This window comes from Copadichromis virginalis, linkage group LG13, assembly GCF_057382275.1.
Source record: "Copadichromis virginalis isolate Kocher_CV1m ecotype Utaka linkage group LG13, C_Virginalis_male_GT1.1, whole genome shotgun sequence".
Taxonomy (NCBI): Eukaryota; Metazoa; Chordata; class Actinopteri; order Cichliformes; family Cichlidae; genus Copadichromis; species Copadichromis virginalis.
In genome coordinates this window covers 24,370,112-24,510,336 of record NC_140630.1, presented here as the reverse complement: position 1 = coordinate 24,510,336, position 140,225 = coordinate 24,370,112, and the positions used below count along the sequence as shown (strand labels likewise).

Here is a 140,225-nt window from a genome sequence, read left to right as displayed (position 1 = left end):
GCCTATATTAAATCAGTAAATAAATATCAGACACTTGCAACAAAATACACCTGTACATATGTAACACTATCAGATCCACATAAATGGAATCCAGCGTTTGTGAGATCTAGGGTGGGTTTTTTCCTTTCTGTGGGAGTTTGTGGTATAATCACTCCAGTCGCAGTCAGGTTTTAAGAGAAAACCTGAGGGGATACCTACGAGTTAGTCAGGGTGATCGTGGCTCAAGAGTTGGGAGGTCGCCTTGTAATCGGAAGGTTACTGGTTCGAGCCCCGGCTTGGACAGCCTCGGTCGTTGTGTCCTTGGGCAAGACACTTCACCCGTTGCCTACTGGTGGTGGTCAGAGGGCCCGGTGGCGCCAGTGTCAGGCAGCCTCGCCTCTGTCAGTGCGCCCCAGGGTGGCTGTGGTTACAATGTAGCTTGCCATCACCAGTGTGTGAATGTGTGTGTGAATGGGTGGATGACTGGATATGTAAAGCGCTTTGGGGTCCTTAGGGACTAGTAAAGCGCTATATAAATACAGGCCATTTACCATTTACCATTTAGTCATAGTACACATAACAATGATTGGCTCCAGCAAGTTCAGATCAAGATCACTTGATGCGTAAAAAGAAATGAATAATAAAAGGCCCAATGAACCCTCCCAGATTTTATCTCGGGATCTGCAGGTAACTATTTCAACTATCGGTGACAAAGTGCATGTATTTACAATCAGAAAGCAATTTTAACTTGCATGGGTGCAGGGCCAATACAAGTCTTTTCTATCCAAAAACAACATTAAAGCTGCAGCTTGCCAGTGAACATATGGGCAAAGAGCTTACCTTTTGGAATATTGTGTGGTCACAGTAATGATAGGATGCAGAGCACAGGCCAAAGACAGCTTTTGATGAAAATAATCCCATTCAAACTGTGAAGCATGGAGGTGAAAATGGTACGGCTTGAGGTTGCTCCTCTGCCTCAGGGATTTGGCAGCTTGTTGGCAGGGCTTTAACTTTCATTTTTCACTATCAAAGCTTACTTGTTGATGATGATGTAAGCTATTTGTAAATGGTAAAAGGACTGGCACTTTTCTACTTAATCTGAGCACTCAAAGCGCAGTCTGAGTCCTCAGATTGTAGTCTGAATGTCTAAACAATGTAGGACCATTTAATAGGATAATGCTTCTAAGGACTCAAAGAAATCAACCAAGGAATGGTACAAAAACAAAAAAAATGAGGTGGTGTTGAATGGCTTGGTCATAAAGAAAAAGACTTTCTATTCCATTCCATCTAGATTTGCTGGGGAAACCCTGTATAAGATTTTTTTTTCTTATACAGGGTGCCATAGTAGTTTGAAAGGTTACTATATTTTATCCACACAAGCATTTCACATCTATTGATATTTTTGTTGAAAAGGTTTATTTTGGTCTTGTTTAAGTATGTCACCTTTATCTGTAGACACCAGGATCAAGTGCTTGTCTAAATATTAAAACAAAAAAAACAATACTCTCACTTTGTGGGATTTTCTTACTTTTTTGCGATTTGCATGCACCTAGAACAAGTATGATAGATATGTATTCTATGTATTGACAGATTTCACCCTGCCGTCCCTGCTGGAGGTATTCCTGAACCGGGAGGTGAAGGCCATCCCTCTCAGAACAGGGCTGAAGGCTGCAACAGATGAGCAGACCTCTGGGAAGAGATCCCGTGTTGCCAGCAGTACCTGGAAGTCACGGAGGTCCCGGCGGACAGCGCAGAGATACTCTGTGAAAGATGCTCGCAAGTCTCAGGTTTCTACCTCAGATTCAGAAGCCAACTCTGAAGACAAAACTGGCCCAGGTAGTGCACGGAGCCGAAGATCACATGGCTCCACCATCCAGGTAAGCTGTCAGCATCATCGATCAGACGCCTCGCAGTTCACGTCCACCGGCACCACCACAGAAACCATGAGTGCCCCATACCCACATCCCAGAGCCCCTGGATCCCAGATGGCTGACAGCAAAACCCTAACAGACCCAGCTGCAATATCAATATTCAATCGAATGGAAAACTCGCCTTTTGATCTCTGCCATGTGTTGCTTTCCTTGTTGGAGAAAGTGTGTAAATTTGACATGAGCATCAACCACAACCCTGGCCTGGCTGTCAGCGTTGTACCTACTCTCACAGAGATCCTTACTGAATTTGGAGATTGTTGTGGTCCAGGGGGTGGAGGAGGAGCAGGACCAGAGGAGCTTGCTGGAGGCTGGACAGAGGAGCCAATTGCACTAGTTCAGAGAATGCTACTACGAACCATCTTGCACCTGATGTCTGTGGATGTGAGTCAGAATGACAGCCTTCCAGACAGCCTGAGACGTAGTCTAACAGACCTGCTGCGAGCCACTCTCAAAATCCGGAGCTGCTTGGACAGACAGAGTAACCCTTTTGCTCCTCGGCCCAAGAAGACTCTACAGGAAGTACAGGATGACTTCTCATTCTCTCGTTATCGCCACAGAGCGCTACTGCTTCCAGAACTTTTAGAAGGAGTACTGCAAGTGCTGCTGGGTTGCCTGCAGGCTTCCACTCCCAACCCTTTTTTCTTTAGTCAGGCTCTAGAGCTCATCCATGAGTTTGTTCAGCACCGTGGCCTGGAGCTCTTTGAGACTACAGTGCTTCGACTGGAGGGACTTGGCAGAGCCAGAGATTCTAAAGTTGGAGGTGAAGCCTCAGAGAGGCTACGAGGCCTCATTGCAGGGGTCTTCAAGATTGTCAGTGCTGTAAAGAAGGCAAAGTCAGAGCAGCTGCATCAGTCTGTGTGTGCCCGAAGGCGCCATCGTCGCTGTGAATATTCCCACTTCCTGCATCATCACAGAGACTTGTCAGGTTTGCCCGTCTCTGCTTTCAAGCAAGCTGCTAGGCGCAACCCCTTTGAAGAGGATGGAGAAGGCGGAGGAGAGATGGAGGGTGAAGCAGTACGTTATCCTGAGCGCTGCTGCTGCTTGGCTGCCTGTGCCCACCAGTGCCTGCGGCTCCTACAGCGCCTGTCCCCCAGCGGGCCAGGTGTGTTGCAGGTATTGGCTGGGGTGCAGGCTGTTGGAATCTGCTGTTGTATGGACCCCCGTTCAGTCGTAGGACCTTTACTCGATGCCTTTAAAGCTCCAGGGCTGCGTAGTTACCAGTCTCATGTTCTTAGTGTCCTGGGGAGACTGATCTTAGACCAGCTTGGTGGGGGACAGCCTTCAGAAAAAGCCAAGCTGGCCTCATGTAACATCTGCACTCTGGATAGCAGCCAGCTGCCAGGCCTGGAGGAGACATTGCAGCACGGGGAACCTTCAGCTATTTCTACCAGCCTGTGTTACCGCTCCCAGGGTATTCTGCCAAGTGGAGGGGGCACTGAGGATATGCTGTGGAAGTGGAATGCTCTGGAGGCCTACCAAGAGCTAGTGTTTGGTGAGGACTGGCAGCTTAGTCAGCAGATAGCTGGCCATGTGTGCCACCTAACTCAGAGGGGCAATGCTATAGTGCAGTGGCAGCTCTACACACACATCTTCAACCCTGTGCTGCAGAGAGGGGTAGAGCTAGCCCACCACGCCCAGCAACTGGGAGTTTCTACTGTCTGTACTCAGGTCTGCAGCTATCACACGCAGTGCCTGCCTGTGGAGGTACTACTTGTTTACCTACAAACGTTACCATCGCTTCTCAAATCAAGGTGAGCTAGTTTAAAATATAATTCTCAGTTTTCCCTCTTCGTGTGTGTGTGTGTGTGTGTGTGTGTGTGTGTGTGTGTGTGTGTGTGTGTGTGTTGTTAGATGTCAAAACCTCCTGAAAAAAAGCAGCACGTTCTTTGGTTATGAATATTTTCAGAAGCATTAGCAATTTATTTTATAAATTTCTTCTGAAAGACAAGTGATATAGATGTTTATTTCGATAGATATTGCATATTTCTTTCTTATGAAATGGATTCCTGTCCTTTTGATACAATGACCTAAAGCAAATATAATCCGCCAGTTCAAAGGAGGATACCTAATCTACTTGGAATTTCTTTGTCATTAGATCTATCCCTCCAGGTCATTGCTAATTAATGCTAATCAATAATTTAGCACTGCTTTGTGAACTCAGCGAGATGGAGAGGATTATTGACAGTTTATGTAAGAGTGTCGTGAGTACAGTAGCATAACATAGCAGAGGCAGATAATGTTTGTTCGTGTGCTTTTATCAAAATGCTGGCAAATGTGAAGTTGTGTAAAACTGTATTTTTGGTTTTTGGTGTGGATATTCTCAGTTGTCTGTAGAATTCTGAGATGTTGAGACAATCCAGAGACATACAGGTTAAGTAAACTCTGAAACGTCCATAGAATGGGACGTGCAGAGGTCTGTGCCTGTGTGTTAACCCAGGTGACCTGCTTAGATTACATCTCAGCGGCCGCTCTACACATGCTGTGATTGGTTGCATGTTCTTGCGACCCTCAGCAAGATCGGGAGTGTTAAAAAATAGATGGCTGGATGCTTTGAGATGTTTTGTCAGCAGTAGGCTGATAGATTTCCTTGTTAAAATTCAGAGAGTTCTCTGCTCTCTACAAGTTTGACTGACATCTGTGATGGGTTTGGTTTTTTTCTCTTTTAACCAATCCTCTGAATTACATTTTACAACTCTTTAGAGCATAACAATAAACTGCTCATATCAATGAGGTGTCTGATAAAATATTTATTGATAAAAGTCCACGTGTTTTAACGAGAAAAAACATTAATAGCCCAATAGCTAATCAGTTTAACTCTGCTGCTATTTTTCATTATGTTAATTTTTTTTGAGACAAAATGCACAACAATTTACTTTTAGATTCAGAAAAGCAGGAATCAAAATTCTCAGCTTGTGTCGAGACTTTTAGTTTAATTAATAGACTATAAATGTAGATCTATAAGTTTATATAAACAAGTTTTCACTTATCCTCAAAGCCCAAATGAAGGGGTATAACATTTACAATTAAAACTCTCTTTTATGTTTTCTGCAGCAACTTTAAGGTTTTTGTGCCATATTCAGTTGTTTGGTATGCAATGGATGTAGTTGTAGATCTAGTTGTATTGGTCTGTTTTATTATAACCTCAGCTCACAGAACACAGGATAGTTGGTGCGTGGCTTACTAAGATGTTAAATCTGTACTGGTCTCAAGGATGAAATTGAACGACCACATTTCCCCATGAAGTCTGCATCATTACTCCATGACAGGCTCCAAATTAAAAAGTCTTCATTGGTACTGAATTTGCAGTTGCATATGGTCAGACCTCACATCTTTGCACATGGTCACTCTCGCTAGGTTAGACTATACAGCTCCATCTACTGGGCTATATACATATTTGTTCCAAATATAGCTGCAAAGTTAGCTGGCTGCAAAGCGGTGATTAACTTGTGTTGTTTAGGTTGGCAGACAGATGGAAATTAGGCGAAATAGGATCCACAGATCATTTGATTTGGGGCACATTCATGTATGAGTTACACAAATTGGAGCTTCAGAGCCTTCAGTACTGCGGGAAAAGGTTTGAGCGACATGTGTCAGATTTTTCTGTCTTTCGTGATCTCACAAACCGAGCGATTGAATCGATGAGGTTATTTGTGTGATCATCCTTCACGTGGATGGGCAAAACCAATTCTACTTAAGTGGTTTTTACATCCCCTTCTTATGCAGTCTGCTCATGCAGGAAAAGTTATCGAAAGATAACCTGAAAGACGAGCAGCTTTTCTTCAAAGTTGGACATCATCTGATGCATTGCCCGCCACTGCATCATCTCCTGCTCTCGTTTCGGTTTCTGCGAAACAGGAATCATATTTTTCAGAAGTGAGCATTAAATATGCAGACTAATGAATAGCCATTCTGATGGAGTTTCAGACCACTAATGAAAGGAGGAAATGTTGTGAAGAAGCAGATTTAATCAACGCTACATTTATTTAGAGGAAGACTGGAGAAAATGGGTTTAAATTGGTGAAAAGAAATCAACAAGTTAATAATCTGTTAAATTTGTTTTGTGTTTCACGCTCCCATCCTCAAAGCTCTAACTGAACATCTGTGTCACCGCACACTGCAGAGAAAACTCCATGCTGAGATTAAAGTGGTTGTTTTTTGTTTTTTTGTGGGATTTCAGTCCGTTTGTAATGTTAGCACTTCTCTCAAGTTGTTTTTCCACACCAAATGTTGATTTCACTCAGAGGTGATGCTTTATTCTTTCACCATAATTTACCTTGTGCTGTGATAGCGTCATTTATTATTCATCACAGCCTCAGTAGTGTGTGTATATCACCAGTAAACAAATTTAAAAGGGTAAGGTGTCAGCTGTGTTTTCCCAGTAAATATGATTTGCCTTAAGATAACAAGTCGTGAATTTGTCTTTCATGTTGCTCAATAGAATAAACATGAAGCAGAAAAGACATTGGAGAACAAAGAAAACGCAGTAAATAAAGACTAGCAGGTGTGTCCGTGTGCATTATTGTAGATGATGACTTATTTATGTAAAGGTGTTGTGCTGGAGAGAGAATTATTTCTGCAACCTGAAGAGAACAAATGGAGTTGGCGTGTGAAGGCTCCTGCGTGATGAGGTTTTTTTTTCTGTCACTGGCTGGTTACAGCACTTGTCTGATTGAACTGAGCGGTGCTTTTTATTTTAATAAGGGAGCGCTGCGGTAGGAGGTATTTGTGTGCACTCTACACATCTACCCGAGTTGTCAGCATGTTGTTTATTTTGCTGGCTAATAAGAAGTACAACTCCAGTTCCAAAAAAAGTTGGGATGCTCTGGAAAATGCAAATAACAGAATGCAATGATGTGCAGATTTCATAAGCCCATATTAAATTTGCAGCAGAAGATAGAAAACGTATGTTTAAACTGAGAAAACATACCATTTCAAGAAAAAGGTTATTTTTAATTTGATGGCAGCGACACGGCTTGAAAAAGTTGGAACAGGGTCATGTTCACAATCACGTAGCATCTCCTCTTCTTTTAATAACAGTCCATAAACATCTGTGAAATGAGCTGCTGGAGAGAAATGTTGTCCCATTCTTATCTGATACAGGATTCTAGCTGCTCAACAGTCCTGGATCTTCGTCACTCTTTCCATTTCATGATACACTAAATGTTTTCAATTGGTGAAATGTCCTCAGCACCTGGATTCTTCTACTATGGAGCCATGCTGTTGTAGTAGATGTAGTATGCAGTTTAGACCTTCCCTAAAAAGGCATTGTCTGGATAGGAGCATATGTTGCTCTAAAACCCGGATATGCATTTCAGCAGTGATGGGGCTTTTCCAGATGTGCAGTACCATAGGCACTGAGGCACCCCCATACCATCAGACAGGCTTTTAAACTGAACGCTGATAACAAATCAGATATTCCCTCTCCTCTTTAGTCCAGAGGGTGTGATGTCCATAGTTTTCAGAAAGACTTGGTACATTTTCTAAGTACAAATATTTTATGTTTTATATGTTCTGTTGTCATTAATAATAATTCATGGCATTCTGTTTTTATTTACATTTTACATAGCTTCTCATCTTTTTTGGTGTTGGGTTTATATATATATACCCATTCTTTATGAGGGGGGTAATAAATGACACAGTGCATTTTAATGTGAAAAACAACTTATTAAAATGTCCTTTTTGTTTAACTTAGTTTCTCATCTTTTGTATTATAGGGTGATCAGAGACCTTTTTATTAGCTGTAATGGACTCAACCAGGTGACAGAGCTTGTCTACTTGGACCAGACACGCTCTTTAGCTTTGAAGGTGTTTGAGACTCTGATAATAGGCAGTGGAAAGCAGCAGGCTGAGGGGGTGCTTCAGGAGCTGGAGAGTGCTGATGCTGAAGAAAGGGAGGCTGTCTTAGGCCTGGCTGAGGAACTGGGGTCCAGAGGCATCGGAGAGGGCGCACAGAGTCTCAGCAAGTTCTATGAAGGCCTGAAGGAGGCTTATCCACGACATAAGAGCCGTAGCGGCCAGGCTCGTGGACCGGGGCGCAGCCGAACAGAGATCCACCTTCATGTTATCAATCTTTTTCTATGTGTGGCCTTCCTCTGCGTCAGCAAGGAGGCAGATTCTGACCGGGACTCAGCCAATGACTCCGAAGACACTTCGGGTTATGACAGTACAGCGAGTGAACCTCTGGGTGGACGGCTGCCATATCTGTCCCCAGACAGTGTAGCCCTGCCCTCTAAAGAGCAGCTACGACGCGCCGCTGATGTTTGGTCAGTGTGTCGGTGGATCTACCTGGCCAGCCCTTTGTTCCAGAGACAGTTCTTCAGGCTGGGTGGACTGGATGTCTGTTTGCGCCTTATGGCAATGGTCATTCAAAAGCTCTCCTGTAAAACGAAGGATGGAAAAGCAAAGAAGAAGAGAGACGGCAAAGGTAAAGGCAGCCCCGATTCCACAGCCACTTCACTGGGACTGGAGGAGACTTCTCATGATGCATCTGAAACCAGCAGCACCAGTCCAGCTGAAGGAAAGACCAAAGATCCATCAAAGAAACTTGAGGAAGAATGGCAACTTCAAAGTATTCGTCTCCTTGAGGCTTTGCTGGCTATTTGCCTACACAGTGCTAACTCAGCCCTGCAGAGGATAGAGCCTGAGCTTTCTTATCAGGTATGTTGAGCAATGTGTTTAATTAACTAACCCCTAAACAGGCCAAATACGCAAAAAAATACTTTGGCTTAACTTAAAGTGTCATGTCCTCTCGATTATAGCTCCATTCAGTGGAGGATACCTTGTTAGAAGTGAGAGACCAGCTCTCTCGGTCTGGAGTGGTGAACTCTGACCTTGCCATACCCCTGTTTGACTCTCTCCTGAGAGTGGCCTTGGCTGAGGTGTCATCCTGTCCCGATCCCCCTGAGGAGAAGCCAGAGAGGGTGAGTCCTGCCTTGGGAGAACCTGTGAGACAATAAATATTCTCCACTTTCATGAAACACTCATGTATAAAGAGACATGAGGTGCCGTCATTGTTGATCACATCTAATCACTCTATAAAGCTTTTGGCAAAATGTCTCTCCATTATTTGTTCGGCTGAATTCCATTTACTCATTAAAATTAATCTTTTTTAAATCTCTTTTTAAAACCATTTGTTTTCGCTTGCACAATATGTGCCTGTTTTCACACTACTAAAAAGTCATTCATGAAATAAATATTTCAAATGACTATATTATGGCACTAAATGAAAGCTGCTATAGGTTCATTTATTGACCTTTTGTTGAGCAGTTAGTATCTTGGAGGCCTTTATTGCCCATATCTGTCCTGTTGACTCTAAAAACAACAGGCATACTTTCCTGCCTGTTTTTTACTTCTCTGTCTTTTATGTTACTGTTTTTCTCACTCTTTTAACAAATTCCAGAGATAATTCCTACTGATTTCAGCAACTTGGCAGAAGGGCAAAACAAAAGGGCAAATGCCTTCAAAGGTTTCAGGCAGGGCTGAGAACTAGAGAGAGAGTTGAGAGCCTGTGTGATCAGAAACAACTGCATTTTCTTGTGTGTGACCCCATGTTATTAACTCATCATCTCCCACCAGCAGCCACTATTAACCAGTCAGACGGACAATAACATGCAGTGCAAACACGAGTGAAAATTGTATGTTTCTTTTTGCTGCCTCTTTTGTCTGCAGAGTGAAGTATCTGTGCATCTACAGCGTGTGTTTGAGCACCGTGGTAAAATATAATGAGCAGTGGTGTTTATTTAAGAGGCAAGCGTACAATGAGAGGAAAACCATTTTCCACCCAAGTGTTATCAAGCATCAGTACTGCCGTGTAAGGCCACTCGCACTATGTTGCTAAGCAGCTGTTATCAGCCTGATGTACAACAACAGAAACGGTGAACGTAAATAATTGTAGCCCTTGTGTGGAGCCAGCAGCGGATGCAGCCTCATTTTAAAACCCAGCATGCTGCTGATGTTTCTTTGTTTTAGTGGATTTTACACTCTGCTGTCAGCTCTTCAGACAGACTTAGTTTAATTAACATATTGAAAACATTTTTTAATTCAATCAGTTATCTTCACACATGTTGACAGTTTCTCATTTGCTCAGTACAGATGGGCCTCTACAAACTCTCACCTCCTTAGCAGTGCCACTATCAGTGCAGGCTTTGTAAAGCGTTATTTAAGATTCGCAAGAGACATGAATCTGTTTTTTCATTTATTCCATAAATAAGGCAAACACAAACGAAAAGAAGCCGTCCGCACTTACATGACTGAAAGTAACTGTCTCATGTCTCTCAGCCGTGTTTTCTTCAAGTCTTAAAATGCCTGTCTGACTAAGCCTGTTCCAACACAGGAGGATTTGGCTTTTTATATAATAGATTTACCTATTTCCTAAGAGCTTAGTTCTTTCTCAGTGAGCACTGGCAGACTGTGATGTTCGCTTAACCATTACAAGTATGTGCTTGAAGCACCGAGATTAGTCTTCCACCGCAAAGTTTGTCCACTGATTTAGACCAGTCTTTTAAAATGTTCACCCACAATTAAATATAAAAACAGCCTCATATTAGTTTCGAAGGAATAGAGGTGTGTGATGCAAAAAGCCTCTTTGAACCAGGAAATGGTTTAGTTTGTCAGTTTACGTGTGTGTGTGTTTGCCTACATGCACATATGATGACTGTTCATGTCGAGGAACTGGGGCTGTGTGAGCGCCTTGCAGGTCAGCTGATATTTGTCTTATGACTAAAAATCTTGTACTTTCTTTTTCCCCCGTTTTGAGGGCAGTCGATTCGCCGCATCAGGCATGACACTCCATGTCATGCCTTTTACATTTTACCCTAAAAATACTCGATCAAGGAATTTTTATTTTTTATTTATTTATTTTTTAAAGCAGCATTGGGTAAGCTCTTATGAAAGCAATCTTATCTTAAGTGCTTGAAAGTTAACCAGCCGTTGAACTTGGAGTGTATGGGATTGAAATTCATGATTTTTTTTTTTTCTTCTTCTTATTCCTACCTCCTCTTCTGCCTCACTTGCTCTTTCACTCTCTTCTTGCCAGAAGCTCCAGGTGTTGGCGGAGGGGGCGGCCCCAGCGGGCGATCTGTCTGAGGAGGTGGACGAGGTGCAGAGCTGCGGCAGCAAGCCCCCAGGGGAGGAGGAGGGCTACGACGCTGACAGCGAAAGCAACCCAGAGGACATGGCCAAGCAGGAAGAGGGTAGGTCCAGATATTGTTACTGAGGCTGGTTGCAGTTCACACTTATGAGTCTTATTACTTTTCACTGCCTATTCATTTTTCAGTTTATTTTCTGAACACTATAAATCATTTTTACTTCAGATGTTTGTCTTCTCTGCATCTTGTTTTTATTGGCTATAACAACAACAGACTAACCTCGCTGGATTGAGAGGTCATGGGACCGTTATAACCTCTAAACCTGCTTGTTTTGAGTCTTGGGAAACCTTGTTTCTCACACTGTTAACTGTTTAATCGGTCTTTTTGCTGAATGATTAGTCCTTTCTGGAGTTCTGTGCATTCACTGGATGCTCTTTTTTTCAGACATACAGACAGTTACTTCTATAATAAAGAAAAAAACAACATCCTCCTTTGGTGTGCTGTGAAGGATGTGAAGCAATAAACGGTGGCTAGTTTTTAATTCATGCATATGACAAGGCAGAAAATGCGTTTAACCTCTTGTGTCAGCTCTGTTTCACCGCTTGCAGGTTAAAGACACGGCCCGATTACACTATTTTTGCTTCATCTCCTCAGAATAAAGTCATTGTTTTACGTTTTACAACTGCAGGCAACTAAATTCTTTTGGTCTCATGAGCTAGATCCTGTGACTTAAAGTCTTCATCAGATGGAAATTTTAGCTTCCTGGAAAACTCTTATGTCATGAGAAACAGAATCTTTAACCTTGAGTCATATTGAGCAAATCAACTTCACAATGCAGTGCTATTTATTTGGTAATTAGCCTTATCTCGTGTTTCTGTAAAATCAAACCACTTATTTCCACTGAAAGTCCTTTTTCAATGGTACATAGCTCAACTTAGGTAACTGAGCACAAGCACCAATGACTGTTCCTTTTTTCACACTCAATTAAAACTTGATCCTTTTTCCTGTATTTTTTTTAATCTAGCATTACAGCAATTCAAAATTATTTCTAATATTTAATAATAAAAATGTTTATTCCAGAATTTCTCTCCTCAGGCTGTTCTCGTTTTGTCCAAATTGGCTCCTGTAGCTGCTGCCTCCTCACATTTCCTGGTCTCTTAGCGGCGTTTACACTGCTCCAGATCCTTGTGTTTATTAGTTTGAGGTTAATTGAAAGGATAAAGACCATAAACATAGCGAAAAGTGATGTGAAATGCATACTGTAGACTTCCTGCAATTAAATTTAACCACAGACCAAACACAAGCATCAGTATAATGCACTATCAAGGCAGACGGGTATGACAGTTGGTACGTGGCTTTTAGTTTATATTTACTGCTAGCAATATGTGACTGGATGCGTGTGTGGTAGATTGTAACAAAGCGTGTAGCGGTGCACAGGAAGACAACCAAGCTTCTTTAATTAAAAGGAGTTTCTAGGAGCCGTGTGAGAGCCTGCTGGACTGCTTTCCTTGAAAACACGAGGCAGCTCTGCAGCTGAGCACAGAACTGAGGCAAATTCATTTTTATGCTCTACCTCCAAGAACCCAAGAGAGGGAATGCCTTTGAATCATGGTGCTGTTCAAGGAGCAGAGGGTGGCATATTGTGCCTGTGCTTTAGCAAGGCAGGCAGTGCGTGCCAATCTCTTGTTTGTGTCTCTGATCTTCTTCTGTTGGGTTTCTTAGGTTTGAAGGTGGAGCCAGCCGCATTGCATGAGTTTGTAGCAGTGGCAGACAGGCCCGGGCGAGGCGCGCTCCTGTTCCCAGAGATCTGTACGATGGAGTTGCAGCTACTTGCCTCTGGCTCCCCAGACCTGGAGGTTCTGAGTCATGTGTTTCACAGCCTGCTCAGTGCAGTACACGCCAATCACCACAATGCTGCTCTCCTCTATGACCAGGTCCCGCCAACCACAGTTTCCTCTTTGTGCTACACTTAACCACCTCCCGTATTTGTCTTACTTTACTACTCAGCTGTGGTCTGAAGAAAATGACTGACTGCTTTGTTCCTGTTTTCACAGGGAGGAGTCAAAACTATCCTGTCTGGCTTTCACAACATTCTCAGTCAAACAAACCACTCGTTCACAGGTTTGTTCTTCATCCTGCTTTATTTTTTTTCTGTCTTATCTGATCTAAACACATATTTTTCATGTGTGACGTCTCAGGAGGAGGGGAGCCCTCTCAGTTTGCTGTTTTCCTGAGATTTTTTCTGCTTCTGACATTTCAGCTGGGTCCCCTGGGCTCAGTGTCATGTTTTATCATAGGTACCTTTAGTAGTTCTTAGTCAGTCTTACCCGGTGGGCTTCTTTGGAACTTAAGTTGATCTTATTTAACATTATAATATCATGATGTCCAAAATCTAAAGGAAAAACAAGATAAGTGTTTGCTCTCTGTGGTGTTGGGGAGGATTTTTGTCCTTGGGATATTTTGTCAGCCAATTTCTAATGGCTAAAAGTTCAAATACAACATAGATTACATTCACAATTATTGAGAAAGCTTAAGAAAAATCATCTATTTTCTGTGGTAAGAAATTATTCTGATGCCTGCCAAAATGCGATGATAACTCTTTATGTAATCTGCTCTTCATTGGTCTACATTCAGATTGCCAGACTGTGCTTGTGGAGCTGCTGGTTGCCATGGTGAGCCAGAGGATCACAGCTGAGGAACTTGCTCTATTGAGTCGCCTCTTCCTGGAGAAGACCCCACCTACTGTAAATAGCCATCTCCTATCAGTCACTCAACAGTGTGCTGTTTGCTTGCACTCGTGATGCCTGACACTGATGTCTTCTTGTTCTCAGTGCCTGCATGCTTTTGCTTGTTTTAAAGCAGGAACAAGAATCTATTTTTAACACACCGTGCTGTCAGCCTCTCTTCTCACTTCTTGCCGCTTTAAAATGTATCAACACATAATGCTCCCTTAGGTAGCTTCATTCTGTATACAATTAACACCAAAGTGTGCAGAACAGATGTAATACTAGTACTTATTAACACACGTCTGCATTTAATTGGAATTCAGACGTCTATGAGAGCAGACAGGAAGGATTTATTTTTAACAACTTGCAAGGCAAGTTAATTTTGTCATCTGTGCGGATAACACACAACTCTTTGTGCTTAGCTGTATTCATCTGCATTCTTCATGGTTTGTTTGCTGGTTCTTTATCAATATTCTGCAGGTTTATTATGGATCACAGATAAATCAGTTACATTTCTTAGTGTATTAGCTTTTATGGGGGGGCTTGGTTTTGTTTTGTTTTTTTTAAAGGGGACATATCTCTTTATTGGGTGTGTCAGGACACCCGCTGTGAAAATCGGCACTATCAAATATGTGGGGCTACCCATTGTGGCAACCCCTTGTGAATAAGAGAGCAGCTGAAAACAGCTTTAAGTTTAGGGTTACAAAAAAGCCCAGATTTAAGTGTTTTTGCATCAAATTTAAAACAGTTCCCCTAACTTCACATTTACTTTGTTACCTCCCAGGAGATTTTACTGAAGGGCATCTTACAAATTGTCGAAGCCAACATGAACATCGAACCTCTACACTTTCTGAGTTTTCCGATAATCCTTGGGGCTTCGACTCCGGGAGTGTTTTCCCCCAGCTCCAGACAGAACTGTGCCGCCGGAGGGAAAAGTGTTGGTTTGCTCTGGAAGAGCAAGCTGTCTCCAGGCCGTAGGGAGGGAGAAGCTGAGTACCAACCGAGCCACCTGCGCACCTCTCCCTGGCACATCGCCCCTCTCCACCTGCCCTTAGTTGGACAGAACTGCTGGCCCCATATGGCCAGCGGCTTCAGTACCTCTATATGGCTGAGGGTGGCCGAGCAGGGAGCGAAGGACGGGGACAAAAACAGGGGTGAGGCAGAACTCCTTTACTAAGAATCCTTTGTGCATGATGCCCATGAACACGAATCGTTTTTGACATTCTCTGATTATTGTTTTCCAGAAGAAAGTAACCCTCCTGCAGCTGAGTTGCACCATGCGTCATCTCAGGCAGGGACAAGATTGCTAGAGGAAGGACTCATTCATATTCTATCCATGGGCTCCAAGGCACTGATGCTTCAAGTGTGGGCAGACTTCTCTACAGGCTCTCTCACTTTTAGGTGAGCTCCAAGGAGTGCAGTCTCAAAGTAGTGTCAAAAGAATGAAGTGCTGTTTTTTAAGTATTCAGATTTTCTTGGACTTTAAGTATTCTAATATATTTCTTTTCCTCAGGATTTGTATAGACCCCAACGATGAGATAAAAGCAGGCCTGTTGGCACAAGCAGACTCAGCTGAGGGCCTGTTCAGTGGGGGCCAGTGGCAACACCTTGCCCTCACTTACAGCCAGCAGCCGGAGGGAAAGAAGAACGTCCACGGCCGCGTGGTCGTCTGGGTGTCTGGCATCTGGTGAGGAAAACTGACCGAAATGTAAGCTGTCGTTTGGCTCGCATGGTTTGATAAATAATTAAAATTCAGTCCAAACTGCCATTTTCTGTAGGAAGTGTGAAGTTTCTTTGGATTACACCCTACCCAGAAAGTCCAGTTTATCATCTGACAGCAACAAAACCTTCTGCATGTTGGGCCACTGTGTGCCATCCTCAGAGGAGATGGGAACACGCTGGAACATGGGCACTGTGCTACTCTTCAACGGTAGGGCTCCTGTTAAACTGAACTGAAGATAGTGTCTGTAATATCATACTTAGACATGCGCACTGCAGTCCGTTTTAATTGTTTAACTGCCCTCAGTGCTGCTCTCTGGTGGCACATTGATTATCACCTTCACTTTTACAAAGCAGTAGAAACTGTAGAAATGCTTTGTGATGCATTTGTATTTTAAAAGCGTATGCAGCTGTAGAAGGCTGCGCGTGGTGTGATGTGTGGCGTGCTGTGGATTCTCAGCATTCTCTCGGGAGGCTTACTGAATACTTCTCTGGTTACCTCTAATTGGCTGTGAAAGCCTTGCATCTAGGTGCTCTCGACCTATGAGCCCAACTGATGTGTTTAGACAAGCTTGGCCTCTCCGCTGTGGTTGGAATTCATTGTGTGTAGCAGGTTCTTCTTTGAAAAGCAGGACTGAAAGTATCAAGAAAAAAAAGTTGACCAGGACACCTCGGGAGTCTTGCATTGCATCAGCTCATGTGTTATTAATTTGCAGCGTATTAGTGGAATCATATAAATCATTAACTCTTTGAGTTCATTCAGGCTTTAGTTTGGATTTCTCACAAATCAATTTTACAGCTTCTGGATTGCACAAACACACAAAGATATTCCTTAAGAGAGAGGATATTCCCTTTTCCTAAGTCAAATAATAATAGATGTTTGCATGCCTCTTCTCAGGGTCTAGAATAGGATCTGAGGAGGCCTTCTACCTGTACACGAGTGGACCAGATCTCACCTCGATCATGCCCTGCAAGTATGGCAAACCCAGTGTAACATTCTCCAAGTTTGTCACCCAGGAAGGTCTGAAGTGTGAGCACGTGAGAGAGATTTTAATGAAGAGCAAGGATGTAGACACAACAACTTTGGTCGTAAGTCTCTCTTTTTTTCTCTTCTTTTTTTTTTTAACACGAGGCATTAAAACATCAGCCGTGTCACAAAAAGTGTAATTATGAAATGAAGCCAGAAAAAAAAATGTTGCCGTGTTTGTTCATCTCTCACTCAATTCCTGCAATGCCCGCCGCCGACCCCTCTACTTATGCAGGGTGATTCAAGTGCTCTGTTAGCGTGGCAAATCCCCCCTATGTCTCATTTATTGTTTCATTTCACGGTGTATGAGTTATGTGCTGTTCCAATTAGCTGTCATTAATGATACTGCATGGTAGGAAGTAATTTGTCCCAAATGGGGAAAAACAACTATTATAGTTAAGCTGCAGTTATTTTAGTCAGACTGAAAATAGTTTTTCTCCCATTAAGTGGGAATTGCTTTGTTGATAATAGCTCATTTTTAGCTAATAGCTAAAAAAAGAAAAGCCAAGATGATAAGAATAAATGTTTGGCCATTTTTTTGTAACTTACTGTTAAATCTAACAACCCTTGCCCTGGTGTACATTTGTACCCTATTTGAGGACATTTTGGCTCCTTATTTATTTATTTTTAAAATTACTTTATATCTAATATCCTAAATCAAGTATCAACAAATTTCCCACGTGTGGGACTAATAAAGGTTATCTTAATAAAGGTTATCTTATCTTAAGATATTACTTTTTTCCCAAAAAAGATAATTGTGTGCGTTGGTTTCTGCACAGGAGAGCCTGGCGGTCGTGTACGCCCCCAGCAGTCCGAGAGTCTACACAATTTATGAGCCTGTAATCAGACTGAAAGGTCAAGCAAAGACTGTGGTTACCCAGCGGCCCTTCAGCTCCAAAGAGGTGCAAAGTGTTTCCCTGGAGTCCAGTGCTCTCAGAGCTCTGCTCCCCACCGAAACCCACGGCCTGCAGAGTGTCCTGCACAAGATCGGAGGAACTGGAACTTTTGTCTTCCTCTTTGCACAGGTGGGATGATTTAACCCTTTCTCACCCAAGTGTCATACAGGCTGCCTGGACTTATTTTGTAATTTTGGCTTTAAAATTGCTACATAATTCTCAGCTTTCAAGAACTATTTGAATTTTCTCTCTAGCCCAAAATAGTTGAGGAGTTACAGTAATGTGAGGCACATATGGTAAAATCTAGAACCTGATTTTTCTGTCTGTGTGCACACAGCAGTATCTCGTGAATGCTTTGTGCTACCGTTATACACCAAATATCTCCATAAAGCTCATCTTCTCTTCTTTCCGAAACCAGTTGGGGTTTCTTTCTGACACAAACTGTAACAGAGTTATGATTATTTAAAGAGACCCAAAATAAGTAAAGGGTTAAATGTGAAGGGCAAAGCCTATATATAATATGTATGCAATTTGATTGCAGTATGTAGGAGAAAGAAGGCTCTTGAATGACTTTGGAGAATTTTTGTATTTGATTAATTATATTCCAGGCCAACTGATGAGGTGCCCATTAGTTCAGTTTCATTCATAAAGAAAGCATTTGACATTATTTTGTGCTTCTGTGAGATCTCAGTGGCCACAGCAGGCCCTCATGTTCACTCTGTTTTGTTTTCCCCCCCTTCGCCTCCTCTGGCACCGTTGTGTCCAGACAGTGGAGCTCAGTGACTGTGAGAAGACCCAGGCTCTGGCCCTGCAAGTGCTGCTGTCGCTGTCCAAATTTAACCAACACCGCATCCACGAAATGGACTGTTACCATGGTTACTCCATGATCCATCAGGTCCTCATCAAGCCCAAATGCATCGTAGGATATCACATGTTGAAAGTGAGTCACACCTTGAACTCTTGTCTTCTGTCCCTGCAGCCTCAGCTGATCTGCACAGTAAAATATATCCTCTATTTATTTGATTTTTGGGGGGCCATGAATCTGATCTGGCCCGACACACTGATTCCTCTCTGAGCCGGTGTTGGTGACCCTGCTGTTACTTGACCCTCTGGCTGTGTCTGTAATTGAGCTGTGTAATGGCTCTGGCTGAAATGCATTGTGTCTGACTTGATGAAACACTGAGCTCCTGCAGAGTAACACAGCGACTCTGATTGCATTTGTCACTTTAGGCTTTCTCATCCTGTATTGTATAGCATAGAACTGCACTGATTAGTGGCATTAAATTCCCATGATCATTCCTATATAAAAGGAACACGCTGTGCTACAGTTGTTGATAGTTTCCATTTGTACCTTTCACTTCATGCTGTAAAAGAAATCTAATTCTGGTACCTTTCTTAAACTGGGGTAGTTACATTGTTAACCTGCATCTTAATGTTTTAACTGAGTGCAAGGCTGCAAGCTTCTGTCTTCAAGTAACAAAATGTACCAGAGACATAAAGGACTGCAAGATTTATGACCACTGCAGTGAATCTGGTCACAAATGATATTCTTTGATCGATACAGACAGGGCTGCTCGTGGAGTAAATGGAATTAGTTTTGACTGAGTTGACTGAGTGATAAGCACTCCAAATATTTCATGGAGAATGTATTGATTTTCTTCCTGCTTGAGATTCAGAACTAGAGATTATCAATATGTTGAGGTGTGTTTCTGATGAGAGTGAACGGCGCCCTGTGAGTTATTATCACAGAAACTCTACAGAAGTCGTTGCGTTTCTGACGGCCACGATTTTTCTTCCTAGACTTTACTCGATGGGTGTTGCAGTGGACCCATCCTCATCCTCGGAGAAGACGGTCAGTTCCATTTGGACGCGGAGTCTGTGGCCGTGGTTCAGGATTTAAGGCTTCTCTCAGACATTCTGTTGGATTGGAAGATCTGGGCCAAGGCGGAGGTAAAGACTGCATTACAATTAAATGTAACTATGGCACACCGTCTAATTCAATTACATCGTTTTGGTCAGGTCCATCACGTCCAAAAGCAACATCCATGTATTTGCACACATATATTTTCTTAAGAACAGTTTTTATCATTTATCATTTACATCAAAAAGAAACTGTAACATTACATCAAGTTAAAGTCCATCGCCCTTCGTGCGAGGATATCTGTAATGTAAACATCCAGAAAGCCTCTCTCCTCCTCAATAACAACTCATCATCTCCACTCTCCTCGGTGGAAATAAGTAGAGCATAAATAAATAATGTATGATGTTTTTGAAGGACACTGTGTCTAACAAAGGCAGACAAAACATGAAAAACTAAGCAGGTGAAGATGAGCAATCACACATTCATTACTGTGAGGATACTTCAAATGAGCTGCATTTCTAATGCAGTTTGTTCAAGATCTAATCATTCATTTTCTCATCACACCTGAAGGTACAGTTGTAAAGAAAAGAAGGAAAGTTGTCTTTTTTTCTGAATGACTTTTGTGAATCTCAGCGTTTCTGGTTTTTTCAGGGTCTGTTCATTTATTTATTTATTTATTGTTATTGATATCCTCTCCTGAACAGACAGAAAGCTTAAAACATTATCAGCTAAATGATGAGCTTCTTAGAAATTCATACATTAACTCTAGTGGCCATAGTCACTGATTTTAGTTCTCCCACAAAATCCCCGCGGCCTCTGAAGCGCTTTAAGGTTTTATCTTCTGGTGAATCAAATGTTTTCGGAGAAAGCATCAGTTAGTGGTTATTCCTGCAGTTTTTGTGCTGCAGACGACATTTTTTAAAATCAAAGAGTCCGTGAGGATTCTTTCCAGAACTGTTTTACTGTCTCAGCCGTCATATGGTGTCATTTACTGTTTGTGTCAGTGCGGAGTGTGGGAGACGCTGCTCGCTGCCTTAGAGATCCTCATCAGGGTTCACCACCCTCATCAGGTCTTTAACATTCGTCAGTTCCTCAAGGCTGAAGTAGTGCATCGCTTCCTGCTCACCTGTCAGGTATTACAGGTAGGTCGCTGCCACAGAGCTGCTTCACATTCCTTTCCCTCTTCCTTCCTTTTTATTTTAAATATCGTGTTTGTTTTAAGGAACATCGGGATGAGCATCTCACGGCGATCCCACAGGAGGTGTCTTTGTCATTCATCAAAATCATCCAGGAAGTACTCGGGTCTCCTCCTGACATGGATCTGCTAAAACTGATCTATAACTTCCTGATGGCAGTGCACCCACCTACCAACACCTACGTCTGCCACACTCCATCCACCTTCTACTTCTCACTGCATATAGGTGAGGAAGCGGTTACAGCTGAGCGCACCGGCTCCATATCAAAGATCCATTAAGCTAATGTGCCATGTTCCTTTGATGTTTCTCTGTCAGATGGGAAGCTGTACCAGGAGAAGGTGCAGTCCATTATGTACCTAAGACACTCCAACAGCGGAGGAAAGTCTGCCAGCAGCTCTGTGGTGTCGCTCTCCCCGACTGCTTTTGCCGATGCTCCTCATGACGGTACAGCTGCTCCAACTAAACACCAACCTTAATGCACTCCCAGTACCCTAACACAGCAGATAATTAAATACAGACCTCAGGTTGTTGCTTTGAATGATATTATAAATCGAAAGCTCAGCAGTGCTTTTATGAGAGTATGTGCCTCTAACAAAGGAAATTTGTTTAACATGTTTAGTGCTGTATCAGCCTGATTACGTTGGGTTTTTCCCCCTCACTCTGTGATGAATTGGTCTCAAAAGTTTTATTTTAAGAACTTAATGTAAACATCATTACTTGTGGGAAAAAGCTGATGCATGAGCATTAGGTCATTATAACTCTCCCTCCCATCCTCCTCTGCTTTTAGCTTTTAAAAAGACTTGAAATAACCTCAGCTTGATGTAAGTCTATTAGAGCCTCTCTTTGTAATACTTTGTGATATAAATTCAACATATCTAATTACTCTATCGTTTTACCTCTTTTGACTGAGCATTTATTATTCCTGGTTTTACTTTAAGAGCCCCATTTTGCAATCACGGTGTTTCTTTTTGATTTATATTTTATTTTAGTTAAACTTTAGCAAGCACATGAGTAATTCCTACAATACTTTGTGATCAACTCAGCTATAAGGGGATAGATTTAATTTCCTAGTCCTGTTTAAACAAGGACGCATTATGTTGTTCGCCGCAGCCCGCTGGTCTCTGAGTATTTGTATTTGCACTTTAAGTGTTGTATACTATGCGTGCATACAAATAAGGTGCTCTGCAGCCTTTAATTGAAGCATTTGCAAATACTCAATGAGTCTCTTGTGTTTTCCAGGCCATCTCCATGCTTCTTCCCTTGATCATGGAGGTGATGATCAGTCATTACGTGCCCCTAGTCTGGGGCCGTCTCCGTACTCTTCGCCTCTGCTGACGCCTCGGCTCGGACGCAGTAGCTCAAACGAGGCAGCCGAAGGTGACGGGGCGTCCCTCGCCACTCATCAGGCTCTCGGAAGCACAGAGACGCTCAAAAAGGGCGGAGGTGATGAGCAGCTCCTCAGCAGCTGTGAGTCTGCCAAGACGATATGTGAGGACAAAGACGCGGGCGAGGGAGCAACCCCGCGCACACCATCCATCAGTGTGGAGGAGGAGCGGGATGAGGCAGCAGAGGTCGACAGCCTGGCAGACGGGAGCGTTGGGGTGGCAGAGTCCGAGGACAGGTTCGAGTGGGTCATGGACGAGGCGCCACGCCGACCTGACAGCCTGAAAGGCATCCCATCCTTCCAGAGGAGCCACAGCAATCTTGCTAGTCTGGGTCTGGCCTTCCCAGCTACAAATGGCTCGCTGACAATCAGCCGGTGGCCCACAGCTGCTGACCGGAGCTCCATACCTGAAGACTGGGAAAGTTACACCTACTCTCCTGGCTATGAGAGGGCTCACAGCAAGACTGAGTCCAATGACAGGTATGTAGTTCTCTTTAACATGGCAGCTTGATATACTGTGAATGAATAAATAAATAAAAAAACACTCGGGATGTTTTAAGCGCTCATTATCATAAGTAATTATGTTTATGCAGCCCATAACAAACTGTGGCCAAGCTGCAGTGAGCAACAGTTTATCTAAATCCACGTGCACGTGGGTTTAGCTCTGAATGTATCACCAGAAACGTCTCGCATCTGATAATGACCAGAGTCGGGATTTGCATAATCTTCATAAAGCATGTGCTCAGAGTAATAATCCCCAGCCAACTATGACAACGATTTGTACTTCCGTGATAGATTCAGCTTATTCCTCCTTGTTATATTAAATTCAACACTCTGTCTGTACTTGACTTTCTTAGTGTTAGTTGGTTGGTGTAGCCGTTCATGTGCAGTAACATTCGTCTTGGTGTGTTTCTTAGGTCCAGCACAGAGGATTGCCTGGTGCTGATCTGCTGTGGGCTCTATGATCTTCTGAGGGGCATCTTGCTGCTGTTGCCTGACCTCATGCTTGAGGAGGTGATGGACAAAGTCATCCAGACAGAGGCCCTCATCGTCCTGGTCAATCACTCATCACCGCTCATCCAGCAAGGAGTCATGAAGGTTGGTTTCTCCTTAGAGAGTCTGATGTACTGTAAAGCAGAGGGCGGTCTGATTCTGCACCAGGAGTTCATTTTCATCCCAGTATCTTCTGCAAAATACTGTTACGGGCTGTAGGATGTGTGAGCTCATTGCCATTCCAACAAGCTGTAGTTACACATTAGTTTTGTATTTTATGCTTTGCAGCAAGCACTTTTTCCCCCGAGATACCTCACACTGAGCTTTTAGAAAGCTGGGAACAGCTTGGACAGGCTGAACACTACTTTTTTCCTTAATGCTTACAAATCCCATCAAAACTCCAAATCACAAATGTCACTGAATAGCCTTTTGTTTTACTTTTGTGTATTTTTAAGAATTTTATAAACTAGGTGGTTATTGCAGCTAAAAGGTTTGCACACTGAAACTTCACTACACATTTTCTTTTGTTAATCATAAATTACTTGTAAATAGTGGCTCTTTGGGAAAAACCTTGCATTCAGCCCACTATATTTTCCAACAATTAATCCAAATTTTTTTGTGCATATCCCTCCTAAATGCCAACACACATGTGGTTCCTGTGGAGCATAGGGGCAGTGCTACAACCCAATTGTCAGAGGTGAAAGGGTGCAACAGCTGTTAATAAAACAAACAGGAGGATTGTCGTAATACCACGGATGCCTCTATGAGGCTGAGGGATAACACTGGCGCTGTACTCCTCTGTACTGACAGGCGTAATTTATTCTGCTTCTCCCACCCAGCTGCTGGACGCCTATTTCACCAGAGCTCTTAAGGAGCAAAAGGAGAAGTTTCTGAAGAATCACGGTTTCTCACTGCTGGCCAACCAACTATACATCCACCAAGGCAGCCAGGGGCTCCTTGAATGCTTCTTGGAGATGCTGTTTGGACGGCCGGTGGGCCTGGAGGAAGAGTGAGTACATAACATCCACTGCACCACAGGCGCATGATTGCACATTAATATGTATAGAATTGTCTGCCGTATGAATAATGTTGGATGCAAACATATTCTTCATGTTGTGCCACATTGTTCTTTCTCGTGTTTCTCTTTAGTCTGGACCTGGAGGAAATGGAAAATCTCTCACCCTTCAGAAAGCGCTGTATCATCCCAGTGTTGGGTCTTATTGAGAACTCTCTGTATGAGAACTCTTTGGTGCACAACATCCTGTGTATGCTCCTGCAGCTCATCAATGCCTGCCCCAAGCTGGCAGACATCCTGCTAGACCACGGACTGCTCTACGTGCTCTTTAACACCCTGTCTACCCTCAATGGCATGGAGAACGGGTACGACTGCCAGAACAGGGAATGATTCATTCAGACATCTCCACGGGTTCATAGCACGTTTGTGTTGAACCTTTGAGCCAAGAATTAAATCATTAATCCTCTTATTGTTGGTTGATCTGGCACATGTGAGTGGTAGACTGACTTCCTGTGCTTCATATTTTCTTGTTTTCCTTGTCCTCCCTCTGTAGTATTCCCCTGAATGACTACAAACTCCTGGTGTGTGACATCCAGCAGATGCTTGTAGCTGTGACTATTCACTCCTGCAGCTCCTCTGGGTCCCAGTACTTCCGCATCATCGAAGACCTCATTACCTTACTGGGTTTCATGCAGACCAGCAAGATGCGTCGCACACAAGGTGAGAACCGTATTTCGATACACATGCAAAACACATCAGTCTTGTCACCTCCCATGCTCTGCAATCGTGGATGATATCAAGCTGTCAAGCTTGGCTACAGAAACAAATAGGGCTGTCACTTTATTATCTCCATCTGCAGAGTGGAAACTCATTTGAGAAATATCTCCCATTTTCATCTTCCCACCAAATGGTTTTCTCTCATTTTTCCCTTTTATTTGCTCTCTGAAAAATATCTCTCCCTCCTCTTCCCCATTAGCACTTATTTCCTCGCTATATTTATGATCTGATATTATCATTCTGTGATCACAGAAGCATTAGAATGGCATTATGAGTGTGTATCTTTTTATTTTTGGTTGTTTTTCATTTCAGATATTATATTCAAATGTTCAGATGTATTATTAACATTATGGGGCTCTGTGCAAAAAAACATTTTGTATTGTTGTTCTCAACTTCTCATAATTATTCTAAGTCTTAATTGTACAGCACTTTGCAGTTTGCTTATTTCAACTTAATGACTGTGTCCTTGTTAGTGAGGCGTGTGTGTTCATCACTAGTGTAATCAACACCATTAAATGCGGCATGAGGCTACCTGTGCTGCTCTGTCTGCAAGTCCTGTTGCCATTAATTTTAGTGTTGTCAGTATCAAAGAGCAGTAATTAATTGTAAAATTGACTAACCTGTCAGTTGACTGTAGCATGAAGAGCGTGACCTTGAGTCACTCATCAGAAGCAGGTTGGCTCTAACATGACACAAATCTTTCTTTTCCCAGAGATGGCTGTGGCTTTGCAGTTCCGTGTCCTTCAGTCGGCGATTGAGTTTATAAAAACGACCGCCAACCAGGAACCTCAGAAACTGAGCACTTCTGTTAACGCTCCAAGCTCTCCGCATCACGCCATCTATCAGAAACGCAAGAGCATCGCCGGTGAGTGTCTCAAACTGGCTCTGGCACTGTAGAAAGCTGCAGTCTGCTTCTGTGCTGCTGGAGGTAGAAATGTGTCTGTTTATTGATCGTCTCTTCATCCCGATCTGAAGGTTCCATTGCCATCAAAGACTCCATTATCCCCCGCATCCCCAGGCAGCACTACTGCTCCTATGGCCAGATCCCCTTGTCCCCTCCATTCAGCTTCCTGTCCCAGGACTCCCCCCTCCCTTCCCCCACTGGAGCTCCATCGTACATGCTCCACTGTGACGCAGGTAGCTGGGACTGCGGTCCACAGCGGAAAACATCCTCCCTGTCAAGGGGCATGTTTCCCTCTCATGCAGTGAACTCACCCTGTCCCCAGGACCTCACCTTGGGGGTTAATTTGCCCAGTACCCCAGTGTGTTACTGGTGCCTTCTCTGTGTGCATGTGAGTGTGTGAGAGATCAAATGCTTAACTTCGTCAGTGTTACGCATTCCAGCACAGATGACTATTTGATTAGTGAATCCTAATAATTTTCTCTTTACCAAAAACACGTGTGCTTATCCTTTCTGAAAACTGGCTAATTATCCCAGACTACCAATTTTATAACCACATTCGAGCACTTATCAAGATTGTTCTTGTAGGTCGGCGCCGGTTCTCTCTGGCCCAGACTGACTCTCTGCTGATGCGAATGCGCTCTGTAGCCAGTGACGAGCTCAACCAAATGATGCAGAGGAGGATGAGCCAGGAAAACCCCATCCGTGCCAGTGAGACAGAGTTTGTCCAGCGGCTGCAGAGGCTTGTGGTTCTTGCCGTCAACAGACTCATTTACCACGGTACACAGCCTGGTGTTTCTTTGAATGATCTGGTCTAAACCCTTTATGAACACTGCACGCTAATCCTGCTTCTGTTTTTTTGTTTTCCTTATTTTAGATGTGAGTCAAGATTTATTTGATCTGCTGAATATCCCAGAGTGCACAGACCAACAGCTTTTCACACCAGATCCAGCTGATCAACCGCACGAAGATGGTGGCTCCGCTTCTGTCCCGCACTCTCCAACTCCCTTCACTCTACCTCCTGCGAGCAAGAAGAGCTTCCAGAAGGACATCCTCCAGCTCATGATGGACGGGATCAAAGTCAGCCTGGTACGACAGCAGTCCAGTTGAAGCTTTTTCATGCTTTAGAAGCTCTTATTTGTAAACCTCTACTCTGAGCGTTGTAGCGTTTGATGGCTAACCTAGTGTTGCTACTGTGTATCCGTAGGGGAGCACAGGTCGTGGCGGAGCCCCGCATCAGCAGTGGCGAAGGATCCTGTGGTCCTGTCGGGACACTTTTCGGGTCCAAATTGGCCGTTTGCTGGTGCACACACTCAGCCCTGCACTTCCTCTATCAGACAGGAAGGAGGCACTTCAGTTTGTGTTTGATCCCAAACATTTGGATATCCTCAAGGAGAGTCTCAGCCCTGGACTAGAGGTGAATGTGATTTGTCATGTTAACTCCCATGAATTAGACCCTAAAGTGAGATATTTATGTTCATTTTAATCTATATAATGAGAGAAATTGCGGATTAGGTACAGAAAAAAACTCTTTAGCTTTAAAAGTTCAAAAATTGGTGTCTTTCCCTGTTCATCCCCCTGCCAGACTTTACTGAAAGCTAGATGAAGCTCGGCTCCAATAGCCAGTGTCTGTGACTTACTTCAGACACAAATAAACTAAAGTCTGCACTTTCTTTTCTCTCGCCGCTCTCAGCACGGACCAAAGTTGTCGCTGTACCTGTACGAGATGCTGCACGATCACAAGGATAACCTCACCAAAGAAGAGCAGAGCGCCGTGGGTGTATTCATGACCTCTCTCAAGCTTTGCGGTCATCGCTGCATCCCACCCAATGCTCCACACAAACAAGACTTGCTCAAGGCCATAAAAGAGGTACGTCCTACACGGTCATTGTCAAAGAGTCATTGTTAAAGGAAAGGGCACCAGCTTCCAGGCTGCTTTAGTCTGACCTAATTCATCTGTTCCCTTCAGCTGTATGAAATATATTAACTTTAGTGCAAGCAAAAGTCTGTCTTTGATAACCTGACAGGCTGTGCTTAGCATTTTTCTTATTATTCAGATAAATTTGTTTACCTGCAACAGGAAAAATTCAAGTATGAAGCAGAAGAGAAAACAAGTAAAGTGGCATGGGAAAAGAAAATGGCAAATGCTCAGAGGAAGTGAGTATAATTCTTTTCTTTCTTTTTTCTATTGTTAACAGACAGAATCATATGTTAGTTTGTTTTATTTCGTTCGCTCACTCTTTTTATTTTTCCTCTGCAGTCTTATCCAGAGGCTGGATGGAAAGTCAAAGGATATATCCAAGATTGCAGCCGATATCACTCAGACTGTGTCCCTCCGGCAAGGCATGGAGAGAAAGAAAGTCATCCAGCACATCAGGGGCCTCTACAAGACCGACCTGAGTGCCAGCCGCCACTGGCAGGAGCTGGTGCAGCAGCTCACACACGACCGGTAGGAGTTGTTCATGATCTACATTACTGCTCATGTCATCCTCGCTGTGGCTGCTTGTTTGTTGGTTTTGGTTAAAGTGCGAATAAAACAAATCAAATACTTCCCTTTCAGACCTGCAAAGCTTTCTTTTGTACTGATGTAAGGTTTTGAGTGTGCTTTTTTAGTTTCTTTTTCTTTATTTTTTTTCCTCCAGTGCGGTTTGGTATGATCCCACATCCTACCCAACTTCCTGGCAGCTGGACCCCACCGAAGGGCCGAACCGTGAGCGACGGCGGCTACAGAGATGCTACCTCACCATCCCAAACAAATACCTGCTCAAAGACAGACGCAAGCCTGAAGGTGGGAGGAAAAAATGCTCTTTGGCTAAATTTTGTGTCGCACTGGTGTCTCCCAAATCTCATATTTCTTTCTTTTTTTTTTTTTTAATAGAAACTGTGAAGCCACCGCTGTCCTTCCTGTTTGAGGATAAGACTCACTCCTCCTTCTCCTCCACTGTTAAAGACAAAGCCACCAGTGAATCCATCAGGTATAACATCCTGCTTCTTTCTTCCTGTAACCCTTTAAGTGAACATGTCATGTCAGGTTGTAAGAAAAACGTCATTCTTTTGTCCTTAGGTTCACCAGACGTTGCATCAGCGTTGCCCCTTCCAGAGAAACAGCAGGGGAGCTTCTTCTGGGTAAGACACCGGCCACTGTTTACACAGAGCTCCATAATCTGCTCTCTCTGAGGCACCGCGGAGTATTGCTCCTCCATCACACACAAGCATTTGCTATTTATTCAGTAAAGGAAGCGTTTGTTTGTCTTGCGTTCAAATCTCACTCTCACCCTGTGCTGTCTCACAGGAAAGTGTGGGATGTACTTTGTGGAGGACAACGCTGCTGACGCTCATGACAACCAGGTAAAGCCAGAGCACCGTTCAGGCGTGTTCCCTGCCAGAGGAATGACAATAATTTCTGCAATAATTTCCGCCTGGCTACTCAACACCGAACATGTTTGTGTGTCTGAGCAGAGCCTGCACGGGGAGACCGAGGCACCTTCTTTCTCCTGGACGTACGAGGAGATCAAGGAGGTGCACAAGCGATGGTGGCAGCTAAGAGACAACGCTGTGGAGATATTCCTCACCAACGGCAGGACGCTGCTGTTGGCCTTTGACAACTCCAAGGTGAGTGGAGTCAGGGGGGCTTTTAAATAAAAGACACCGGATCGTTTGTGGAAGGTTTGGTTAATGCTCATGATTAATAAACAGTAGATCTTGTAAGTTGTTTACTTTAGCTGTTCAACATAACTATTGCAGAGCGCTGACTGGACTAGACTACCCAGCAGATTACAGGAGGAAATATTCCAGTCTGTGTTTTATCTGAGTATAAAATGTAACCGCACAGGATGGACTGTGATTAAAAATGATAAAACAAAGAAGCATAGTGATGGTCAAAGAGAAAGATTGGACAAAATCACAGTTTCAGAAGAAGAAAAAATAAATGCTGTGGGAGTTAATTGTTGAATTGCCTTTTTGGTATTCTGCTCTTGAAACCTCTGGCTCTGTAGTGCTCCGTGCGAGAAATCGATCTTGACAATAAGCCATGATAATAAGATTCAGTAGCATCGCACTCTGCTGTGAAAATATATCGTTATTTTGCAGTGGCTTAAAGTGATACACTGAGAGAAAGTTACAATATGGTCAGACAGATGGCTTATTGCTCATGCTTTTAATTCAGAAAAATCAAAGGGCGTGCCGACCTACTGAGCACACGAAAGCCAAACAGATAATGTTTGCAGACTTCTGAAAACCTTTCTGTCAATAAGGCAGGAAGAAAAGTTTTCCATTTCTCCTTTGTATTTATTTCAAGTTCAGAAGGATATGGAATTTTTAAAGTGTAAATGTTTGCATGGTTGACCTAATGTGATGTCAGTGGATCGGGATTATAGTCGGGAGATCATCGTAATTCAACATCATTACGATAATATAAGCCTCACAGAGCTACTAATGGTTTGAAGCTTTTTAATTGTAAAGATCGTTATGTTCTATCATAGTTGTTGCAGAATCTGAGGCTCGGTTTGCTGGAGAAGCTTTAGAATGAATGAAACTAAAACTAAAGAGTAATTTAATTGTTTTATGTGGATTAGCCATTAAATATTTTTAAATTAAAGTTCATCTTTCATGTTACATTTGCAAGTTAGCACCATGTTTCAGTCAAGTCTCTAAACTACCTCTGGAAATGATCTCGTGGTGTCTCTGCTCTGGCCTCAGTTCCGAGATGACGTCTACCACAACATACTGACCTCTGATCTTCCCAACCTGCTGGAGCACGGAAACATCACGGCGCTCACGCAGCTTTGGGGCTCGGGTCAGATCTCCAACTTCGAGTACCTCACGCATCTCAACAAGCACGCCGGCCGCTCCTTCAACGACCTCATGCAGTACCCGGTGTTCCCCTTTATCCTGCGAGATTACACCAACGAGACTCTCGACCTGCAGGACCCAAACATCTACAGGTCCGTGCTGGATGACGAATCTTTTCCCGAGTTGACAATGACACAAAAGCTAATTTAAAGCCTCCCGTTTAAAGCTTTTCTATTAAAGTATTATGAATCCAGGCAAACATTGAACTGTTGTTATATTTTTTGAGAAAAAGTGAAAGGGAACTGGCGTCTCTTTGAAGTCAACGCTTCTGTCGCTGATGATGTCATCGCTCAACAATTTTTTGCTTTCGTATTTTAACGCAGGAACTTGAGCAAACCCATCGCCGTCCAGTCCAAAGAGAAAGAGGATCGCTACGTGGATAATTACAGGGTAAGTCCTCGTGTCTGTTTCAACACGTGCTACTCGAGCATTTTGCGTATTCCATAAATAAAAACACACTGACGTGTTCCTCGTGCAGTACCTGGAGGAGGAGTACAAGAAGGGCATCCGTGAGGACGACCCCATGCCTCCCGTCCAGCCTTACCACTACGGCTCCCACTACTCCAACAGCGGCACTGTGCTGCACTTCCTGGTTCGAATGCCTCCTTTCACAAAGATGTTTCTCGCCTATCAGGGTAAGTCGCAACATTAAGCCTCCTTCAGAATACAAGAAGAAAATCTTATGGTTATGGTTAATTGTTTTGGGCCTCTAATAAATGAATGATGCTATACTTATACTGACCAAACAGTATGTTTTGTTTTTTTTATGTGAAGCCTGAATCTGGCACGGTGCTCTCAGATCTAACATAGGATTGCAGTGTCTGTGTTATTGCTTCATGAAAGCCTGCTTCATCTTTACACTCTTCTCTGATCAGCTCCTCACCCTTCCCCTTCCTCGCTTCTTTCTCTTTAATTTATTTTGCATTCATCTGATCCTCCGAGGCATCTTTTTATGTGATTTGTAAACGTATTCAGCGACCGTGGTGTTTAAGGTCATGAAAGATGTTTTCAATCAGTGAGTCGAATTTGTAATTAGACTGTCTCCGGCCTTAATCAGACCAGAGCTTTGATATCCCGGACCGGACGTTTCACTCCATGAACACTACGTGGCGTCTGTCCTCTTACGAGTCAATGACTGACGTCAAAGAGCTCATCCCAGAGTTTTTCTACCTCCCAGAATTCCTGGTTAACAGAGAAGGTAATTAGTTTTCCTTTCCTATTTTTAGCTTTTGTGCGTTCATCTTTCATCTTCTCAGAATTTCCTCTTTTTTTTTTGTTTTTTCTTTGCCTGGATAGGTTTTGATTTCGGGGTTCGTCAGAATGGCGAGAGGGTGAATCATGTGAATTTACCGCCGTGGGCTCGCAACGACCCACGTCTGTTCATCCTCATCCACCGACAAGCACTAGAGTCTGATCAGGTCTCCCAGACGCTGTGTCAGTGGATCGATCTGGTGTTCGGGCTCAAGCAGAAAGGCAAAGCAGCGGTCCAGGCCATCAATGTCTTCCACCCAGCTGTACGTAGCTGCTGACTCTCGCATTTCCTCGACGTTAGTGTAAAAAAATAAATAATAAACCTTTGTCGCTCAGACACCAGTTTCATGTCACTCTTTACAGACCTATTTTGGCATGGATGTTTCGGCTGTAGAAGACCCTGTTCAGCGACGGGCCCTGGAGACGATGATCAAGACATACGGACAGACGCCCAGGCAGCTCTTTAACACCTCTCACATCAGCAGGACAAGCACCAAACTCATGGAGGGGGAGCTGCCAGCAGCCATGGGCCTCCTGGTCCAGCTGGCCTTCAGAGAAAGCAGAGAACCAGCCAAGGAAATAGTCTGCCCGGTAATCAACTCTGTGGTGTTTGTGACTCTGGCAGCCTGCTGTGCGCTGAGCAAGACATGACTTAATTCACCACCCGTGAAATGATCTGCTCCTCACCTAGCAATTTTCTCTTCCTCTCCCCAGAGTCCGCTGCCGTGGATCAAAGGTCTGAAGTGGGGCGAGTATGTGGGCTCACCTTCCGCTCCGGACCCAGTGGTGTGTTTCAGTCAGCCGCACGGGGAGAGGTTCGGATCCCTGCTGGCTCTGCCGACGCGAGCCATCTGCGGCCTCTCCAGCAAGTTCTGCCTCATGATGATTTACAGCAAGGAGCAGGGTAGGAAGCCCAAAGACTCATTCCAGAAAGTATTGCACAAGTGCCCCGCTGACTCGCATTAAATTTTTCTTCTCTGCTCTGCAGGTGTGCGGAGCATGCACAGCACAGACATCCAGTGGTCAGCCATCTTAAGCTGGGGCTACGCGGACAACATATTGAGGCTGAAGAGCAAGCAGAGCGAGCCACCTATCAACTTCATTCAGTGTTCACAGCTTCACCAGGTACGCATCAGTTTATGCTTCGACAAATCCTGACCACCTGTTATATAAGAGTTATCTGGCTTTTGGTGTGCGCTCCTCCATCCAACCGTCCGTCTCCCTCTCCTCCAGGTGACCAGCTGCGCCTGGGTGCCCGATGGCTGCCAGCTATTTACGGGTAGCAAGTGTGGAGTCATCACCGCCTACAGCAACCGCTTCACCAGCACCACGGTGCGTTTCCATGGCAACGTCCCCCTCTAACCTTCCGCCTGCACACGAACACCCAAACCGCCCACCCACCGCTGATTACACCCCCCCTACCCCCCCGTCCTCTTCTTTAGGCAGCCTCACCATGCTCAAACGCTCAGCTTCATTAGTCACATCACAGCTGCCCTTGAAACACATTTCCACCGAGCCCATAAGTGGGATTAGAGGTCTCAGAGTTCAGTCATCAGAGAAGCTTTCAGACCTTGTCAGTCCCCACCAGTAGACATGTGGATTTGCCATTTTTCTGGACTTCCAGCAACTACCGAGAGGCAATTTGACTTTAATTAATGGAGATTTTTAGGAAAAAGCAAGACACAATATATAAGAGTCACAGATACATTTAGATCTGTATTTCTTCTGTGTGTGGTCTCTAACATGTATTTCCCTCCACAGCCATCAGAGATGGAGGTGGAATCTCAGGTTCACCTGTACGGGCACACGGGCGAAGTCACCAGCCTGTTTGTCTGCAAACCTTACAGCATCCTCATCAGTGTGAGCAATGATGGCACCTGCATCCTCTGGGACCTGAACAGGTCAGTGTGTGTGAAAGGTTTTTATGTTTTGTCTTTTTTAAAGAAGAAGAAACTGCATTATGCAGTGTTTGTGTGGTTTCTGAGTACTTCTGTGTTTTCCAGACTCTGTTATGTACAGAGTCTCACAGGCCACAAAAGCCCGGTGATGGCTGTGTCTGCCAGCGAGACCACAGGGGACATCGCAACAGTGTGTGACTCAGGTATGAGGGGGCGGGCGTCTTCTTTTATAACCAGAGTGTTTATCGCGTCTCATCTTCTGGTTATTGAAGTGTCTTCTGGTCCTTGGTGTGAGTTATGGCTCCTCTTCTTTTGTTTCCAGAGGGAGGAGGCAGCGACCTTCGCCTGTGGACGGTGAACGGGGACCTGATTGGGCATGTCCACTGCAGAGAGATCATCTGTTCTCTGGCTTTCTCCAACCAGCCGGAGGGCGTGTCTGTCAACGTCATCGCTGGTGGGCTGGAGAATGGCGTCGTCAGGTAGGCAAAACTTTTCTTTTGCCGTTACGTTTGTGTCCTGTTCCACTAGACGGCTTTGGAAATTTTGGAGGAGGGAATACTTTTTCGACTTCAGCTTTTCCTTCTCATATAGATCCACTCCATGGCCACTCACCAAAGTAATTAATACAGTTAGGTCCATATAAATATGGACACTGACACAAGCTTGGTTTTTTACATGTTTACTCAAACATATTTTAAATATAGTCATAGAAGTTTATATAGTTATAAGAACGAACATTGTATTTTCAGTTATTTAATTTGTCCAATTACTTTTGAGATCCTGAAATGAAGGGATTGTGTTCAAAATACTTTAGTTCTTCACATTTTTATCCAATTTTTTTGTTCAACCCGCTGAATTAAAGCTGAAAGTCTGCACTTCAACTTCATCTGAGTTGTTTCATTTAAAAATCATTGTGGTGATGTTACAAACCAAAATTAGAATAAAGTTGTCTGTCCAAGTATTTATGGATCTAACTGTAAATAAGTAAATATTGCATGACAGAAAGTTCCTGTTTTTCACTCTCTGCTATAGAATTTATTTATTTTACAATAGCTCAGAAGTTTTTTAAAAAAGGAGAATAAAATAGGAAATTGTCTGTGAATGACCAAAAACGTTTATACTTGGAGTGCAGTCTGAGCAAAGAGCTACCAGAACATTGTAATTTTACACATTTATTTCTTATAATTTAAGCCCAAGGAGTCGTGCTGACAGATTTGTTTTACTGCAGCAGAATTTCTGTCATGTAGAAAATCCCAGATGTCCTGTTGAAACTGCACTGCTGGTTTTCTCATATTAAGAGATCCCATGAATTAAATGTGTAGTTAAATGTCTTTGGATTGACAGGAGCTTCACTTGTCCGGCCCACTGGGCTTGCATGTGGCCCACGATGTAAAATGAGTTTGACATCCCGCTCCCTGTACTGTTTATTTTTTTTAATCTCTGATATGTTTTCAGGTTATGGAGCACCTGGGATTTGAAACCAGTGAGAGAGATCACATTTCCCAAGTCTAGCAAGCCCATCATCAGGTTTGTTTACTGCGCGCTGTTCTCTTTGTACTTTTATGCCACGCCTGTATGCTCGTCAGCATTTTAAGTCTAACAGTCTCCTCTCGTGTCTGCTTCAGCCTGACGTACTCGTGTGATGGCCACCACCTCTACACGGCCAACAGCGAGGGCACGGTGATGGCGTGGTGTCGACGGGACCAGCAGCGCATGAAGCTGCCCATGTTCTACTCCTTCCTGAGCAGCTATGCTGCAGGATGAGTGTTTGTGTGATGTTTGCGCCTGTCCACTTCTCAGCAAGAGGACCTCCCCTCCTCCTCCTCCTCCTCTTGTCTGCACTGACAGAGAGGAGGACATGTCAGCATGTCCTCAAACTCTCTGAACCCTCCCTGACTTTTAAATAAAGCCATCCCCAGCAGAGCAAACTGTACCGCCGCCACTCCCAGCATCAAGAAATGATTATTAAAATAGTATTATATGTACATAAGTATATATTTATAAATACATTAAAATGGACTCTTGCAGGAATGGTTGAGTATTTGGCTGAGGCTGCATCAGACACTTTATACAAGATGTATTTCTGAGAGTGTTTCATTTGTCGAGTCTTTAATTCCTGCTGATGTGTTTTTGTTGGCTGGTGTTGATTTAGCCGTTTCCTGGTAAGCTGCTATGGTCTGGACAAAGCCAGACTCAAAGTGTGAAGACCCTCGTGTTTCACCTCGACATCGCTCACGTCTCCTGCAGCGTGCGGTCTGACAGATCGCCGCCCCAGCTCAGTGAACGCGTCCTGCTGACGCTGCAGTGGCTGCAAGGGAAGGGAGCCCCCTCCTCGCGTCTGTCGCCAGGAGAGGTCCCGCTCTGCGGGAGTGAGACGTCCCTCCGCCGCGCTGTCTGCTCCACTCAGATCTGAACGCTAGAGTCACAGACCTGCTTCACTTTGTGTCTGAGCTCAGTTGACGGACCGAGGGGACCTTGTGGGTGCCTGTTGTTCTGTCCTGCTTTTGCATGCTAGGACGATGCTGCCCTTGACTGTGTGAATGTGGATGTAACATTTGCTGCAATGCTCCTTGTTTTAAGGCTTCCCTTAGTTAAACCAGCCCATTTGCTCTTTAAAAACACCATGGAGGCTCATCTCTGTCTTGCCCGTCGCTTAAATGCACAAGAACCACTTTTCACTACTTTACAGGGCTGATTTATTTATTTTTTTGAGAAAGCAATTAACAAACTGTTAGATGCTTGCAGTCGGAGGAGGAAGAAGGCGGAGGAGAGAGTGATTTCCTGAATGCTCCGTGATCCTCACTGATCTCCCACACTTACTTAGCACCTGTGCAGCATTACTAAAAGGGTGCAGTGGGTGTGGGAGGGTTTAGTAAAGAGCGTCGCGTCGGCTGATATCATATACACTACACACATCGGTCTGGGAAACGGCCGAGCAGCTGTTTCTTTTTCTTAACCCACTCCAGGATCCATGTAGCCTTTCTTTACATTCCCACTTACGTTACTGCACTTCACGGTTTCTTAAACGAGAATCAGAAGCACTTTTTTTTCCCCCCTCAGCTACTTCAGTTTAAGTAGAGCCAATGATCTGTGGCCTTAACACAAACTGAGCTTGATTTAATTCCACTAATAAATCAAATCCAGAAAGCAATATCAGACACAGACATGCAATAGGTCATGTTTTTGGTACCTTGTTTCATGTGGGAAGAAACCAGGGTGCATTTCGTTTCTTTTTCTAAGACAGCTGTGAAACAATTAGTTTTTATTCCCTTTTGTGGTGACTGCAGCACCCGGTGACGACTAATGTCTTACACTTACTTGAGAAAGGGATTATTTCTTGTTAACTCATTCCTTTTCGCTTCGACCTGATTTATTTTTCTTCCTGATCCTACGTGGACATGATGTTACTGTGTTTGTTTACTGATTTTCTCTATGAAATGTATGAAAAACTTTATGTGAACCACAACCTCTCAACCCAAATGTGTGTTTGTATGTATTTTTTGTTTGTTTTGTTTTTTTAATGTAAAAGGTAGAAAATGTGACAGATTTTCTGACGGAAGGAAATATTATATTTCTGTTAATGACTTAAAGCTATGCATAATTTAAGATCATCGTTTTAGGTTGCTTAAGTTGTATTTTGGCCCCTCCTGCTAGTTTTCAGTTTTTTTCCTTTGCATTTTTGGCATCTTGAAGGTTCCTAATGTTTAGTTTTGTTTGTATGCGTGTACGTGTTTGAATGAACCAAGTGATAAGCATATTATAAATATATAAAAATCTATAAATATTTGAAGAAATATTATCGTCGTGTTGATTGTGTCCATTTCTTTGTGTGCGTGTGTTGGGGGAGGGGTTGCGTTCAGGGACATAATGTAAGCAGAAACTCGTGTCGTACTGCACAAATCAGATCGGAAGCACGAACAGGAAAAACAAATTAAAATGTTAAAAGTTATCAGGATGCAAGCCACGCTTAAGAGCGCGTGCAGTCGTTAAGGGTGAGGCCATCAGGGGGACACGGTGATGTCAAAGCTGATAGATAATAAAATAATAAACGATACGGGGAAAGCCTGCAGACCTGCGCTGCCTTTTGCAGCAATCAAGCTAATTAGAATCAGCCGCTCCTAATTTGACTAACAGGCAGCGTCGGTGCGTTTACGGCCACTCTGGACAGCTGAAGCTCATCCCGGCTCCCTGCTGCTGCTGGTCCACTGATCGAGTGCTCCCCGCCCCACAGCCTGTATCTGATCGTCATACAGAGGTTTCCCCCCCTGCTGCTGCTGCGTAACATCTCTCCAAGTCCAGCCGTGGTGCTCACCAAGACCTCACCGCTTGGAGCTCATCTTCCTACACGGAATACGCACTGAGCGAGCCGCCGAGGCGACATTTAAAGACGCCGAGATTTTTGGCTCCTCGGGTTCAGTCCAGACCGAAGCGAGGCTGGGATTTCCTCTTATCGTTTCATATTTGACAGATCTTTGTGTGTGCGCGCGTGTGTGTGTCTGTGTGTGTTGGGTGGAGTCAACCCGGAATTCTCCCAAATTGGAAAACCACTGGCACATTTCAGGTAGGTCGGCGGCTGCAGGCTACATTAATGAGCGCGTATCCGACCAATGCAGGGATTTATTTCAAAATGTTTATCATCAGTGCAAAAATCATTGCTGCTCCTTCCCCCCCACCCCACACATGATGCATGGTTTGCTGTTTTCTGCTCTAACCAGGGCCGCAGCTCGCTGTGTGTCCACAGATTAATCTCCTCTTAGAAATAAATAGTCGCACGCGTTTTCACAGATCTGCATCAGCAATTAGCAGCATCGTTGCATTTGGATAAAACTGCACAGGGGCGAATACAGCCGAGCAACCCTCAGGATGGATGCATCCAAAGCAAACCTAAACGGAGAAGGCCCGATGGCTTCCTACGAGGGTGTGATTTAAAAGCTATAAATTGGCCGTAGAGCTGTGGAGGCTGGAGGGATGGCAGAAGAATTTGTCTTCTTCGACAGTCTGCTTTAAGATAAATACATTTTTTGTGTGATTTTTAACAAAGAATAGATGCGCAATAATAATAATGCATATTATCATAGAAAGGGGGATTGATTCAGCAACCCCTCACCTCCAGTGAAATGCTTCATTTCTTAAGGCAAATTATTAGAAAACACATCTGTGGGCACATCTTTGCCGTGGCTGCCAAACTGGGACATTTCAGTGGTGAGTGGGTGGGTGGGGGTGGCTCAAGGAGGCTAAAATGGGGGTAAGATGTAGTGATTGCGAGAATTGATCTGCAGAGCTGCAGCTGATGTACTCTTGAGGTGAAAGTTGAGAGGAGGAAGGCCAGCAGTGGAAAGATCTGCAGATCCTGGGAGGAACTGGGGAGAAGCTGCAGGTGCTTTGCTTTTCTAGGTGTACCAGCATAAACTCCTGCTGAAGAGCACTTGAGCAAAATACTAGGGGTGTGTGTGTGTGTGTGTGTCTCTCTCTCTCTCTTAATCCCTCCCAGCCCTCCACTCCTTGCTAACCTCCCCCCCCCCCGCCAGTTGGTCTAAATAATAACGTGACAAAGGAAGAAAAGCAATCATGCATGAGCGCTGGCTGAAAAATGACAAACCGCTGTCCAGCTGATGCCCACAGAGCAGCTTCTTCAGATAACAAATGGACAAACAAAATGGGTCCTTCCAAGTTTCACTGTGTAAAAAGGAACGGGTGGGGGTGAGGTTGTAGTAGAGTAGCTGCTCCATCAGGGTAGAGCTGTCGCCAGGGGGGGTGCTGATTTAATGTCACGTTCACTGAGTCTCTCCCCCCCCCCCCCCCCCCGCATCTGTTTGGCGTCACAGGAGCACCATGAAGGACGGCATCGCCAACAACAGCACGGCCAGCATCTCCCAAGCCAGGAAAGCTGTGGAGCAACTGAAGATGGAGGCCTGCATGGATAGGATAAAGGTACAAAGCTTTATTGTTGTTATTGTCTGCGCACGTGAACAAATATTTTCACATCGCTTCTGTTACCAAGTATGCAATTACTCAAAAACCGTACCTCCACTTATCATGGAACTGAAAGCTTTGTGTGCCTCTAACATCGGCTGGGATTTTGGAGCAGTTCAATAGGCGCGTCTCGATGAGTGACAGTTCTCAGCAAGCATTTCATTTTTGCTCATTTTTGTCTGAATAAAGCACAAAATTAACTTTGCTGGCTTACAATTGGCAACATTATCACGCTTGGCTCTCATGGCTTCATATTTGCACACAGTAACACTGTTTAAAAGAAGAAATGGCCGGGATGATGGTGCCGTCGTCCAAAAACTGGGAAAAATGCATCAATTAGCCACACTGCATTGGTTTTTCCTCGTGTTTAAAATACTCACTCGTGCACTAAATCTGCATCCTTTATTAATGCACTAATTACTCCTGTTTGAATCACCGTTGGTAAACACTACAGTGCCCAGCTGTTTGAACGTTATTTATTTAATTTTTAAATGAATCCTCATTTCCACAGTGGGGTTGAATTGGCTTGCTGTCAGACGTATTGAGGTAGATCAAAATAAACCTGGCACAAAAAGTAAGGAAATTTGTCTTTGGTCAATTTCTTTTTGTTGTAACAAAAAGCCTCTTGGGAATAAATATTATACAGTTGGAAATCTTGTTTATTTTTCCTTAAATGGTACCACTTGGAAGGAAAGTGCATTTGTTCCGCCCATGAAAAACTTGCCAACTTGGCAAGCTAATGGACCCTGCTGCAGCGGTCAGTTGGTGTCTAATCCAAACATGCCACGTTTGACTGATTTGGTGCTTGCGCTGTAGGACAACGTCAAGCTGCAGAACCAAGATGCAGCATTATTTGGAGTGAGCTCTAGTACAATCTCCAAATTGAAGACGAAGATTCCGATAATGGAGGATGTCAGAGAAAGGCGGTGAAGTTGGCGTCCCAAGAAGACTGTTTTCCTCCCTTGTCAGCACTTAAGAACTGTTAGCAGTCTTCTACAGATTTGCAGGATGACAACGGCTCTCTACCCAGATGATCTAGAACAGGCTCCATGCAATCTCCGGTTTTGTGGCGGCCTGTCCCGAGCCCTTCACCATCAGGCATGTTTGCACTGGTGTCACCAATACGTGCACTGGAACCTGAACATGTGGAGGAACACCATGTTCAACCATGAGTCCAGATCCTGCTTGTGCTTGCCCCTGCAAATCAGAGACTCCATCCAGAATTTGGGAGTGGAGTGGATGGTGTGGCATGCCGGCAGTAATGACATCAACCCCACTGAATACTTGTTTGATCAACTTGAGCGTGCTGTTCAATTACACTGACTTATGACAAATGCTGGTTGAAGAATGGGACACATCATGAGGAGGCGGTGCCAGTGTGACTGTATTTCCACAAATTTCTTTAGGCAGGTTTAGGTATATTTAGAGACCAAGACACACGCTGTACATAGGCATGGAAACAATGTATCACTAGTCCTGTTTAAACCTTCATCCCTGTGACATGGTCCACTTTTCTGTTACTCCAGCCTATTATGTTTTCTTGATTTAGAAGCACAGTGTAATAACTCTGCACTCATAAAACATTCAAGATAACATCCATGTGTTGAATCCTGGGTCCGCTATTACTGTGCACTCTTTGTCTCAGTCCATTATAAAAGCTTTAACCCATTTATTAGATGGCCTGGTCCAGTTGGAGTAAATCACTGCTATTATCTTCCCTCGTCTTTCTTGGATTTCTTTTCTTTAGAGAAGCGCGCCACAGTTTTGAGTATTGCAGTGCTGGCATTTTTGCCAGACTCGTGATGGATGCTTGGCGCACTTTTTCCCACCTTGCAACTCGACTCGGTGACAGTTCAGTGTAATTACAAACTTGCATATTTGTTATTTTGAGTCCCTGGATTGTGTAAAGTTGAATGAGGAATGTTGGGCACTTCTATAGATTGTGTATATAAAAGGTAACTGTGGTCACTATGACATCAGCAGGGCCTCTTGATGTTCTGAAGGAGTACCTCTGACGTAGGGCTGCTCGATTATGGCAAAAATGATAATCACGATTATTTTCACTGAAATTGAGATCTTGATTATTTGACGATATTTATTTAACCCTTACGACCTACTATAGAACCAAGTCCGCCAGAGCTTATATTATTTTATTTTTTTTACATGTTGTAGTGCCATTTGTGGGAGCATTTCAAGTTGCTATACAACTATTATAGCCCATATTTTAATAATATGTATGCATTAAGTCCATAGTAACTACATTAATTGCAAAAAAGTGCAATAAACTACAAAAAAATTAAATCATTTTTGTTTTGTTTTTTACATATATTTCTACTTGGAGAAATTTAAGAGGTTTATCCCTCAAAACTTTAAATACAAAAAAGTTGCAAAAAATAGTTTCCCACCACACGAAATTTATTTTGAGTGTCTTTATAGTTTTATTTTGGAGATACACAAATTTTTATATACTGCAGGAAAAACGAAAAAACAATCCTATGATGCAAATTTGCAAAGAAAACAGCAGGTGCATCAAAATAAACTATTTCCAGCAGTGCAATTCGAGTTCTAAGCATCCCAGCAACTATTCAGAAAAGTCAAACATGACTTATAAAACACCAGTATAGGCTTTTAAGGCCTACAAGTAAAAAAAACTATATTTTCCGCGAAAATGACGTCACTTCTGGTTTTGGGCAGGAAATGGCGGACATGCGCGATAATTCGCACTGACGTCTGTTTCACTGTGGGAAGTGTTAGGAACAGCTGATCGGATCGGCAAAGCCTGTTTCTGGAATATTATGTTTTTGTTCCTGCAAGCGCTTTTTATGCAATTTTTGCAAAGCTTTATGTGGAAGGAAACCGTGACCGAGGACAAGCTGATGTCATAAGATGTAAGTACAACTCCTCCGGTTTCATATGCAAAAAAAAATTATTGTGCTAGCTTACAGGGCTCAGGGTTCTTCAGGGATTTAAAAATAGTTACACAAAACTGAGCGTGCTGCTCTGACCGGCTTTAAAGGGTTAACAATGACTTTAAAAAATAATATAAAATAGTGTGCAACACCACTGAAGTTTTTTTTTTTTTAACCTCTTTTCAACCAACGGCAGTCACTCTCCTCTCCAAATAACTTCTGCTTAGCTGGTCTCCAACCTTTTTTGCGCCACGGACCGGTTTATGCCTGACAATATTTTCACGGACCGGCCTTTAAGGTGTCGCGGATAAATGAGGGAGGGGCTAATAATCGGCTCAGTCATTTTTAATGATCGTTGAAATTCCAGATCGTAATCATGATTAAAATTCGATTAATTGAGCAGCCCTACTCTGACGTTCATGGACATGGTTGTGGATTGCGTGTGTCAGTTGCATATGTGGGGAGGGGAAAAATAAATGACCCTAAACTACCTCTTTATTTTAACCTGTTAAATGCATTTTAAACACAATCTTGGTTATGTAGTGGAAGGGATCAACAACCAATTTATAGCAATTAGAAGGGAGGGAACGTTCGTCAGCGCTAGCTAGTTGGCAAGTAATTGACGTTTGATGATGTTTGGTGTTTGTTAGTGAGGTTTGAGTTCTTGATTTCTGGCTCTGACTGCAATCACTCAAATTAGCGACGTTCTACAAGTAACTGCCCTCTAATTTAAAAGCGCGGACAGATTTCCAGCACATCTTAATCACTCTGAGATCTATGCTGATGGGCTCAACTCATCTGTGATGACTTCTTGCAGCAGGAGACTCGACTCAACTGGTTCTATTCTTGTTTCTCTCACATGAAAAGCAAAGTTGCCAAGCCACTTTGTCATTTTGTAGTTAAATTGCATTCCTGCAGCAACCATGTCACACTATGTGGAAGAATTTCAAACTTATTGTAATTTCACCCCCAGCCGGTCACAGCAGATGGCTGCACCTCTCTGAGCCTGGTTCTGCTCGAGGTTTCTTCCTGTTAAAAGAGAGTTTTTCCTTCTCACTGTCGCCAAGAACTTGCTCATTAGGGCTCCTCTGACTGTTGGGATTTCTGTATTATTTTAGGGGATCTACTTAAAAGCACCTTGAAGTGACAGCTGTGATATGGTACTATTTAAATTAGATTAAATAGCCAGCATGATTACATTAAGCTGTAAACTGATGGCAGATGGACTCTGCCTTATTGGTGTTTCAATGCCAAATTGAGGACCAAAGTTGATCACATGAGTTCTCAAAATCAGGTCTCAATCTTTGAAGCGGCCATTTCAAAGGCAAAGAGACTGCAAGTTCATTGCACAATAATTCTGGTTGTGCTGTAGTCTCCGACCACTGCTGTCTGATCCGCTAAGTGGGATCACTTCTTTTTAACTCCCCCAATCTGCATCCTCACATTTTTCTGAGCCTTAGTGATATCGCTTGAGTCAACATTATCAGATTTGGCCTAGTTCCCTGTCACATAAACCCTCAAACTACAACCGTTGCATTTCCCACCACTGACTTCCACAGCAGACTGTGACATGCCAATAAAATGCACGTGGGTTTTTTTTTTTTTTTTTAAATAACTTTAGTCCGATGTCTTCTGACAGGCATTGCACGAAGTCTCGGTTCACCTTATCATCGCCTCTGCTGTGCACAGCTTGGAATTCCAAGCAGACCAGCGTGTTAAATGTGAGGGATGAACCCGTAGGAAAGGTGGGCTATGGTGGCTGCTAACCAGCTCTGACAGTAACTTTCCACCAATTTAGGTCAGTGTGGCTGCAGGATTACTTCTCCACCACACACATTATTGTGAAACAGTATTGTTTCCTCATTAAACAACACCTGGTTAAATATTGACTTTTGCTCCCTGTGCACTCTTTGTGGTCGATCACCTCGAGGCTGTTGCTGCAATTAGACATCAGTTTGGTGCTTCCGTCCATTCCAGGCATCATTTTCTCGGTATGTTTACTTCCTGTTTTCTGTTCATGTATCTGGCATGTTGGGGCAATTCTGAACACTTTCTTTTATGAATGACTTCTTATGCAACTTAATGTCATCTCATTCAGTAGGCTCCTCGTGTGTTTGGGGAATGATTGCCCTGCAGATCAGAGGCTGTTCACTCAGCAATATAGCTAAGCATGGAAGCCGGCCAAACACCTTCATTCCTGCTCGGCACAGCACAAAGGCTGCTTACAAGCAAACCTCATAGTCTTAAAAAGTAAAGTGATCCGCCCGAAACTGCAATCAGTTTTAAGAAGATTAGGTATCAATTTGGGCTTCTTTCAGGTAGCTCATCAAAATAAGACCTCATGCGTTTTAAAGATATTAAGTGTACCGAACAGCAAAACCATTACTTGGTTTTTAACACAGCATGTGTGCAATGGGACTGCAGCATTTTTGTAGACAATACAAACTCTAAAATGCCAAATTTTCATTGGAAAATTGCTGAAAATGTTGAATTTTTTTTTTAATTTTTCAACACAAACCAGCAGATTGAGTTCAAACCCATTATTAAAGAGCAATTCTTCCTCTGGTTTTGAAGCCTGTTAATAGCAATATCTTTATTATATTAATAAATCTGATGCACTTTGGCTACTTTTTGTGAGATCATTGTGGAGTCTGTGAAAAGTGTTTTTAACAGGACTCCATGCAGTATCCTCGCACTGCTTCCACAGGCACCGAGCCGCTCAGCCAGGATGCTGACAATCAAATGCACTTCATTAACTGATCATCAGCAGGTGTGAGCACCTCTATGAACGCAGCCGTTTTGGCAGTTTGCGTGTCTGGAGCATTCAGGTGTGTTAACGCAATCTGTCCCGGGAGCAGACGTCCCAGCAGTTTCACCCCAAAGGTCAGACGGTGCAGTGCTCTGACAGCCAAGAGCTTCCTCTCTGCAGGCATCAGTTAGCATGTTAAAGTTCATGAGTACATTTAGAAAATGACTGAACAAGTCTGACTTCTTTGGAAGAGTTGTCAGAAGATCATGCAGCACAACTTAAGTTTGCAAACTTGTAAGAATAATGGCGCACTGACTAGTAAGTACTCTATGTAAGGAGACATCTTTACCTTAGAGTGAAGCAGAGATGATTGAAAAACTAAGACTAGAAGGAAATGAGGAAGGACAAAACGGCACGTGATCTGCCAACCTGAGATGGGGAAACTCACTGCAGTGGATGGGAAAATAAAAATCCAAATTCTCCAGCATCTATAGGATAATGCCAAGAAATCAATGTTTTTTGGGAGATTTAGGCTCTAAAACCATTCTAAATTTGTTCAAACTCTACAAATTTAGAAAGAGTGGTCCAAAATTTCTTCACAAGATGTGAGAGATTGATAGTCCAATTTATTGCTGCCAAAGGTGGTTTTAAAGCTACTGAATCATGAGTGTAGGTAGGTGTGTCCCCTCACATGACTGTAAGTAGCCATTCTGACGTAGAGCATCAGTGTTCCCGAATCAAAACGCGAGGTTTCCTCCCCCGTATGCAACCGCGTAGAAGAACTTTCAGGTTTTGGATGGCAGTCTTATCAGACTGTCTATGCAGAAAGAAAACCCAGCATCAGAAAAATGGACAGTTTCCTTGTTTTTTTTTTTTTTTTTTTTGCACATTATGTTCAGGCCTGCAGCCAGTTCTCGAGTGGATTCACAGGATGGTGCCAGAACGACAGCAAGGCAGCTGAAAAAATATTGTTTGATTCATAAATTATTGTCTTGTGACCCACGTCTCTACACGCATTTCAGCAGCATGGAGTTATAAATGGTTTATTGCAATATATAATGAGTCTCTTGTCTTAAGATGAGAATTAAAGTTTTACTGTCAATTTAGGATTTTATAGAAAAAACTGCTTTAATAACAACTCTATTCTTTAGCCAAATCCTCCTAACTTTGGTTTTCATGCAGGTGTTGTTACACTGATGTTAAGTATTGAGGATCATCTGCTTTTTTTCCTCTTTTTATATGAAGCGTTAGCTTAGCTGTAATGGTGTTCAGACATTTTCAGGCAACATATTTTAAGCTTTGTTTAAATTTCCAAATTAAGGGGGGGGGGGGGGGATCTTGTTGCTCTGCAAAACAGCAGCTTCAGTTGCAGCATGATTCACATCTGTATCATTTTCTCGGCGGTTGCTCAACGAAAGCGAGACAGCTGCCAGTATTTAATAACCGCATAGTGCATCAGATGTGGCGATCCAAATAATACTTCATAAAAGAACTCGAATGTGCATGGATGTAAAAGCAGAGGGAAAAGGAGACTTGGCCACGCCTGGCGATCCCTTAAATTTAATTAAGGGATCTGACGAGGGAGAGTGTGACAAGAGCGGTCTCTGTGCTGCTGATTGAGGGATCACCACACTCTCATTAATTGCTCAATCAGCCAAAGGAATGTGATCTGTGCTAATTAGGAGGACTCTCCTTCCATCATGGGGCTGCGGTGTAATTACAATCAGTCTGGGCCTGACGACACACACTGAGCAGTACCACTCTCTGTCCTGTGAGCCTCCTGTTCAGAGCAGGAGCATTTGGCTGCAGTTGCATAATAATATAATGACTGCATTTACTTTGATTATGAAAATAATTAAACTGTTTGCTTTGTTAGTGTTCACACTTCATGCGAGTTTGGATTCTCTTAGTGCCTGAGTTTGGTCTTTTTTTTTTTTTTTTTAGTTTTTAGGTAGCCATTTGGGGTACATTGTGTCTGAGCGACTAATTTTTATTTCAGCTAATTAAAGTTCTCTGTTAATCAACGCATTAGTCACATTATTCCAAATATTCAGATCACTGGTGGGTCTGTAAGCGTACAGTCACTGATGACGATTGATCCTCTCATGAATGCAGTGTTACAATTCTGCCAACTAAAGTGTGGCGTTGAGTCTTTTTTTTTTAGTTTCAGCACAGACACCTCTGTTCTGAAATATCACCGTGTGGTGTATTGAGTATTAGGTGACTTAACAGCTTTTATCAGCAACAGAGGAACTGCAAAAGGGGATCCATGATGTAGGTGCAGACATAAATAATAGAAACGCATTAGCTGGAAGAAGGTGGCGACAGTACCGTGGCTGGAGCAGAAAGCTGACAGAATGATGCAGAGAGGTAGCCATGCGTGGTAACACTGCTGTGTCAGTATGCTTGGCTTTCCTTTTTAAGTTTCATGCATTGCACAGCTTATAACTAAACTTAACTTTGGGTTGGATTTTGCTGAAAGAGGTGCTCAATGGAAATGAAAGCAGCAGTGGGGGAAAATGACTCCGCTGTGCATTTGTAGTTTGAACAGGATGTCGTACTTTCATGGGGTCGTTTTTAAAAGTAGTTCAAAATGAGAGATGCACTCGCTGTCCATCTTCTATAGTTACACTTTGCTTGTACTGGGTTAGAGCACAGTTTTGCCTTTTTAATGGCATCAAGAAGGTGCTTTAAACATTCCTCATGTTTTGGTCGATGCTGACATGAATGCAGTACAGTTGCTAACAATCTCCTGTTCAGTTGCATGCAAAAACGGGTTTGGTGACACTGGAGGCCATTTGAGTACAGTGAAGTCACCGTCATGTTTAAGAAATCAGTCTGAGACAGATTTGAGCACCTTGACGTGCAACAACACCGTACTGTAAGCGGTCATCAAGAGATCTGTGCACCGTGGTCATAAAAGGATGGACATTCAGTAAAAATACGATATGATGGGGTCTTAAAATGATACACAGTTGGTACTAAGTGTGCCAAGAAAATATTCCCTGCACCATTACACTGCCAGCACCCCTGAAGCATTGATACAAGGTAGGATTTGTCTATGCTCTCGTGTTTAAACCATATGCTGCCCTTCCATGTGAGTGTTGCAGCAAAAATCGACTCATGAGACCAAACATCATCCAGTCTTCTGTTGTCCTCGGTGTGGTCTTCCGCTGCTGTAGCCCATCTGCTCCAAGTTGTGACGGGTTGTGCATTCAGAGATGCTCTTCTGCACAGCTTGGTTGCAACAAGTGGTGATTTGACTTCGTGTTGCCTTCCTATAATCTCAAATCAAGTTTGGTTATTCCCCTCTGACATCAACAAGGCATTTTCACTCAGAGAACTGCTGCTCACTCAGTATTTTGTCCTTTAGACCATTCTCTGTAAACCCCAAATGGTGACCATCTCAGTAAATCACCAGTTTCTGAAATGCTCAACCTTGAAAATCCTTTAAATCGCCTTTCTCCCTCACTCTGCTCAGTTTGAGCATGATGACGTGTCAAGCTACACCGAGCTACCATCATGCATTTGGCTGATTAGAAATTATTTTTGCATTAATGAGCAGATGTACCTAATAAAGTGGCCATGAGTATATCTAAACTGTTCTTGGGTTTTAAAAATTTGGGCAAAAGCTAACTTTCCAGTGAGAATGAATTACGATTAGAGAGTCTGCCATTCCTCTCAGCAGTCCAACCATGTGGAACAAAATCAAAGGCTTCACTGCTCCTTTCAGGATGGTCTGTGGGGACACTGGTGATCCCTGACCTTTTAATAATGTCACATTTTTTAATGTGGCCAATATTTCATTTAATGGATAATATCGCCTGGACTGTTTGTTTTTTGTGGCATTTAGCAAACAGCATAATGCTAATATGGTAAATATGGTTGATACTGTAAACACGATAAAGCTTCTTAAAGTCGGCTCGCTGACATTAGCGTTTGGCTCAAAACTGAGTTGTTGAGATGGCTACAGACTTTTATTCTTGTCTTCCGATTTACTGGCACAGCATGATGTACCTCAGTGTTTGCCAGACTGTGTGACCTGTGAGCGTATTGTCAAATTGTTGTGGTTGCCTGATGTGAAAGCAAAGCAGGCAGTAAAGGCTGTTTGTGGGGAGAGAGGGAAGAGAACATGTTTAATAGATTTTTTTTTTTTTTTTTTTTTTAAATAGCCACAAGGACACCCATATCTAAGTGCTTGGTAGGGATGTTGAAATTAAGAAACTGAATAACACATCCTGGTTTTCTGCCATTTCTTCTCTTTTTGTGGGATTTTGAGTTGAAACGGCTCCATTTCAGGCTGCAAGATGGTCGAAACGGTAATGTAACAATCCATGCTGAGGACCAAAGCTGTGCTATTCTCTTGTGAGAGCAGCAGTGGGTGAGGTGAAGTGGCAGGCAGGAGATCAGATGGCTCTGTCCTCCACATAGATCCCTGAGCCCTCGCCAGCCCTCTGATGCAGCTGCTCCTCTGCTCTCCATTTGCTGCCTCCCCTCCCGTAACCTCCCACTCAATTCCCAGTTGAAAACCTGCATTCACATACAGTCTGACTGTACTATAAAATTTATGGTCACCGTTCGACTTTTTTTTTTTTTTTTTTTTCTTTTCATTTGCCTTGGAAGATGTCACATGCTTCGTGCTATGCTTGTTGAAGTCCCACCTTAAGACCCGTGAGTTACCTCGACGAGCTTTCTCGCCCTGGTTCCTGAGGCTCGGGTAACGGTCATCGGTGCAGTCGCTACAGGCGCTGACAAATCGGGAACATCGGCAATATGCAAGTTGAAAGAGCCTTACAGCAATTTGCCCAGGTCTCATCTGGTGTGAGTTTAACTTCAGAAACATCTGCTCTGAGAATGAATAAATGGTGAGCTGCAGAGATGTGTGAGCTTATTCACCTTGCTCTCAAGAAAAGACGTTTGGGCCTCGTCCACTAATATTTGCACTAAAATGTTTTTACCCTGCGCAAAAAAAGTTTGTGCGAAGCATTACTGTTGGCAACATGAAACGTGCTATCTGCATACTGCCACAACTTTATTTTCCTATGTAAGGGAACATGTTTCTGTGTGGGGGATGAGAAAGAGGAGTCTGACAGAAGACACTAACGCAGTGGGGTCTGAAGAGCAAACCAGTGTTTCCCATTAAAAATGAATAAAAACATAATTCTCCAGCATTACTATTATAGTTGCAAAATGCATGAATTTCATGAGCTGCAGTGACCGTTTCAACCTCTTTAGCTTTTAAGCACCAACTAGGGAAGCTTCTCACAACCGATCTTTGTCTTATCTCTTAACAAAGATACAAAGAAAGCCAGCATTTAATTGATTCTGGGGAAAAACTAATCATCTGGTATAAATTGTGTAATACGATGTTATTCGCTATTTTCTGGGGGTCCTTTATGCTGCTTTGCAGCTAAAGTGCAGAGATCAGAAATGAGATGCAGCTATGGCCCCAGGATGAGTTTGAACTTTGAAGCCATGACTACTGAACTTTAGTAAGAGAACACTGGAAGCAACTTTAACAACATGAACATTGATTGAAAATCTGAAATGCAGGACTGCGTGTTTCTGGTAGCACCCCCAAAAAACGGCCTTGAAACATCATCACACAGCTTAAAGAATAAATCTGAAATGTCTGATCAAAAAATTTCTTCTGAATATTACAGGTATCCAAAGCCGCCGCAGACCTGATGGCATACTGCGAGGCGCACATACGCGAGGACCCCCTCATCGTGCCCGTGCCCGCCTCCGAGAACCCCTTCCGGGAGAAGAAGTTCTTCTGCACCATCCTCTGATGAGCTGCTGGTAGAGCTGTGCAGGCATGGCGTTGCCTGGCTTCTCTGTCTTCACCACACCTGAAGCTACTGGCCATAGGCATTGAGCTGAGTTTTGCCAAGGCGGGGACACTCTGTTGTTGGTCAGCTCTGCCCCTGGTGGCTGAAGGTTTTGGGGGAGTCAGCTACCAAACTGGCAACCCAGTGGGCGTATAATGTCTTGTTAAATAGGTTTGTTATTGCTTTGTTATTAGAGAAACAGCCTTGCTTAGTGCTCAAAGAGATGAGAGATGTTTTGGTTTTTTCTTTTTCTGTGCTAGATTTGAACTTGCCTCAGGAAACAACTTTGCCCAGTGTTTGACTTTTTTTAAAAAACATTTATTTCCCCTTTTTCTTTCTGAATAAAAATGTGTAGGTCTTTGTATAAACTCAATCATGACTTGTGTTAGTGTTTTTTTTTTTTTCGTTTTTTTTTAAATGGCTCTCAATGCACAGATGTAACTATTAGTAGCAACACTTAAAGCACCACTAAAAATTCGACGACTTCCCTCAGCAGTGGTTTCAGTTTCAGCATCGACAATTAACCCACTCGCTTTAGCACAATCTGATTCAGATTAAAGCCCAGAAACGGAAACCGTATCTCACAGTGAATAATTTCCGCTGCACTCTCAGTAAGAATGAGGCGGCCGCACGTCGCGTTCTGCTGCAAAGAAATGAGTGGACTGTTTTTTTTGAAAGGTGCAGAGCTAATGTTTCAACAGCCAGATGAGTTCTTCGGGGTTATCACTGTGCAAACAAGCCCTTAAGTCAAGAATTATTTATGAATCTGCCACCTTCTGCCCACTCTAATGCATTCTAACTTTGCTTCTCGGTTTGATTTGCTCTTTTCTTTCGAATCTGAAAAAGCATCAGTTAATCCTGCAGCTCTCTGCAGGAATAGATATAAAATATCATTATTATTTTATTTTTTTGCAGGACATCTTGTTCCCTTCAGCAGTCTCTTAATTTCTGGGCATGTTTCCTGAGCCTGATTCTTTTCCTTTTCTTCTTCCTTTTTGCCTGTCCTAGAGTGAATGGCGAGGCCTTTGACATTAATACCAAACTGGAGGCCTGCATGTTTCTCTGCTCCTTTTTGACAGCCTCCTCTGTTTCCGAGGGACCGTCAGTCTCTTCGAGTGTACAGTATGTTACGGTGCCAACTTCTGTGGGAGCGGTGTGATCTTCACACTGTGCTTCCCGGAGCCTTTTCTTTTTCTGTTCTGGGTTTTTTCTCTTTTGGAAGAAAAAAAGCACACTGTCGAAACATTTCCTTTACATGGTAGTTGAATAGCATTTGCTGATTTTTATGATGACTTGTTCTGATCGTTATTAATATTGTTATCAGTAGTATTAACGAATATCTGTTGCACAGCACTGACAGCTACATGACGTGCAGTGCTCCTAAGCCTGTATGATACGTAGAGAAAAAGAACGTTTATAAATCATGCAATTATTGATACTATCGTGAGTATTTTTTAAAAACAGCGCTGAGGGTCGTTTACATAATGGGGTCCCTTTTTTCTTCTTTTCTTTCTTTTATTTGGAGGTTCAGGCTTTTTGCATCAAGGTTTCTATCATCGAAGGGGAGGGTGAGTGGGGACTTCCTTTTTGGTACTTGAATAGCCATTGCATTAGGAATCAGTCTCTGATACTGGACCGTAACAAACGCAGACTCAATTGTCTTCAGGATAATTATCGACTTTATTTCCTATCTGAAAACCTGAGCTGACCTCAGGACACTCTCGCTGACCTCATCTCAAGGATGGTGCCAAAATCTGAAAAGAAATACGACGGCTAGAGATGAATATTGCATGGATTTATTTCTATTTATAACAGAACTATTATATGAAATATTGCCTGTTCATTGACTTTTCTGGGTGCTACTCTGCACATAATAATCTCCCTGGAGTCCGGGAGCAGTATTCATGAATGGTATTATTGTTTTTTTTTTTTTGGGGGGGGGGAATAAATAGCATTTACATAGCAGACTTTGTAAAAATCCTTTGACGGATCAAATGAATTAAAAGAAAACGGCAACCCACAGTGTGCTGTGTCTTCAGTATTTTTCTCTCTTTCTGGCATCTGTCTGATCACACCGACAACATGCTGCAAATCATTCTGGGTCTCGCAGAGGAACATCGTGTTTCGGTGTGTATTGGAGACCTCCTGTGGCTGAGCTGAACCATGGGCCATCTGGATGCACTCTTGTGTTTTTTTTTAAAAAAAGAAAAGGATTACGATTCAGTTCAGCCTTGGCCAGTTTGCCTTCTATTCTGCAAATCTAAAGCGGGAGGGCATTACATGTGCTGGGTGACAGCACAGTTTGCACGAAGAACGGCCTCGATTTTTATGATTCGAGGTATCCGCGGCTGACATCGGCATTCACGTTGTCTGCTGTTGCTCCTTCATGTCTCCATCCATGCATCCATTTACATCCTCACTGGGGGAATAGGCCAAAATTACAACTTTCCACCTAATTTAGTTGATAGTGGTTATTCTATTTTTAGCCACTTTTCACTGCACTTCATGGTCTGATGATCGGGTCAGAGGCAGAATTGGTCTTTGGACAAACAAGGAAATCAACTCTTGCGTGTTGATATTATGAGAGACAGCAGTTATGATTTAATGCACAGCACTGACAGTTTTGATGAATGACACTGAGAAGGTGAATACTGGTATCTCTTATTGATTTTTTTTTTTTTTTTTTTTTTTTTTTCTTCGCCCGGTTGATCCCAAAGGGCTAGGATGTAATTAAGAAGTAGTCAGTGTTATAGTTTTTCTTTTCTTTCTGTTTTTTTTTTTAAGGCTTGGGACCAGCTGTGCTGTGGATTATCTACATTTATTTCACATTTAAACCCCAGCGAGAGGCAAAGTTTCTCAGTCAGCATCTTACAGTGAATGATGGGCTCCTCCATGAATACGCTTCTGGTTTCTAAAGTTGAAACGCTTTTGTTTTTCCACAATCTGAATAATCTTGATCTCTGTCAATCTACACCTTAAATCTCTTGGCAATTATATTGCTTAAATTTAGTTGTTGGTCATGGCTACATCAAAGTTAAGAAAAATCCTTTTGCTTGTGGAAACGATATGCGCTATTGAGAAGACAAATGGTGTACCCAAAAAAAAAAACCCTAAAATTAGGTCCCTGCATCATTGCAGGCACATTGTTCCCATGTGGGACCTGACTGGATAAAAAGAAACTTTTATAGATGTGGAGGGAAAGTACAGTGATTCCTGAGTGGGAAAAGATGAGAAACACAAGTTGGAATAGTATAAATAGAGTATGAACTCCACATATAAATAAGCAGACTCTGATAGACGAGGGCTGGAGAAGCCACAGCATTGCGGGATGTTTGGATGGGTTTCAAGGACCCCTGAACATGCTATGAATAGCCTTTTCCTTTCAAATGAATAATGTGTTGCGGGGAGAGAACTAAATCATCCTAATGAGTAGATCTATGAATAAGAGTCCAAAAAGAATTATATAATGCACAGGAAAGTAATTATCCCTGGGGCAGAGGGTTATCTAATATTGGATATCTGCACTGGAGCAATTTTCCAAATTGAGCAGTGAGGCCCCCAAAGTCTACCAGAATAGTAATAATTCCTGATAAGATTATTCATCTACAGGCACAGCATGGTGTTCTGCAGCAGCTTCTCAATGAATTCTGCTCAGGGCACTGACATGCAGCACATTGCAGTGTTTCCCCGTCACATTATTTTTTCACTCCGAGGGGCAGTAAGGTCTCTGAAATGGCACTTGTGAAATGCTGGAATTCCATTAAAATCAATACAAATAAAATGTTTACAAGCACTATAGAGGGCTTGTTTGTTTTTTTTTCTTTAGTGGGGTGATCCATTCCTCCTCCTCCGGGAAAACACTGGTGCTCTCCGAGTCAAAAGAAATCCTCCTCAAGCGTTCGTCTCCATGCACAAAAGATTCCATTTAAATGATTTATGTGCAGCACAGGGGAACAGCTTTTGATAAAGTTGCGCTCTTAATTCTAGAACACATCACCTGGGTTTAGAGAGGATGAAATGATTCATATGTTAATTTTTGTCTTTGCTTACAGTGTTTTCCTCACTTTACTGTGTGGAGTAAAGGAAAACAAACCTACCAAACTGACATGTCTTTATGTGATAATCATGGGATGGTACGCACCTTTAGTGTTTTAGCGTTTCATTTGTTTTAGGGACATGGGATAAAATATTTAGTGAACATACTTAAATTAACATACTCTTGACTTTAATATGATTTGAGTGGAAAATAAAACAGCACGAGGCTGATTTATTTTTAATGGAGACACATTAAATGCTAGAAAGTGTTCCCTGCTGTTGTCAACACATTTATCTTTGTACACAGTATGATGGAGGAAAGGGAACCGGACCACTGTATCACATAAAAACTTTTTTTTTTTTTTTTGGCCCTAAATATCCAGTATTTGTCACTCTAATTTGCATCTTTTTTTCCATGCTAGTCTAGCTAAGTAAATGTACTAGATACATGTACTTTATAGTTTTATTTCACTAGCTAGAGTTTTAAAAAGTAATGTAATACTTAATATTTTTTAAATACTATTGCTATTAATCCTACAAATAATAATATTGATAATAATGAAGCTATGTCAAAAGAATAAAAGTAATTTTATTAAGCTGAGAAAGGACCAGAACATACATTTGTATGATTTATTATTTTTATTATTAACCTAGAGAACTGCTATATCAAGTTTAAGGCTCGTTCGATTGGCTACAGGGTTGAACTTCACCTCCCAGAGTGCACCGCGGTAGGGCTCCTCGTCTCCCATTGGTCTCGCTCATCGAGCAGCGGAGGCAGACATGAGGCAGTGGTGAAAGCCCGGCGGAGAGCTGCGGAGCTGAAATGAAGCGCACACACGGAGCAGCTCACACCGCGCAGCACCGTGCGGCTCGAGGAAGGTAGGCAGGCTCCGCGCCGCTAAAGCTGAAGGCTGCTCCGGCTGAATGAAGGGCTCCGTCCATGCGGAGGCTAGCGCTCTTTCTGCTTCCCTGTGCTGTCGCCGTCCTGGTGCACTTGTGGTTGGCACAACGACCCTCCTCCGCCCCGCTGGACAACAACACATACTCGGGTACTTTTTTAGCCACTACCCCGGGCTTTTACCTCCTCAGCTTCGCAACTTTTTTTCCTTTCGAGCGGCTGGTTAACTTTGCCTTTACCGCCCCGGTGTGGTAGTTTGCTAGTTAGTGTGTGTGTGTGGACAGGTAGTTAACGGCAGTGACTGTAATGAGTGTTTTCTAATGTGTGTTTTACGGAGGAAAAATAGGTGAATGTAACATTTGAATAGTGCGGGGCGTTGCTGGGATAGTCCCTCGCCGTGTTACAGTGCAACTACTGTGCTCCGTGGCTGCTTGAAGCGGGTTATCACTCATTATCAGCCCTCACGCTGGCTGTGTGAAGCGGCTTCACCATCAGATCAGTGTAGACTAACTACCTTTTAATGCACGAGGACATTAATCTTCACGGGGTGCATCGCAGTAAGTCACCGCAAACTGAGTATGAGAGGAAAACAGGTCTGGTTAGATTTCTTTTTTTTATCCATATGTTACATCTGCCCTTACATTTTGAGTACTCTGCTGTTGTGTGAGGTCATCTTCAGTGAAATGTCTGTCTCCAATGCAGATGAGCCATTACCTTTCTATGAAGTTTTGGTGGGGGTGCTGTCAGCAAGACATCATTATGAACTGCGACAGGCGATAAGAGAGACCTGGCTGGGATACCTCAGACACCACCCCCACTTCCAGCACAGGTCAGCAGGCTGGACCTTCAACTTCACAGCTTTTCTGTTTGTTTTGATTTGTCTTGCCTTTCTTTTTCTCACCATGTCAAATTCATATAGTAGAGAGAAAGGGAGGGGGGGTGAAGCCAGCAGCAGCTGGCAGCAAATAACTGACAGCCCCATCAAGCCTTTTATCTTTACCTGACCAGCGGCCAATATTGTTCTCTTTCATTCTTCCTCTTTGTCCATTTCCTTCTCATTGAGCGATCCGAGCACAGATAAGGTGTGATGGCCTTTAAGCAACCCCCCGGTAACCATGGCAACGCAGGGTGGATAGATGGACAAGCTTTAGAAATCTTGTAGCCAAATATTGCACAAACGGGGGGATATGTCACAGTGTTTGTGGTGTTGTTACATATTTTTTTGTTGTTTTCTCTCATCCAGAGTGGGGGTGAAGTTTATCGTGGGGGAACATGGGTGTCCTATACCAGAGGATGACCGAGAAGATCCTTACTCCTGCTCCCTCCTGAACTTCACCGAGCCAGGTAAAAGAGGGGGAAAATAGAAAAGCAAAAGAGGGGAGAGGCATCTGACTGCAGCTCTAATTCTCTCGGCAATCTGTTGCTTGCGTGCACGGTCGTCAAAGGGGAGCGGAGGCAGGATAACAGCAGAGGAGTCGAGAGAATGAGAAGAATGGCTGTTGAGAAAAAGAGTGAAACACCTTTTTATTCATGTGTTCCCACAGCTCAAGGACAACTTTCTCTTCCTTTTGTATATCTAAGGCCAAAGCAGAAATGCTCACTGCTGCAGGGCTGAGGGAAGAGGAGGTGGGGTAACTAGAACTGCTTAACACTTAGAAAAGTAGAGCTGCACAAAGAGCAGACACTATATGAAATAATTTAACTCCCTCGCAGTCAGTTTTGAACATTGGCAGTAATTGTTAACGTCTGTCGCCTTCGCCGAGCCCGTCCACTTGAGCCGGCTTTCTCCACTTTTACTGGCGTTAAGCTGCCTTCATGGAAACATAATTACAGCTCATCAGAATGGGCTTTTCACACAGTGGCCTTTGGGGTCATGGCAATGCGTTACATATATATTTATTTATTTCTTTTTTTGTTCCCCAGCCCTTTCTCTTGCCCTCCACTGCGTTAATGGCTGTTGGTTGTTGACGTGATTTGCTTCAGAATGGCAGGCAGGCTTTGGGTGCGCGTGATGCTCCGTGTGATTGGAAGAGAAAGAGGCAGTGGCAGCTTTTTAAGCACAGTCGGGGTACCTGACGCAGGATTCAGGTCAAAGCGCGCGTTAAGTGGACAATTAATTGTGGCGCTGAAATGTGTTTGTTTGCTCTGCGTTCATCACAGCGATTTTTTTTTTTTTTTTTGGACTACAATAAGGTGAATGCTAATTAGCTTCTCAGAGCAGTAATCCTGCTGCCGGCAGAAGGTGTGTGTGTGTGTGTGTGTGTGTGTGTGTGTGTACGCGCGCGCTTTGAATCCAGGAGAAATAGTGAGATATTTAATGATGTTTGAAGGTTTTGAGATTTCAGAGCTGATATAAACACTACAGCATGAGATGAATGGACTGATTGACATGTAATTAAAGATTTTTGTCTTTGCCTTTGAATTCTGAACTATTACAGAAAACAAGCACTTTAAAGACACTGAGTTCTTTTTTTTGTGTGTGTTATTTATTTATGTACTTATTCTTTTTTTTTTTAGACTGAATGTTCATCCACTAGCCAGTAATAAAAATAATGGTTTGATTTATGATCTATTTAATGAGCCATGCCCAATGCAGCCTATAGTTGGTGCTTGATATTGAAGTAATTGCCCATAAACACCCTTAGCGACAGAAATGTAATGATAAAAATGTATGATAGTTTGATAATCACATTTTTGTCATGTTTCCGGGGAATAAAGCATCGATCAAAATGATTTGTCTATTGTCTCTTAGTGGTAGCACAATCCTGCGGCTCAGTCCCATTCAGCTAACGTGAGAAGCGTTTGGTGTGATAAAACCTCTGCTCCTCTTCGCCTCTAATTGTCTTTATTTTGGAAGGAGCTGTAGAAGCTGTGTAGACTGCACATAAAGTGAAAGCGGGGCAGGGGTGGGGGGGGGGGCTTCGCAGCTTCGCTTTAACAGCCTCGATCTTTTCATTGATCTCTCGGGTAATAAACTGCTCTTTTGTAATTAAGAGAGCACGCTCACAAGCAGGGGCTCGCTTTGAAGACAGCCGTCCTGAAGAAGCGGCTCCTCAAAGTGCTGATGGTGTAGCTTTCCCAGAGTCCGCCGCTTTTTCCGAATGCTTTCTCTCGTCTCTTCATCACTAGGAGAAAAAAAGAAAGATAGTCAGCATGTTGGGATTGTAATAAATTTCATGTGTGCTTGTGCAGTGACTCGCTGCCCTCTCTGTGTCCCAGCGGCAGGCCGGGACGGAGAGATGGAGATTGTGACGGTGTCTGATCCCTCGCTGCTCGCCCCCTCCGACGTGTCTGCCATCGCCCTGGACTTCAAGGTGCTCCACCCGGTGGTGATAACCCGGCTAGGGGTGTTTCCCAGCGGGACCCGAGCCGAGCTTCAGAGCAACGTGACGGTGAAGCTTCTCCAGCTGGACCAGGAGGTAACGTGGCTTTGGCCTGTGAGCATAATGCATCGCGTATGCTGCGTTTCTGTGGAGCTCGGTAGAAACGCAGCCCGAGGGCAGCTGGAGGACTCTGTGCTGCTGCTGTTTGTTGAACAAACTTCAGCTCATTTTAGAGTCCTGCTATTGACAGAGCAGTGTGTGGCTGTGTTCAGTATGGAGGACGGCATCTCTGTGAATTCTTTATGGATAAAAAGTTTGAATATTTCTTTTTTTGCACTTTCTTCTTCAGGAGGCTGTGGTTACTGCTCGCTTCAGCTCCATTAGCACGGGGACCTTGGTGAACTGGATGTGGTACAAACCAGTGGAGCAGTTCATCCTGCCGAAGGTCAGTTTGTCGCTGATCCTCTGAGCTGTAGCCACGACTAAAGAAAAATGGAGTAAAAGTCCTCCAGTCGGGAATATAAGTCTTCAGAAGCTGTTTTAGTTTATTCTATTTTTTTTAAGTACTAGAAAGCTACTTCAGCTGCTCTTATTCACAACGGGTCACTACAGCAGGTAGCTCTGCATATTTGATTTGACAGATTTGTTTTAATTTATTTTTTAACCTGGATTTTCTTGATGCAGCCACAAAGGGATTTGTGTCTCCTCCTGGAATCAAACTAGGGATCTTTGGGTTGTTTTCATTAGCTCTGCTCGGGTTGATAACTGTGGAGGAGACGAAAAGAGAGAAACACACGAGACTTATGGAAGTTCAGGAGTTTATAAATTTATTTAACAGAAGGGATTTATCATTAATGTGAATGGGTGCCACATGCAGATTTAAAGAGGTTAACCCCCCAAATCAGAGGAGGACACATGAAGGCATTCATGTGTATGAGCTCACTCACTGAGGTTGATGTTAAATAGAATAAGTATCTGTTTGGAGAGCCAAATTTTGGAGAGCCTCGCTTCATTTTGTCCTCTTATATTTATATAACGGTGACCTCGCGCTGAATTTGATGTTTACCTTTGAATAAGTAAACATCCCCAACCTGAACTGATGCAGAAAAGCAACACATCAGTGCATAAAAAAGTGTTTGATGCTCACGATGTCCTGGCTTTAACACGCACCGCCAAGCGAAAGCCGTCCCCGTGTCTGCACGTACGCCTGGCGGTGATGTCAGGGGTACAAGAGTACACCGGTACATCGCTGCAGCAGAGGCTAGGTTCAGGGGATGTTAAATTAATCTTTCATTAACATTGTAGCGAAGCATAATGTAATCCACTCTAAAGTTTTCAAGTCTGCAGTGTCCTTGATGGTAGCTAATTACATCATTCAGATGAGATGGCGTTGGACAGCACACCCATAACATCTGTCTTTATTCCAGGGGTTTGAGGGGACGCTCGTCTGGGAGAGTCTCGACTCTGCCGCACTGACCACAGTCAACTCCTCCTCCGTGCAGCTCAGTGATGGAGGAGGCGTCCTAAAGATCTCTTCTGTATGTGTTCGCACACAGTATCTAGAAGGAGATATATGAATAACGGACTCTCATTCCTCTTTCAAGTTTCCAATAACTTAAAACTTTTTTTTTTTGCTCTTTTTCTTGGAGTTGCAGATTGCAGAGGGGATATTGCCTCATAGAAGTGCTCTTGGATTTCCTGGTTTGGCTGGAGGCTTCACATTTACTATCTATGGTTAGTCCTGCAGCAGAATAAACTTTGCACTTTTTTTATATGATAATTGTGTGATCAAAGCCACATTTTTAAAAACAGACCAGATGTAAGAGCTCGAAAAACACCGCTCACCGTGCTGCAGGCTTTTTGTATATGTTCCAAATAGAAAATAGCATTTTCATAGCCTCAACACCCGGCTGTTCCAGTATTGATTTTACCTACATGTGTTTGCATTTTGAATCTTAAGAGCAGATTTGGTGTAAATCTGTGCAAAACAAAATTAAATCCATCATTCAGCATCTCTGAAGAACCGAACTAATGGTCCATTGTGCCAAACGTTATCATTTTTTCATATCGTTTTACTCGATGGTAATTAAAGTTATTATACCTCAAGCGCCTTAGGTTATTAAAAAATTTGGGCTGAATAAATATAATATTTGCACAAAAACTATTACAACTTTTTCTCTGATTACCCCGAATGTTTTCCTCACTCTGCGTCAGATGGAGACGGTCTGTCAGAGCTCCTGCGGGGCCGCCCAGCCAGGATGGAGCGCCATGCCTCCAGGCTGAGGGAGGAGGATGCCACTTTGCAGGAGGAAAGCCTCAGGCATGGCGACATGGTGTTCGTAGATGTGGTAGACACCTACAGGAACGTGCCTTCCAAACTGCTTCAGTTCTATAAATGGTATGCCAAGTGCTAATGACTCGATTCTCTGTCTCCAAATTGCCTGGGCCCTCTGAGGAAATCAGCAACCTGAAATGAAAGTGTGCCGACGCCTCAAAATGTCTCACTGTTAAAATCACGACTGCAGTCGCTCAGTCAAGAAGTAGAGTTCTGAGTCATCAGATAAAGCAAAATACACAGAGTGGTCTTAAGCTGTGATGTGATAAGTGTTATACTTATTTGCAGACCTCCTGCCCTTCATGCTCGCTGGTATTTGAAAGTAAATCCACTCTGGGATATTGTATAAAATCAGAGGGTGGGCTTTAATTAAGGCTGCATATTCCCTCTCCGGCAGGTCTGTGGGAAACGCTGACTTTAATCTACTGCTGAAGACGGATGATGATTGTTACATCGACGTGGACTCTGTATTAATGAAGATTGACCACAAGGGTCTCAAACGCAGCAATTTCTGGTGGGGGAAGTAAGTACAGTTCGGCGTCCGGTACTGTTGACAGCGTATACTTTGTGTCCACTTGTGCTTACAGTTTAACTTCAGTGCGCTGTCAGCTGAGTTTTGGAGCGAAGAAACGGGAACGCTGTGCACGGTTAAAAAGCTGATAGGTCACCTGAAATGGAGACTGTATTTGATGATGATGTCTCTGCCATCCTGACCCAGTTTCAGGCAGAGCTGGGCAGTGGATCGCATTGGGAAGTGGCAGGAGCTGGAGTACGCGAGTCCAGCCTACCCGGCGTTTGCCTGCGGCTCTGGCTATGTGGTCTCTCGTGACCTGGTCCAGTGGCTTGCCAACAATGCAGAGAAACTGAGGGCCTACCAGGTAGAGTACGAATGCTAAATAAGAGCGTCCGACGTTCATGATCATAACGTGAGCAGCCCATCCTGGATGTCTCGTTGCAGGGAGAGGATGTGAGCATGGGGATATGGATGGCAGCTGTTGGGCCTCAGAAATATCAGGTGAGAAGCTGAATGGTATGAACTGCCAGCTTTAGTAAAACATAAATGATTTGTTTTGCTTTATTATCAGTCTAACACTGGCATAAAATACAACTTAGCCCAGTGCTTTCACTTTCCCTTATCAACGTCAGACTGATAAAGGTCAGCGTCTGGCATTAAGAAATGTTAGAAAGGTACAGATATGAATGTGTTTAATGTGTACATTTTTCTTAGAATATAAATGGCAGCTGAATTCAAGCTGTAAATATAAATGGTACTTAAATTTACAGCAATATTGATAAGATACTGTGTATTAACACATTGTTTTGTTTTTTTATATGACTTAGAGCTGTTAAACAATGTCAGACAAAGAGAAAAACAAATAATAATAATGGATTGGATTTATATAGCGCTTTTCAAGGCACCCAAAGCGCTTTACAATGCCACTATTCATTCACTCTCACATTCACACACTGGTGGAGGCAAGCTACATACTGCGTAACAAAAAGAAAACTGCACTCTTTTGTACTCACTATTGGTCCTCTGAGCTTCATTAGCCAAACTTTAGCATCTCACTAATAGGCTCTGCAAGCAAAAGACACAACGTGAAATAAAAATGTGAACTGAAATGATAAAACCCCCTCTCACCCTTGAGTTCTTTAGTCTGCTAAGCACGTACAATTTGATTTCTGTGGAGATTTCTGTGGCATGAACATTTATGATTGTTTTTCTCTTACCAGTAATTCAATATGCGGTTTGCTTTACAGCTTAACATTTTTATTACGAGCATGCGGCAAAAAAGCTTTGCTAGTGGAGTCGCAGTTTAAAGGCGTAATTGTGTTAACTGGTTTAATGTTTGTAACCTGGAGCATATCAAAATAAAATACTGCCAATTTAACCCGAGAGAAATGTGACCCAGCGTCCGCCTCATAATTAAATAAATTTTATTCCCCTTCCTGTTGCCAGGATCCCGGCTGGCTGTGCGAGAAGGAGTGCTACCTGGACATGCTGTCGTCCCCCCAGCACACGGCCAAGGAGCTGCATGTTCTGTGGGATAGGAAAAGAGCCTGTGGAGACCCCTGTGGATGCCCCTGGGACCACTGAATGTGGTTCACACTACACTCACTACGTGACACTGTGGGTAAAATGCACTCGACACTAGCTGTCAGGTCATTTTCTGTAATATTTTTTTCTTAAAACACTAAACTGAGCCATTGTCAGTTACTAGAATTATGATTATTATATTATAAAAAAAAAAACACTTAGATTTGGAAATGTGGGACACTCTGTAGGGAAAATAATGTCAAACTTTGCAGGTTCGTAATATTAACAACATAAACCATTTGCAGCTTAAAGAAAAAAAGACCTCACCTTTAGCTGTAGCATCCTGCCGGTATTTGTATCATGAAGTCGGTTATTAAATGTGAAAATGTCAAAATGTGGGAAGACTGCAGATGAAAAGATGCTTTATTAATGTAACTGTCAGGGATGGTACAAGAACCATGTGCAATACCAGCGTGTGAAGGTCATCATGTTCAGGGTGATTGCTGTGAGACTGAGTACTTTATTCTAATTGTTGGTACTCTGGAGACAGAGCTGAACCTTTTTTTGGTTTAATGCAGATATTTGATGGCGTTTTAATGATGATTCCTCTGCATTGCTATGTTTTGTAAATTTATTGTCTGAAGCTTTTCATCTTCTTTACTGTTTGTAGGTTTATGATGGGCTTTCTCACAGACGCACACACAGTTTGTACTGTAATTGTTATTGTGCAGATAGTGATGTGGCCTTACTGTATTTGTTAGGCGTCATACTGTACCTATGTTAACACTTGTGATATTAACAGATTTTTTTGGGGAACTTGACAAAGCAGTTGGAGCGACTGTGGAATAGACTCACTCGTTTAACACGGTTTTATGAAAGCCTCCTCAAAGGTAATAAAGAACATTTAAGAGAGATTAATGGCTCACTTGTTGTTTATTTTGGGAACGATGAACGCAGTAAACTTGGGGGCGCTGCTGATGCTGCTGTGCTCAGTCCACACTGGATACGGACCACACAGGTCCTTTTTTTCCCCACTTAAAAAGGAACAGGAATCCTATTCTTCTCCTAAGAGAGTAACAGCGCTGGAGTTTTGAAGCAGAGGATGTGTTGGCACCAAACTGATCAGTGTTTTCATGTAATCGATAAGACCAAGGCTTCTTTGGACACATGCTTCTTTTAGGGGGATCTGTTTGTTTAGCCATGTGATTGATGCTGAGTCCCCACAATTAGATTTCCTCCCTGTATATTTTCTTTCTTTTTTAATTAATTTATTTTTTGGGGTAAATAATGAAAGATGATGCTGAATGTTTTATTAATGGAGGACAGTTTGAGTCGTTTGTTTTATTTAGGCCCGTCCCACCTGCCAAGAAATCTGTTCCTGCACTTAACTTGACATTCGAGCAGGCATGTATTACACTTTAAATCTCCTCAGGCTTTTCTATTATTATAATAATTTAACAGCTCGGCCGTATTTCCTGAGTGTTTTCTTCCGTTACGTTTGCCACTGTTAGTTTTCAGAATAACGTGTAATTATGAACTTCCTCATATTTGGAGGGAAGATGAGCTCCTGTTTGGGCTTAAGCAAGAGATAGAAGGTACAAAGTGATGTCGTCTAGGGGGAACACTACTTAAGAATTCCTTGTTTTTCCGAGCGATCAATACTTGTGAACATATACGCTCTCAAGGCTGGACGCTTAAAGGCTAAAGAAGCCAAAGTGTAAAAGTGCCACAGCAGTAAAACGAGCGGAACGAAAAGATCTCAGCTCATCTAACTGACCCAGAATCTGTGATTCATTCATACGTTTGATATTAATAGACCCCACACGTTCTGAATTGTTCTATGCCCTCAAGCGTGTATGTAATCTTTTCTAAGTGACGACAAGAGTACAATTCCCTGAACTACTGACTTCTTTCACTCTATTAATATTTTGCCATGAAAGTGCAATCATCCGTTTAGACTGTGACAAGCGCTGCTCAGAGAAAATAGAAGGAAGTTGGGCGCTGGAGTTAATTGTATTTATAAAATCCTTTTCATCGTTAGTCTCACCTCTTCCAAAAACTCATCTTCTCGTGGTGCAGAGTGAATACGAGAATGTGTTGACATTACAAATCTGAGTCTCATTTTCGGGATGGGTTTGGCAGACACTTAATTTTTGCTTGAGCAATTTAAAGATTTCTTTTTTTCCCCTCTGAGGAAACCCACACAGGCCAGTCTGAGTTTATACCTACAATTTCACACAGTTACAGAATTGTTACAATATTTTTCCTTGCAGCTGAAGTTTTTATGTTGCTTTGGGTATATTTGGACTCTTGATACTGATGCTTCAGCAGGTCAGAATTTTAATGTTGGTTCATTATTTTTGGCTATTTCAACTCTTGACCTGCTACTTTCAGTCATTTCATTGATTACTTTTATCCAAACTAACTGCTGATTATTTTCCTTTTAATGTATCTGCCTATTTTAATTTATTTCAGCTATACATGTTTCTATTATCTACAGTCTCCATGTACATCATTGGAGCTTTACGAGTACAAAGCTGCACCCTGCTTTCGGAATTGCTTTAATTCTTCATGGCAGATCCAGCTAGGTTCTGGAAACATTCTAATAAATGTTGGTCCATATCGACTTTATAACATCACCCATTTGCTGCATATTTGACAGCTTCACCTGTCCTGTTCCACCACATCCCAGAGGTGCTCTATTGGATTGAGATCTTATTACTCTGGAGGCCATCTGAAACCAGTCTGAGAATATTTGTGACATGGAGTGATCCATGATGAAAGCAGCCATCAGAAGATGGGTGCACTGTGCTCATAAAGGGTTGGGCATGGTCAGCAACAGCAGTAGTTTGTGGAGTATCACCTGCAAAAGCAGAAATATTGAGGTGTAACATTAGCATTTAAATGCTACATTTGGTGACACCATGAGTGCAGTGGGTATCTGGGTTGATCTCATCATCAGCAAATGTGTTTTAATTTGAAAAAGATTTTACTCCAAACTGTGAGGCCATGAACAAAAGGCAAAAATAAAAGATGTTGATATGGAATTTGAAATGGTAAGTAATTACAATTCATTCCAACATTAATCCCCGGTGACAGTAATAACCAGTGCCTTTTGTTTTTCACACCTTGGCTCGTGTGATTACTCGCATCACATGATCAGTGGGTCTGTGGGTTCAATATTCATGACCCTTCAACATTTGCTATTGGAGTTAAAGGAGCCCGTTGGATAAAACAAACTTCAAGAAGTCCAGTTGTCTCTTTTTTTAAATTTTTTTTCATGTAGCAGTGTGTCTGATTTTACCTACATTAGAGACTATATTAAAACCTACCTGTTGTTTTAAACTGAACTCGCCTGGATTCAGATGAGGCACAGCTGTCTCAGATCTCAGGAGCTTACACTGTGCTGAGAGCCATGCATCTGCATACTTATTCAAACATCTCCAGATTCTTAGACTTTCCTCGCAAAGCATTACACATTTCTGTCAATCAGCCTCCTCTTCCTCCTCTCTGTGCACTAAAACGAGGGGGAAATCATTTATTCATGACACCCGGCATTCCAAAACCAGCATTTCTGCCCGACTCTGATTCGCAGGAATGAGGAGATATTATTAGATGCAAAACTATGTCCTAATGGGGCAACGGTTTCATTCCCAATTTGAAACCGCGCTCACGTCTCTCTCTGATTTCCATGGCTGCTACAGCGTCTCAGCCTGGCGAGGTTATGACTGCCCCCCCACCTTTTTTTTTTCTCTTCTTTTTCCAAACATTTGCAGAGCGCAGCTGTGAGACGTGTGTGACACATCGGGTGGAGGGCGTCGTCCAGCTAATCCATTACATTGATAAAGCCGTGGAAATGCCGAGTGAATCGCGAGTTTCGTAAGCCCACTTGACCCCTGCTGCAGTAACGCGGCAGATTTACCGTGATAGTGTTTGTGAGAGATAATTAGTAGAGCCATTACTGAACCATTACTGACAGTCATTCTGTCTTAAGAGGATCGTGAATTAGCTCATTGGTCTGATGATGATGAGATTCTTGGAAACCACTCAGTCATTTAATGTAACCTGATGTGACGCCATGTGTGCAAGAAATGCCACGATGTCAGCTCAGTGAATAGTTTCTCCCCCTCAGTTCAGCATTAAATGGGCTCTCCTTCTGTTTAGGATTGCACTTGATGGATTTCTAAAAGAAACTCTGCGCTTTAGAGGATGACTTTTGCTCCCTGCGAGTCATGTAATGTAGCTCAAAAGCATGTTTGTAGACTTCACCTACCTGATGAACGCTACATTTATTTTTAAACCCCACCTCTTGCCCCAGTTTGTAAGACTGGATATCTGTCGTTATGTGTAATCTTCAAATCAAAGCAGAAATGACCCCGGTGTCTCTGTTCCCTTCAGACAGCGCCGTATCTGCACATGGCCATGTCGAGCTCAGAAGACAGATTTATATAAGCTACAGTGATTGCATGCGGAAACAAGTGAGCACTTTGTTGCTCCTCTTTATCCCCGATAAGACATCAAGACGCAGTGAGGGTTGTTTTTTTTGGGGGGGTTTTGCAAGCGACTGAGTGCTGGCAGAATTATGCATGAGAACATGTTGTTCTGGGATCGGTGACATGAATATTATAAAATGAAGGAAGCTTTTTATGAAATCCATGAATCAAGTGGTTTTAAAAACATCTACAAAGAAAGCCCAACTTTACATCCACATCAAATTGACCCTGCTAACAGGAAGTGTCTGTAAAACTAAAACCAAGTGTGGGTTATTCTTCCACTGTTGTCCAAAGGTTATTGCCAAAATATCAGCGTGCCACCAGGGTGACATGTTTTCTTTTCATTACTATGAAGTCTGAGACTGTGGTTTCTTTTGTGTCAGCCCAGCCTGGAGCTATTGACTGCACACCAAATCTGCAGTCGATGGTGGTCCCCAACAATTGGCCAGGAGTTTTAATAGTTTTTCAGGCTTTTCAGAGAATGAAAGACCAGTTTTTCAAAGTGTCAACGGACAACTTTTCCCTCCCTCTGCTCGCTTTGCAAAGATTGGATCATTTTCTCTTGGGCAAACCTGCTTACTGTTAAGTAAGCAGGTTTGTCCACTTACTGATTAAACCGAATATCTCATTTGGATCCTCCCAAGTCTCAGCTCTCTACAATCATATGAACGCCTGTCTGAGGTTAACTGCTGTTTAATGTTTGGTTTCTTTTCCATGTTTTTAACTTCCTCTGTCAGGATGGCTCTCGTCTTCTTTTGTTTTTTTTTATTCCATCACAGAGCTTCTAGTAACCACTAGTTCAGGCACCTGAGGAAAGCTACTTGTAGTTGCAGAATCAAGGCTTCATTTTTCTGGGAAGTTTTCTACAAGTGGCAGACACAGCTGCATGAAAGAGGCTTACAGAGAACCAATCTACGGTAAATGCTGATGGTTGATTATTCTGTAGCCACTGGGCCGTGAACATTTATCACACAGTGAGAAGTTAAAGCAAAAACAAAACAAAAACGCTGAACACAGTGGTAGTAGTTTCGGGAGGGCGAACATTGTAGATTTTTGGTCATTTCAGGGGATTTTATGACTGTGTTCACCATGTCGACTGTTTTATGTCACAGAAGCCACTGAGCGGTCATGTGGGTGGTTTTCTTCGGAGTCTACTGTGGAAAATTTTAATATCCTGCCAGGTGCTTCAGTGAAGGACTGCAGTGGTTCTGCCAGCTCAGAGGTGCAAATGTGTGCAAGGTGAAACCTCCAGCGATCGCGTGAAAACTTACCCACATAGTTGAGCAACAAGAAGAATATAGAAGCTAATGGTATGATTCAATTCAACAGAATCACCAGAAAGGCAGTGGAGTACACACGGTGCCCGATATTTACATTTTCAGAAACAAGGTTTTCAATTTTTTTTTCTCTTGTTGTCACAAGAATATTTATGAAATATCCATCAGAGTGCTACCAAGCAACACAGATGTGTAAAGCACGGCCCAGTGATAAATAATCCAAAGCTTGCAGAGGATGAAGGAGACAGTGAGCGAGCACAAAAGCTATTCTGTTTTGCTCTCAAACAGAATTCAGACACCGTGGGTGAGGAAAATCAATCTAGTCAACCTAGAGAGCGCGAGAGAGCGAGGGGGAGAAGAAATGAGAACCGTGAGAGGCTTTGATTATTGTGATGGACTTAAGTCAGCTCTGCGAAAGCCACTTCATACATCTCCACTATTTATCAAATCAGAAATGCATTTGCATCACATTTTCCTGCACTTGCGGCTGCTTGGAAGGCAAATTAGCAGAGGCGCCGGTCCCACAGATTTATAAAAAAATGGACATTTTGATTAATAGATGCTTTTTTTTTTTTTTTTTTTTTTTAGTGAAACCATAATTCAATCTTAAGGACACGTAATTAATTGAATTGCAGCTGTCAAGATCTGGGGCTTCACTGAGTGAACAGAGCTGTTGAGAACAGATAGCCGCCCTCCGCAGCTCTGCCCGTCTTTCAGCAGCTCAGGAAAAACTCACCACAGTATTAACAGAAGCTAACGCAGGATTTAGATGAGCGGCGCCCAGTTTGGTTTTGTTGTCTTGTTTTTTCAGACCAAGCACCAACCGCATCCAGAGGAGCCAGGCTCTGTATGCATGTATTCAGTCAAGCTTCCTCAAATCAAAGCAGGCAATTCTGTAATAATCTCAGAGGCCGTACTGTTCAGCATGCAGATGTAAAAGCACCGATAACCTTGAAAACTAAATACACATCTGCTGTAACAGGAGACAGCTTATGATTACATACACTACAGATAATGATGCCTCTGTGTTCTGTAATGATGGGCCCATGTGTTGTGGTTGTGTGTGTGCAGGATAAATGAGAGACACACACTGGTAGGTTTGGACAACTTTTCTCCCTTAATCACCGAAATTATCATTTGAAAGCTGCATTTAGTATTTACTCAGGTTAGCTTTGTCCAATGTTAAAATTTGCTTGATGATCTGAAACATGTAAGTGTGACAAATATAGCGTGATAAATGTAAGGGGTCGAACGCTTTCAGTTTCCTATTCAGACCCCTTAGTACCAACTGAACACTGTTTAAACAGCACAGTCTGAGTATTGTTGATGACTGTCGCCAGGAAGTCACGTCAAAAAGCTCAAACTTTATTTATTTCTTTAACCTTTATTTAACCAGGTTACTCCCACCAGGAGCCAAGATCTTTTTTTTCCCTTTAAAAACAAAGGAGACATGGCCAAGAGGGCAGCAGCAAACAGATTGAATTAGCAACATTAAACTGTTTCTTCACCGGGAAACATACGTAACCTGATGTGTAGCTCTGGAGAAATGTAGCTACATGTCAGGTTGGCCTGTAAAAAGTTGTAATTGTCATTTCTTATGTTGGACTGCTACTGTATATGTGAGCAAAACTTTGTCCTTCAAAATTGTTGGAAATTATTAACTGCATCTCCTGACATAATACACAGCTGTTTCGGGGGGTTAACCACACACAGAGGACATTAGGTGACACTAAAGGGCAGAAATGTCATTGTATGAAAAGAATCAGAATATCTGAAATATTTAAAACTTTAAGATATGTTGTAAATATATATATATTTTTTAAAGGTGTGTTTTGTGGCAAAAAGCTATTTCAGTTTCAAAAAAGAACAGATTCTTTGTGAAGTGCGACTTTCATAAATTTTAAAATGTTATCAGTATTTCATCTTTTAAATTGACATAACATTCATGGATTTTATTTAATCTAAAAAAAAAAAAAAAACCCCACATTTTTATAACTTAGACTTTCCAGTTTCACTTCAGCTTTCCATTTATTAAGCTTATTTAAAAAAAAAGAAATTTCAGTAACATCAATGTTATCAATTACCAGTGCAATTCATTAAAATTAGTCAATTAAATTTATACATCCAGATTATAACAACCCCTGCTTTTATAGTGACTCAATTCATTATATAATATATTTTTGCAATTGTAATTTTTATTACTAGCACTACTCCAGTGCTGAAGAATCTCCATGAACAGCTTCTGTCATTTGCACATCTGTCCTCAGATTAGTTACTGTAATAGATTCAAAAGATCAAACTGGCACTAATGCCAGGAACTGCTTTCCACAGGTGATCTTTAAAGAACCTTTTTTATTAAATAAGTACAAACAAGGTGTTACTGCACAGAGTTGTTTCCTAATAAATACCAGTATGACACTAATGAAGTGTTCGAGGTGTAAAGACCTCTGTTGAAACAAAAACATAGTATTCAAATACTGAGAGCATGAGCAACAGGAACACTACTTTGCATGTAAAACCAGTGTGTTACGTAACAAGGAGACAGTACAGTGGTGGAGGTCTTTCCTATAAGCTTGGCACTCTGGTGGTTTGATGATTAAGGAGCTCCAAACCACATATAAGCCCAAGACATCCACATCCTATTTTTAAACATGAGAGGGGGGGAAGAGACTTGCTCTTAGATAAACAATTTACATTTGCTTACAAGGAGGGGAGAAATACATTTATGCACTGTTGTGCACATCAAAAGGCGTAAAAGCTTTTTTGCCATCTTGGTAGTTTTCATTTTCAGAAAAAATGGAAAAAAACCAAACAAAGTTAATTTCAATTCATGTCTTCCGCTGATTGAACTGTTACACTTTGATACAAAAGTTAGTTATGTGTACAATAAAGCAACTCTTGCAGGATGCCTTCATGAACACAAAACCAAAAGGCAACATTTGGGACTGGTCTGCTTTCTGAATTCAGTGATGAAGACTCAGCATAGTGTGTGAAGGAGATGTTCTGGTATGTACTGAGGTTTTCAGGAATGTGCGTGTCTGTATCAGTGCATCAGCTAAGGATCTGTGTGCTGGAGTGCATGGGAGTCACGCAGCATTTAAGGTAAATATCCGGTCAGTGGTTTTGGCTGGAGGGCGGCTCACAGCTAGACTCTGCTGTGGCCTCGGCCTCGTGATGCATCTGGCTAAGATGTTTGACCAGGCTTTCCAGCTGAGGGTTTCCCCCAAACTCCCTAATGAGCCGGTAGGCCTCAATCTCCAGTTCCCGCAGAGTCTGACGGGTGTAAGCAAATGAGCCCACCTTTTCCAGGTAGTCCACGCAGTATCGTTTGATGTCCATGTTCTCCGTGCGCTGCCTCAGGATGTTCTGCACCTGAGTGCTCTCCGGACGTGACCATATGGCATGAATGGTGGGGAAGGAGAACTTGCCCTCGGTCAGGTCCTCGCAGAAACTCTTGTTCTCGCTGTACTCGCGGGAACTCAAGTTGGCGTAATCGTCACGGATCTGGAAAAAAAGGCCCAGTGTGTCCAAGAGGGGTTTCAGGTCCTGCTTCCAGTCTGAGAAGAGCTGCATCAGGCCTACAGCGAGGCCGAACAGCCCTCCTGTCTTCTGCAGCACCATTTTGCGGTACTCCTGCTCGGTGGGACAGGTGTAGGTGTCTCTCCAGTGGATGTCGAGGCCCTGACCGCGATGCAACTCAAGAAGCTGACGGGTAAACACTCGCACCGCCTCAGGGTGCTCCAGGATCAGCACCTTCTCCAACCCCAGGAAGTACACGTAGTTGGCCGAGTTGATAACAGAAGGAACGCCATAGATGCTGTGTGCCACAGGGAAGCCTCGACGCAGCTTGGAGCTATCCTCAATGTCATCTATCAGCAGGCTGGCATTGTGTAGCATCTCAGTCACCTCAATGATCACCTGGACATAAGAACAAGTGTGTTTGTGTTAATTCATATAAAAATGTATCCGGAAGTAAAATACCTTCTTGTACAGTTGTTAATGTTTTATCTTTACGAGAGCTTCCAGTGCAGAGGAAATATTTTTAAAGAAACAAACAGTCTCTCCTCCAGCTCAAACCGACTCCAACAGGTTGTCAGAGGCTCTGTGTAAATTATGCATTACAACTTGTATACAGCAGAGGGTGCCATGTCTACACTCTTGTCTGCACTGCTCCACAAGTCAAAGTCTTCATCAGTAAACAAAACAGTTGGTGCTGAAACAAGCTAAGCAGTCAGTCTGAGCATGAAGAGCTCAGCAAAGATGCACTCTGGCCCGGAGCAGACTCACACTGTGATGGAGCAGCTGTCAGGAGAGACACAGAGCTTTGACGAGGTTATAGGAAATGCATGGTTGAGCAATTAGAGGCGTCATTGCTGGGCTTGGTGCACTTTAACCTCCTCCACAGAGACGATGAGGAAGGCTGAATGCTTAACCTTAGTCATTACGATGAGTGTACTGACAAGCTTTTTAATACAATATGACCTACCAGCCTCAACATACAGAGCACTGCTGTGGTGAGTCAAGGGCACTGTAGATATATTCTATCCTGATCTTCACCACTATGTGGCAGCACACATGTACCACATACTGTTTATGCTGTGCTTCACGAACCAATGCCAAATAATAGTATTCATTTATCAGTGGAAAACCGAGCCCCACACATACACACACACACACCCAGTTAACCCAAAAACGGCCCACGTCGACTCACAACAGTCACAGTGGCCATCAGGTGTCTGCTGTCCTGAGCTGGCCTTACAGCCTGCTCGAGTGCCCTGCTGATTTAAAAGACAAGTGGGGTGGCCTGGTAATGAAAGCTGTTTGTATGAGGCCTGAGAGCACAAAGAGTGACTCAGTGGGTCAGGCAGATGGCCAAGGCTAGGCCAGTTGAGCAGTTTATCAGCCAAACACAACCTTTCCTTCGGCAGGGTCCCAAACACTTGCTCACCCTGAAACCTCAGTGAGCCACTTACAAAGCAGGGGACGTGGATAAAGCTACAATAAATGCATGCATGAACATGAAAATGTATTATTTAGATGGAAAAAACAAACACAACAACAACAACAACAACCTGAAGTATTTAAAAAGGTTCACTGCAAATTACAATGCACCATCAGGGAAAAAACAAAAAAGAAACAATGGCTCAATCAACTTGAAATTCAGCTAGAGCGCTTCAGATAACAGCAGCAGCAATCAAACCCGAACACAAGCACAAACAATTTTCAGGTTTTGGACTTTTAAGTGTCTCCATTCTCCAAGGAATTTAATGAGTCAGGCTGTCACTGCATAATGCTGTTTGAGCCCCGAGTGCCACTACTCCGCAAGTCTATATTGATTATCACAAGAGGTTAGTGACGCAGAAACTCAGTTTGCTAAAGCTATAATCAGTAATCTATTAAAAATGCAGAGACACATTCACAAAAAACAAGCATACCGAGTCTGACATGATGACAGGAGGTAAATGAAAACAACAAGCCAGTTATGTTCTGCCATAAAACCGTCACACTTGGCGAGATTACAGCAGGTGATCACATTTATACCTGAAGCAGGCTGCAGCACTGGTCACTCACACCATGCCTACTGGATTGTGTCATTCACAAAAAAATAGCTTCATTCATCCATTTTAGTGTTTTAGTGTCCAAATGATTTATGGATTTATAGATATTCTGCCAATGTTGAAAAATCCACAGCTGTTATCTGGGATTCATTTAAAAATAAATAATCATGTTAGTATTTATGCCGAGTTCCCATATTTTGCCTTCACATGCTCGTTTTAATAAGAGCAAACAGAAGCGTATCATTTTTAAGCAGTGCAGTGAAGCCAGAGAAATTTCAACTATGTGGATAAGTGAGCTCTGAACTAATTAAATAACTGACTACTGTGAGAGAAATCCTGTAATACAGGTTTATTACAAATAGTTATCCACATTTCTAACCTGACACCTCTTCTGGGCACACAGCGATAGTGATGTTAGTCACCGTAGCAATAAATGTGAGGACTAGGTAACAAATAGTGAGCCCATAAATAGCTGCTTAAACCAATGCTGGTTAACTGGTTGGGGTCAATACGTGAAGTGAAGGTAAAGATGGTAGAAATGGTTTGTACTACAACCAGTGTCTCTGGTAATAACTAGATCAGAGTTATGACGTTAGAAAATGTGAACCCTATACACAGAAAAAAAATTACGTTTTAATGTTGTATTTTTAGCTATTATGTGGGTCATGTCCTACATCTGTCCCCTGGCACCGCATCCCCCTTTTGCTGAACATCAATAGTGGTGCTTGCATGAACACATACACATGAATGACTAGTCCTCAGCTATGGAATCCAAGTCAAAACAAAAAGTCAGAGGTAAACAGGGTTTAACAGTGTGTGAACAGATTTGTTTGCTTTCACTGTCAATGCTGCTGGCTTGCTGGTATTCTGGATCTGAGGATTGAGTCAAAGCGACCTGCATAGGCTTTATAGCTACTGTTTCAAAGCAGGCCTCAACATGCTAAAATCCCCCCCGTGTTTCACAACTGTTCTGTTAGTTAAATAAATAAATCAGTAATAACCTACTGCAGAGCAGACATGTGGCATAAAATAATTTATATTATTTTATACTCATTAGTAATGGTCACTATGGGCTCAGATGTGTTTCGCATCTCCTAAATGATTCTTTGTAAAAAAAAAAAAAAAAAAAGTTAGAAACGTTTGGGAATATCAATCCATTCTCTTCCACGTATCCAATTCAGGGTTGCAGGGACCTGTGGATTGTGGGAAGAAGCCAGAGTACCCGGCAAGAACCCACACAAACAAACCCAGTAGCAATGCGAACCACAGCGCCACAGTGCTGCCCATGTTTTAAGAGTAAAACTTTCCAAATCTCAGACTAGTTTGTCCAAATTTCCATTTAAATGCATAGCAAATTAGTTAATAGACACTCACCTAACGTCTTCCATAGATTATTGCTGAAGAACCAGTTGACATTTGTTGTCTTGGCTGATAACGTCACATTAATGGACTGAACAGAGAGGCGGTTCAAAGAATTACCATTTTAAGCCATTTTGAGACCAAGTCGTACAAACTAATTCACCTTGATTAAAGCTAAAATACTCCCATACACGGCAAAGACTTTTCTTCACTATTCTGCACAACTTACTGAGCTTGACATCTTCATATCAGTTTTCAAAACAGAGAAGTATCGGTATTTTAACCTTATTTTACCAAAATGCATGGTTTTGAAAATTTCCTGTTATAACGTATGATACTGATGCTGCTGACTATCTAACCTGGTCCAGCTTTTACTGTGATGTGATTGTCTGCAGGTCATCCGCTGCATGTAATAATAACCTCGTCAGATATTACAAGTTCAAATGCCAGCCCGTGCATCGGAAATACTTTAAGCATGCCTTCATTATTCCAGTAGTTACATTTTTATCCACATTATATTTCATGAGAACCTGACATTGATTCCAAGTCTTTTTTTTCCTCCCCTGTTGTCCCACTCTGTCACAAAAACATGAGAAGCTCTTGGCCTGAGGTTGCGAGCACTAGAGCTGGGCGATAGAACGATAACGATATGTATCGCGATATAACTTTTTCTCGATAGAAAAATTCAACTATCGCGATAGACCTCGCCGCTCTTGTCCTCTTAAAAAAAAAAAAAAGAACAGCCAATCCAAATTACGTAGCGCAGAGCTGAACCAATCACAGCCGCAGCGTCACATCACGTGACTTGTTACGTACAGCACAAGTGCCAAGCCGCACATGTGTATTTGTTTGGGAAGCAGCCAGCCACCGTACCACCCGGGTAATGGAGGAAATGAGTGTGCCGACTAGAAAAATCAACCGAGCGTGACCGAAGGTTACCGAAGAGAAAACAGATGATGGTTCCAATGCCGGAGAGATTGTCGAACGGAAGAGCCATAGAAGTTCCGTAGTGTGAAGGTATTTCGGCTATTTCAAGTCTGACAAAAAACAGAGTAGCGTGCACTGTAAATTGTGCCGAAAGCAAGTCTGGAAATACAATAAACTGGTGCATGCGCTACGTCCACACGTACCCCGGTATTTTTGAAAACGCAGATTTTTCTATGCGTTTGCACCTTTCGTCCACACGTAAACGGCGTTTTTGGTCACTGAAAACGAAGATTTTTGAAAACTCCGTTTTTGCATTTACGTGTGGACGAGAAAAACGGAGAAAACGCAGCGTCAAAGGTGTGCGCATTTTTTGACATCACACTGTGCGCCACGTTATTGTTTCAGTGAAATGAATTTCTACAATACTGTTAATTCTACTCTCTGCAGTGTTTAAATGCTTACACACAGTTACTGTCCGTCCACACATACGACTCGGTTCTGCTTCTATGCCCCAGCTTTGTTTACTTTTTCCCACCGAGGCTTCTAGACTTATGATTGGCCAACATTTCTGCACGGTTAGGAATCTAGCGCCACCTGCTGCTTTGGCATGTTCATAGCAGCGTTTTCCTTCATTTCTGCCTTTATGTGTGGACGGGATTATTTTTTAAAACGAAAACTGAAAATCTCCGTTTTCAAAAATACCCGTGTACGTGTGGACGTAGCCTCAGTCTCTGACTGGAAGCGCTAATTCGTCATTTGGCTTTTGTCAGACTAAAGTAACTGTTACAACTGTTTGAAAAGCTAAGCTATACAACAAGGAGAGATTGAGAATTTCCTTTTAGTTCTCAGTTTATTTGATATTGACAAAGGTTAGTCAATTTTGTCTGTTCTTCTGTAAAACAAACTAAGATTTATTTTTAGAATTAATATTTTGTTTCTAAGTGGAATTGACAATTTAGTCTGTTTCGTTTGTTCTATTTTGAAACTTAAACGCTTTAGCGGCTGCCTTTTGTGTAGTTTGCAATATTTGCCTTTATTTATCTGAAAAAGTCTCATGTTCCTTAAGTACATCTACCCTGTTGAACTTATTATGGGAAATAAATATTTAAATAAAAACAAGCTGCTGATTATTTCACATTTTACTTGTGAGCAACGGCACATTTAAATCTTACAAATATAGTTATTTGGCTTATATCGTGATAGATATCGTTATCGCCTGAAATGAAAAAAACATATCGTGATATGAAAAAATCTTATATCGCCCAGCTCTAGCGAGCACTCATGAACATCATCTAAAGTAAAAAACTGTATATAAAAAAAATATAGCATCAGTGTCAGAGAAAACAAAAGGAAAGCCATCAGCTAAAGGTCACAAGGAAAATGATGAACACGGGGAATTTCCCCAAGCCTCCACCACCTGTGCTGTCATACGCAGTACAGAAGCACATATGGGGCTTGATAAAAAATGCACTGCCAAGTGAACGAGAGAGAGTACCGCTGTCACTGCCTCCATCTATCTGAAGCCATGGTTGTTTCCATGGCGGCGGCAACGATGACTTCTTGGCAGTACACTAATGATGACGAGGAGCGCGCTCTCAATCTGCATTGTGGGTTCAGCAGGAGTTTATGGGGCTTCTACAGAGACGGAGGGAGATGCGTGGAAGAGACAGGGCTGTTGTATCTGAAGTAGATTTAAACCAACTGCTGCACCGTAACAGGGAAGTATCCACTAAAGTGGAATTATCAGGAGAACGCGAGTAGATGTTCACACAGCTTGCTTATGAATGCACGTCATACACCCTGTCAACAACATCGCAGACTCAACCAAACTCAAAACTAAGGATTCATAAAGTGTTTTCTCAGCTTTAATAAATTTGACCTACATACAGTGTGAAAATAATCAAACATGACACTGCAGGCTAAACTGTTTAGGTTATTCTTTTTGCAATCTGAGTTTATTTCAATCTGCTGTAAAAGCTGCAGAATGCGATTAAAGACTGAGGTAAACAGTGTCTCATGGGAACCGCTGACATGACCGCACTGACGACAACTTTATTACTTTCCCCCACAAACTGTATCCGTGTACTTAGTTTTTGTTAAATAGATGCCTGAAAATGGTCATCAAAAATAAGACTGGACTCCTCTTTGGAAACTACGGGAGACTATACAGGAGACAACCGTGAGAGACCTCACTTTACTGCAGAGCTAAGATTCCTCTATTTGTGAGGGGTTTATAAAACATTCAGGACAAACAGACCTGTTGAACAGCAACTGTAATGAGACCCGACAGGCTCAGCACTTCTGCATTTTCCACCATAAAAAGGCATGCAGATTCAGAAAACACAGATTAGGTAGCTTTGTCAATGCAAACAAGAACAGTATTGAGTCAGTACAATGCTAATGCTATCAGTATAATAGGATCAATAGCCTGATCGCCCTAAGGAGACAAAGGCAAGGGCCCTGCTCAATAAAACCAATAAATCCAGAATGGCTAATCTGAAATTCATTTGACAGAGAAAAAGGGAGGAATTCAAGAAATTTCAATCTGCCTGCGGTCTGTATTTCAATGTGTCTGTAGCACTCTAATCAGGCAGCCAAGAACATGCTACAACAATCTAATGGATGAGTGGAACTGTAGGTTTTTACTCTGGAAGCAGTCCGTGACTTGAATCCACTAATCCCCGTCTCACAAAGGTGATCAGAGCACAAGAAGCTGAAAAAGAAGTAGCCTTTCACTGGAGATTAACGCAAGTACAGTACATCTTAAATACATAAGCATTCACCAGATGCTGTCTAATACATGCTTTGCACTAGAGCGGGAGGCGATATGACCAAAAATATTTATCACAATAGACATTTGAAAATTTGCGATAACGATAAAACTGACAATATAATTGAAACTAGACCAAATACTTTACAACTCCACAACTTTATTAGTGCAAAACCAAAAACAAAACAACAAAAAAAAAAAAACATCAATGTATTTTCACTTAAACGAGCAGCTGTTTTTTTTGTTTGTTTTTTTATGTGCATTAATGTTATATAAAAATGTAATAGTGCAAATGCAAATTCCTTGCTGACAGTTTAACCAAAAGACATTTCCAGTGGAAATTGGCCGACATATCCTCAGCATAACCATGTATAATATCCACAAAACTTAAAAGAGGTTATACACACACACACACACAATACGGTAATATTATGTTGAAGCACAGTACGTATCACTCCGCGAGGCTCCTGCCTACGATAGCCGTAATGCTCCGACAATCCATCAAGCAGTGCGGCTTCGTAGCTTTGCAAAGTCGTACTAAAACATTTGACAGATTTTCGAGTGCCGTGTACGACATAAAGGTCAGTAAACACAACCAGAATTCATACATAAGGCCCACGGGATTATACAGGGCACTGTCGATTTTGCCGTATCCTCCCCCCCACCCCCCCCCCAAAAAAAAAAAAAACAAAAAAAAAAAAAAAAAAAAAACAAACAAACCACGGTAATACCGACGGCACTGCGCATGCGCGTTTTACTCATATCGTTGCCCAACATTATACCGGTATTACCGTGAATGGTATGATATGGCCCAGCCCTACTTTACGATTTACTAACATCTGGAATATATTGTATAAAATAATCTATAGCGACTATGGCCTACCCACTTTTATAAAAAACTAAACAAAAAAAAACCCTACAACTAAGCATAACTTTCTTTAAAAGATCATCCAAGTTTTAAATGCTTTTCATCTTGAAACATCCCAATATAAACAGCAGCTGCCACATCATACTGAAACTGCTGTTAATCCACATTTGCTTTCATTTGTCCATCCAGCTTCAGAGAAAATGAAACAAAAGAAGACAATTGAGAAGTTCTGCAATCATTATGAAATTTCCATCCCAGTCTTCTAGTGAAAGGGTGATGTGATGCCCAGCATGCACACAAACTCATAAAAAAAGAGTGTAAGCAGTGAAACTTGTATGAACAAATATACACTGAACTGAATTCAGTGAGTAAAGCCACAAACACGTACTATTGGAAGTAAAACATGTATCACCACATACATTTTTACAGTGTTTAGCATACCTCTAGGCATGGAGTTATCTTGTTTTTCTGATGTATTGCATTTAATGTCTTTATATAGTGTAGCCAATAAAAGGGATTGTTTGACATATTTCATTTGTTCTTCTCTGCATTTCTATGTAGACCATTCCTTAGTGGAGTTTACTGGGAGCTTCTGTGGCATTCAGGGGATGGAAATCAGTGTCATAAAAATAGATTTAAAAAATAAATAAATAAATAAAAATGTCTACACAACATGCCCTGATCTGACACAGCTTGGTGTTGTTAGTTGCATCAAATTTAGCTTCAAGCCACAAAGCTGGATGATGAATGAACCTTGTGCCTCTAACTAGCTCAATGACCAGTCATCAGAGCAACATGAGGTCTTTTTGAATCGGCCCTCTAAACGTGTAATAATGTGGCCGTCAATTTAGAGATGTACAGATGGGATAAGGAATCATGCCTTGTAGCTGTCACACCTCACACTCCTCTCTTAAAGCAGTCAGCTGGCTACATGTAATGTAAACAAGGTCACTAGCAGTTATAAAATGACAATTCATTAAAAAGGTACAGTCAGTCATTTTGAGGTTATTTTATAAAAAAGAGAATTTACTTCTAAGCGCACAGCGATTGGTATGCAATTACGTAATGCAACAATTACGGCATCGCCAACACACAGAGATGCATTCCTATCAAGTTAGAATTAATCCATTACAAAGACAGACGGGCACTGGTTTTTGGAAGCTACCATGTTGCCCTCCCATCTTGAATACAGTTGCCGACCCAATTCCATCTCCTAAGCTGAAGTCAGGGCTCTAACACACAAAAACATGCATAAACAAACTTATTTATTCCCAATATTGTTACAATTACATATCATCAGGAAATTAGCCTCCAAACTGCTGACAACGAGCCAGCTAATCAACCACAGCTGATTAAAAGCTAACATTATGCCAGTTAATGTTAAGCTTGGCTGTCCTTTAAAAAAAACAAAACAAAAAAAAAAAAAAAAAAAAACAGGTTCAACAATGTTAGATCAGTCACACTAAAACCGCTAACAGCAGCAAAAACGGCAGCACTTACAGAAAGAAAAGTCCTCAACAACTAATTTCAGTATCACTGTCATCAGACAGAAATGAGCTTCACTGACTCATCAATTCATATTGAACTCCTTTTACAAAGTTATAAAGCCTTCTCGAGAATAAACCGATGTGGAGGCATTGACAGCTGAGCTAAACTGACTCACTACAGCTGGCCAGAGTTGTTTGTCTTACAGCAGCCACCATCACTTGAATTGGGAGGGGTAAGAAAACAAAGTTCAGCTGAATGAAATCTGCAATCCACCGACATCTAGCAGTGACATTTTACACAATGTACCTTTAACCAGCAGCAGGCTGAAAAAGGAAGCCAACAAGGAAGTGATAAAACTGGAAATTCCTGTGGTGGCCACTTGAGACCAGCGTCAAAAACAGAACCAATCCCCATAGACACTCGTTAAAGATGCCCAACTTCATAGTCTACTAGGCTTTACCTTATTAAACTGGACCTCTTCATTCTGCGTGCATGTTTTAAGCCGATTGACTGTACATGTGTGGTACAGTTCATCACAGATGTTTGTGCTTCAGTCTTGGCGAGTGTAACTGTAGTTTATTAGTATGTTACTTTGTAATAATTAGCAGATCTGTCGCTGTTGAACCATGAATTAATTTTGTTAACCAAAATATCTAGCTTTAGCTGATAACTTGGCACTACACTCTAGTCCAAATAAGGCAACTTCTGGCACCACAAACTAGCACAGCCATGGACAAAACTTGCACCGCGGAGTTGAAAACCAGTGTTTGAATCACAATGGCAACATACAAAGTATATGCAAGTCACTGTGTTACCCAAGTGTGCATCTCTAATGCTCCAGCAACATGAACAAATATAACACACCAAAGGTAAACACAATGCATTCAATCTTAGAAATTCATTAAAACTGGAGAAACAAGGGTTTAAAATGCAGAGAAACTGAACAGTTTTTAAAAGCTTTGCATCGTTTTTTTCCCCACCATCTCGTTCCACTTAATCCTCAGCTGCATTAACAATCTCCTTTAATAAATCATGTGCGCTCTAAGCTCTTCTCACAAGCTTTACACTTAGGAACAACTCTGCTGATAAAATGCAAAATGGTCGCATTGCAAAAATAAACTACCTGTTCTGAACGAGCACAGTTTCATTTCACCTTCCTAAATCTGTCAGCAACAATTAACACCAGACAGCTCTGGCAGCAAAACGGATGATTTTTCTCACCTGCAGTTTGTCCTCGGGAACATTGAGCCAGTGGTTAAATGCTTGGGCGAGTTTTGTTCTCACTTGTTTTCCTACCGAAAGAGCAGAACAAAAAAAAAAAAAGAGAAAAAAAAAAAAAAGTAAAAGATCAATTGTTTTATCCTAAAAGGACGTGGCATCTACAGTGGTATTACTTCACACAAAGACTTCATGTGGACAATTTCGGGGTTGTCCCACCCCCAAATGGACCCATTATGGTCATTTAAACCTTCCTTTTTTCATTCCTTCACTCTATTACAGTCAATTTCCTTGATTTCCAATCTAAAATAATCTTCATTTATCACATGCTGGGCTCTGGTGGAGGCCCCAGTAGTCGTAGTAAATGACTACTCCACCAACTAAGAGTTCTGATATGTCATGAAATAATGAAGGAAAACAGATCTGACTGCTTGTAACTGACTTGGCCATTTACTTTTGAGCCTCTGTAAATCGGGGACTGTGTATAAAAATGGCTATAATTCCTAAACAGTTAATGCAATACTTTTGTTAAACCCTTTGAATTTAAGCATGAAGTCTGTTCACATCTTAATTGTTGGAGTGAAAAATCCACTGTTGTGCTGCACAGGGGTAAAAATCACAAAAATTTTGTCACTTTACGAAAACGTATGGACCAAAGCTTTAATTATAGAGTTGCAGGTACAGAGTGTTCTCAAAGAAATGGCTTTTGCATTTAGTGTGCAATGAGGCTAAATAAACACCAGTCTCACACAGATAAAACACATTTTAACTCCACTTATACAAAACACAGTTGAAGATTAAGTGAGGGTGAACATTTAAACCATTAGTTGATCAGCTCCCGCTGAGCTCCTACCTGACTAAAACACTAAAAAGCTGGAAACACAGGCAGGATTAACAGATATTTTTATCTTCAAAGACAACATTTAAGGCATCTTTTCCTCCTTCATCCTATTGAACTGTGCTGTAAAGCAGTTTTCACCGAGTGCTCAAAGCCATAGTCTAAACCATTAGGAGTATAATGATATGTCTATCTTACAATTGAGACACTATGCCTTAAAAGGTCTCGAGTATATTCCAAATGCAGTTCTTTCAATATTAACCAACATCGCCTCAACTTAAAATAGAGACCTGGCGCCATCCTTTGTTCCATTTAAAATTAGGGCTGAACGATTATGGAAAATAATCTAATTGCGATTTTTTGCCCCAATATTGCGATTGCGATGCGATATGCGATTATTTTTTAAGGTCTTTGTCTTCTGTATTATTAAACAAAGACAAGCAATACATCATATAGCATGGCCAATACTATATTACATTAATTTTAAACTGTTCTTTCCTGGAAGACAGACCTCTGTTATGATGACATGAGGTGATGCATGAATTGATGACTGACATTTTTTATTTAACTTCTTCAATCACAACAGTATATTTGAACATACACAATAGTTTATTTTTAGCTTACAAACATCTGAGCATAAAGTGCTGACAAGGAACCCTGGTGTAAACATTAAAATGAAAGTCAGTACAATGTGCAGATTGCAGAAATATACATAAAAAAAAATCAGTGGCTTTACCACACTCAGTTTTTCGACATCTGTGAACTACTAGACAGTCATTCAATTAAAAAATAATATTAAATAAATAAAACTAATAAATAAAAAATACACACATCTTACTGATCTCTGCAGTCAGTAACATTACACATAAAGTGCAAACATAATAGCAATTGTATAAACACACACACAAACACGCCTTTAAAGTTTAAAGGCGTGAAATTGGACGGTCTAGCCTTCTGATTAGCTAATCAGAAGGCTAGTTCTGATTAGCGTCACCGCTGTCTCGGTGGAGTTTAATAAACTCGGCCGTCTGCTTCTTGCTATCTAAAATATAACCAGACACTGGTGTAAATTCTCGACTGTCTCATACTTCTGTTTAATAAGTTTTCTGTTTGACGTTTAGTCAGCTGTGTGAAAACCAAGGAGGAACCCACCCGGGGGATTAATAAAGTTTTATTTTATCTAATCTAATAACTTTAATCTCAGCCAAACCGATTTACTCACGAACAAACAAAACACTGAAAAAAGCCCAACAATAACATTTTTAGGTTGTCTAAGTGACTTATATATCACGTTTAACCCGAGCAGCGAAACTCCGCGGTGATCTGAAAATGATGTGCTGGGAGTTGTGCCATTCTCGGCCGCATCAGTAACCCTCGAGCTCCCGGCTAGCTGTCGAGCTGGTGGGTAGCAGACGCCTCTGAAAACGTCGAAGCACTTTTGCAAATATGGGATATCTTGATAAACCGAGCAGATATTTGATGTTTACACAACTACTTTCTCGCCTGAAAATATGTTAAAAGTTTATTTTGTGACCCAGAAAGATTAGTATGAGTAATTTTAAAACTTAGTAGCGGCCGCCATTGCTGGAAACTGGAGTTTGGCTGGGCCGCGCTATGAATTCTGGGATATGGTAGTAATTTGGACAGCCTTCGGCGCGTCGCTGTGACGTAATCGGTCTACAAATGCGGCCTCAGGAGGATGCAGCCCATGAATTGTATAATATAATCGCAGTATAATCGCAGCCTTTGCGGTTAGAAAATTGCACTTGATCATGTCGCGATATTATCGCAAATGCGATATATCGTTCAGCCCTATTTAAAATGTAATTTGTGAAACACAGAGCCAGGAAGGAAAAAGGGTGCAACTTCTAGCAGAGAAACAACCCTACTAACAAATACCAGGCACATGTCTCATTTATCCAAATTAACGTCTGGTGTTAGGTCAGGCTTTTCTCTACTGACGAGAAGTGACCAATCAAAACTGAAGCAATAATTAAATCTCAAAAACAGCTGCTAGGAATGAGAATCCACACTAAAGAAAACACTTAAACATGCACAGAGATGTGCACAGCTTGCTCATTTCAGGGTTTCATTGTCTCATTTCTACAGCTGTTCCATTTTATTAATATTAGAAGTCATTATTCTGTGAATTACAGCCTCATACTCGAATCAAAGAGATTACAAATACAGCAAATTGGTTTATGCTCAAATTATTGTCAAGCCAGTCTGTGGTGAACATTGAAATAAAGAGCATGTAACTTTAAAGCTTAGAAAAAAAAATAATACCCTCAACAAAAAGAAAGCAATATACTGCTGTAAAACTACATATTATAATTTAATAGCAAATATCAGTCAGTTAGTGTGGTTTTATTTCAAAGACATTAGAGCGAATGCGCCAAACACCAAAATTACTTGAAATACTTTGTTAAAAGCTGAAATCTGTAAGCTATAACTTATGATTATGCTCAACTGATTATAAGACAATCCCTTTTCCAATGTATAACCATAATTCTTTTACACTCATCCTTTTGGCAAAGTTTCCCCTCAGACACCAATAATTTAAGAAGACTGGAATCCTCAATGAACCTTTTCCCCTCATAAAATATGAAATATGCTAACATCCAAACCCATATCTGTGTATCTTGTCTATTAGTCACAGACTTGCGCACACACTCCCTTATCAGACTCCCGAAGAAGTCAGAATCATTTGCTCTCACAGTTAGCATTTGAGTGTTTCTGAGCTCATCGTCTGTGAAACCCACAGTTCTTGACTGTCTGACAGATGTTTACTCCTGCAGTAAGGACATCATGAGACTATTCCAGTTATCATAAATTAGACAACCCCCACGTTTTCAAACCTGATTACTAGAAACAAATACTGCTTGTGTGACATTCTTTAGTTTAACACCTAATATGCCAGTACTGCAGCATCATACGGTGTTTATAAAAAGACCAACATCTGCCAATCTTTATTGTGCCGACTGTGTCTGAACTGGAGCCTTTTATCGTGTTCAGTATCCAAGATATTGTCCTCATGCTCTGTTCCACAAATACTAAAAAGGAAGCAAGCAGCTCAGGTCAGTGTAGCTAAAGTACTCATCAGCTATATGTAAAGCCCCTTTTCCATTAGTACCTACTTGGATCGACTCGCCACGGATCACCACAACTCGACTGGTTTTCAATTACAATCCAGTACTACATAATGTGCATGGTTGTCGTCATAGCAACGCATCCAAGCATCCTGCGACGTAATTAACATATGACGCGAATGCTACAAAAAAGGTGGATGTTGCCGCATGAATATACCTGCTACTGAGTCTGTGGCTTTTTGTCAGACTCGGGGATCACAGCGTTGATTTTTGTAATCATCTCCCTCGTTGCTGGGTTTCAAAAATGGCGGTTTAATTTTCCCGAATGAGACGCTCTTATGACTCATCGAGTGACACTACTGACCAGCCAATCGATGGCATTTTAGTATTTTAGTATCGATGGCATTTTAGTATTTTACTCAGATCGCTTTGAACCCGGGGCGAGCAGGTACTAAAAAAAAGTACCTGGTACCAGGTACTATGGCCTAGTGGAAAACCCTGAAAACCATGGAGAACCATGCCAGGTCGATTTGAGTAGGCACTGACTTAAAAACTTAAGACATTAAAGCTGCTTGTTTATCTACATCTCCTTCCTGCCCCTGTGGTCACTGAGAGACAAAGAGACTCACCTGGCAGTTGTAACAAGTATTTATATGGTTCCAGCAAGATTCGGTCAGCAGCAGCCTCCGTGCCATGGTCCATTGCTTCAACTTTATACAATATATCTATAATGGAAAATAAAGAACACAAAAAGCAATTTATTAAAAGAAAAATTTGGTTTTTGAGCGAATGCATGCACTGTGTCATTTGGCCTCATAACAACGTCACTAGAACAAAGAACAAACCATAAAAAATAATAATAATAAAAATACCCCACTATGGGTGCAACTTTGTTTTGAACACTGAAGTTCTGATGAATTCAAAACGCCATTTTAACTATTATATACAAAAAAAATTCCTGTTTGGATTTGTTATTTTTATTGCTTGACGTGTGGAATGTGAATTTTGAATTCATTAATGAACATTATGCCTTCAAGCCCAGTCATGTCCTAAAAGTGTGAATGTCTGCATCTTCTTTCAGGGTTCATTATTTTTCAAAGCCTTATTTATTTATTTTTAAGTGCTAGAACCGTTTTGCATTAAACAGAATAGTTAAATACATCTAATGTACAATGACAGACTTATATACTCTAAATGTCGACTGATTTTCTGCTGCTTCTCCTGGTCCAGGTTACAGGGGCAGCATTCTAGTAGAGACACAAAGTGTATTCCTAAATAAGTCAGAATTTCCAAGTTCCCGGTTGAAATTTGAATCTGGAATGCCCCCTCAACTTGGATTTTCTACTTGGAACATCAGCGCAGCCCCACAATCCCAGAGCTAACAATCCAAGATGTCTGCACTGAGCATAAACACTAGTAAAGTCTAAGACATTCATGGCTCCATCCATGAATGATTTGCAGCAGGTTTTTAAGGGGAAAAAAATATTATAAGAGTAACGTCACTCCCAAGTTCTGACATCCAAGTTACGAAATATCTGGAATGTGGAATAACTAACCATCCGCATCAGCCCTTTCCAGGGGTACACCAAGACATTATCAAACTAGTAGAGAGATCTCTCCAGTGTATCCTGGTCTACTCCGGGTGTCCTCCTGGTGAAACCTGCCTGAAACACTACACCTAAGGTGTGTCAAGGAAGAATCCTAGTCAAGTGCCCAAAACACTGGAATTGCCTGAAAAGCTCATTTAAGCTGTTTGCATGACCATAGCTGGGGACAGGAACAGAGACTGTTAAACTGACAGTTTAACTTTAATGCTCAGCACTCTTGTCACTACGACCAACTGGTACCACAAGCACCACACTGCAGATGATGCTCAAATATGATCTTCTGCTCCCGTCATCCCTCACTACTATATCAGGGGTGGGGGATCTCCAGGACTCAAGGGCAGGTGTCCTCCAGGTTTCAGATGTGTCCTTGATCCAACACAGCTGATTCAAATGGCTAATTTACCTCCTCAACATGTCTCAACATTCTCCAGAGGCCTGGTAATGAACTAATCGCTTGATTCAGATGTGTTGACCCAGGGTGATATCTAAAACCTGCAGGACACTGGCCCTTGAGGCCTGGAGGTCCCCACCCCTGTACTACATACTTTAACTACTCCACTTGGGGCAGCAACTCACTCCCGGGGTGATCTGGTAACACTTGCTCTTGCTTTAAAATTTTACTCACCAGAAGAAAATACCAAAAGTTGCTCTTCAGATTTAGTTTTAAATCTAACAAATGCTAAAAAGGAACATTTTAAATGCAGACATTAACTAAAAGCACATTAACTCACATCACAACAGAAAACAGTTAAATTTAATCGATGAATGACCCTAAAGTAATATGGTGGAATTAATGTTGACACTACTGAGCTCTAGAAAACGAAGATTTGACACACCTAACACTGGAGTAAAAAGAAGTATACTATTAGTGAGGTTACTTGTATCTGTCATTTGTCACCGTCAAACTTCGACCAAGCTCTTAAATGACAGATTGGGCAACAAGTTTTCTGAAGACAGAATCTTTTTACAGGAAATAGAGTGCTGACATGACAAGAAGAATGTGAGACTCAAGGCCATTTAAGTGTAGCTGAAATCAGACACATAGCACATTTTACTCATACAACAAAGTGTAACCATGGGTTACACTTTGACCTGTTTACGCAGAACTGGGCAACAGAACTATAAACTCCCCTTGTAGTGGTGACAAAACTGTCACATGAGCCACTGGATAACTTAAAACAACTACTTCACCTGTGAGGCACTTAAAACTCCCAAAGATCGGCTTAATTTAAAAAAAAAAAGTGCGGCTGTTTTGGATTTGTGACTACTAGATCAGAAAAGTCTGTGATAAAGACACCAAAAATAAAACTATGGAACTATATTTGATCAGATGTTTGATGTGTGTACATTGTAACTGCATGTATCACTAGTTTTGCAGTATTTTTTGTCGTTTTGAACTTTTATGCACCGAAAGGTTAACTGAATTCATCGCAATTTAGGAAGTTTGCCTCGTTTACGCCACTTTCAGCCACATTGTAACCAGTGTACAGCTGCATTTTTCTTCACGCTCACACTGAACAACTACGAAACATTTCTGCACCATGTTTTCGCGTCTTGCTGGCTCCCTTTAAATTAAGAACATACAGTAGTGATTAATTTGAAATGAAACATGCCCGGCAGAGCAGAAAACACCACTTTTAAAATACAATGCTACCGTGGAATCTTAACACATACCGAAACTTTAACTCCACCCACCTTAGCAGACTCAGTCCGCTAACTAGCCGGTGCTGAATTCCGGTTAGCCACACTGCTACTGGGCTAGCGTTAGCAGGCTAACACAATGGTGTATCACCATTCAGTATGTCTTTCTTTCTCAAGATAAAATCATCCACTTCCACGCTGGTCGAGTAAGGCACAAAATATAACTGTTATATCCAGACCTTCATATCATTTTAAACCGGTGTGCTGTCGGCTACTTCATCTGGTGCTATGCTAAGCTAGCGCCGTTACAATAGAGCACGCTACAAGCCTTGTACTTCTCCAGCTAGTGTTGATGAGCTACATATATATGTTTCGTCTACGTTACAGAGCAGGCGCGAAGTAGCTAGGCAACGTCAGATAGGTGCAGCGCATTAATCTCCGTTGCATTTATATCTCTACATTGCCCGGTACAATATCCCTTACATGTAAGTTACCAAGAAAAACCTTACTTCGACTGTCGGGCTACTCTGTCATACATACCTAACACACCAGTACTCTAAGACTGGGTGTTGTAGTTTTTCAACATTTTTGTCTCCGGTATTGTGTCAACAACCACCCAGTAGGGTACATCGGACACTTTACCATGGTTATTTTTTCTCCACGGTTGACCAATCATGTGTTACTAAGGCGTTTTCTTTGTCGCTGCCATCCAATTGGAGGGGTTTATTTTTGAAAAGGCGGGATTAGTATACCCGTCAATCATTCTCAGGAGGAGGGGGAAGGATCACAGAAAGAGCTAGGCTAGAGGAGCTACTCAACAAGGCAAACAGCAGCTCTGCGAAAACGACTTTTACCCATCCGCATCCAACATCAATCGGTGGACGACGTTTAAATCTGTCGCATTTTTCTCATAAATGTTCCTATGGATTACTAATCCACTTTCGTCGAAAACCAGAGGTGTTTTTCAACTTGACAGCATAGGTGAGCCTGCTTTTGTTCGGCAGAGCCGTTGCTATTTAGAACATTTTACTAGCTTGCTTCCCTGCTGCTATCAAGCCAACCTTGACGTTAGCTAACTTGTTAACTAATGCTGTGTTGTGTTTAGGGAGGGTGGTTTAGAGGAATGAATGAATTTGGCGACAGGGCAGTAGAAACCTGCAGATTAAAAAAAGAAAAGGAAAAAAAAACTTGTTCAGTTCGATAACAAAGTTAAGCCGTAGCCAGCCAAATTAGGCGGATGAGCGCAGTGAAAGGTTATGCTACTCCGTGGCTGAATAGTTTCAAGTGTGCTGGACAGGCTCCGGAGTGTTGTGTTGTTGAGCGGAGGAATCCTCGGGGACGCTGTCGTCGAGTAGCGCCTGCCACGGTGCTCGCGAATAGCCATTTAAACAAAAAAAGTGATATTACCCGAAACAATCGGTGAGTTCTTATTAGCGTGACGAGATCTGTCGAGCAGCGGGCGGACGATATAGTTAAACGGAGGTAAAATGCATTGTCAGGCTTTCCTTTTGTGCCACCAGTAACGTCTGGCTCCTCACGACTGACTTGTCCAATGTAGGTTGGAGCTACCGTGTATCAAGGAACTCGCCCATTTGATCAGTTGTGGGGATAAAAATCAGCTCAAAGGTTATCCATATTTCCCCACCTACTGCTAGTGATGACTTGTTATTCTCGGTGTTGTGGGTGCTTGACCAGTATTTTTTTTGTGGTTATTATTATGTTACGTATGTTAAGTAACAAACTGCTTGGACGTGAATCACTAGTGGAGAGGTTTAAATGAGCTCGACGCTCTAGTTAATCACTGTAGCAGCTTTTAGAACAGGAGAAAAGACTACCGAGTCTCGAAGCTTGTACGAGTGTGTTAACGTTGTTGGGAATGGTGCTAGCAGTGGTGGTCAGTCCACTCACTCGCATCGGCTCGGTCTAGCAAATTGTCTGGGGCGGATGACATTGTATCCTCCGTGAACTAAACCAAAGGAGGACTGCGACCTTGGCTTGTGTTACAACAATAAAATTGTGTGGTGGTGGTGATTTTGGGGGGGGGGGGGATTAACGCGATGTTGCTGCGTTGCAAGTCTTCGAGCTTGACCTTGTTGCGAACCGTTTCGTCGACTTGTTTCTTTGTCGGGAGCAAATCTCCACTCATCGCTGCTCCGTGAACGTTCAGCGAAATGCCACAGTAGAGCATTCCGTTCAGAAAGTGACTTCCAATCGGTCTGCACGGCCGAGCTTCACTTTTTTTCTTTTTTCGGGGGGGCTCAACTTGACGTGTTTTGTACTACCAGGGCGGTGATATGACATATCTGTAAAGGTTTTTGGGGTCTAGCTACTGTGTTATTATCTCGCCCCCTCGCTCTACATTTATATATATTTTATTTATTTATTTATTTATTGCCGTCGAGCGCACTCTCCGCAGAGAGCAGTGCACCGACACCGAGGGAGAGAGAGAAGCGAAAACGAAAATGGATGGTCTCGGTGCAGTTTTCCTGTAACAAAAAACACAGCGTTATCCCAGTCTCCGATGAGAGAAATGGCCGTGACACGGGCAGGTGACTTGCGACCGCGGTTCCCTGGATTTTCCCAGTGTTTGCCTGCTCAACTGTTCTCCTTTTCTAGCTTACTGTCAGCTACAGAAATGGCGTCATCCTCTGCTGTAGCGTTGGTATAGTCAGTGCAGTGCAGACAGCAGGCACACCACGCTGCCGTGTACTCGGAGAAACGAGCGCCGTGCGGCTGTTAACACTGTCCATCACTCCATTAAACAGCTACAATATTATCCATCTGTGCACACAAACAGACACACACACAGAGGAAGCCTTTGCTTCGAGTAGCGACTAGTTACTTTGTTTGTGCTCGCCGTTCTTAGTCACAAGCCAAGTCTGGCTGACTAGCGCTGACTGACTGACTTACAACAGTGTGCGCTGGGCATTACATAAACGGCTTTAAAGGCTCTGCGAATGAGCGATCAGCCTGCCACGGTGTACTTTGCAACACATATTATTGGACTGGAAAGCTCCCGTACACACACATACACACACCCTTGTCTGTCTCTTTCTCGAGCAGATGTGTTGCAGGATGTAAAGAAAAGAAAGATGTTTCGTGTGCAGTCGTCGATGTTTTTTCCCCAAGCCGTTTAAAGTGAGCATCTACCGCCCAGCTTTTTCTTCATTGCATCCAGCAGTGTAGCAGAAGAAGTGATGTCATCATAACATAATCGTGTCTTGTTGTGGCAGACATAAGTTGGCACTCTCTGAAATTTCTAACAGCTTCTCCTACCTTTTTGTTTTTCCAGCTTGGGATCCGTTAAACTGGTCACCTAGAGGACTCATAGAGAGATGAAGGTATGTTCATTCATATTTTTTTTTTTTATCTTGCATGTGCTCAGTAGCACGGGGAAGCTCCCATTAGCTCTACTACTTCTGCAGCTCAGTTTCATTCAGCTCTTATGTAAACACGACTTAACCAGAGGAATTAAACGGTTGGATCTTCCTATTAAATGTAAATGTAAACACAGCGTCCTGGATAAAGGCCAGACTAATACAATTGTTTGATGTCCCCGATGTTGAGTTTCTAGTGTCTTCAGCTTGCTTTGCAAATGCAAATTGAAAATTGTAATATTAATGTTGTGCTTTGTTATGTGTTGGCATTGAATTATAAGACGAGAGGGCGTGGATGTGAAGTGATGTATGTGTATGTGGCTCTAAATTTATACCAAAGGTGTGGCTTGTGAACTTCATGATGAGATTTAAGAAAAACTTGGTCATGACATTGTTTTCTTCAGCCTTATTTAGCCTGAAAAAACACAGCTGTCTCTCTCAGTGATTTGAGCTATTTATTCTCGTGTTATAGCTGCAGTTATGACTGCAGGCAGTGTCCTAACTTATCATTTGTTGCCACATGAGTCATTATGCTGCCTCGTAACCTGCAGAGCAATTAGTATAACGCACATGAGTTTTTTGTGTTTGTTTGTTTTTGTTTCCTGACTCATGTAAGGTAATAGTGATGTGTGAGGAACATAAACCAAGTAGAACAAGAAGTTGCCAGGCTTTGTGATCGGAGAGTTGATAGTGGCCACATTACAAGCAGCTCTGGTAATGATTAGCTACTTTGTTATGCTTGTTGTGGTTAATCGGACCAAACCGCCACCCACTAATAAACATGTCACCTTCAGCCAAATTATCCAGTTATTAAAGTGCAAGCAGAAAGAGCAGGGGGATACAAAGATAGATGCCACTTTGATATGTTTGTCTACATCCAAACTCTTTCTGTTGGTTGTCCTAGTGGTAACGCTAACTTAAGCTACTGGGTGGTCTGCGATTATATAATGACCTATTTGTGTGGCGAGAGGAGTTTTGATTGCCAATACTGGAAATGCACTTCAATAAGCCGAGATGCACACTGAGGAAAAACGTGACTTTAGCAGATACCGCCTGACTCGCATGTTATGTTGGCCTTTTGCTGCTTAATTTCCCCGACGTCTCTTTGAATAAAGCTAAACATATAAAAACTCATGAAACATGGTGCTATTAGTAACTGTGACCATTTTGCAGTTATTGTTGTTTCCACATGGGTTGCAGTAGGCCTCTAGTAGATGATTATTATGCTTAAATGTTCACATCCACGCGTCAGCTGAAAGCAGTGATGTTCCCACACTGACATTTTCTGTTTAATGTTGTAGCATTTGTTGTTTTCACAGCGCTCTGAGTTTGTGTGGCTCTATTGATGCTAGAGGAGTGCTCACTCATTTTACCGCTGTGTGTATGAGCATCTGCTCAATGCCTAAACTGTAAATTGCTCTGTAAGTAGGACAACTTTTCATTATGTTCACTTAGCGTTATATGTCACTTAGGCTCATGGTCTGCAGGCTTTCTTCACCAGCTGCGCGCGCACACACACACACTGCTGTAATACAGTGTGTAAGATGAAATGCTGTACAGATTAGACCCATTATAAGAAGTTAGAAGTGTTGGATGTTTGTTTAAATCCTTAATAAATTTGTTATAAAAGAAGTGGAATACATTAAGCTTCTCCTTTTATGTAGTAGTATCAATAGCAGCGGACCACTCTAAATTCAACCACAGTCAGTAATATTAAGGACATTCGTCGCTTTTGTTAATAACAACAAAAGGGTTTGATTGTGTGTGAGTGTAATTGTGTAAAGCTTAAACTCACACAACAGTGAAAACGTTGATTTTCTATATATTCTATACGACAAAACAACACTACAGGAAAAGTACTTTTCCGACTTTATTTTCATCACAGTTTGATCTTATAAAGAGGAAGTTTTCCATATTTTTCCAAACAACTTTGTCAGTGTTTTTATTACATGGTCATAAAACTGGAAAATCAATAATAAAAAAAAGCATGGCTTGCAAACTGGAGGTGCTGGGTGTGTAAGAATGAGGCAGGGGAGGTCTGATGAAAGATGTTTTTGAGTTACATTTTAGGAATATCAGGAGAGCTCGGCTTTTAAGTTTGACCATCCCCTTTTAAATCTGTCCTTTATAAACTTGAACTGCAGTTCTAGTCCAGAGTTGCTCTGTTGTGTCAAAGCAGTGAGTATGCAGATTTTGCTGTTACAGTGAAATTAGTTATTTCTGTGGCCGTAAACTGTATGCAGTGCAGTCATTTGGTTCCTATTTTTGCATTTGAGAAGATGGACTCAGGAGGTCAGGTACAGTAGGCTGTCTAATGTGCTTTGAAAAGTACACCTCATGATCACATTTAAAAGCTATGGTTCACTTTTGGTTAGTATTACGTAGATCTGGATACAAACAATATAGTCATTCTTTGTAAAAATACAGTACTTACATTTTTATATGTTTAAAAAATGCATAAAGTAAAAGTAAAGTCAGCCTGTTCATTCATGATTTTTAGCTGTACTTAAATTTCAACGTTGTATCTTTAAGTGACATTCACTCAACTGTTTATATTACTTCACTTGGGTCCTGGTCTCAGTAGCGACACTTAAAAAATAATAGCGCAAGTAGCTGTGAATGTAACCAATTATACTGATTATACTTTTTTACATTTACACTCACTTAGCTTGATTTGTAACTCAGTTTCAGTGTACCTTTCATTCAACATTGCTGAGAGATTTTCAGTTAATACTCTGTTAGGAATACTTGCTAGTATGTAGTAGGGCTGCACGATTAATCGTTAGAAAATCGCGATCTCGATTCATACTTATGTGCGATCTCATTTCCAAATGACAACGATTTAAAAAAAAAAAAAAAAAAAAAAAAGACAACGACGATTGTACCGCATTTTGATCCGGGACGTAATCTGCATGAAAACAAGCCTCACTCTTCCTGCTCAACAAATGACAAGGGCGGAGCCTTATACCACGTGATACAGAAGCCGTGGTGTGATGCTAAAATTAGCAGAAAAAAAACAACGGAGAGCACGTCAGGGATGACGAGAAAGTGACAGGAGAAAATCTGTCCCGGTCAACCACCCAAACATCAATAACGGGAACCTTATACAGCGCTTCCCTATACCCGTCGAACTCCCGCAGGCACAAAGAAATTACGGAGGCTATCACTTATCACCTGACCAAAGATATGGCTCCCATCAACACTGTGCAAAACGAGGGATTTAGGAAAATGATCAACACCCTAGACAAACGCTACACAGTGCCGTCCCACAACTATTTTTCTATTGTTGCACTACCTGCTCTATACATGCAGTGTCGAGCAACGGTGGAGACGGAATTTCAAGCAGTACAACATTTTGCGGCAACAACAAAACGTGAGACATTTGTTGTTTTTATGTTCAGTCTCAACTGTTACGAAGTTGATGTGCAGTTAATAAGTGCAATAAATATTTATACTGGAAAAGAAAATCGTGAGAGAATCGTGATCTCAATTCTAAGCCAAAAAATCGTGATTCTCATTTTATGCAAAATCGTGCAGCCCTAGTATGTAGATAAGTTTACCCATAGAGCTGTAAACTGTACAGTTTTAGTCGAGAAGAAAAGTTTTCCAGTCTGTTAATCTGATGTTGAATTGTACCTGTTGATCAGTGTTTTATCATCAAGGGTCTGTCCATATGCTTTATTAGAAAAAGGGTGTCTGATAAAGACTTGTTTAATTTTTTTTAAATATAAAAAAAAAAAAAAAACTAAATTCAGAAGCACTGAAATTCTCGAAGTAGATTAAACTGCTGCTGATCGCACAGGAAGCGTGAATATGGTGAATGCCCTAAATGTGGGGGAGTGAGTGCGTAAACAAAAAGTATTAAGATTGCAATTTTTTTTTCTAGTTCAGAGCTGCCATGGCATTGCCAGGGCAACTCCTGCTGAAGCACCAGTCACTGGAATTGTGGCGACTCTGGTTTGGACAAAGAGGTGATTCACAGCAGGATTATTGTACGTGTGAGCTAGGCTGGGAGGGTGCTTAATTCTTTCCTGCGTGCCTCTTGCATGTTCCTTTGTTTGGCCTGTGAGCACCACAGTACAGTATAATGGGTGTAAAACTATTGTTTATAATATTTCAGAGATGCTACAGTCATTAAAGCATTGTAATTCTCTTGGATAAATATAATAGATTTTAGATTTAGATGTGCCAGTAATCTTAATAGACTGAGACATTTGTGTTTTATGTCATCCTATACAGCCTAAAATAAAATAAACCTAAACTAAATCAAACCACATTCAAACTAGCATGTGTGTCATTTTACATGTATTGATTCACAGTACTCTGGGAAATGGCAACAGTTTCTTTATTTATTAATTTTTTATGTCTCACAAATACAAAGTGTGTGAGTTTCTGTGATGGTGTGAAGTGGAAAAAAGAAAGAGACTCTGAGATCTGAACAGCAAGCAGCTTCCTGTCGTTTCAATTTTAAATCTGATCTGGGTTCACATCATCAGAGTTCGGCTAATTAACAGTGGTTTTTAATATTCTGATACTGTATTTCAATGAGAACAGCTCTACATAAGTCATGTTTTAAATATATAAAAGTATGTAAGTAAATTAGAAAGTATTCACAATATCTTTGCCAGGTTAATCAGTATTACTGTTTCATAGTTTGAATTTGTTGTGGATTTGAAGTCTTAAAGTGTCGCCCACACGCACGCACAGCCGGCACAGGTGTTTTCACTTAAAGTGCCTAATTAGAGCTCTTCTTCTTAGAGGACAGTGTGAGCATCTATAAACTGTTTGATTGACAATACGCTCTATTATATTTTTCAAATGGTATGAATTGTCTTAAATTCTTTTTGGATGGGACCTAAATTATTTTTAGTCGCATCACTGTGAGATTTTCATCAGACAGTATCTGCTCTTCTGTTCGCTCAACCACACAGTGTAGCTGCATTGTTCAGGCCATGCCTTAAAAAACAACCTGTTATTTTTATATGTGTTTAGAATGGTTACTGGTAACAGTAGGCTGTTACGTTAGCTAAGTTAACAGTTGCAGGTCAACCCTAAAAGGGAATAAAAACGTATTCAAATGACAAAAGCCCCAATGCGTTGACCTAAAGGTGGCGATGATGAGGAGAAGGCCTTGTTAGCTACAGGAAAGACAAGAGACAAATCATGTGACTCTTGGAAATGAAGGGGCGATCGTGGCTCAAGAGTTGGGCGTTCGCCTTGTAATCGGAAGGTTGCCGGTTCGAGCCCCGGCTTGGACAGTCTCGGTCGTTGTGTCCTTGGGCAAGACACTTCACCCGTTGCCTACTGGTGGTGGTCAGAGGGCCCGGTGGCGCCAGTGTCCGGCAGCCTCGCCTCTGTCAGTGCGCCCCAGGGTGGCTGTGGCTACAATGTAGCTTGCCATCACCAGTGTGTGAATGTGTGCGTGAATGGGTGGATGACTGGATATGTAAAGCGCTTTGGGGTCCTTAGGGACTAGAAAAGCGCTATATAAATACAGGCCATTTACCATTTTATTTACCATTTACCATGAAGTCATGTCAGGAAAGTGTCCTGTATGTCAATGATTGTTCAGGAGAATGCTCCTTTAGTTAAATTTAAATTTTTAATGCTACTTTAACTCGTATATCTTTTTTAATTAGATTACACATAATAAGATAATGCAATATATTGCATTGTCAATTATAAGTTAATCACATATATATATTCGACTGCAAGTTGAATCAGCTCAAATAATTGCAAATATCTGTGTGTAGTAGTGTTTCATTTGCAACTTTTTTTTGTCACCGTCTTTATTTCTTTTGTTGCAATTTGTGGCTAGTTAAATGTTCAAAGACAGTGAGACAAAGAGCTGAAAGACTTTAAAAAGCATTGTTATTTGTCAATTTATTTTATTTTATTTTTTAATTTCTCTGTTGTCTTGGCACAAAAGGGAATTACATAACAAAAACACTGGTATCATCTTTTGGCCAAATTGTTTTTTAAACATTAATATCAGCCCAGAATTTCACAGTTGGTGATTTTTTATTTATTTTATTTTTTTTGAAAAAGTCTTTTTTTGGTGCAGAAATAATCTGTCATGCGATGTGTCTTGTTGTATTTTGAATTTGTGTGACTGAATTTGTGGTCAAGAAGAATAAATGAGACGGAGTCATTGGTGCACCCTTGGTAGATGAATAATATCTTATTAAACTAAATACTAGATAACCTTTTATTGTCTGGCAGTATTTGGGCATTATTTTTTTTAAACAAATAAATCATTCATGGCTTTGTGAGAGCAAGATTAACCATGCTTCTGCTGTTATAGGCTACCTTACGCTCTCCATGTTGGAAGTGGAAAGGAAACTTCCTGGGTCCTCTTCCTCTTTTTCATCTGCTGCAGTGTCTGCACTGATGAACTAAATGTACCTACACAGGTCTGCTGTTCAGTCTGTGCTGCACAGTATGCAGTGTGGTTGGTATAGTGCTACACTGACCCACCTTTCCGTATCTCTGGGTTGCTTTTCCATGAGAAGAATCAATGGTAGAGAGCACGATTTTGCATAAAATGAGAATCACGATTTTTTGGCTTAGAATTGAGATCACGATTCTCTCACGATTTTCTTTTCCAGTATAAATATTTATTGCACTTATTAACTGCACATCAACTTCGTAACAGTTGAGACTGAACATAAAAACAATAAATAAACATAAAAACAACAAATGTCTCACGTTTTGTTGTTGCCGCAAAATGTTGTACTGCTTGAAATTCCGTCTCCACCGTTGCTCGACACTGCATGTATAGAGCAGGTAGTGCAACAATAGAAAAATAGTTGCGGGACGGCACTGTGTAGCGTTTGTCTAGGGTGTTGATCATTTTCCTAAATCCCTCGTTTTGCACAGTGTTGATGGGAGCCATATCTTTGGTCAGGTGATAAGTGATAGCCTCCGTAATTTCTTTGTGCCTGCGGGAGTTCGACGTGTATAGGGAAGCGCTGTATAAGGTTCCCGTTGTTGATGTTTGGGTGGTTGACCGGGACGGATTTTCTCCTGTCACTTTCTCGTCATCCCTGACGTGCTCTCCGTTGTTTTTTCCCCTGCTAATTTTAGCATCACGCGGCACAGCTTCTGTATCACGTGGTATAAGGCTCCGCCCTTGTCATTTGTTGAGCAGGAAGAGTGAGGCTTGTTTTCATGCAGATTACGTCCCGGATCAAAATGCGGTACAGTCGTCGTTGTCTTTTTTTTTCTTTTTCTTTTTCTTTTTTTAAATCATTGTCATTTGGAAATGAGATCGCACATAAGTGTGAATCGAGATTGCGATTTTCTAACGATTAATCGTGCAGCCCTAGTAGAGAGTGATATACAGAAGACTGCGTGTGTCCAGAGTCTGTGGGCTTTTAAGAAATCCATGGAGACTTACCAGTGTCCCTATAAAGTGAGGCCCTATGTATGCATTACCTCCCACCATACCATCAGCACTGGAGCTTTAACCTTTTGATAGCTGCCAGGATTTTTATTTTATTTTATTTTTACTGAGTTGTAGAACGAAAATGCTATAGTCACTAAGGCTGTCTAAGAAATGCGCCATAAGCAGCAGCTTATTTTCAACCATGGAGCCGGCTGTTAAATTTTTCATGACCCGAGTCTTTATTGAGTAGAAACTGATCTCATTCTGCCGCTGTCAGTGTCACTCCAGACTGCTTTATTTTTGGTTAAAGCGGCGATGATTTCAAAGCTCTGTCTTAATGTACCGATATCTTTTGTTTTCCGACCAGAACAGCTTAAACGTCGAATAGGTTTTTGGATGATCAGTAATCAGTGAAGCACTCGTACTCTATCCGAGACAGAAGTACTTTATGACCAATAACAGTGGTGCACATTCACCTCTGGTATTTCTTTTAGATGGCTCATTGTGGAGGGAAAAAAAGCTTTTAAGGCATGATTACACATAAGGCTATTATCCTGGGTGTGCATGTTTGACTGATAGCCAAGTAGAGCATACTAATAATTACAACTTGGACATCATTATTTTCCCTCTCGAAGCCAGAGTGCAGCTTTTGGAGGAGTTGGTGCGTATTTCTATGAAAGGTAGCCGCAGGTGCGTTTTGTCACCCCATGCCAACTCACATTTGTATGTGTTTAATCAAGCACATGTGCCTGGAGAGTATTTTCCACATCAGTAGCGCTAGGTGAATAGCCAGAGAGCTGGTCTTGATTGTAGTGCTGCTGCTATCATCATGCTGACTTTCTGCATGTAGTGGCTGAAGTGGCGCTTAAGGCTTATCATAAATACTGTTCAGTCCTTTTTTTTGTCTTTTTTTTATGACAGAATCTTGGGAAAGAGCCGTTCTCATTAGGTGCATGATGTTGTTATGAGTTGACGAGAGGATGTTTCACATCCCAAAGGCATAGGAATTCCACTTCTTTGAGTTTAGTCATCTTGACTGGTTGATCTTCTGAGCGGGGGAAACAACACAAGATCATTCAGCACTGGCAGAAGCAATGAAAATAAAATAAATAGAAGTAGTCAGTGTTTTTCTCCAGACAGCTGTAGGCCAAATAGCAATCTAATCCGAGGAATGGAGTTTTCTTTTCATAGTTGTGGTTCAGTGCAGGGCGGCAGGGCATTATCGGTGGAAACAACAAACTCTCCTCTGTTTGTGTTGGAATGTGAGCATGACAAATGTAATTCAGGCCTCAGTAGTGTGTTGTTAGCCCTGTCTGGTTAGGTTGTGCATATTTGGCTAGCGCAGCTGTTGAGATAACCCAAACTGCCCTTTCTGAGTCCCCTAGTATGACTTCTCCTTTTAAAAAAAAAGAAAAAAGAAAGGAAATGGGTTAGTGCGTAGAGGACAAAAGGAGACCTGTAATAGTATGAAAGAGGAGGCTGAACACTGGTCTGAAGACTGTAGTGGTACAGCTTTGTGGCACAGCCGTGACTGACAAGAGAGTTGGTGAGACAGTGGAAATGGCTGCTGCGTCATGTAAACCCATAGTTGGCTAGGGCCGCTGGTGCTCAGGCCAGACTGCTACAGACTTATGAGGTGTTTATCGGAGAGGTAGAGAGGCTGGAGGGCGCTGGACTCTGCCCCCGAATCCCATCTGTCAGAATCCCAGAGAGTGTGGAGACGAGGCCGCCTGTTCTGGTTTGACTAGAAAAGCTTACCAGCATTTCACATAAAAGATGCAAATTTGCTAAGCTGCAAGCTTCAGTTATTTTTGTAAAGTTTCCAGGAGAGTGATTATTTCTGATGATTATTTGAAATATCACCTTCTGTTGTTACATATTAGCATAATATTTATATACGGTATACAAGGGATGGCAGACTCGCTTTAGCTAATAGGCCACATATGGCTAAAATGAGCTGCAAGAGTGAAATGATTGTATAATAACCTGTCTTTCTTTTCAAGTAAAGATATAAACATTCAGAATTAGAATAATTAGAATAAGTGCGGTTTCAACAACACGTCTTATTAGGACCGATTTATCGGCAGACCGATATTATCAGCTTTATTATTTAGCTATTTGTTGATCGTTCTGCATTTATAGCGGTTGGTAAATCTTTTTTTTTTTTAAAGAGACTGAAGAAACACTCTACGATGTTACAAGTACTGATGTTGCATAGCTTGTCCACTAGAGGGCAGCCTGCAGATTTCCTGTAGGCAGCACATGGGGTTTGAACGCCACAGACACAACAATCAAGAGTATAAACGGGGAAATCTGTTTAATGTTTTGTGTTTCTGAAAGGAAAAATAAATAAATATAATCCACTTGGAATATCAGATTTTTAAATCTCCAAATATCGGTATTGGATTAAAAAAAAAAAAATCATATCTGTCAGGCTGAAATCAAGAAATAATTTGTAATGCGAGCCTGTGTAGTAAAGTTAAGATATTAAAGCTATGACTGTAAATTTTACACTACAAGTGGGCCAGATTAGACCCTGTGGCAGGCCCACACTGGCCTGCGGGCTGCATGTTTGACACCGCTCACATATACTGTTTCTACCCCCTCATGGTAATTTGGGTTAGAGAATTCTGGAGGGATTTTGGGGGCCATATATCCAACCATTTGTAAATAATCAACCATTGTGAAAATAATCTTTTCAGTGTTTAACTCAGTTTGAGTGGTTTGAAGACAAAGTTAGGCAGGCATGGTTGAGATGCTTTGGAAATGTGCAGAGGAGGATAGTGGATATTTTGGACAAAAGATGTGGAAGATGGAGCTCCCAGGCACAAGAAAAATACGTAGTAGATGTAGTGAATGAGGACATGCAGAGGGTTAGTGTGGGATGGGGGCAGATGATCCGCTGTGACGACCCCTAAAGGCTGCAGCCGAAAGAAGAAGGAGGAGGATTTTAACTCTACGGGACAAACTAATTAACACCATGTCCTGAAGACAGCTCTACAGGCAATTCTAATGCAGGCCTACATCTAATAGCAATAAAAACCCATTAAAGTGCAGGCAGTTACATGTTTGACCACTAATTACTGATAGTTAGAGCAGTATGAGTGTTTTCTGTGTTTATAATGTCTTCACTGTTCTGCCTAGTTTGTGTGATATGGTAGCAGGAAGTTGTCAGTCTGTCACTTGTTTTTGCTTAAACAAATCACACACGTTTCAAAGGCGAGATGCAGCCAACAGCACAAGGCGCCGTGCACCTGCAGAACGTTGAAGTAGCAGCTGCTTCTCCCAGAGCCGCTGTGCTCGCTTCTTCTGTGCACTCCATCAATGCGGAAGTCCTCTGAGTTTAGTTTTTTCCCCCATTTCCATGTCACTCCATGGAAGCAGGTCATTTTAGGCATTTCTGAGCTCGATAGGTTACAATAAGCTAAGGTTCTAATTAGGATTGAGATTTGTAAAGCTCACAAATTACCAAGCATCCTGACAGGATTAGGACTTTGGAGCATATCAGGCCTGAAAAAGTGGTTCGGTCATGACACAAGTATGTGCCATGGTGGACTGCATGCAGCTGGCGTTAGCAATTAGTTCCTCTTCACTGCTTCAAGTACAGCTAACCGCTGGTGTAGTTTTTAGCTGGAATGACAACCTGTGCACTCTTTGCTCTCCTCGTGGGAACAATGAACAACTGTTATGAACAGCCCCCACAAATTATGTGGTTTGAATCTCTTAAAGCGTAGAAAATGAAAATGTCGCAATAAAAGGGAAAAAAAAAGGAGAGGTGTGCATCTCACCAAGTCTTACAAGTTATCATCTTGTCGTGTGAAATTGAACAGGTACAATTTGCAAGGGAAAATGGTTTTATATGGTAATGAGTAATGAGCAGAACCAACTTCCTGCTGTGAATAACTTCATTTGAAATTGATTGTTCTTGTTACTTTTTGAGCATCTCCATTCCATCTGGCGCTCATTCACTGATTTCATTCAGACAAGATGAGAGGTCTTCTTCTTTTTCAGTGTACTGCAGAAGTGCTACATGTGTTTGAGCTGCTTTCCTTGCTTTCAGGAGTAGCAGGAAGTGTGGCCCACTTTGGTTCTTATTCTAGAAAGATGTCTAAATATACCGCTGTTAGGCTGGGCTTTTTTCCTCCAGTCTAACTGAAACAACCTCAGTAAATTCATCTTCACACTGTATGAAGCACAAACATCATGTGCCCCCATCTATAGACAGAAGGTCTGCTTTCTCTGTGTACTCTACCCTCTGCAAATCTGTTCTTGGAGGAAGCTGGGGAGGGGGGTGTTGAACCATTGATGACACAAGATGGTGCTGTGTGTTTCGGATAGCTTCTTCTTTGTAGGCATCAAAGCTGTAGTGAAGTGGCCTTTTTGTTTGCTCCCTCAGAGGCTTGTTTTCCAAAACCCAGAGCAGATGGTATGTGTATTCCATGGATGAATCACTGAGCCGGGTGGGTTTTTTGCGTCGTTGCCCTGGACTCTGTTATGCCTGTATGTGTGCGTCCTCCTGCTTTAGCTTTGTGAATACACCTGTGTCATTAAGTTGTATTGTATTAAAAAGGGTTTGAACTCTGTGTCATTTTTTTATTTCTTCAGACTCTGGAGGAGCCCCCCTACCTGACAGTAGGGACGGATGTGAGCGCCAAGTACCGAGGGGCTTTCTGTGAAGCCAAGATTAAGACTGCCAAGAGGCTAGTCAAGGCCAAGGTAAGTCATATTTCAAAGTGCTTATGATCCAACATTAATATTTAATTATCTGTCTGTGTTGTGTATGAAGTGGATAGCAGCCGGGCCGGGGGGGTGCTCTTGTCTTTGTGTGAAGCGGCTACAATCAACATCACACAGCACTGCTTTATTGTGCATCCAGAGCTGTTGGTTTGGACACAGACACATTATCCAAAACGTTCCTTCAGAGCCCGGGTTAGCCTGGGATAATTGGATAAAGATCCTTCTATTAGATAATAGAGTCTGCCACAGTCAAACCAGGATTAGTTTCTTATTTCCAGTGTTGCCAGAAATCCAGCTGTGCTGCTCACACGCTGGAGGCCCGTCACCTGGTTTACGCCGTCAGTCAGAGGCCGATCAAGAGCCCAGCTGCGGCAGATGCGAGATCACCCGGTACCCGTTGCATCCTCGAGCGCACCTCTCACCCGGAGCTTCTCTGCTTTGTCACGGCCTCGAGAGCGATTGCCGCCTCCCCATTGGTTTTCAGCCCTCCTGATGAAGGTTTTGCATGATACACGTAATACGGTATCTCATTTCCCAGTGGGGCTGGAGCATCTGGATAATACAATAGAGACAGATCGCTTGTCTCTCATTCTGCTGGAGTGTGTGGGAGGAACAAAGACTGGATGCTGGCTTTTTCACTGTGTCAGTGCACTGTAGTTCCCCCTGTAGAGACAAAAGAGCAGAGATGCTCTGCTATTCCAGCACACCAGCTGAACTCATCAAATAATGTCCTCTTTTTGTCTCATAGACGGGGGACAAACACCATGACAAAGTAGACCACGCAATGTTCTTAGTTTAAATGATGCCGGCTGAAATGAATCTAATAGGACAGTCTCAGCTCATAAATTAATTACCATACTAATTAGATGAGAGTAGGGTTTGTTGTTTTTTCCCGGGTAGCTGCGATGTGAATGTGGAGCTCGGTTACACAAATGTTGAAACATGGCAATTATTCCGTGGTCGTTGTGAGTCTGAATATTCCGCTGTAATGAATTTCTTCGTAGCTCTTTGGTTCATTAATCTCTGTCTGCTTGTTTATCAAAGTCGATGTTTGCAGCGTACAGCGCCGGTGTCTTTTGAGTGATTTTTAAGGCTTAGTGGAGGAAAAAAACAAACACGTGGTTAAGATTGAGCTGCGCTAGAGAACACGTAAGACACCGATTAACACCATGTTAGTATCAATCACTGCAGTTAGGACTAATGCTGAGTATTTATATATAAGTCTTTGTAGTATTTTTATATGCATGCAAACAAAAGAGTGTCTCAGATGAAGCAATTGTGAAATCTCGTTGTGAGGTTCTTCTGATTCATTTAAAGAGTAAATGGATGAAGCTGCACGTACTAACAGCTTTGAAGTACTCGTGGAGAACAGATGAACACCAGCTCCTTCTCTTAAACACATTTCCCGGTTCTTTGAGCACTTGCAGACCACACTGAGAGAAAGCCCACTCCTCTTTAGGATGGTGCTGTTTCAGAAATGTCACGCTCAAACAAGTGCTGACTAACTCAGTCGTGTGAATGCCACTCATGATGTAACCTAACCTTCCTAAAACTGATTAAAATTCCACTTCTGTGCATTTGAGGTGCCTCACAAAGTCTGCAGTTTTATCCTTGTGGTTATGTCGCTTTAGCAAAAAAGGCACCAGAAAGCTTCACCATTGCTCTTTTATCTATTTATCCCCCCCCCCCCCCATTTTAAATGACACTATTTCTAGGCTTCAGATTAGGTTACTGTAGATTAAATATTTATGTGGGTTTTCCTTATTTAAACAGCCAGGTGTTTGACTTTTGGAGGTAAATATTGATGTCATTGTCCTGTTAATCTGTGCTCCTGCTGTGTGGCACGAAGCGATACTTCGAGGCAGTTGTAATGGAGGGAAAGTCGATTAAATAGATGCGAACATGTGAGGTGAAGAAAAGCAGATTTATAAAGGCACAAATGGTGAAGGTGTGTACTCCCGAAACATATCTTTTTCAGCATAAATAATAAATGTTGAAAAAAACAACATATAAAAATCAGAACAGTGGAGGGCTTTATTACTGTGTCAAATCCTTTTAGCTGTTTATGGCCACAGAATCCACCTTTGCTTGAATAAAGCAGTCACTTCTCACAGCTCTCGTTTCCTGCTGAGAGAAAACGGAGCATGAAGGACTACTGGCTCCTCATAAATCTGTTCACAGCATAAAATTGCTGCGCCGAGGCTCTGTTGTATCAGAAATATGGTTTCATATCTTATTCCAATATTTGTTATCAAGCCTAAGTGGCTGTGCCGTGTGTACGGCTCGCAGTTAGGAAGTCGTCAGAGCGCTCTGCCGTTATTGAAGCCAAGGCCTCGGACAGCGGGAGTCACCCTACCTAAAGTCTGGGGGGAGTCGAGCTTCTTGCCATCCCCAGAGAAGAAAGGGATTCCTTTATTCCCCCAGTCGGGAATGTTATTATCTCCATAACTGATGAAATGCTACCCGAGGAAGCTTTTTATTTCCCCCCCTATTTTATTACCTGACAATCTTACAGTATGCATTTCTTTCATTCATTGTCTTGATTGTGCATTCACAGCGAGACCTTGATTGCTGCTTCTGCTGTTGTTATATTTGAAACTGACTCGAGCATTGTCTGAATTTGTTACCCGCAGGCTTGTTTTCTGGGATGAGGTGCTTAACTTTTTTTTTTTAGCCCCGTTCTCTCCTCTGTACAGCACCTTATTCTAAACTGAATCACAGTCAATAAAAGTGATGCCAGTTTTCCATTATAATTATGTTACAATTTTTTTGTGTGCATATGCTCTCAATAAAAGTGATGCCAGTTGTCCAAAAGTGATCCATTTAAAACTATTCATTGTTAAATAGATCACTTTCAAGTATTGATGCTATCACATTAATATCGATCTGATACCAATACTAGTGTTGGTATCGATACTGTTGATATTTGGATCCATCTGCCCACATCTACTAAAAAGATCCTGCACTTCTGGCTGCTTTCAAACTTTTGCACATGCTCTCTGGAAAAGACGTGGCAGTAGATGGCTCTTAAGTGCGTGTGTGCCTGCCTTGTGGCCTTTTCTGTCTCACAGTAATGCCAGGTTGCCATGCAGATACAAGATTACCACAGCGTGATCAGATTATGATCTGCCGTGGCTCACTTAGGGGGTGGACGTTGCAGATGTAGAGAGCGGGGGATGGTCAGATGTTCGGCATCAACTGAGGGTTCAGTCATTGTGTAAAAGTCCTACAGTATTAGGAGAGACTTGCTGCCTGTGTAAGCAGGATGATTGGTGTGATCCGGTCAGATCTTTAGGTAATTGTTTTGTTTATGCTGTTACTGATTCTACTCTACTGTTGCCTCCCACCTTCCCCAGGTGACCTTTAAAACAGATCTGACCACAGCTGAGGTTCACGATGAAAACATCAAAGGACCTCTAAAGGTAAGGCAGGAAAGATGGAGACCTATTATTATTATTATTATTATTATTATTATTCAGTATTAGTCATGAATCCCTCCTGTCTGAATTTAAGACTCCTTATTTTATTTTATTTATTTATTTTTAGCTTCACTCCTGTTTGTATCTAAGCTACACTTCACCCTCCCTTTGCATAAAAGCGCACGGGGCAGCAAAGCATTAGCTTTGCAATTTAATTTCACTACATTAAGGGTTTATGTAGCAGCAGTATCATCTTCTCATTACTTGAAAATACATCATTTAGATTTATCACCACAATATAATAATAATTAGTGCACTGACTGGCAGAATAACAGCAGTGTATCCGTCCCACAGGTGGGTGCTGTTGTGGAGGTGAAGAATCAGGATGGAGTTTACCAAGAAGCCACAATCAATAAGCTGACCGATGCTAGTATATATACAGTTGGTAAGTCAATAACAAGCTGTCTGCCTTGCCTCCTTCCTCTCACACTCTTCTTTACTCTACCACTACCTCATAAAAAACATGTTTGCACTGACAGAAAATCTGCTCTTATATAACTATCATTAGCTTACAGCTTTAAGTGTTTAAGGTATGTGCTAACTAAAAATAAAGACAAGATGATAGTTTGTTAAATTTCGTTGAAGTTGAATAAACTCCTTGCTATCTAAAACATAACGGGACACCAGAGTAAATTCTCGAGCATCTCACACTTCTGATAATCAGCTGTCTGCTTGACGTTTATTCAGCTGTGTAAAAACTATAACTTTAATCTCAGCCAAACCGATTTACTCAGGAACAAATAAAATACTACAAAAAAAAGCCAAACAATAACATTTTTAAGTTATCTAAGTGACTTATATATATGTTTAACCTGAGTAGCGAAACACGGTGGTGGGTTTGAAAACGATTTGCTGGGAGTCCGGTGTTCTCACGGGCTCTAGTGAGCCTTGCCCCCGGCTAGCTATCGAGCTAGTGGGTAACAGACGTCTCCGAAAACGTCGGAGTGCTTTTGAAAATATGTGGTGTCTTGATAACCTGAGCAGATATTTGAGGTTTACGCAGCTACATTCTCGCCTGAAAATATGTTGAATGTTTATTTTGTGACCCAGAAAGAATAATAAGAGTAATATTAAAACTAACTAGCTGCCGCCATTGTTGGAAACTGAGCTGGCTTGCGCTATGAATTCTGGGACACAGCTACTTCTTCTTCTTCGGGGTTTAACGGCAGCTGGCATCCTTGTACATGCAGTGCTGCCATCTTCTGTTTCAGTCCGTTATTACACTCTTAAATCCTGCTACTTATTCCTGCAGCTTTTGTGATCTTACAAAGCTTCAAACAACGCGTCGACTATTAGATCAGTCGTCGACGATTTTGATAGTCGACGTAATCGTGACTAGTCGACTAATCGTGGCAGCCCTAGTGCATGGAAAGATTAACTGTGCTGATACTTTTGGCTGCTCTCTTATTCACCTCAGCAGGTAGCTCCACATATTTCAGTTGAAAACTATTTATTTATTTTACACCTTATGCCCTCCCTGACTCATCCCCAGTGGGATTTGAGTCTCCTGCTGGGACCATTAGGCCAGTGTGTAAACCACTACTCTAAGGCTACGTTCACACTGCAGGTCTCAATGGTCAAATCCGATTTTTTTTGTCTGCTTGTTCACACTACAAATAAAATGCGACAGCAAACGCGCTCTAGTGTGAATGCTCAAAGCGGCCCGCATGCGCAAAAGAAGACGTCACACACAACGCGCTCTGTACACCCAGAGCAAACGATATTGTTTGACTGATGGGCCTTAATATAAAGACTTCGGACTTTACGTTTCCCAATTTTTGCTTTAAGTTTTGTTATTTACATAACAATGTAGATAACCTAATAATTATCCTTATTGCTGTTTTAGAGGAGCGGTGCTTCAAAGGATAGTTGCAGATTTCTGTCAGAATCTGCAGATTATACAGTACAAATAAAATATACGTGAAAATAAAATGTTCATGTTTCCCCAACGTTGTCTTCCCAACAGTTTCACTAACATCTACACTTATTGGCCAGGAAGCGTTTGCGATGTCTTCTCGGGCGCTGATAATTGGTGTCTGTCTTGTGTCGGTGACGTAAAAGACGGATTTAATGCGACATGACTGTTCAAACAACAGTCGCTTTCTAAAACATCGGATATGTATCGGATTCAGTACCACATACGAAAGTGACCCAGATCGGATTTGAAAATATCGGATTTGTGCCGTTCACACTGTCATACCATGATCGGATATGGGTCGCATAGGGTCAAAAAAATCGGATTTGATGCGCTTTCGCCTGCAGTGTGAACACAGCCTAAGAAACCACAGGACAAATACTAGGCTGGACCTACTTTTGCTTTCTGAACTGCCTTAATTCAACAAGTTTTTGGAAACATCGCTTAGAGATTTTGGTCCATATTTAAATGATGGCGTCAGCTGCACATCCATGATTCTCCATTTCCCCATGGTTTCATGTTGTTTACACTGGTTGGTGACCCTGTGTGAACTGTAGGCTTAGTTTCCTGTTCTTAGTTGGCAGGAGTGACACCCGGTGTGGTCTTCTGCTGCTGTAGCAAATCTGCTTCAGGGTTTGATGTCCCTTGGTTGCCTTGCTATCAGCTTGAAGCAGTCTGACCATTCTCCTCTGACCTCTGACATCAACAAGACACTTTCCCCCAGAGAACTGTGCCTCCTGGGATCTTTTCTCTTTTTCAGATCGTTCTCTGTAAGCCTTAGAGATGGTTATATGGGAAAATACCAGTCACTTAAATCACCTGCTGTCATGTTATTGCCTGATTACGTACTAGCATTAATGAGCACTTTAACAGATGATGAAGTGGCCAGTAGGTGTATTTGGCTAAATAGCGGAAACCAAAAGTGTCTTATTAGCAATTAGTATATAGTTAGCTAAAACAATGAATAATTTAGAGTATCTATGTATGAATACATGAAGTTTAAACTAATCTTAACACCAGAAAGAACAACCAGAAGAACACTGTGGGCCAAAAAGACGGGAATCACTGTAATATAACACAAGATAGCAAGTGAGAAATGCTGGTGATGCTACATGTAGGGGGATGAAGTGTGATATCAATCATTTGCTCTATAAAAAGTTCAAAATAAATATGACAGGGTGGTGAGAACCTCAAAAACCCCAAGTTTTAGCTTCTAACTGAACAGATTTGGTGTTGGGGTTTGTTTTTGGTTTTTTTTTGTGCCCACAGTTTGTAATTGCGAGTCTGTCAAGAGCACGCAGTTACATTGTTGGATAATCCAGAGTACACAGCATATAGACTTGCTGCAAAGCTTTCCAGTCTCTCGGCAGCTGCTCGTCACTTAAGAGCACCCGTGGGGGTTTTCTGCGCCTTGAAAACACTCATCTCGGCACATTTTCATTCTTTTCATTCGCTGGTGGGGAAAACAAAAACATAACTCACTGTTGAAGTTACCTCAAGTGTTCCCCTCATTGTTGTCTACAAGTACGTTTGAACAATGAACAACCCAGGGTTTGTCTTTGCGATCCAAGAGACTGTTTTAAGAGTCCTTGAGGTCATTATTATTAAATTTAATGTTAGATTTAGTGCTCTTTCACATGTGAGCGCATTTTACAAATGGCTGCTCATTTATGGATAAAATATCAGAGAGATATGAATTAAATTGAGACGCTTCTCCTCACGTCTTTATTTTGCTGTTTACTCAGCTCTGTGTAGCAGAGGGTCCTTGAAGCTCGAGTAAATCTGTGAGCTGAAAGTAACCGTGGCTGCCTGCTGGAGAACGTATGAGCCTTAAAAGACGAGCATCATTTGTTTGCAGTATATCTGAGGCGCGATGGCATTTTGCAACTGAGGCAGGAGTCTGTCTGTGCTTGAGTTTGTTTTTGTGTGGGCGCGGGGGTACCGGTGGGCTCGCAGTCTGATAGTTGGTCTTTTATCTCCGCAGTGTTTGATGACGGCGATGAGAAGACCCTGAGGCGTTCCTCCCTCTGCCTGAAAGGAGCGCGTCACTTTGCGGAGAGCGAGGCAAGTATCTCACTGCCCCTCAGTCCCATAACAGCCTCATCTCTGCTTTCTGGGGAAATGAAGCTCATTTTGTGTATAAATCCATTTATAAGTGTGCGAATAGAGGGTAAACCTTTTTGTCCGGTTGTGTTCTCTCCACCGCAGACACTTGACCGACTCCCTCTCACCAACCCCGAGCACTTCGGCACACCCGTCATCGGCAAGAAGGGGAACCGCGGTCGGCGATCAAACCCGATGTGAGTATCATCCACTGGTCTCTGTGCTCAATCCCGCAGCGCTCATATTTAGCTTCATTTTATCAGAGGCCTGTGATGCCAGTGGGAAGGTATTTTCTGTTCCGATCCTCCGACATCAGAAACAGACTCGCCCTGCTCTAAGTGTGCTGACAGCAGTTGAAATGAAAGATTTACTCTCATCTCCATCCCCTCATAAAGAGCCCCCGAGGCCTGGAAGGAGAGAGAGCCTGCTCGCCTCCTCCAGCTCTTTAATCATAGCGGGCTCCCTGAGTGTGTGCGCATGCATGCTGGAGAGGCAGAATGAGCGTGGCACAGTCCTGCTGAACGTTATCTCTTTTTTTTTAAATTATTTATTTAATTTTCCCTGCTTTGAGTCTAATGTTGCAGTGAGTGTTTTATGCTCTGATGTCCCTGCTCCTGGGAGACGGCACAGTTTTCATCGAGGGAATAAGAACTGCTGAGGGTCTTCTTCTTTTTTTTTTTTTGGTGCTGGGTATATTCGTAGCTCCTCTCTGGTATAAAGAGGACACTTGGCTAGATAATCTTATTCTCTTGCTAATGGGGCCCAGAGAAGTCAATATTACTCTAAGCATTGATGCAATATTGACTCGGAGCGGTCCCAGCTGCACATTAGCACCTCGGACCTTTTGTTTCTTTAGCGTGCACTAATAGTGTTTCAGCTTTTGAACTGCAGGGATTGGCTGCTCTGTAAAGATAGCAGCCACAAGGCCTGCTTTTAAGTTGTTGTTTAAAAAAAGGGGGGTGGGGGGTGTATAGTTTGACTTGTTGGAAAACATGCTAATTTGCCCTCCTGAGTTAAATGAGAGGAGAAATATGCATTAACATAAACACAGGAAACAGAGGAAATAAGTTTATGTAGCTGTGAGTTTGCCAGACGACAGAGAAGGAGTCACTGACCATGCCAAGAAATAGACGAGCTGTTAATTAATGATATTTTTAGGTTGCTTTAAGGCTTATTTTACTTTGTTTTTTAAGGAGCATAAGGAGAGCTGTTACCCGTGTTGTTTGGTGGTAAGAGTGCCATCAATTGTCTCCTCCAACAAGAAAAAGCGAGTGTATCTCAGAATGTGTTTATTTAAATTGCTGCCTTTAAAAGCAACGACAACTGTAAAGCAATCCCTGCAACATCAGTCTTTACAAGTGGAGAAAACGTTTCTTTTTTTTCCCCTAAATGAATAATAGTCTGTGCCTCATTGAAGAGTTAGTGTTTTCTTTGTGACTTTGATTCACAGCTTAGTTGTTGTTGTTGTTGTAATAGTAGCAGCCTGGCTGATTTACAGCTCTTGAGTGGTGCCAAATGCTGCGTGTGTTTATATGTACATAGAGCTGTGCTCAGAGCCCCGTGAGCCATAAAAAGAGAAAAGCAGGGTCTGTTTGCCTCTCGGTGCTTCCTGCATGATCACTCAGAGACGAGGCTATCTGTCAGGGCTCTGCCCGAGCATCAGGAAGACTGTCAGACGGCACACAGCGAGCCGGCTCCTTTTTACCCACCGATCCTAATGAGTGAGCTCATCAGTAGAGGCAACCTTATGTCTCACTGTGCTACATGATAAGACAATGATGGATTGTTAGGTGGAGACTGGTGGAGGTGTTGTTTTTAATCTGAGGAGCAGTTAAATGATGACTTGGTTATCAGAAATCATCTGCCTCCCCCTTTTTTCCCTTTTTTAAATTGAGACACGCAGTTTTCTGTAACTGAAATATAAATGGAATACGACCATTCACGGCGCCTCTTTATTATATTATATTGCATAACACAGAGAAAAGCAGCAAATACTCAGAATCAGATTCATTACTTAGGAATGTTTGGCATTTTTGCTAAGTGGCTTTTAAAATCAACAGCAGCTCTCACGTGGTATACTTGAATTCGTGTAATGAAGGTAAAATGGTGTAAATGGTGTAATATATGAATGCTCGCTGTGCCGTTCTGTCCATTGAGCAAAGTCTCCCTTCCTCCCACAGTCAAGAGGAGGAGTTGTCCTCATCCTCCAGTGAAGAGGAGGAGAGCGATCAGCGGCAGAATGAAGACCTGTTCGGCAAGGTGGTCTGCGTGGAAGGGGTTCCCACCGGGGACAAAAAGAAGACTACGTGGTATCCTGCTCTGGTGAGCTGATAAGCTTTCCTTCCTTTGCTGCTCTCTGCAGCATCGCTGTGGAGGAACGGGGGCTGCTGCTGCTGCCGGGCTTCCAGTGAAGTCACGGCATTATGCAGTTTCATCAAAATGCCTGCTTATGTAACCTTAGCACTCAGCAGGATTATGTTATTGTGCTAGAATCTGCCTTCCATCAAATGCTGTAATATGCATGTAATAACATTTCATATCCAGACAGACTTCATGTTCCGACTTGAAGGACGAAAAAGAGCTCGAGTCTTATTTTGCAGAAGAAAAAACCCCCGTCTTGTTTTCCATGATGTGTGCGAAATGTCAGACAGACATCAGTTTGATGTCTTCAGTCTTTGCCTATCCATTTCCATCCACCCAGCTGTAACTCTCAGTCACCGTTAGCGCACAATGAAATAGTGACAGGCCTTGTTTGTTTGTGTAAGTGTTACAAGTAGAACTGGGAGAATAGGAGAGGGTGGGGAAAGCTGTCCCTTTTACTGTGTAGTCAGCAGGGGCCCCGCCTCCAGGATTTGTTGTTCTTGGCTTGCTACTGACTGAGCTCCATGCTGCCTCCTTGTGACAGTTGAGAGAAGTGCACTGCACAGTAGCCTGTCATTGTTTACACTGCAACCATATGGCAGAGGGGTGGAGTAGGTACACTGGCAGCTGTCTCGTGCAACAGATGATGCGCGGCTGTGATAGACAGGGGCTCTTTTGGGTGGCCTTGTTATGTAAAAGTTCTAAGACACGAGCGTGCACGTGTGAGCGTATGTGACAGAGCTCGAAATCACACAGCAGGCGTGAGTCATGGACCTGAAGTGAAAGCATCCAATCCCGTGAGCCTGAGTGTACGCAGGTCTGCTGGAAATGCGCTGCTTCCTTTGGGTTAGACCCCGGCAGGAGTAGCAGCCCTCACGTTAGTTCTCCTCCTCAGCTCCAGCTGCTAATGATGCTGGCGGGTGCCCACCCCTCGTCATCTCTCGCTCTTCATCTCTCCTGCTAGTTTGATTTTGTATCATAGGCAGCACATTTTGTAATCAATTAGTGTGCCCTTTTGCTGAAACCGCTTTAGTCATTAAGTCATTCTCTGATACACCCCCACCCCTCCCCTATTCTTCTTCTTTTTATTGCCTCAGCACCACCTCACGTGACCTTTTTCTGACTTTCTCTTGTTTCTGTGCAACAAGGTCATCTCCCCCGACTGCCACGAAGACATGACCGTGAAGAAGGACAACGTCTTTGTGCGCTCGTTCAAGGATGGAAAATTGTGAGTCATTAATAATTCGCCCAAAGCGACATTTACATTCTGTTGTGTTAAGCTGCTTCTGCACTAATCATTATTAGTAGCTTATCCAGCATAATTTATGATGCAATCAATGAAAAGTGAGACAGAGGGAACTTGGGCCGCTTGTCGGCCACAAAACTAAGAGGTAGTAAAGCTGTGGCGTGCAGATGCTTTGCGCTGGCCCTTGATCATTTATATAAGTTGTTCTTGATTCATTTTTGTTTGTAAGTCAATTTGCACACTAACCATTTAATACTAATGTAAAGTACGGCCATTGTGGCTCTGTCAGATAACATTTGTATTTCTTGACTAAGTAATTGTGCGTGTGTTTGGTGAATGAATTCAAATCTCCATTGATTAGAGGAATATAGGCTCATATAGGCCTCAAGCACACAGCCTTCCTCTGCAGCATCGCCTATTGTTATTTTATTTGTCCTGAGGCTGTGAGTTACTGGTGTGGAGAGGTAGTGTAGCTTCCCTGCAGCCTGCCCTCGGCATAGAACCACACAGCCAGATTGTTTTGTCTGTGGTAAAGAAAGAAATAAGTCCTGTCAAGAGCTCAGCTGGCGGTTGTGTTACTGCAGCCTTTCTTCATGTGGGTAGAAACATAGCCCACACTCAGCATAAATTAATCTGGCGCTTGTTCGCCCGCTCCAAAGACTACTTTCCTGTCTGTTTGAATTCCCGCAATGACTAAATACACTTGCTTTAAAAGGAATCTTGAGCGAGTCGCCGGCGTGACCTCCTTAATCTGCGGCTGAAGACAAATATGCAGCACAGGAAGTCTTATCACTCGGTTAAAGGTAGAGCTGATGAAAGGGATAAGATAAAGAATGATAAATCGGAGACCAGCTGGAAGTTGTACGGCTGTGAAGTATTTCCTCTCTGACCGAGGGCACCCTGTGAAAAACCTGTGTGGTGTTTTTTTTTGTCTTGTTTGCAAGTGGAATCGCATTGGAGTACTTTTTCTTTCTGCTCTGCAGCTATTTGATTTAAGTCGCTGAAAGCGCTACTGTGCATCCAGGTGAGATTGCAAAAAACAGCAAATGAAAGGAGGAGGAAAATCTATATGATTGTTTTCAGTTTGTTTCCGTCTCCAATCGGTTTGCTCTCATATGCATTAAGCAAAATTTCCAACATGTGTATCATTATTGTTACGCATAGCATTTTTAGAGTGTAGTAGTGAGACATAAGAAAACACATTTTAAGCACATTTGATTGCTGAGTGTGCATCCTCTCTGTCGCTGCAGTGCTGTGTGATTTCCTTTAGCCCTTTTACTGCTTTCAAGTGCCTTTCCATTCTTCTGCACACACTTGTCACTGTTTATTATTCCACTTTTTATCTTTTCTGACAACCTCTTCTCAGCTATTATCAGGCTGGTGTGGTTTGTTTTTTGAACAAGGGGTTTACATCCATAGGCCACGTGACCTCTCCCGCACAGCACCCGGGGTCAGTGTGTTCGCTTTCCTCAGGAGAGTTGTATATTGTTACTAATAACCATTGAATATGTCTTTCAAAAAAAAAACAATGGCTTGGAAAACATTTTGAGGGAAAGGAAGGTCAGATCCAGGGGTGAGGCAGGAGTTGTCAGGAAGTGGTCTTACTGTTTCCACTGTTACTACAGTAACCAGATCTGACAAGTCTTTCCTGTTTCCACTTTTTTTCCCCCATTTAGCCAGCTTGCAAACTTGTCTGTGTTTTTTAACCTGCAACGGAAAAAGACAGTGTAATGAGCGTGAGTGGGTTTTAAACCTCAGCTAAACAAACCTGCACGTGGTTTCTCCGAGTTACAGACAGGTGTCCTTGTCAGTGCCGTGTTTGTAGTGATTATCTAAGGAAATGCCAGGAAACCGAGCCGTTCTCTCAGTGTGAGGTCGTTTAGCTTTTATACACTTGTTTCTTTAAAATTTCACTCCATGACAAATCTAGTCATTGGATCTGCTCAGCTGCCTACAGATACCACAGCAAATCGCCTCACATTGCTCACCAGCCAAACCTCTGACTGCTTTCAGCTTACAAGCTTCACTGATCCGTGTGTCTGCCAAATCGCCAGCAGCTGACTGTGCCCAGCCGCTTTAGGGGTGCTGTAAGAAAGTAGTCTGTGACCGCTCAGGTTTTTGGAGGCTTTGATTGGCGCACAGCTGTAAGGTTGTTTTAATGAATAAGACTATACGGTAGAGCTCTGAGCTGTTTAGACTTTGTTGTTTTAAGAAAACTTTTTTTTTTCTACTCCACACTTTCTAATCAGAGTTGCTATATTTTTATTTATTTTTTGCAGTTACATGGTGCTACAGAAGGACGTCCGTGAGTTCGACAGCAGCTGCCCTCCAAAAGCTGACGCGAGCCTCAAACCCGGTGAGTTTGAAGTCGGTGCTACAGAAGTGGTGCGCAGCAGAGCATACCTTTTATCAGCCGTCTGCTGGCAGCTCTGTACGCTGACACACTTGGCAGAAAACACTCGCAGAGTGGAAGACCAGAGAAGTTTTGTTTATGTTCTGGAGAGAACGCAGCGGTGGAGAGCTCCTGTCACTCTGCAGTCTATTTTTAAAGTCCTCACTAAACTTTTTTTATAAAAGTGCTACATTATTTTTCATTTTATTCAAATTTTTTTCCACCGCTGAGCTCGTACTCTCGTAATTGCACTTAGCAAACAGCTTTGTATTGTCCCCGTCTTGATATTCACAGGTGGTTGACTCACAACTGTGATATTTTCCGCGTTACAAAAGCGTAAAACAAGCATCTGCCGAGGTGGTTAGATACTGCTAAAACCCACCTGTGACACTGTGGCTGGATGCTTCAGCTGCTGTGCGTCACTGTGCAAACACTGGCAGGTTTTCATGCTTCCAGAGTTCCTGGTCTTTTTTATACTGTAGCTTTTATGTGGGCGTATTATTGTTATTGTTGTATATAGTGTAGAACACATTTTTAAAGGTATAAGTGTGTCGTTTGAGCATGCAGTGATGCACGCACAGCTCCAAGAAGTGTTTACGAGGTTCGATTAATCCGCTCTTTCAGCGCTGGACGCAGCCCTGGAGTTCCAGAGGCAGCTGGTCGTGCCCAGCATCTGGAAGACAGAAGTGAAGGAGGAAAGTTCCAGCAGCGAAGAGGATGATGACGACGAAGAGGAGGAGCAGGAGGAGGATGCGAGTGGTGAAGAGGAGGAGGTAGAGACAGCAGAGCGCACTTATCCTCTTATCCTACAACCTCCCAGATTTAAAAAAAGAAAAAAAGAGAGATGCCAAACTGTCTTGTTTCCTGTCTGCAGGAGGAGGTGGAGCCGTTCCCCGAGGAGAGGGAGAACTTTCTGCAGCAACTCTACAAGTTCATGGAAGACAGAGGTGAGAGCAGGGCAGGGACCAGTGTGATGTTTGAGGTTTATTTTCATTTGTGAGACAGGTTGTGAATTTTGTCTTCTTTTTTTTTTTTTCCTATTAAAAAGAAAAATCATAATTTTCTCCAGCAGACAAACATGTTGTGCTGCTTTTCTTACCACATCCACCTATGCCTTCTGCTTCTCCTCTTCAGGGACTCCCATTAACAAGCGGCCGGTTCTGGGCTACAGGAACCTCAACCTGTTCAAGCTCTACAGGCTGGTGCACAAACTGGGAGGTTTTGACAATGTGAGTGCTACTGCCCGCCCCTGAGAGCAGTTTGATGTCGCTCTCGTTTCGTTTGGTGTCGACTCTCTCTGAATTTTGTCTCCCTTGTTGAGCAGATTGAGAGCGGTTCTGTTTGGAAGCAAGTCTATCAGGATTTGGGAATCCCCGTGCTCAACTCAGCTGCTGGCTACAACGTCAAATGTGCTTACCGCAAGTACGTACAGACACTCCACAGCTCGAAAGCTTTCAAAATGCAAAATCCTCCAGTCGACTTGCTTTTCATCTTTGTGTGATTAACTCTGAGCGACGCAGGTGTGTCGGCGTGCGCACGCTTTGGAGCAGTAAGATTAAACTTTGGAAAATCTAATTGGATGTGTTGAATGTCTCATCACGCAGGTACTTATACGGATTTGAGGAATACTGCACCTCCACTGCCATCACATTCAAAATGGACCTCCCTTTGAAGCAGGGGACCAAGGGGGAGGGGAAACCTGAGGGGGAGGCAGGGAAAACGGCTCCTACGTCATCAGTTGCCGAAGAGCCGAAAGCCCAAGTGGACGGAGAACCTTGTAGCACACAGCCCGTTATCTGCAAGGTGCATTATCCCGAGTGCTGTCTGTTATTTTAGATGAATTTCTGCACACCTCCCATGTTTCTCATAATAAAGCGTCATGTCTGTGAAGGTTCTCAGTCTATAACCTTCACAATAATAAAGCGTCCTTCTCTCACAGGACGAGAAACCTGATTCGACCCCGAGTAAAACGGAATCCGAAACATCGAAAAGCGAGGGGAAAGAGGGCGGAAACGATGGCGATGACGAAGAAGAGGACGGTCCGCACAAAGCCGACGCCGACGAGGGCTCGTCGACGGCTCGCCTCGGAGCCGACGACATGAAGGAGGAGCACGATGAGGAGCAGGAGAGCAAGGACAACTCTGGGTAGGTTCACTGAAGGGGATGCTCCCTCCTCCACAGTTGCTTAAAAAACAAAACGTATGGTCAGGGCACAAACATGAGCTCCTGCATGGTAAAACTATTCCATGTGAAAGCAAAATAAGAATGCAAAAGGACTCGAGGTATTTGCTTTCCTTGGTGGCAGCATGATGCTAGAACACCATTAGCAGATGAGGAGCAGTGATCCTTCTGACCTTAAAAGTACTAATACGCCGTATACTCTTACCTGCTAACCAGAGAGAGGCACGCTCTCCTCTCTCTCCTCTAACTAAGCTCTTATCCACTGCCCTTTGTGCTATTATTATTCCTTGTTGCTTAGTCGACATCGGCTGGCAGAGACATCTTAGAGCACCAAAGCCTGACTGCTACCTTTCACCTGGCATGTCATGCTGTGCTTTCTCGCTGTCTCTCGCTCGCTGGGATTGTTTGACCATGCCGAGCCTCTCTCACTCAGTGCACAACATGGCTGTGCTCTTCTTGATTCCTGCCCTTTCCTGATCTCTCTCTCTGCCACCCTCTTCCTGTCTTTTCTCTCATCTTTTTGGCTTTCAGTGTTCAGCTTTATTTAAATGTTCCATGTGTGTGAATGTTGTCATAGATGCATTAACCCTCCAGTTGTGAGATATGTATATATATTTATATATACAGTGCTTGAGATGCTTTTAGAGGAAAACTCTGAGTGTTGGTAAATGGATTGTTGTACAGTTTGGCCTCAGCAGTTGCATTTTCCCTGTTGCCTCCTGTGATTAGCGCCGTCTGTCCAGCTCAGACCTGTTTGTTCAACGTCCACAGTGACAGATGTACAGTTGTGTTGTTTGGACTGCTGAAAGCTAGAAAACAGGTTCTTGGTTTACTGAGTCTCTGTGTCTGACTGAAGGACTGCAAAATTCCTGCACGTTATGAGGAGGTTATCTGTAGTTTACACCAACCGTGGCCACAGATACCTGCTGATAGAAGACCACTTGTGACCTCTATGACAGTCAGAAGTCTCCTTGATCCTTCGGTTTTGTCGGGATCAACGTCCTTGCAGATTACGAGTTTACGGATGCACTCAGTGGACAAGCCGCAGGCTGATCTGATCTGAGCTTTTCTGATCATATCAAACCTGTTTGATGTTTACAGGCTGTAAACTGGAACAGACGGGTGTTGTGTCAGGGTCATGTTTTCATTCCAGCATCAGCACAGACGGCGTGTAGCCACTGAAACTAGCTTACTGTGAGCTTAAACGAGAAGGCGATGCATTAGTAGGAGACATCGATGAGTTATTGTTGAGTTCTTGCTGGACAGGTGCTTATTTTTACGATGAAGCCTTCTCAACGGCTTTGCTGGAAAGTTCACTTGGACTGTTGACCTTTTGGCTTTTACTCATAATGATGAGCACTGCAGTTGAATTGTGCTCATTTTGAGCAAGCCGAGTCTTAATCTACGTGATATTTGTGTGTTTTATTTATTTTTCAATCAGGGGTGGAAATGTTTTTAAAAATCAGTCGGCTCCTGGAAATAAGCCCGTCTGCACGTTCTGAGGAGCTAAGTTTGGGAGGGACTGTGAGGCGTGTTGTGCTGTAGATGTTGTTCGTCGCAGCGGGCCGACTAGGACCTCGCAGCCGTGCTTCCTCTCAGTGCTGTAGCCTCGCTTTAAGTTGCTGCGTTGCCTGTCCCGTTGCGCTTTGCCATGCTTAACCCACCCCACGAGGCCCCCTGGCGCCTAAAACACTTACTGACACCCCTGCACCACCCCTATATCTCCTGATTGTTTCCCTCTAGCTCCTTCTTGTGGCTGCTTTGTTTCTTTACAGCGTGCGTACGAGGGTGAATGAGAATCCCCTGTGTGTGTGTGTGTGTGGGGTTAGACAGCATAACAGTAGTGTGATTTCTTATCATTAATTTTTACTATGAAAGAATAAAGAATGATGTGTTTTGTTTGTTTTTTTGCTGAAACACTTCATGTACTGTTCTTTGACTGGCTTTTCTATTAATGATGCAGCTGGACTAGAGCTAAGGCAGCTTATGTTTCTGTGCAGGTGAAGGTGTAGTGTTGTAATGAGACAGGGAAAGGCAAGGGTGGAGCAAATAGACTAGAAAACAGGCTTGTTATAGCAGCAGGCAGCGAGTTGGGGGTGGATGGGTGAGGGTGGTGGTTTTTGTGGTGTTATAGCCTAGGGCCAGGAAGTGCTGAACTGTTTTTCTTGCAGGGATGACAGCAGTCAGGAGGGGGAGGAAGGGGAGGAGTTTGAGTGTTACCCCCCGGGGATGAAGGTGCAGGTGAGGTATGGGCGAGGCCGCAATCTGAAGACGTACGAGGCCACTGTGAAAGAGGCAGACGTGGAGGGGGGAGAGGTGCTCTACCTGGTGCACTACTGTGGCTGGAACGTCAGGTAAGACAGGACCTGGGGAGAAATCACCTAAACGTCTATTTTCACCCTAATTCAAAAGAAAACAGACCAAAAAAACAAATTTTTAAAAATCCATCTCTTAACTCATGGGATCACCGCCTACGTGGGTGTCCCCGCAGCAGTAACCCTTCCTCGCAATTCTGCTTCGTGTGAACCAGTGCCATGGTCAGCACTCTGATTATGGAGAGCACTGGGCCATCTAGTGGCAGAAACACAACTGAGTATCGGGTTGATGCGGATTCACTCCTCAGCTTCCTCTCTCTCAGTTTTGACCAAAATCCCCTGTCTGTCTGTCCCCCAGCTGTCTGTCTCTCAAACAGATCTACAGACAGCCTGATTTTTTTATTTATTTCTTTTTTTTAACCAATTTGAAGTCTTTTAACAATCAAACAAAACTTCCAATCCTACAATGTGATATTTGAATGTGAGCTAACACTGAATGGCCAACCTAAGTGCTGCTACACTCACCTCTACCTCTCAACCCTCTCCCCCCTCCCCAGCGGGTCAGGGTTAAACGCAGTGTTGAGTAGAGTGTTAGGGTACCATGACACAGAGGTTAACTAGTGCAATCGGCATTTCATCGTCTCAATGTTGTTGTGTGGTCCTCTAGCACTCTATAAAAGACAGTGGGATGTTCTCTGCATTGTGTCTGTTGTGTGTGATGTTGTGAAACTTTTTTCTTCCATCCCCCCCTCCCCTCCTCCTCATACGACCCACTTCCTCGGTATTGTGTGAATTCTACTGAATATGATTTGTGTGGTGGTCGGTGTTCTATCTTGTTTCTTTCTTCATCGTAAAAAGGTTGTGTCTTTTTTTCCACATAACACCATGGGATTTCTTCTCTTGCTGTTGAGGCTTACTGTGTCACAGCAATATGTCGGGGTCAGACAGTAGAAGCGTCTGTGTGGTGGTGGGTGGTGTGAGAGAATATTTCACAGCTCCTTCTTCAAAGTCCTAAATGATGAAACTCTTTCTCGTCTTTGTACTTGATTTTTTTTCCTTTTTTTTTCTTCTTTCTTTCTTTTTCTTTTCTTTTTTTTTTTTTATAGATATGATGAGTGGATCAAAGCAGACAAGATTGTGCGACCCGCCAATAAGAATGTACCAAAAATAAAGCACCGTAAAAAAATTAAGGTATGACTTTGGAGAGCCGGTGACTTTTATTAAGTCTTAAAATCCCGGTTTGGTGTCGTGAAGTGAAAGGCTGACTGACTTATGTTGACTTCTGGCAGAAAATGCAAGACAATTTGGAGAGGCTCGATGACAGGGAGGTCCTCGGCCCTTCGTCCAACGCTAACCGTGTCCCGCGCTCCAAGTGTGGCCTGAGCCAGGACGTCTTTTCCAAGATGGACGAGGGTGAGGACAAAGGGCCTCAGCAGTCTCCAGTCAAGGCTATAGAAATTACTTCTATCCTCAATGGCCTGCAAGGTAGCAACACTCATTAGGCTGTAGTGGTCATGCACACTTGCAGCAGATTAGGACCGCGTCACTCTGATGTGTGTTGTTGTTTTGTTTTTTTAACAACCTAATAAAGCTTTGTTCTGTTTGCTTCAGCCTCCGAGGTGTCCACGGATGAAAGCGAGCATGAAGCTGAGGAGGGAGAGCATAATGAAGAGGATCAGCCAGGGAGCCGTCTCAGAAAAGGCCAACCAGAGCCACCGCAAATTCCAGAGCGCTGGGAGGGCGGAGCCCCGTCCGAAGGGTCCAAACCCTGTCCTGTCACGGGAAAGGCCCAGGACACCGTCAGTGTGGAGAGCCCAGATGCCGGAAAGCGCAGAAGCCAACCAGAGTCGGAGGGAGAGGCAAGTACGAGGAAGAGGAAAGCTGACAGCGCAGCAGAGAGGACTCCAAAAGGTCAATCCAAAGCTAAGACCAGGAACACCAGGAGTGCTGACTGGCTACCTGCGGGTTCTCCGATGAGAGGGGAGGAGAGAGCAGCCGCTCCTGGAGAGGAGAGGGGGGCCTCATCTAGCAGCAGTTCAGATGATGAGGGTGCAGCTGTGGCCGAGGCTCAGCCTGAGGAAAGTGAGCGAACCCACCCCAAAACCAAGGGGTCACCGACCAAGAAGTACAACGGAATGAAGGAGAAAAGCAAAACCAGCCGACAAGGAGGCTTCTGGGAGATTCCCGAAAAGAGAGCCAAAGTTTCTGGGAATGTAGAGGAAAGGCCCGCCGTTCGCCCAAAAGGACAAAAAGACGTGTGGTCCAGCATCCAGGCCCAGTGGCCAAAGAAGACTCTCAAGGAGTTATTCTCTGACTCGGACACGGAGGCCGCAAACTCTCCTCCCCCACCGGTGTCCTCGTGTATGGAAGAGCCGAGCGTCGAGCAGGACGCGAGAGGCGAGGACGACACCTCGCAGGAGCAGATGGAGACCGAGAAGCTCCGGGAGTTCCCGAGCAGCGGGAGCAACTCTGTACTCAACACGCCACCGACGACGCCGGAGTCCCCATCGGGAGGAGGAGGCAGCGCCGTGGAAGAGTCTGGTCAAGCGCAGCCTTCCTCCCCGGCCCCATCCATACCCGCTGCCTTGCCCTCAGAGCCGGTTTCAGACGCTCTTCCCACAGGGCCAGTACAGGAGGAGGTGACGGGCGGGCGCAGCGAGACAGATAGCAGCACAGTGGAGGTGGAGAGTCTAGGAGGAGAGCTGCAGGACGAAGGGGCGAGTTCCCCCTCGAAGGTGTTCGACGTCAGCCTCTCGTGCAACAGCAGCAGCAGCTGCAGCCTCGAGCTGAGCAACAGCAGCCAGCAGGAGAGCGAACAGAAGTCCAAAGGTACGAGTGGCAGCAAAAATCTATTTTAACAGGTTTATTTTTCAGTGACACAACTCATTTTTCTTCAGGATGGAATACTAAAGAAACAGAGGCTGACTACTCATTTCACAGTCCGCCTATTCCCTCACCGTCTTCTCACTCTTTTCTTTTGTAGCGTCTGCGAGTCAGAAGCGGCAGAAAGAATCACAGACTGGCGGCGCAACAAAGAAACACAAGCCAAACCGCAAGAGCCTCGGTGTGCCTCCCAAAAAGAATAGGAAAACAGGTAAGAAGAGCTGTGGGTAGAAATGATGACACCCGCTAACGTTCTCATTTTCAGCGCCAGCACTGCTTTCATGTGTCTCCGTTTCATTTATTAACCCGTTTGCAGGCATCATGTAACAGATGCCAGGTAGGAGAGGATTTGAGGCGTTTCCTGTTCACTGCATTTTCTTTCCTTTTCCTCTTTTTCTTCAGCCAACAGCAGTGACAGCGAGGACCAGTCTGTTGTTGAGGGCACTGCCAAATCAACTGCCTCTAAAAACAACCCATCGGAGCTGAAGGCTGCCACTTCGCCCAAATGTCACGGGCGATCTCCCCCTTCGAGCCATAAATACCACAAGCAGGGTGATGCAGACCACGCACAGCACCGGGATAACCACGGAAGATCGCCGCGGGTGTACAAGTGGAGTTTCCAGATGTGTGCGTATCCAACCCATTTGGTTTATGCTTGTCAGCTCTTTAGTGCTTCTTGTGAACCTATCCTTTCATTTTGGGTCCTCTCAGCTGATCTGGAGAAGATGACCAGCCTGGAGAGGATCTCGTTTCTTCAGGAGAAACTTCAGGACATCAGGAATCACTACCTCTCCCTCAAGTCTGAGGTCGCCTCTATCGACAGACGACGAAAACGCATGAAGAAGAAGGAACGAGAAAGTGAGTCAGCTCTTTATTGCCTGGAATAATAACTAGCATGTTATTTACTAAATTTGGTTCACCATTAAAGCAAGAGGAGTAAAACAGGAAGTCACTGTCGCATCTTCTTCTTTTTTTAATCAGCTTAACCAATCACTGCTTCTGCTCTGCAGGCACAGTGGCCGCTTCCTCCTCATCATCCTCCTCCTCCTCACCGTCCTCCAGCTCGCTCACAGCGGCAGTCATGCTGACGCTGGCAGACCCTCCGGTATCATCCTCATCGTCCTCATCTCAGAACTCCGGGGTTTCAGTGGAGTGCAGGTGACAGGACGACCCAGCAAGGAGCCACACCGCACGAAGCACTTAACCAGCACCCTGGGGTCAGCGCCCCGATTCCCTTTCAACAGGATGAAAAAGTCGACCCACATACTGTAACTACGGGGCACAAAAACCAGACCAGAGACAAAAAAACCACGAAAAAACAAAACAAAAGAGAAGAAACAAGCACTATTTTTTACTGACAACTGTTTTCTCGGCAAGCTAATGGCACTTAAGTGCACTTTTATGACGATTGTGTAGGGGTGGGGCGGGTGAAATTTGTCCAAAAAAACCAAACCCAACATATATACAGATTTGACTTTTGTGCTTTACTTAATTGAACATTTAAAAGAATTGTTTTTGCAAGCAATAATTGTTTCCATTTGATAAAGTTGTATTGCAAAGGGATGATTTCCAGTGAAGACCATCTGTCATCTGTCCTCGTAGCCCAACATGGCGCTCGCCATGTTATTTCTGGAAATCTGGAGGAGAGACGCTGCCACATTGGCATTAAGGGCATAGGAAAGGTAACTTTGCTATGTTTCTCTCTGTTTCATTAAAAAAAACACAAAGAAAAATAAAAAGGACCTTCATGTGGATGGGGTTGCCCTCCCCATGTACAGGCAATCGCTCCTGTACATGGTCTGAATCAAGTAGGTGGTGATGGATAAGGTTTCAGCACCATCGTATGTCCGCTGATGGCCTCAGTGGATCATAAGGAATGATACTGTAGTGCCTTTTTTTTTCTTTTTTCTTGTTGTTGTTGTTGTTCTCCGCGGGGGCACTTTGAGAAAAGGACAGTACTTTCTTTTCCTGATCCTCCTCTCAGATCAGAGCGTTAGCTGGAACAACGTGTCCCATATAAAAGACTGCAGAACGCTGTGAGTGAGCGAGTGAGCGGGCAGTGAAGGGCTAAGTCTTGGCAGGTAACGACGGGATGTTATCAGTGTATTAGGATTATTACGGTAATTGTAAAAGCAGAGCTCCTGTGTTGGATCACCTGCAAATCTACTACTGAATACTCATCCACAGATTACTGTTGAGATAACAGTCTAAAATGTGCAATGATGGAGGTTGGCGAATGCAATGGATGCATTAAATCAGTTCATCAGCCTTTTTAAAAGCCCATCTGCTTTTTTTCATTATGTTTCCATCCTCCATTTTTTTTCAATCCCCCCACTTCAGTTGCATCAGCTTCACTGATGTTAATGTTGCATATCTGCAACCGGATCGAGTCAAAAGTCAGAACACACACAATCAAAGCCGAACTCCACGTTTTCAGTGTTTCCACCTACATGAATTTATTTAAGTACATTTTCACTTCATCGAAATGATGCACACTTTATTGGCATGACATGCCTGCTTCTCACACTCATCCCTACCAAAAGAAAAGAAAAAAAAAAGTTTGACTCTGTTTCTTGTACTATGACCAGAATAAAGGTAGAGATATTGTAAATGTGCATTTATATGATAAGGTGACGTACATGTATACATTTCTGAAGACATCTCCAGTGTTTCCTTTGTATAGACCCCCCTACTGTATGATATCCGGAAGTTACATTTTGTTCGGCACTTGTATGTAACTGTATGCTTTTGTTATAAATTTGTATATTGAGAAGTGTTTTGAGTCGAGCTATTTAATATCTTGCACTGTTAATAACATGTACTTTTCTGTACAGACAGTTTTATGGTTTTAACTGTAGTTTGAGTGTAAATAACTGAGGGTTGCAGCATGTTCCGTTTTTGTTTTTTTGTCCTCTTTCTTGTTCTGTTTATTTGAGCTCATTTAATGTTGTTCTGTTCTCCCTTTCTCATCAGTTTTGAGTCTTTATCTAATTTCATGTTTGCTTTAGTTTTTATCCAGTTTTTCTTTGTGTCTTTTGTTTTTCTATAGCTTGTGCTTGTGAGAGAAGAATGGTGGTTTTTGGATGTGGCTGAACTATTTTCCAACCTGTACATGGCCTAAAGCTAAAGCTGTATGAACTTGTATACAGGAAAAAGTCTGTGTCATAGATCAACAGAAAGTAACGGAGCTTATTGAAAAATGCTCAATAGTATTTATTAGGCTCATCTGAGGATGGTCATTGTGTAATTTATTGTAAAAATGTAAGCAAAGCAGAAGCCTCTGTTTGAAATAAATGCCATAGTTTGTGAAGTACTCGGTGTGTCTCTTGCATCAGTGGTGGAAAGTAACTTTAGTCAAGTCTTTGAAGCACTTTACTCAGACACGTCTCTGTTATTATATAATTCAGTGATGACCAGCAACTGTAATCACTTCTATCAAAGCAGAGGTTTTGGCAGTTTGCCAGTCTGCAGCATTCAGCGGTGTGTTAGCATAACGGCAACGAGGAAAGACACCAGCAATCATCTTGGGGAACCTGCCCGTCAATTTGGAAAGGCTTTTAATGCAGCGTCCAAACAATATGAAGCCAATCGCTCTACAGCGAGAAAGATAAAAACTACTAGAGTGGGCATCCCAGGAAATTCACCCCAGGTTTATGACAGCACAATTAGAAAAAGACTGGACAAGTATCATGTGTTTTGTCTCCAGAGAAAGTCTTTCCTCCCCAAAAAGAACATGGCAGCAGTGTTGGTTTAAAAATGTGCATCTGAACAAACCACAAGACTTCTGGAACAATACCCTCAGAGCAGACAAGACCAAAGTAGATACATCAGACCATAATACCCAGCACCATGTTTGTTATAAACCAAACTACACATCAGCACAAACCCCCTCATACTAATTGTCAAGCATGGTGGCTGGTGGAGGGGTGATGATTAGGGCTTGTTTTGCAGCTACAGGACGTGGGCATGTTGCAGTTAGTCGACCACAAAGACCTCTGTATACCAAAGTATTCTAGAGCCAAATGTGAGGCCATCTGTCCGACAGCTAAAGCTTGGCCAAAATTTGTTCATGCAACAGGACAATGATCCCAAACACAGAAGCAAATCTACAACAGAATAGCTTAAAAAAACAAAAACAAAATGATGAAGGTGCTGCAGTGGAATGCTGCGGTGAGATAAGAGATTTGTGCATAAATCAATGCCGGCAAACCTCAACCATCTGAAGCAACTTTATAAAAAAGAGTAAGTGGAAATTCCTCCACAAAGATGTGAGAAACTGATAAGGTCACAGCGAGGTGGTTCTGTTATAGGGGTGTGCTTAGTTTTTCCTCTTGGTCTAATTTTTGTTAAATAAATAAGAAATAAAAACTTTTTTTTTATTATCTAAGACGTAAAACCTTAGAACTGAAAGACTACATTTTAAACCATAAATTTAAATACTTGTTTTTGTTAGTTTGTACATAATTATTTTTTTTAAATGCAGCATTTTAACTTTTTATCAATTTATATTAATATTATTATTATATTATGTATTTATAATATTTATATCTTAAATATTATTCTTCATCATTTTGATTTTAATTTAAAGCATGGCTGGGTAAAAGTGCTAAGGGGCGAAATGTGGCCAAACAAATTATTCGACAGATTATTATTGGTAATTTAACTACATTATACATTAATTTTGGTAAAGTACAGATTATTAACCAGATTAATGATGGTTAAAAGCAACTAATCTTTGTGCGTTATTTATATTTGCCTTTGCTAATTAGCACAGGCAGTATATAAAATACTATACAGTCTATGGTTATTAGTGGATGTTTTATTTCCTTAGTTTGAGCTTGTTTGTTGCTAACTCAGATGTTTTGGGGTAATTTGGGTCACATTTCCCGCCTTCGTCTACGTCATCACTTACGTACTTCCTGGCACACTTCCTCAGCAGCGTGCTAGCTGCTAGTCAGCGGCGAGCGTGGCTGTTCATAAGTAGTTTGAGAAATGTTAAGCGGCAGGACGAGCGCGCTGGTCGCCGGGGTGTGTGGTGCTCTTTTCATCGCATACTGTGTTTACTTTGACAGGAAGCGGCGGAGTGACCCCCGTTTCAAGGAAAAGTTACGTGAGCGTAAGTGTGCATGTCAACGGCGTAAACTTAGCATCGTAGCACGTTAGCCTCCATGTGACCGCGAGGACGTTAAAAAAAACACTTAAAGCTTCTGGAAACTAATCAAGACTGCGTATTTTCTGTAGCCTTGTAAGCTCCGACTATGGTAACATTTGCTCTAATATTATTTCCCTCAGCTGCAGAAGAAGAAAAAGCATGCTACAAGCAACAGCTAGCAAACTTATTCCCTCGTGTTTTCCGTGTTGTACAACAGCAAACTAAACATGCAGCATGGTCTTAAAAACCCACTTCTCTCTCACAGGTCGACGAAAGCAAAAGGTTTCCAGTGAGAAGACTGGGCTTACAAAGGTAGGACATGTAGAAAATAATCGATTCTTCTCTCATTTTGTTTAGTTGGAGCTTAAATTTGTTTTTTGTTTATTAACTTGACTTTGAAGCTGCCGAACTTGAAGGACGAAGAAGCTGTCCAGAAATTCTTCTTGGAGGAAATCCAGCTGGCAGAGGAGCTCCTAGCACAAGGTCAGCCACATGTTCATTCACAGAAAACACACGGAAGCTTGCAGCATGCGCAAGACGCACACCACTCATATCACTGTAACTGTGGCTACACTGGTGTAGTGACTCTCTACAAAGTTTTAAGCCCTGATACATTTTTAATGCTTGTTTTTTATGTGGTCTGTAAACCTGTTTCTTCCCTAACCCAGGTGAATTTGACAAAGGTGTAGACCACCTGACCAATGCCATTGCAGTATGTGGTCAACCTCAGCAGCTACTTCAGGTGCTTCAGCAGACGCTCCCTGCTCCAGTCTTCCAAATGTTGCTCACCAGACTACCCAGCATCAGCCAGGTGAGAGTTACCTGCATCTCCTTGTTTTTTTTTTGTTTAGCATCCTTGAAAACCCCCCAGTTGCTATTTGTGATTTCTGGGACAAGAAAGGGTGCAAGAATAAACCTTAGAATCATCCAAAGCTGAGAGCTGTGTGTCAGTAGCTCTCGGTTATTTCACCTCTAAGACAAAAATACTTAACGGCCCGTGTAACTGATTTGCCTTTCTGTAATGGGTAATCGCTGAAAGATATTTTCTTCCTCTCTTTCAGCGACTCATCGGCACTCAGTCTTTAGCAGAAGATGACGTCGAATGAACGTATGTGTGTGAATGAGATGGAAATCTATGAGGGAAGGGGGGTTTTAGACACTATCACTGCTGCACGGTTCAGTTGCTTGCGAATTCTGAGCTTCACTGGCCATCGGTTGAGATGAATTTCCCTCCATCACAGCACTTTGAGGTGGATGAACGTCTGCCAGGTTACATTTATCGAAATGCATTCCTCCTTTCCAACATATCGGTTATTATGTAGCCATTTGTTTGTATTTAAAGTGCAACCTAAGTATGTAAACAGGAATGTAGACGGTTTGTTCTGTTTGTGACTTGGACTGAAGTGAGTCTGTCTACAGAACACTTGCTTGTGGTGTAATGTTTATATAAATGATTTTGCAGGTTAATTAATATGTACTTTTTAAAAAACAAAAAACAGAGGCATTCCAGTCTTTCACCTGGGTTTTTGTTTTTTTGTGTCTGTGTAATACTACAATAAAACATGATAACATGTGTTGACTTTTTTGATTGTCCACTTGCCAGTAGATGGCAGTAGCAATGCACAGGAAAACCTGAAGCATTTAGTTCTGAAATATGGAGCAAGGGCACTTTCACTTTCCCCTCAAATAAAGGGTGTGCAGGAATTGGGGACAAGTATGTTTGTATCAATAAATATTAATGAACATGGAGGGGAGTGAGCCAACCTATTGTGCTTATCCCATCCATGTAGGTGCAAAACAAAAGATCTGTGAATTGCTGACATTAGTAATAAAACATGCTGCTGAAATGGGGTTAAATTGCTATCGTGAGAGTATTTGTTTCCAGCCAGAATGCTGAAACCTCATCTTGTACGAGTCCAATGAACCACAATGTCTTTATTGTGTGTGCAGGAATATAAAACTGGAGCAGCTTGTAGGGGAAGGGAGTGGGTCTGCTTGGATGTGTGTCTCTTGGAAGACAAATAGAGCTGTAATTATTTTTATCCCTCTCTGCAGCTGTTTTTTTCTTTCTTTTTTAAGGGCTCTGGCCAGAGCAGCCCAGGCCTCAAGTTTTGCCAGGAAACAAGAGTAGGGGGGAAAATAGTTTTTCAACATTAGGAATGAAAAAATGAACAGCGGCCCAGAAATGTCGAGTGCAGACTAAATGGTAGACAGTGTTCCATTTTCCATGAACTCATGTGATCACTCTTCAGTCTTTTCTCCACCACTCCTGGTGTTTAGCCACTTGGTGGAAATGGAGAAGCCTGTCAGGGGCCTGCAGAGTCCACTGGCGCTAGGTGTGTGCGTGCAGAAGAAGTGACTCGTTGTTAATCTATCCTTCGGGGAGGCGGAGAAGAAAAATAACAGACTGTGTTGGAGGTCAAGCTGAAATCTGTGGTCTGCTGCTGGCAGATCGAGGCTAGAAGCAGGTTCAGACTTCTCCACGGAGCGTAACACTGGCCTGCCTCTCCTGTAAATAAACACTGCTGCTGGCCTCGTGCTCTGTCCCCTGCAGACTGGAAGGAGCTCAGGGGTCACTGAAGGATGCCAGATAGGCCCCTCCTTCTCTGAAAGCGTGCCAGCACAAAATAAACCCATTGAAACAGGCCCTGACACGAGGACAGACGCTGTTTGATTTAAGGATGACACAGCAAATCCAGTTTCAGGGCAGAAACCACACCCGAGTGAAGAGTGGGATAATAATCTAATGAATGGAGTGCTCACTGTAATACTTTTAATATAACATCATTCTTTTAATTGCCTTGCTGCTCTATTTTCAGTCTGTATGAATGGGTTATGAGTCAGCTCTTTGTATCTGATGAAGCTGGCAGCGGGAAGAAGAAAAATGAAGAAACTCCCTGTTGTTTTGCAGTAGGGGGCACTGTTGCTCCAGGCTGTATTTGGACACCTCTGTGGCGTTACACTGAGCCGCAGACAGATTCACAGTTTGAGGACGACTGAATGGACAGAAGCTGAGAGCACAACAGTTCCAGTTGACAGCAATAACAATGTCTGTGCCTGCAGCACAGATACCCTGTAATTTTTAAAAATCCTTTTGTTGTTGTTGTTGTTTTCCTTACTAATGTGTGCACGGTGACACATAAACATCGCTCCACCACAGGTAGAGAAAATAACCCCACGATCATGGCACAGGGAATGCTCAAAGCAGCCTGACTGCCATTGTAATTTGCTGGAAGTGTTGAACTGGGAATATTATAATCAGTACAATAATCTGAACTCTGCAACTCATTAGTGGAAATCCTGTCAACAAATTATCCGCATCGCTTATGACCTTTGCTGTGTGTTATTGGAGTGTGTGAGTTTGAATGTCAAAGCCTGATTACTGCTTCTGTGTACCAAGTGCTATCTGACCGGTGGAGATGTCTGGTTATGTAGGAGCAGCTGTGTTTGGGATTTTAAGGCAGCCAGAAATAACTCGGTTGTGTGTGGTTGCTATGGCAGCTTCACGTAGACTCTCGGTTGAACCGGTCTGCATTTGAGACCCTCTGAGTGTTGGCTTCTGAGCAGCGAGGGGGGTATTTGCTGCCTGTAGCTTGCTGATCGGTGTCTGTGTCCTGCTGCTGCTGAAGCCATGGCTGTGGTGCTGGGGGGATAAGAAATGTCCCAGCTATTACAAAGCCCAGTGCCCTCACTTTGTGCGCGCAGCACCAACACGGTATATTAAATACCCGCCACCTTTTTTTCTTCTCTTTGTCAGTCACCAGCGAGGGGAAAAGAAGACGGAGAAAAAAATTTCCAAGGCACGTCCTAAAAATAAAGCAGCACTGTCTGTGCTCAGAGTATTAACTTCCACACAGATGACCCATTTTTCCATCTCAAAGGGTCTGAGGATGGTTGGAAAGGAAAAAAAGGAGGGTGGGATGGGGAGGCAAGAGTGGAGCCAATCACGTGAATCTAAAGGAGGCTACAAATCCTGGCAGATTTCTCTTTCTCTGTGGGGTAATGCCTTGCTGTCATCTGTTTTTCCATTACTCTGCTGCTAGTAACTGAACTTGTGCTGCTGCTGTTGCTGCTAGCTGCTGCCAGGCAGGTTTTGTCCTCCATGTGTAGGCCTGCCTATTGAGCTCTGTTGTTTACATTCCCCGTGAGTGGGAGCCAAAGGGTGTGGGTGCCCCCCTTTTCTCTCCCCCACTACCAACCACTCAACCATACTGACTGCCTCTCTCCCTCTCTCTCTCTTTGCTAATGTCAGCCCCCACCCTGCCTCCAGCCTCCAACCTATCTCCCGATCACTAAATCTCTGATAAGGCTGAAATTCAATAGCGCGGCTGTTGCCTGAGAGAAGTGAGTGCGTCACATGACCTGTGAATTCCTGTTTACACTGAGCGGTTTTCATATTTCTGGTCTGATAACGCGAGGGCTGAAATTTTGTGATGAAGTGGAACAAAAGGGGAGAATATCAAAAGAACGTGTCACTCAGCATCAGTTCTCACCCTGTCATTGGCGTTATCTGCACAATCTAGGCATGCAGTTAAGCTGCAAGGGGGGGAAAGACGCACATACACACACACAAGCTGAACTGGAGGGTGAAGAAAGGGTTAACTAAGCAGACTGTGTGCACAGTTTTTTCTCTCCTCCCCCTCCTCCCTGTGATCTGCCTTCCTGTCTCACAAGCAGTGCAATGCAGAGGCTTTGAACATCATGAGAGTCAGACAGGCTTGTTTTGCATACTGTAAGTCTCCTGCATTGACTTGTAGCAAATCCTTGCCCTTGGGAGGCACGTCAGAGGGGATTAATGGGAGGGCCGGGGCCTCACAGAGTTTCCCATTGTCGTGGCTGTGCCCGCACTGTATTTTCATCCCGCAGAGTGAGAAAAGAGTGAGCAGGTGGGGAGGTGGTGGTGGTGGGGTGTGTGCAGCTTGTGTGTGTGAGAAGGAGGGGGGAGGGGGTTATACAGTGGTGTTATTTCCCTCTGCCCTGATTTTTGGAGCTGAGCTGTAGGGAGGGGAGGACAGTGTAAATAATGTATTTGGAGCGGCGGGGTAGAGGGAGATGGAGCTTGACCGAGCTTAGAGCGGGTGGAGGGGGAGGGAAGGAAGGGTTGAGCGGCCATTCTGCTGCACAGGAAGCAAGGGGGTTGGAAGAAGGGGAGGTGGAGGTGGAGGGGGGAGCAGAGGAGGAACTGTACGAGCTACAACAACAATGTTGCTGTGGTGGTGCTCTGGGGAATATGGGGCCTCCGCAAGAATGTGGCAATCCTCTACTTCCGCTCTGCTTTCTCACTTTTAGCAAGACAAACAGTTTGCTGCTGCAGACTGCCGCTAATGATGCAAAGTTAAGAATAATGTGGGCGTAATCTTACAGCTGGTAGGACTTTCTCACTAAGAGCAACGATTGCAAAATGACACCGGCCGACCTTCTACAAAGCACGCATGCTAAAATTCAAATTTAAAAAAAGATTTGAAAGGTGAGGCAAGGGACACATTTTGCATTTCATGCTTACAAGCTCGCCACAAAGACAGAAAACACAGAATCATGCAGCCTAACTGTACAAAGCATGCACAAGTATCTCTAAACTGTTAAAACAGACAAGTTTGCAGGTTTTCTTTTACACTTCCAAGAAACTGCATTAAATGGCACAAGCCACGTCTGACACATTTTTGCAGAGCACTGAGCTGTGGTGTCATTTTTCAAAAATAGATACACAAACACGTCAACAGCCAAAAATAAGCTAAACCTGCAAAGTGACTTAAAGGCAGTTGCTGTTTTTTTTCCCCTAACCTTTTATCATTCATGTTTACGTCCAAATAACACCAACTTCACAGGCATTAGCTTTAAACTACTCATGCAGGCACTGAGTGATTGTTTACATACATACATTTTTATTTTTTAAAGCCTGCATGCTAGCTAGCCTCATCATACCTTATTTAAAGAAGTGTAAAAATGACGAATAACCATTATTATGGGGGATGTGTGCTGGACTGTCTCTAGTATTGTGTGTTTTCCACCTTGGTCTAACGTGTGCTAAGCTAAGCTAAGCTACCTGTGATTACGAAAAATCACAGGTTGCACGGTGACTGCATTGCGATGTGTGTCTTTCCAGTTTTCCGGTTATATTTATATATAAAAACGCTGCTGAGGGCCTGTGTTATTTCGCACTTCAATTGCCCGCATTCCTATTTGTGGAGAAATTTCAGCTTTTTTTTTTTCAGATCTATCTCTATCTTTCCGTGTTAGCAGGCAACCATAACTAAATCGTTGCATGTAATTGCCAACTTGACCCCATTCAGTCACAAGTGGATTGCAGACTGATGCCATTCATTGCCGTTTTGTCGCCATCTTGATGCGGCAGCGTTACTTTGAAGATGACAGCCGACTGCGCAGCCGCAAACTCTCTTCAAAGCTATCATTTCAAAGACAAAGAGATTGCAAGTTCATTGCACACAGTGGCATTACTTTTGGTCGTGCCGCAGTCTCAAACCACTGTTTACCCTAGTTGGACTTTGGCATAAGCCGGAGGCTATAGCAGCTTAAATGGCGTACATGAGAGCAGTGTTGGTCTTTGCATGAACACAATTGAATGTATTTTACAAAAAACCCCTCTGTTCCACTACCAGCGCCTCTTTATTTCTCTCCTTCTCATTCTTCCCTCACTCTCCCTCGGCGTTCCCTCTCCCCTGTATCTCTCTCACACCTGCCATGTTCGGTGGCAACAATAAAAGGGACCTCAACCTTGAAAGATGATAGAGCAACTCCGAGTACAATAACAAAAGAAGAAGAAAAAAACTACAAGTCACTTCTGCTCTCCTTTACACACGATGTAACCTTGGTGTAACTTTTGTATTTTATTATCTTTTCTTGGGCTCACACAGCTCTGTTGCTGTATCACCCTGTGCAGCTCGGCAGATACAACCCACTCGTTCACCCGAGAACTACAAAGTGGGTTTGACGCCTTGCATCTTGTGTAACCGCGGTCTTTGAAGACTTTGGCTTTGAGCTCTGTGTCTTATCAATTCCCTACGCAAAGCTAAATCTGAATCTGAGGCAAGCGCATAAGGGGGTAGCTTATCTGCCCCACTCATTTAATATTATTCATTCATGCGCACTATATTTATGACATGCTGTGCATGCAGAACTAATTTACATTTTTTCGACATTTATGTAAGCATCGTGTGTGTGGAAGGGCCAATGCTTAGACGTGGCGGTACGGCAACTTATTAACTTTGCATGAGGGAAACAACTGGTTTCATTTTGTTGAATGCATCAAACAAAGGAGCACTTCATACATTAAAGGTCCTAATGTTTTGCTCACAGAGTTTATGCAAAAGAGTCGACACAAGCTGACACGTTGGTTTGTAAAGCCTTGTTTTGAGGTCTCGGTGTTAGCATCTTAGCGGCGGTCATATTGTTTTCCAGCACCAGAAATAACCACCTTCAGATGAGAGGTTGGCGTTATCAGCTAATGCTACCAAGCTAGGAAAGGAATAATTAACATATGAATTATGAAAAACCATGTTATGTTATCAGGTTGGCTGTTTACATGGGAGTTTATGGGCATTGACTCACTTTTTTAAGAAGGCTCCAGTGGCCATTTGGGGAACTGCAGTTTGATTTTAGCCCAAAAGGATGCCACTTAGTTTAGCGTGAAATCTGTCACAGAGGACGCAGTCGTGGGTACTTTTAGGGCACACTTTGAAGTCAACTCACATTTAAACCCAAGGGAAAGGGAAGCAAAGTAAAACAGATTTCCGCCCAATTCCAGTCAACGGAGCCGCACCGTAAAGTGAGTGGTACTTATCACAGCAAATTCCTGACTTATTTGTCATCTGGGGCCTCGGATTTGTCACATCGAATCTTCTTTTCTCAATGGACTGGGGAGGGAGATTACGGGCTCATAGTCGGTGAGATAATGACGGCTTTGACTCTCAAATGAAAGTCCTCAAGAGGATGCTGTGGAGAATACAGACACGTAACATTTCATT

At 42.7% G+C, this 140,225-nt stretch overlaps 6 protein-coding genes and 1 non-coding gene across 13 annotated transcripts in view; 6 read left to right on the top strand and 1 right to left on the bottom strand.

The window, feature by feature from the left end:
- The window catches only part of lyst (lysosomal trafficking regulator), a 62,895-nt gene extending 25,611 nt beyond the window's left edge, over nucleotides 1-37,284 (top strand). The window contains exons 5-54 of one of the 2 annotated variants that reach the window (XM_085478145.1): nucleotides 1,570-3,661; nucleotides 7,625-8,567; nucleotides 8,669-8,830; nucleotides 10,945-11,101; nucleotides 12,719-12,930; nucleotides 13,051-13,117; nucleotides 13,631-13,740; nucleotides 14,507-14,876; nucleotides 14,967-15,123; nucleotides 15,236-15,409; nucleotides 15,501-15,652; nucleotides 16,340-16,530; nucleotides 17,248-17,493; nucleotides 18,131-18,304; nucleotides 19,165-19,314; nucleotides 20,230-20,367; nucleotides 20,448-20,646; nucleotides 20,737-20,865; nucleotides 21,661-22,285; nucleotides 22,723-22,903; nucleotides 23,638-23,807; nucleotides 23,948-24,178; nucleotides 24,367-24,533; nucleotides 25,303-25,455; nucleotides 25,566-25,727; nucleotides 26,080-26,271; nucleotides 26,369-26,580; nucleotides 26,699-26,908; nucleotides 27,185-27,361; nucleotides 27,572-27,648; nucleotides 27,752-27,940; nucleotides 28,134-28,279; nucleotides 28,370-28,466; nucleotides 28,556-28,617; nucleotides 28,784-28,839; nucleotides 28,951-29,103; nucleotides 30,190-30,434; nucleotides 30,666-30,732; nucleotides 30,821-30,977; nucleotides 31,400-31,540; nucleotides 31,639-31,856; nucleotides 31,957-32,184; nucleotides 32,308-32,497; nucleotides 32,582-32,718; nucleotides 32,827-32,925; nucleotides 33,355-33,494; nucleotides 33,597-33,694; nucleotides 33,814-33,970; nucleotides 34,947-35,018; nucleotides 35,117-37,284. In XM_085478145.1, the coding sequence (XP_085334271.1) occupies nucleotides 1,570-3,661; nucleotides 7,625-8,567; nucleotides 8,669-8,830; nucleotides 10,945-11,101; nucleotides 12,719-12,930; nucleotides 13,051-13,117; nucleotides 13,631-13,740; nucleotides 14,507-14,876; nucleotides 14,967-15,123; nucleotides 15,236-15,409; nucleotides 15,501-15,652; nucleotides 16,340-16,530; nucleotides 17,248-17,493; nucleotides 18,131-18,304; nucleotides 19,165-19,314; nucleotides 20,230-20,367; nucleotides 20,448-20,646; nucleotides 20,737-20,865; nucleotides 21,661-22,285; nucleotides 22,723-22,903; nucleotides 23,638-23,807; nucleotides 23,948-24,178; nucleotides 24,367-24,533; nucleotides 25,303-25,455; nucleotides 25,566-25,727; nucleotides 26,080-26,271; nucleotides 26,369-26,580; nucleotides 26,699-26,908; nucleotides 27,185-27,361; nucleotides 27,572-27,648; nucleotides 27,752-27,940; nucleotides 28,134-28,279; nucleotides 28,370-28,466; nucleotides 28,556-28,617; nucleotides 28,784-28,839; nucleotides 28,951-29,103; nucleotides 30,190-30,434; nucleotides 30,666-30,732; nucleotides 30,821-30,977; nucleotides 31,400-31,540; nucleotides 31,639-31,856; nucleotides 31,957-32,184; nucleotides 32,308-32,497; nucleotides 32,582-32,718; nucleotides 32,827-32,925; nucleotides 33,355-33,494; nucleotides 33,597-33,694; nucleotides 33,814-33,970; nucleotides 34,947-35,018; nucleotides 35,117-35,255 (11,171 nt within the window). In that variant the 3' untranslated portion in view covers nucleotides 35,256-37,284. The remainder of the gene's footprint in view (nucleotides 1-1,569; nucleotides 3,662-7,624; nucleotides 8,568-8,668; nucleotides 8,831-10,944; nucleotides 11,102-12,718; nucleotides 12,931-13,050; nucleotides 13,118-13,630; nucleotides 13,741-14,506; nucleotides 14,877-14,966; nucleotides 15,124-15,235; nucleotides 15,410-15,500; nucleotides 15,653-16,339; nucleotides 16,531-17,247; nucleotides 17,494-18,130; nucleotides 18,305-19,164; nucleotides 19,315-20,229; nucleotides 20,368-20,447; nucleotides 20,647-20,736; nucleotides 20,866-21,660; nucleotides 22,286-22,722; nucleotides 22,904-23,637; nucleotides 23,808-23,947; nucleotides 24,179-24,366; nucleotides 24,534-25,302; nucleotides 25,456-25,565; nucleotides 25,728-26,079; nucleotides 26,272-26,368; nucleotides 26,581-26,698; nucleotides 26,909-27,184; nucleotides 27,362-27,571; nucleotides 27,649-27,751; nucleotides 27,941-28,133; nucleotides 28,280-28,369; nucleotides 28,467-28,555; nucleotides 28,618-28,783; nucleotides 28,840-28,950; nucleotides 29,104-30,189; nucleotides 30,435-30,665; nucleotides 30,733-30,820; nucleotides 30,978-31,399; nucleotides 31,541-31,638; nucleotides 31,857-31,956; nucleotides 32,185-32,307; nucleotides 32,498-32,581; nucleotides 32,719-32,826; nucleotides 32,926-33,354; nucleotides 33,495-33,596; nucleotides 33,695-33,813; nucleotides 33,971-34,946; nucleotides 35,019-35,116) is intronic. The other variant, XM_085478144.1, reaches the window with a different exon arrangement.
- A 709-nt stretch (nucleotides 37,285-37,993) lies between these two features.
- Nucleotides 37,994-52,975, top strand: gng4 (guanine nucleotide binding protein (G protein), gamma 4). The gene is made up of 3 exons (XM_085478143.1): nucleotides 37,994-38,052; nucleotides 39,317-39,422; nucleotides 50,786-52,975. The coding sequence occupies exons 2-3, from the start codon at nucleotides 39,324-39,326 to the stop codon at nucleotides 50,912-50,914; spliced, it is 228 nt and encodes a 75-aa protein (XP_085334269.1). The 5' UTR covers nucleotides 37,994-38,052; nucleotides 39,317-39,323; the 3' UTR covers nucleotides 50,915-52,975.
- A 2,716-nt stretch (nucleotides 52,976-55,691) lies between these two features.
- On the top strand, nucleotides 55,692-64,496 carry b3galnt2 (beta-1,3-N-acetylgalactosaminyltransferase 2). 2 transcript variants are annotated; one of them, XM_085478141.1, is made up of 12 exons: nucleotides 55,692-56,037; nucleotides 56,589-56,715; nucleotides 57,130-57,230; nucleotides 59,106-59,305; nucleotides 59,559-59,654; nucleotides 60,637-60,747; nucleotides 60,865-60,943; nucleotides 61,424-61,607; nucleotides 61,942-62,067; nucleotides 62,263-62,422; nucleotides 62,503-62,559; nucleotides 63,505-64,496. In XM_085478141.1, the coding sequence occupies exons 1-12, from the start codon at nucleotides 55,929-55,931 to the stop codon at nucleotides 63,640-63,642; spliced, it is 1,488 nt and encodes a 495-aa protein (XP_085334267.1). In that variant the 5' UTR covers nucleotides 55,692-55,928; the 3' UTR covers nucleotides 63,643-64,496. The 2 variants fall into 2 exon arrangements, with proteins under 2 accessions (XP_085334267.1, XP_085334268.1); XM_085478142.1 differs by lacking the exon at nucleotides 55,692-56,037 and adding an exon at nucleotides 56,053-56,479.
- Nucleotides 64,497-71,354: 6,858 nt separating this feature from the next.
- ggps1 (geranylgeranyl diphosphate synthase 1) lies at nucleotides 71,355-91,373 on the bottom strand. 4 transcript variants are annotated; one of them, XM_085478137.1, is made up of 4 exons: nucleotides 91,256-91,370; nucleotides 88,097-88,192; nucleotides 83,544-83,614; nucleotides 71,355-73,270 (listed from the first exon to the last, which is right to left on the bottom strand). In XM_085478137.1, exons 2-4 carry the CDS (start codon nucleotides 88,167-88,169, stop codon nucleotides 72,467-72,469), a joined length of 948 nt encoding a protein of 315 aa, XP_085334263.1. In that variant the 5' UTR covers nucleotides 88,170-88,192; nucleotides 91,256-91,370; the 3' UTR covers nucleotides 71,355-72,466. The 4 variants fall into 4 exon arrangements, with proteins under 4 accessions (XP_085334263.1, XP_085334262.1, XP_085334266.1 ...); XM_085478136.1 differs by lacking the exon at nucleotides 91,256-91,370 and adding an exon at nucleotides 90,770-91,225; XM_085478140.1 differs by lacking the exon at nucleotides 83,544-83,614 and having other exon boundaries at nucleotides 91,256-91,373.
- Nucleotides 91,374-91,494: 121 nt separating this feature from the next.
- arid4b (AT-rich interaction domain 4B) lies at nucleotides 91,495-130,404 on the top strand. Of its 2 annotated transcripts, XM_085478134.1 has the most exons (24): nucleotides 91,495-91,696; nucleotides 94,008-94,056; nucleotides 106,085-106,195; nucleotides 109,573-109,638; nucleotides 109,990-110,080; nucleotides 113,595-113,674; nucleotides 113,819-113,910; nucleotides 115,894-116,035; nucleotides 117,223-117,302; nucleotides 119,600-119,676; nucleotides 120,337-120,485; nucleotides 120,587-120,659; nucleotides 120,847-120,941; nucleotides 121,037-121,134; nucleotides 121,317-121,515; nucleotides 121,652-121,857; nucleotides 124,065-124,247; nucleotides 125,315-125,399; nucleotides 125,498-125,693; nucleotides 125,820-127,037; nucleotides 127,192-127,302; nucleotides 127,494-127,718; nucleotides 127,803-127,949; nucleotides 128,102-130,404. In XM_085478134.1, the coding sequence occupies exons 2-24, from the start codon at nucleotides 94,051-94,053 to the stop codon at nucleotides 128,251-128,253; spliced, it is 3,882 nt and encodes a 1,293-aa protein (XP_085334260.1). In that variant the 5' UTR covers nucleotides 91,495-91,696; nucleotides 94,008-94,050; the 3' UTR covers nucleotides 128,254-130,404. The 2 variants fall into 2 exon arrangements, with proteins under 2 accessions (XP_085334260.1, XP_085334261.1); XM_085478135.1 differs by lacking the exon at nucleotides 124,065-124,247 and having other exon boundaries at nucleotides 91,496-91,696.
- Nucleotides 130,405-131,997: 1,593 nt separating this feature from the next.
- Nucleotides 131,998-133,816, top strand: tomm20a (translocase of outer mitochondrial membrane 20). Its single transcript, XM_085478133.1, has 5 exons — nucleotides 131,998-132,207; nucleotides 132,509-132,555; nucleotides 132,645-132,726; nucleotides 132,912-133,054; nucleotides 133,305-133,816. Exons 1-5 carry the CDS (start codon nucleotides 132,084-132,086, stop codon nucleotides 133,347-133,349), a joined length of 441 nt encoding a protein of 146 aa, XP_085334259.1. The 5' UTR covers nucleotides 131,998-132,083; the 3' UTR covers nucleotides 133,350-133,816.
- LOC146695747 (small nucleolar RNA SNORA14) lies at nucleotides 133,092-133,228 on the top strand. Its single transcript, XR_014923760.1, has one exon. It is a non-coding gene; the product is annotated as a small nucleolar RNA SNORA14 (small nucleolar RNA).
- Nucleotides 133,817-140,225: the final 6,409 nt, after the last annotated feature.

Coding starts and splice junctions, on each gene's coding strand:
- gng4 (XM_085478143.1), top strand. CDS start 39,324: ATGAAGGACGGCATCGCCAACAACAGCACGGCCAGCATCTCCCAAGCC. Junction 39,423..50,785: donor CCTGCATGGATAGGATAAAG/GTACAAAGCTTT, acceptor TGAATATTACAG/GTATCCAAAGCCGCCGCAGA.
- b3galnt2 (XM_085478141.1), top strand. CDS start 55,929: ATGCGGAGGCTAGCGCTCTTTCTGCTTCCCTGTGCTGTCGCCGTCCTG. Junction 62,068..62,262: donor AGCAATTTCTGGTGGGGGAA/GTAAGTACAGTT, acceptor ATCCTGACCCAG/TTTCAGGCAGAGCTGGGCAG. Junction 62,423..62,502: donor AGAAACTGAGGGCCTACCAG/GTAGAGTACGAA, acceptor GTCTCGTTGCAG/GGAGAGGATGTGAGCATGGG.
- ggps1 (XM_085478137.1), bottom strand. CDS start 88,169: ATGGACCATGGCACGGAGGCTGCTGCTGACCGAATCTTGCTGGAACCA. Junction 83,615..88,096: donor ATACTTGTTACAACTGCCAG/GTGAGTCTCTTT, acceptor CTCTTTCGGTAG/GAAAACAAGTGAGAACAAAA. Junction 73,271..83,543: donor TTCCCGAGGACAAACTGCAG/GTGAGAAAAATC, acceptor TCTTATGTCCAG/GTGATCATTGAGGTGACTGA.
- arid4b (XM_085478134.1), top strand. Junction 125,400..125,497: donor AGCACCGTAAAAAAATTAAG/GTATGACTTTGG, acceptor GACTTCTGGCAG/AAAATGCAAGACAATTTGGA. Junction 127,950..128,101: donor GAAGAAGAAGGAACGAGAAA/GTGAGTCAGCTC, acceptor TCTGCTCTGCAG/GCACAGTGGCCGCTTCCTCC.
- tomm20a (XM_085478133.1), top strand. CDS start 132,084: ATGTTAAGCGGCAGGACGAGCGCGCTGGTCGCCGGGGTGTGTGGTGCT. Junction 132,208..132,508: donor CAAGGAAAAGTTACGTGAGC/GTAAGTGTGCAT, acceptor TCTCTCTCACAG/GTCGACGAAAGCAAAAGGTT. Junction 133,055..133,304: donor GACTACCCAGCATCAGCCAG/GTGAGAGTTACC, acceptor CCTCTCTTTCAG/CGACTCATCGGCACTCAGTC.